This window comes from Fistularia commersonii, chromosome 33 (assembly GCF_037954325.1).
Source record: "Fistularia commersonii isolate RoL2024-O1a breed Wild chromosome 33, RoL_Fcom_v1.0, whole genome shotgun sequence".
Classification (NCBI taxonomy): Eukaryota; Metazoa; Chordata; class Actinopteri; order Syngnathiformes; family Fistulariidae; genus Fistularia; species Fistularia commersonii.
In genome coordinates, this window is record NC_141316.1 from 5,849,639 (window position 1) to 5,985,269 (window position 135,631).

At 40.8% G+C, this 135,631-nt stretch overlaps 7 protein-coding genes across 17 annotated transcripts; 5 read left to right on the top strand and 2 right to left on the bottom strand.

The window, feature by feature from the left end:
* Nucleotides 1–15,258: 15,258 nt before the first annotated feature.
* shisa8b (shisa family member 8b) lies at nucleotides 15,259–50,184 on the top strand. Of its 2 annotated transcripts, XM_086140615.1 has the most exons (5): nucleotides 15,259–15,824; nucleotides 16,357–17,033; nucleotides 31,781–31,905; nucleotides 41,652–41,765; nucleotides 46,213–50,184. In XM_086140615.1, the coding sequence occupies exons 2-5, from the start codon at nucleotides 16,396–16,398 to the stop codon at nucleotides 46,755–46,757; spliced, it is 1,422 nt and encodes a 473-aa protein (XP_085996741.1). In that variant the 5' UTR covers nucleotides 15,259–15,824; nucleotides 16,357–16,395; the 3' UTR covers nucleotides 46,758–50,184. The 2 variants fall into 2 exon arrangements, with proteins under 2 accessions (XP_085996741.1, XP_085996740.1); XM_086140614.1 differs by lacking the exon at nucleotides 15,259–15,824 and having other exon boundaries at nucleotides 15,928–17,033.
* Nucleotides 50,185–52,541: 2,357 nt separating this feature from the next.
* On the bottom strand, nucleotides 52,542–56,701 carry LOC147214768 (desumoylating isopeptidase 1-like). Its single transcript, XM_086140616.1, has 6 exons — nucleotides 56,299–56,701; nucleotides 55,682–55,703; nucleotides 55,495–55,564; nucleotides 55,240–55,349; nucleotides 54,227–54,349; nucleotides 52,542–54,067 (listed from the first exon to the last, which is right to left on the bottom strand). Exons 1-6 carry the CDS (start codon nucleotides 56,384–56,386, stop codon nucleotides 53,986–53,988), a joined length of 495 nt encoding a protein of 164 aa, XP_085996742.1. The 5' UTR covers nucleotides 56,387–56,701; the 3' UTR covers nucleotides 52,542–53,985.
* Nucleotides 56,702–56,813: 112 nt separating this feature from the next.
* xrcc6 (X-ray repair cross complementing 6) lies at nucleotides 56,814–63,177 on the top strand. 4 transcript variants are annotated; one of them, XM_086140658.1, is made up of 13 exons: nucleotides 56,814–56,878; nucleotides 57,401–57,486; nucleotides 57,811–57,923; nucleotides 58,222–58,363; nucleotides 58,547–58,798; nucleotides 59,370–59,556; nucleotides 59,651–59,837; nucleotides 59,933–60,101; nucleotides 60,894–61,055; nucleotides 61,231–61,360; nucleotides 62,122–62,222; nucleotides 62,326–62,442; nucleotides 62,624–63,177. In XM_086140658.1, exons 2-13 carry the CDS (start codon nucleotides 57,417–57,419, stop codon nucleotides 62,821–62,823), a joined length of 1,830 nt encoding a protein of 609 aa, XP_085996784.1. In that variant the 5' UTR covers nucleotides 56,814–56,878; nucleotides 57,401–57,416; the 3' UTR covers nucleotides 62,824–63,177. The 4 variants fall into 4 exon arrangements, with proteins under 4 accessions (XP_085996784.1, XP_085996785.1, XP_085996781.1 ...); XM_086140659.1 differs by having other exon boundaries at nucleotides 56,838–56,878; nucleotides 57,385–57,486; XM_086140655.1 differs by having other exon boundaries at nucleotides 56,853–56,878; nucleotides 57,808–57,923.
* An 85-nt stretch (nucleotides 63,178–63,262) lies between these two features.
* Nucleotides 63,263–69,813, top strand: LOC147214770 (uncharacterized). 2 transcript variants are annotated; one of them, XM_086140660.1, is made up of 6 exons: nucleotides 63,263–63,794; nucleotides 65,474–65,551; nucleotides 66,274–66,324; nucleotides 66,439–66,489; nucleotides 66,579–66,629; nucleotides 67,867–69,813. In XM_086140660.1, the coding sequence occupies exons 1-6, from the start codon at nucleotides 63,749–63,751 to the stop codon at nucleotides 68,586–68,588; spliced, it is 999 nt and encodes a 332-aa protein (XP_085996786.1). In that variant the 5' UTR covers nucleotides 63,263–63,748; the 3' UTR covers nucleotides 68,589–69,813. The 2 variants fall into 2 exon arrangements, with proteins under 2 accessions (XP_085996786.1, XP_085996787.1); XM_086140661.1 differs by having other exon boundaries at nucleotides 65,474–65,520.
* Nucleotides 69,814–74,964: 5,151 nt separating this feature from the next.
* josd1 (Josephin domain containing 1) lies at nucleotides 74,965–86,068 on the top strand. 3 transcript variants are annotated; one of them, XM_086140662.1, is made up of 5 exons: nucleotides 74,965–75,125; nucleotides 75,576–76,521; nucleotides 77,548–77,676; nucleotides 78,700–78,894; nucleotides 82,209–86,068. In XM_086140662.1, exons 2-5 carry the CDS (start codon nucleotides 76,169–76,171, stop codon nucleotides 82,306–82,308), a joined length of 777 nt encoding a protein of 258 aa, XP_085996788.1. In that variant the 5' UTR covers nucleotides 74,965–75,125; nucleotides 75,576–76,168; the 3' UTR covers nucleotides 82,309–86,068. The 3 variants fall into 3 exon arrangements, with proteins under 3 accessions (XP_085996788.1, XP_085996789.1, XP_085996790.1); XM_086140663.1 differs by having other exon boundaries at nucleotides 75,579–76,521; XM_086140664.1 differs by lacking the exon at nucleotides 74,965–75,125 and having other exon boundaries at nucleotides 76,157–76,283; nucleotides 76,380–76,521.
* A 2,788-nt stretch (nucleotides 86,069–88,856) lies between these two features.
* Nucleotides 88,857–101,027, top strand: cbx7b (chromobox homolog 7b). The gene is made up of 6 exons (XM_086141095.1): nucleotides 88,857–89,092; nucleotides 92,769–92,812; nucleotides 93,596–93,661; nucleotides 94,642–94,708; nucleotides 95,274–95,670; nucleotides 96,629–101,027. Exons 1-6 carry the CDS (start codon nucleotides 89,024–89,026, stop codon nucleotides 96,829–96,831), a joined length of 846 nt encoding a protein of 281 aa, XP_085997221.1. The 5' UTR covers nucleotides 88,857–89,023; the 3' UTR covers nucleotides 96,832–101,027.
* A 621-nt stretch (nucleotides 101,028–101,648) lies between these two features.
* ep300a (EP300 lysine acetyltransferase a) lies at nucleotides 101,649–130,352 on the bottom strand. 4 transcript variants are annotated; one of them, XM_086141094.1, is made up of 31 exons: nucleotides 129,720–130,352; nucleotides 127,073–127,761; nucleotides 122,596–122,775; nucleotides 121,990–122,320; nucleotides 121,364–121,477; nucleotides 120,348–120,587; nucleotides 119,712–119,817; nucleotides 118,613–118,732; nucleotides 118,099–118,216; nucleotides 117,285–117,426; nucleotides 116,371–116,445; nucleotides 116,127–116,212; nucleotides 115,666–115,821; nucleotides 115,034–115,519; nucleotides 114,449–114,854; nucleotides 114,131–114,249; nucleotides 113,852–113,915; nucleotides 113,193–113,368; nucleotides 111,767–111,855; nucleotides 110,641–110,721; nucleotides 109,887–109,943; nucleotides 109,699–109,776; nucleotides 109,540–109,607; nucleotides 109,222–109,372; nucleotides 108,822–108,968; nucleotides 108,608–108,721; nucleotides 108,246–108,411; nucleotides 107,885–108,052; nucleotides 107,646–107,807; nucleotides 107,168–107,449; nucleotides 101,649–107,043 (listed from the first exon to the last, which is right to left on the bottom strand). In XM_086141094.1, the coding sequence occupies exons 1-31, from the start codon at nucleotides 129,811–129,813 to the stop codon at nucleotides 103,885–103,887; spliced, it is 8,424 nt and encodes a 2,807-aa protein (XP_085997220.1). In that variant the 5' UTR covers nucleotides 129,814–130,352; the 3' UTR covers nucleotides 101,649–103,884. The 4 variants fall into 4 exon arrangements, with proteins under 4 accessions (XP_085997220.1, XP_085997218.1, XP_085997219.1 ...); XM_086141092.1 differs by having other exon boundaries at nucleotides 110,641–110,751; XM_086141093.1 differs by having other exon boundaries at nucleotides 121,358–121,477.
* Between the last annotated feature and the right edge of the window lie 5,279 nt (nucleotides 130,353–135,631).

Here is a 135,631-nt window from a genome sequence, read left to right on the forward strand (position 1 = left end):
AAAATGTTTTCCTTATGTCTTCATCTCATCATGTCATGAAATGAGCATTCTTCCCATCAAACGTCAAGTGTGATAGCCAGTAGATAAGATGAATAGCAGCAATCGTACGATTGTAAAACCTTAAGGAACCCGCATTACGTTTTCAAAGAACAATACCTTTTCGGCATCTTATCGCTTCTGCAAGAACCTTTGAAAAGTGGCTTTTTGTTCAAGCATCTTATCTTGATTTGATAAGAAAAGCCTCACTGGACAAGTTGTTTGGGAAATTCTGTAGTACATCGGTTATTTATTTATTTAGCAGTAACGCAAGTATCTCCAACGTTACATACGTATATAATATAGATTTCCCTCTGCACTTTGCACCGTATTCATGCATCCAGCTGCAGAGAATCGTTTTATATCGGCGGCCCAGTCTCCTCCATTTCCCGGTCGTTTAATTCACATGATGCAAGTGCATTATTTTACATTCAAAAGTGATTTTGAAATATTTGGGATGAATTTGCCAGTGCTTTCATAGCTTGCATGGTTGAGTAAAAAAGAAGTTCCTTTCCAAGATCTGCTTACAATATCAAAGCGGTTCAGCAATGAATATCATAATAATAGTTGGGAGTTGCTTGGAGAACCTTGTTTAACCAACTTATAAAAATATTCTTGTTGTGCCAATCTTAAGTGTTTCCTTAGGGAATAGTTTTTCAAATAAGTACTGGTTTCCAAGTCAAATTGAAACCTCAGTGTGTACGGTGTTTATTTTACACAAATCTTGTGTTTTCATCACGACTGTCCCCAATCTGTCTCGGAGGTAAACAGCAGGAGTGAAGTCACCTTTCCGATGAGAGGCCAATATCGCTCTACGTTATAGCCCAGGAACTGAACCGCTGAAGACGAAGCTGACGGCATAAAAATACAGAATAACAGAAAATGCCCTCACATCAGACAAGTATCATTTATGTTTAATTAAATATTACGTTATGGATATAATGTTACTAAAATAACCAGTGAATCTAAAGCTTTTCTGGCGGTATAAACAAGCATTAAGGGGAATGAAATACTTCCCCTGGAGGATGGTTCCCTGTTCTTGTTGCGTGTCATTGTTTTGCAGGAGGACGAACATCATGCCTGTATACCTTTTGCATGCGCGCTTGTATGCATGTGTTTGTTTAGGATTATCAGCAGTGCTGATAATCCTAAACAAACACATGCAATCTAAAATTTAAATGCTGCTTATTCAGCAGCATTTCAATTTCACAGGTTTTGCAGCTATTGATCGATGTTTTTTTTTTTTTTCTTGGGACCTCGCTTGCTTTTTCTTTGAGCAACGATTTCTGCACTTAGAGCTATTTAAGCAATAATTCCCATTATTTGACACAGAAGTGGATCCAGGTTTCATCGAGGCAGAATCTGCACGGACCATGTTTTGGCAAAACAATCTAAATTGCAAAAGAAAGGCAAGTCACTGCTAAATGAAACAGTGTAATAAATTGATCATTCTTTTGGGCACGTGGTTTCACAGAAACTAGGACAAATGCATTATATCTAATGTTTATTTCGTCATTTGTTGTGCATGTGTGCGTGCGTGCGCTATTTGTGTGTTGGTATTTTGTCGGGAAGGTCGCCCTCAGCGCTTTTAGAGAGCAAAAGTTTGATCTCGTCTGTAAGAGTTTATGACAAAAAATTTTTAATACCTGCCATGCAAAATGATGAACACCCTCTGATCTGGAGTGTATTTTCAAATCGAGGCATGATGGTCAGATCATGCTTTATTAATTCCCATAATGGATTTATTTGGGTTTTCAGATGTTTCTATGCAGGGGTGAAGTCCATGCAAAAACAATGGATGTGACGTTTGGGTGTCGGCTCACCTCTGCCCCTTTTGTGTTTTCATCTAGCACCATCACCTGGACGCGCGTTTCAAAACTTTCATCTGACGTCATGATATCTGGGAGCCGACACAATGAATACCGATAGAAAATTCAATTTACAGAAACACTAATAAATTGATAGTAGTTTTATTGTGCTTTTATTATAGTGTCCCCCAAAAGCATTTTATTTTGAAAAATTAGACACCCACAGATTCAAAAAACAAAATTGTCCAATCATTTGCTGCATCTTATGGCGTATTTTGTCATAATACTTTTATTGTTAATATACTGTACAGGTCAAATGTTTTATCATTATGTAACTCTGAATATTACTTCTTGAATCATTTCTTGCATAATTTCAGGTCATTTAAAAAAAAAAAAAATCATGTTTAACACATTGATTATATTTTTTGAAATGTGGCATTTTGCACATTTTGAGAAATTGTCTTTATTTTTAGTTTAAAGGTTTTCAATGAACTTGAAGGTTCGTGTTCTTTGCTTTATTTCCAGATTATGTAGGATTGTTCAAAAAACACGCTGATGGACCTCTAATGTCCAAGCTGAAATATCTTTACGGGGAGTGTGTGTGTGTGTGTGTGTGTGTGTGTGTGTGTGTGTGTGTGTGTGTGTGTGTGTGTGTGTGTGTGTGTGTGTGTGTGTGTGTGTGTGTGTGTGTGTGTGTGTGTGTGTGTGTGTGTGTGTGTGTGTGTGTGTGTGTGTGTGTGTGTGTGTGTGTGTGTGTGTGTGTGTGTGTCTGTGTGTATGTGTGTCCAGATTCCCTGGTTAATTCTTTTTTATTCAGCTGCACTGTTTTTTGAAACACAAAATGTATGAAACCCAGACGATGGCACGTCTTCGCCGTCTTGAGACAAAACAAGACTTTCTGACAGAATGGGGCTCTGTGATTGGCTGATGTAATGAGAATAACTGACATCCCAACCTTTATAGTAACAGGTTACAAAACTCCTTGGCCGAGTAGAAATCAATGGTTTGACTTCATCGATGGATTTAATGTCTCCTCTTGTAAGGCTGAAGGATTTTTCTTTTTTTTTTAAGGCTTTTCAATTAAACTTTATTTTATTCCCACAGAGAATGTCAGAGGTCTGAGCAGCCTCTTGCAAGAAAGTGAGAAAACAAGTTCAACAAATCAACAACCATTGTAACAAGACCTAATCGCTCCCCAAAAAAAATTACCAGTAAGTGATATTTAATATTTGGTTTGAAGAAATTGCATTGAAATGTCACAGGGAATGTTGAATCAGGGGTTGGTGTCCTGCAGGGGATCATCTTGGACCCTTCTAATTTTCAATTCTAACAATTTATCTCCCGTCTTTCATTCTGCATTTTCCACGTCTTCTCAACCTTTGGACTTTAATACCATACAAGTGGATAAAAACAAACAAGCTTGGGCTTAGAATATCAGAAACTTTATTATATTTGGTAAAGCAGCAGCTACAACTAGAAAGCTGTGGCTCAAAGTCTGGCGCAGACTCTAACAGCTGATGTTTCCACAGAATTATTGGAAAATCCAATCATTTAAAACTCCAAAAACAAGCAGTATGTTCACTGGAGACCCTGAACTACTTCGACACGGGAATGAACGTGTGAATGGTTGTGGATTAGCGCTATAGATAATGAATGAATGAATAAATGCGTGCATTAAAACAAGAAAAAAAATACACACAGCTATCTATTTATCAGAAAATATATTTTTATGAGAGTTGTGCATATGCAGAAATTTGACTTCTCCGATAGCTTTTTGGCTAACGGTTTTTCAGCTTGAAAAAAAAAAAAAATTGATATGTGATGAAAGCTACGAGACAGGCCAGTGAGAAAACGATAGAGTGAGGGCGTGTGTGTGTGTGTGTGTCTGTCCGTCTGTGTGTGTGTGTGTGTGTGTGTGTGTGTGTGTGTGTGTGTGTGTGGGTGTGGGAGGAGAGTGAAAGAGAGAAGCAAACACAAATACTGTGGGGAAATGAGGTTCATTACAAATTCTTCCCAGAAAGGACTTAGGTAATGGACAAGCCGATGTTCGTGTGTATTTGTATCGGCTCTTCGATATTCGGTCGAGGGCGGAACCCTTGAAATATCTAATCAAAGGCAGTCGAAAAGACTGACAGCTACTCTCACTGGGTGTCTGCGCTCAGCTCATTCACTTCCATCAGTGTGTGTTGAGTTGTAATAGGCCCAAATGAAGCAGGATATTTGCATCTCCTTTGATTTGCTAAAGGTCACCGTTGACAGGAACGTCCGGGGGGGGACAAACACAAAGAAACACACACGCACGCACACACACACACACACACACACACACACCAACCTTATCCTGATTAGAGACAATAGTGTCACACTTTGCTTTTCCCGCCTTGCGTCTGAATCATCCAAACTCCCTCTTCCTCACCCTCAGAGTTCATGACACCGGTTTTTAAAGCGTTCACTTATCCTTCCTTAGGCTTCTTTGTAGCCCGGAGTCTTATTTATGTTTTCGTTCCTCACAGTAAATCTATTCATCTCTAAATACTCTTAGCGTCTCGCTATTTTTGCTGTCTTTTCAAGGAGAGACAAACCTGCTGACAGGTTAATTATTTTTATTATATTTTATCTTTTTTTTTTTTTCCTTGCACATCACAATGAAAACTCTCTCTGGGACATACAGGACCATCTCAGAAAATTAGAATATTGTGATACAGTTCTTTATCTTCTGTAATGCAATTACAAAAACAAAAAAAAATTTTTTTATGATATTCTAATATTTTGAGCTAGTATTTTTGAGTTTCTTAAGATGTAAGTCATAATCAACAATATTAAAATAATAAAAGGCTTGCAATGTTTCAGTTGATTTGTAATGAATCCAGATTGTATGACATTTTTGTTTTTGTAATTGCATTACAGAATATAAAGAACTTTTTCACAATATTCTAATTTTCTGAGACAGTCCTGTATACAAGGTCCTTCTGCCTCTCTTTAAACAGGTAAAAAAAATAATCCAAAAGTGATTTTATTTATTGGTATGCTCCATTATAAGTATCAAAACTTTTTTTTTGAGCTAAACGGCATCTTTTTACTATTATGTAAATCAAAAGAAATCACCAGCATATACAATATTTATGCACATTTAAGCATCAAATCTTTTCTTCTTTCAAAGAAGCGCTTCAAATTTTGTCCATTTAAACTAACAATTGCTGTGTATTTCAAGTCTTTTTTTTTTTTTTAACAGTTACATTAACATAACGCCTTATTTTTCAGGTTTTTAATTCCTGTTTCTCAACAGGAAACGTGGTATATATATCTATATACATATATATATTTATAAAAAAAAAGCTACAGTTATGGGCGGGAGTTGTGCGCTGTGAATCAGCCCTCTGGGCTTCGCTGACCTCTTTGTCTTTGCGTTTCTAATTGTCTGACTGAGCCAGACAGTCAGTCAGAGAACATTACTAATCATTCATCTAACCCACTCTAATAACTCGTCTGGCTGCGTCTCTCGCTCTCTTCCATCTTCCAGGGCAACGTGGGGTTTGGGGGGGTGGGGGTGGGAAGGTTCATAGCAGCCATCTTGGTAGTTTTAATGCGCAGGAACAACTTTGTCATCCACCTCATGCATCACTGGACACACTTTTGTTTTCTGGAGCAGCCTTAACATTGACGCTGATCTTAAAATTCACTCTGACGACGTTCATTCTAATCCGTTCGCTTCAGTACAAAGAAACCGTCCCTCCAGCGAAAGGTTTTGGCAAATGACCAACAACAACCGGTACTTCGACCCTACCAACCCTTGTGATAACATGTGGAACCAGGTTTCCTTTGTGCCCTTTTTCAAAGAAATGACATCAAAATATTTATGTTTCAAAATGAATTCCAGGTTGAGGCTCTCAGTTTAGTCTCAGAACCCCATGACTCACAAGGACGGAGGATAGTCCTGCTTCCTTTAAGAAAACTGTATGGAAGCAATCATGGGATTGAACCGTAACCAATGTCGTGAAATCAATCATTTCATGGCGCATGACTCAGGCAAGGCAGCCGATGATTACTTCAAAGTTTCTGGAGTCCTGGCAAAAAACACATTCGTCACTCTAAAGAAAAAAAAAAAACATGTTTGCATCGGAAATGATTCAATAATATCTCTGGACCAGATGTCAGTTCAAGAGGACGTGATAAGACGATGCTTTACTCCAAGTGTTGCGTAAGGCAGTCGTTGTACAACGTTGCGAATTTGTGGCAAACAAAAGCTGTCAGAAGAATAGTCACATGGCTTAATTTCTTTTTCACTATTCCATTATACTCCAACCATGCGCCTTGGGGATATCCCCACTTTGTTTCTCTGAAGGAAAAAAATGGATAAGTAGGGATGGACAGGCTGATCGATGATGTTAGACAGGAATCTCCACGGACTATGACATTTCAACATGACTTATTGTTATTTTTTGTGATCTGGCCCAGATGCCGTCTTTCGCACACATCCTTGTTGTTGATTTTCACAGTGGGCTCGCCCCCAAAAAACACTCAACAGTCCAAGAGGAGTTTCATTATATAACAGCACAGCTGAAGGAGAGACAATTGTTGTTGTTTTTTTGTAAATCAATTGTTATTAATTATATTAATAAGTGTTATTTCATGAGGCAGTACAATTTAATACAGACAGCAAACAAATCCTAAATGAAACTCCCCTCAGTAGAAATTTTCTGTGACATAATTCTTGGAAATTTGGCACTAAATTAGTATTTACAAAAAGTAGCAACTATAAATGTACAAATATAATTTGTGCACACATGCAATATCCATACGCACCCTGATACACACACTTACAAATGCCCATGCACATAGGCATAATATGTATTCCTGTTGTGTAAATGGTCAGTCTTTTTTAAAGGGAACTTAAAAAGTTAAAAAGGTGGTACATAAAATCTATTAAATTTACAAATGATACATGTACAGATGTACCATGTGACATATTAGGATGTGATTCTGTTACTACGATCTGCCCGAAGCATAAATAAATTGAAATCACTTGAATAAGCCCAAGGATTTACATGTTTGAGACGCAATAACGGGCCTTGCAAACAGTACTTTTTCCACTTGTATATTTTCAACTTAGGACTGATCTATTTTTTTATTTTTTTATTTTTTGGCAATAGACAATCTGATTTCTTCATCTCACATTGCTTATCCGTGTCTTCGACTCTCCCTGTTGAAAAGGCAACCAGCACATAATGTTTTCCGTTGTTAACACAGGGGGGAGAAGTCTGTAATTGGAAAGGTTTGTTTTAAAAAAAAAAAAGAAAAAAAAGAAAAAAGGGAGATATTTCTCCATGTCACATCTCACATCAGCAAATCAAACACGGCCTCCCCAAAGAGCTCTTTGAGGTCTGCAGCATTTACTGTGGTCACAGTATGTGGAGTGTTAAATGTCTTTGAGTCTAAACACCGGTGCCACATCCACACAGCCGCGCAGCAGAGAGCCTGGCAGACTGACACAAGCAGGTTCTGTCCTGCAGGACCGGAAACATCACACCTCCTCATTAGATGCGTGTTTGGACTCACAATGGAGGCTGGAGCGCGCACACACACACACACACACACACACACACACACACTCACACACGGACGTAAACTTTGGATAAACAAATGGACTGCAGGAAGAAATAAAAGACAAAACATCTGAAGCTTACACTTAAAAATACTTATTCCAATGCACAGATTAGAAAGGAAGACCAACACACATACACACAATTGCTGCCTCGTGAGGGAAATTTAATTTGTAATTACCTTTTCCAGATCTCTGGAGTATGAACTTTTTATATTAGCATGTTGTCCAATGAGACCAGAATAAATGAACACCCGCACGCAGGCACACACACACACACACACACACACACACACACACACACACACACACACACACACACACACACACACACACACACACACACACACACACACACACACACACACACACACAAGACTATATATCAGCAGATAAAACACTGCTTGAATTAACATATGTAATTGGTATTCATTAAAAGGCCCCAGTATGAGCAAAGGCTTTATCAAAATGAGTCCATTAGAATTCAAAATGTAGATTTATTGGGCACCTTTTACATACACACACACACACACACACACACACACACACACACACACACACACACACACACACACACACACACACACACACACACACACACGCAGGCACACAGGCACACAGGCCATGACCTGAGAAATTGGGTAAGAAAAAATTAATGACTATGATAATGTTATTGCAATCCTTGGAAAAAGGAAAAAGAAATATTTGAACATGTTTAAACATAAGGAATTATGGGAAATGTAGATCTAATAACCGAGCAAGAGGGAGAAGATCATCAATAAACTGCAACATGTGAATGTTCTGCCACGACAGTCACGCCAGCTCCTGAAAGCATTGCACATGTATAGCACCTTTAATGACGCAGTTGCATGACATTACGCTCTATAAGTCGCGATCGATGAGCCAATGTTTGCGATCGACCAGCTTCCTGTTGAAGTGCCTAGTCAATCAGTTTTTCCCAGAGGAGCTGACCTTATAATCACCTGACTCAAACCCGAGCAGCCTGTCAGACCAGTGGACAAATACATTTGTCAGGAGACACTTACGCCGCATGTGTACACGGACGTGTACAATGTGTTACATCAGCGGGTCAAAGGGAGCCCGCGGGGTGTGGAGATGCACAAAGAAGGAGGTTTTAAAACTAAAATAAATGAAATTAAAAAAAATATTCTAAATAGTAAAAGAACATTTTCAGAATCGTGGTTGTTCTTGTTATTCTCATTGCCATATCTATTGTTAATTGAATAGAATAAAATCAATTAAGTTCTATTCAATTCTAACAATATTAACCGTTAACAACAGTAATAATGATGATGATATAATATGTTTGTGATATTTTTCCACCGCTCTCTGGCTCCTCGCTCACTCCACAAAGACCATTTTTGGAATGATAATGCTGATTATCATTGTTGTATTCACTATTAGTATCGTCATCATCATTTTCATCGTTATTATCATATAATAAAATCAATAAAGTACTATCTAATTCTAATTATAATAATAATAATAATAATGATAATAATGATGTGACACATTTGTGATTTGTTTTCCACTGCTCTCAGGTTCCTTGCTCACTCCACAAAAGACCATTTTGGTAATTATTACCATTTTTGTAATCATAATGATGATTATTATTGTTGTTGTTATTGTTGTTATTGTTATTATTGCTATTATCATAGAATAAAATCAATACATAACAATTCAGTTCCAGTGTTAGTAATAATAATAATGATGAAGATAATGATACTTTTCCACTGACCACATTCACCTGAAGGTGATCACCACCAATCAAAACAATATAAAAACACCATTTTCACACCCACTCAGCGCTCAGATTGCTGTTTGTGATGTGGGACTTTCTCCAGCTGTTTCCCCTCTCCGCCTGCCCCATCGCTTGGAGTGTTTGCTCACCACATCTGGTAATGAATCCCTGTTGTCTCTTTTTGGCTGCACCTTATGCTTATTCCTATCTTCTTAGGCTCTCAGTCAATAAAAGACACTGCAGTGATGCAATAGGGTCCTTTATAAAAACCTGTGTTACAGGTTAGTGCTGCCACTTCCCAGCAGGAAGCATCTTCGGGGTTTTCGTCATTTCATTATGCAAAATGTTGCATATTTTATTCAGAATGGTGGCAGCTGGTATTGATTCTTGGCCTGTGTGCTGAGCGGTTATGGTTTACCAAAGTGTTTGAAACAGAAATACAAGGGGTGGGAAGCAGGGAGTTCTACATCTCAGGTCCACATTTTTTTTTTGCATGTATCTGATCGTAGCAGTTATTCCATATTCTAAATGGTTATCACTGTTCACTTTTGCTGAAGTGGTTTGAGTTTTGTTATGATTAGCATTTTAATCTATAAAAAGTGACTTATTTGGTTCTTAATAGGCATGTTTGAAATTTATGTTTAACTGATACCGCGGTACATTTTACGACATTTGCAAACGTACAAGAGCGTTAAAACATGCGGCTCGGTGTGATGAAGGATGGCTGGGCTGCTGGCTCGCACTCTTACATTTGGAAGGATTAGGATTCATTACAGATGCCAGCCAGCCAAGTAAGCCTCAGTTAAACAACGCACATGGAGAAAGAAGCAAACACTAAAGATGTGCTGTAAACAATTGAAATGTCCATTATTGGACATGGACATTTGATACTTTGGGGAGGGAAAAAAAAAAAAGCATTTCCCCACTGAGCCTTTGTGAGGGAGTCAAATCTAACGAAACAGCAGGCAGCCGTCATGGTGTTGCAGAAATCTGTCCAACAGCTGTGAACCTCATGGTGCGAGATGAACTATCAGGAGATCAAAAAGTGGGTTTTATGATTCAGTGCCATAAATATCTGAGCTGCATCGCACAAGAATACATTGAAAATGATATACCAGCATTCTAACGTACACATTAATCAGATCAACTGTACAAGTGCTGTAAAGGCAACAAGGAAGAGCTGTTTCTGTGCATGTTGCAACAGCTTCACATGGTTTGAAAAAAAAAATCAAATAAATGGAATATTAAGTGCATGATAAAGTATTATGTGTCCACATTAATAATCTGGTAAATGCATGAATCAATGTATAATTGGTTCCTTATTCCACATTATTTGCAACAGGAGTTCTTGCCATTTTTTTTCCCAGGGGCCCGTCTTTTCCACTGTAACTGTAGACCACCAGCATGAGCTCATGCGCATTTTGTAGGGGCCTAAAGGTCGTCCTAAACACTACCTCCTCCCTTTTATTTCCCCAAATCCCCTGTGCACAGCAGCTTCAAAGCCTGGATCGAGTCATTATGGGTCTTTTCCGTGATCAAACACACATGCACAACAACTTAAAATTAGCATAGTACTGTAACACACACCACAGAGTGCTTTTTAACAGGGCTCAAAACTTTGCTGTCCATTTCATAAATTTTTTTTTTTTCTTTATCGGTTCAGCTCTCATCCGGGAATTAATGAGAGCGGGGTTTTTTCGACTTACTGCGATGTGACTGATAGGGAAAGACATCATTTAGCGAGGACTCGTGTTAAATTTTAGGTCTCACATCAAAGTGTGCGATCAAAGAATACAGATGAACGCAGCAAAATGGGAAAAAGAGGACGTGGAGATTTTCACACATCTATCATTCTGCAATTTACGTCAGTTGCTATTTTGTCATAGACCAGAAACATTTCCAGCTATTCAGCTTTTCAATTGACAAGAATTCACTCAATAGCATTTCCTGATTTTTAAGAGAAAATGTGTATAATTTATTTAAAACTCCCAATTATTCTCTGCTTTTTTGCCCACCCGTGGATGAAACTTTAGCAGTTTGAGCTTCAGTGTCATGTATCTCAACAACACCTTAACAGAGAGGACCGGTCCAACCACATCCACCAAATTGGTGTTTTTGTCGCTCCCAAAAAGTGGTAATGAAACACAAACGCTCCACTAAATTTACATCCGTTAAATGTCCGAAATGCTTACTTGTCCAGGTGTTCGTATCGGTAAGAACATTTTAACCAAATGGATACGATCGCGGTTCTTCCATTAATTCTCGCAGGGACTGAGACAAAGCCGAAATATGAATATTCACGGGTGGTGTGAAGTCATCAAATGGAATATTCAACGGATTTGTGATATTCAACAGCGTCTCCTAATGAAGGGGTAATGTTGCACTCGTAAAATCAGGGACCTGCAGGCACTTTACGAATCTGTTTCAAGACGAACATTAATTCGACAGGATAGTTTTAAAATTCATGTGGCGACGACAGCCCCGCAGTAAAACACACACACACACAGGGGCAGCACAACACAAACTCTTTACTCTCTCATTTAGATCCTGTTTTCATATCTTACAGGGGAGACTGAAAGTGACAGTTTAATTGCCACAAGTAAAACTGTAGTCCGTTCATATATTTGAGCAAGAATATGCATCTCGCAGAACAAAGTAACGTGGAAATAATTTAAGAAGCACAGACATCATTCAAAGTTTTTGTTTTGCCACTGCTTTGGTCATTCGACATGAGACAAGCAACGTTTATTAAGAGTTTATGATCTAGATTTGGAGGGACAGTGGATATATTGCGAGACGGATGCTGGAATTGGTGGTCTGGAGACCAAAGAGAAGATTTAAGGATGCAGTGAGAGAGGATATTAGTTACTTGGTGAGAGAAAAGAAAATACAGAGAATAGGGTTAGGGGGAGAGGGTTGAGTCACTTTGGCGACCCCTGAAGGGAAAAGCCCAAAGGAAAAGAAGGAGAAGTCACCGGGTGATGCCACGATATTATTTTTCGAAGAATAAATAAAATCAAATGGTCAATTACATCACTTTCCATTATAGTGGTAGGTAGTACATTAGTAAATGTAATTTCTGCCTGAATGTACAAATACATCTTTAAGATAAGATAAGAAATTTAGGGGAAATTTCTTTGTCACAGCAGCATAACAGTTATAATGTCAAAAAAAAAGGAAATTAATATGAATATACATATAAATAGAAAAGCATAAGGCAGAAGATAGCAAGATAAAACAATCAACGAATAAACAGACAGCAGTTCATAAGACTGCATACTTTTCTCACTGCCTCCAGAATCAAAGGCTCAAATCCAGAGCTTTCATTTGGACTTTCATTCAAACACAACATGATATTTTATTTATTTTTTCCATTTCTTTAAAAGCTCTAATATAGGTTTACACACTCTCTCACACACACATAGAGATTCAAAATCCATTCATATTCATTTTTGGACTTTTTTGAGCAAGAGACCTTCAAATAATTTCAAAATAACAATTATGAGAGATTTATTTTTCTGACAATCATATTATGGAAATCTTATAAATAAAATGACTGCCTGATTTTCTCCTTGTCAGAAACCTTAAATCATATACTTGCGCTGCAGGTGTCAGGTTGCTTACTGTGCCTTTGGGAATGACAGTCGTCCAAAGAGATCAAGCTTCAGAAAAGAGAGTTCCTATGAAAAGAGGATGAAAATATACTGGTATGATTAATCTCTGCACTGCCCATCATTATCACTGAAAGCCGAAAAACATACATATGGATGTAGAAATTGCTGGTCATGAGTGAAAAGAAAGTAAAAATGTTTGCCCTTTGCATTTAGATATTTACCTCCTAAAGAATTTCTGAGGCTCCTTTGTAAGCTGATTTAAAGGGAGCACAACACAAAGTTTTAATGCTGTAAATTACCTTTGAAATGTTTTACAATTTAGATGCCAGAATGCCTCTGGGGGGAGGGTTAACAATTGGTATAATTTGAGTTTACTTGAATACAACAGAATTATCAGCATGAATGCTGGAAATGGAAATCAACCCATAAATCTCAATCTGCAGGACCAAGATAGCACAGTACACGTGTCACTTGTTGGGCATGTAGAGGTAGAGGAGACTTTAGATAAGATATACTTTATTGATCCCAGGATGGGGAAATTCAATTATAACAGCGGCATTACAAGGTGGAAAAGTGTGCACATAGTTAAAAAAACAATATTCAAATAAATACTATGTACAATAAGTATATAATAGAAAGCAAAATATGCAAAGATGCCTTGTGTCTTGTAGAAACAATAGGTGAACAGTAGATGTGGGTAGTCAAAATGATATGATAATGAGTGGAGTGTCCTGGAGAATAGAAATAGGTAGAGATGGAGGTAGTGGTTAAGTGGAAGAAAAATATTTCCGTGATGCCTGTAAGTAGAGATGTTACACCAGATGGTGGTGCTATCTAGGCGTTTTGTTGGATCACTAACATTCGCCCAATTCATCCAGGGTAGTCAGTCGGTCGTTCTCAATCCATGCAGACTTGTGCGCACCTACGAACCTCTTGGCGCTCAAAGGTTGGCCGGCGTTTGTCCTTCGACACCTTATCGAAGTCTGAGCCCAGTTTAACGCTAATGCATCAAGTTTTCGCTGAAATCCCAGCGTTGATCGGTTGACAGTCCTTCTCCCTTCAACATCTCCGCGACAGATGAGTCAGTGACACTTTCAGAGCTCAGAAGGTGGAACTCGGCCATAAACTATCTCTTCGCTCATCTTTTGGTCTTTAGCCAATCGCGTCTCCTCCACCCTTCCTCCCCCACTTTTCTTTGTCCCATCCTTTCTCTCTCTTCCGTTGGCCTTCTCCCAACTGCCCTACATTCACTCGCTTTTCAATCCCTCTTTTCCACATTCCCTTGCCCTCTCACTTTCTCTCTCTCTCTCACTGATATCAGCACATAACAGAGTGAAATCAGAGGAGTGTGGAGGATGTGTAGCTTACGCTCTAGAATTATTAGACATAAAGGAGGGGATTTGGGGTGAAACGATTACTGGGGAGAAAAACAGAAAAGGGTCTTGTCAATCTGGTCTGGAATTCTATTAGAATCAGACATGTCGTGGTTAACTTGGAGAAAAGCTTGTATAATTAGCCTCGGTTGTGGCATGCACGTGTGTGTGTGTGTGTGTGTGTGTGTGTGTGTGTGTGTGTGTGTGCATTGGCAAGAATGGGTGCTGGTGATGCCAGCCAGGTTTCGACCTCTGCCAGTCTCCTCTACAGGTTGGGATTGAAACAAAGGGAGACGGTGAAGCCAGAGTTGCACCCTGCTGAATCCCCAATCTTTTGGATGCCAGCAGATGTAAACATCACACACACACATGCACACACACACACACACACACACACACACACACATACAAAATGTGAAAAGAAAAAAGAAAACATAACAGAAACCTGCAAGGCGTGCAGAGAAGAAAAAGCACATATGACACAAATGTATGTGTATGTGTGTGTGTGCATTTGTGTACGTGTGTGTGTGTGTGTGTGTGTGTGAGTGTATTTAAAGAGGGTGCAGAAAAATCGGGGGACAGACGGGAGGCGATAAGTAGATGATGAGCAGGAGTGACCGCAGCAGATGTTGACTGTCCTCCGTCTGCCATGTAAACATATTTGACACACACTGACACACATACACACACACACACACACACACACACACATCAACATGCACAAAATGAAAATACTCAAAAAAAAGGCGATAAGAAAAGTGATCCATTTACAATCCAGCCAGTTTTGGTTCTTTTTTCCCCCGAATCTCCTCTCCTCTTCAAGGCTCTTTTTTTCCGCTAGGGATGTTCAGAGATGCAGCTGGATATAACCCCCTGCAAACACACACACACACACACACACACACACACACACACACACACACACACACATCTCTCTCTCTCTCTCTCTCTCTCTCTCTCTCTCTCTCTCTCTCTCTCTCTCTCTCTCTCTCTCTCTCTCTCTCTCTCTCTCTCTCTGCCTATCTGGCACAGAGCAGAGGTAAACAGAGGAGGAGATCACATTTGGTTCCCGAACTGTTGCAGTGCTCAGTGAAGCTACACACACATGTGCAGGCACACACACACGCACACACACACACACACACACACACACACATGCATGTGAAAACGCTCCTGCTCAATTCATCTCTTTCTCACACACACACACACACACACACACACACAAGCACACATTACACACTCACACAGTTGTTGACAGGGTTGGACTTGATCTTAACTAAGCTGGACTGGCGTGGACTCGCACCTGCCAGCACTGACTGAGCGGCATTAAGAGAAGAAAGGAGGGTGATACAGGAGGAGGGAGAGAAGAGAGCTTAAGATAAAAAGGAAAACGACGTTTGGTTTTTTAAAAATCCCCCCCCCCCCCATCCTCCTCCTTCTCATTCTCCCATCGAGACCTCAGCTGATGATGGAAAACACATGAAGAGCTGAGAGAGAGCTGCGGGGACGCGCAGGGAGAAAATGCTGTTGAGTAAAGTTTGTGGATGTTTCCAGAGGGAAATTTAAACCCTTGAACTTTTGAGACGGACCACAGGGGGAGGTTTTCTACTCCGCACGGTGCCAAGACCAAAGGTGAGGGCGCTTTGTGATTTTTCTGCATAAATTAGATTCAGGGTTATTTTTTCAGGGCTGTTATGTTTTTTTTTATCAAGATCTAAAATATCAAGTGCCTCGATAAGATCGGATTCCGAACCTTTATTTTGCTCATCGCGAAAAGTCGTTCTCCCGGCACAGTAACTGCCTCTCTTGTGATTCCGACTGACCTTTTGACGATGTCCCCTGCCCTCTTTTAATCATTGATTCCATAAGCATGTAGGATCAATGGATACATCATGTGTTTAATCAGGGTGGCTAAAATCAATTATTCCTGTGATTGCACGGGAGGATTAATCTCAGACTGCAATCGTAAAGCAGTCGCGAAAAAGAAATTCGGAAAAAGGGAACAAGAAATGAAGTCATCGTCTCGTGTCGTGTTAGCGCTCTTTGATTTTGATGAGATAGAAACGTATTTTACAGTGTAGAAAACCATCTGCAAATCTTTTCACTGATGGTTCGCCTGTCTTTAACCTTCTTCCTCCTGTTTCCGAAACTTCTACTCCCAAAGCTTGAGGGTAGGACTCAGGACAAAGGGCTCCCCAGCAGCATGGCATCCATCTACCCTTCTTCCTGCCGTCTTTCCCTCTTATTTTTCTTCCCCTTCCTAATCACCCAGCCTGCCCTCACCCAGGATCCATCTCTCACCACGGTAACGGAAGACGACCCGTTCATTGTCCCTACCACGCTGGCAAACCAGACAGCTCCCACCTTTTTGACCACCCAGATCGCCCCTCTAGAGACGGGGCTGTCTACTCCGACCAGCGGGGGCGACGCGGATGACGAGGACGTCCCTCCTGTTGGTGGGACACGTTGCCAGGGTTACTACGATGTGATGGGCCAGTGGGACCCACCGTTCAACTGCAATGCCGGTGTCTTTCTGTACTGCTGCGGGACATGCTTCTATCGCTTCTGTTGCCAGTTCCGCCAGCAGCGGCTGGACCAGAGTATCTGCTCCAACTATGACACACCCATCTGGGCCAACACTGGCAAGCCCGTGGCCACCATCACCGAGGGCCAGGAGGACCAGGACCGGGACCGCACTCACCTCATCGTCTACATCATCTGTGGCGTGGTGGCCATCATGGTGCTAGTGGGGATCTTCACCAAACTTGGCCTGGAGAAAAGTCGTGGAGGTAGCGGAGGAGGAGGGGGAGCAGGGGCCTCGCAAGCTGACCTCAACTCTAGGTGAGGAGTGCGTGTGTGTGTGTGTGTGTGTGTGTTTGTTTGTGTGTGTCTTCCAAACAAAAACAGAAAACAAAGGTGGATCAGAGCTTTTGAATGCATGTGTTGACTATATTAAACTTTATGAAGATTGGACGTAGCTGTCAGGGCTTGACTCGTGTCTTGAAGCCTTGACTTTAGACATGAATCGATGACATTTGACGGAAGGAGTGTCAGAGTCCATCTATTCTCCAGCAAAACTAGCCAGGTGTCGACTCAGTTACTCGGAATTCTCAACCGCCAGTTCCTTGCCTGCATTCCTTGGATCAGTCTTCAGACTGGGAATACTACCCGCTGGAAGCAGGTAGCAGTTTTGTGTCCTGCTCAAACAGGTTCAAGAAAAAAATCACGATGCAGCCTAAAATATTATCACAACGTTATCGATCAACACATCATTCTTCATCGGTGGTCCCGAGGACGCAGTCCTGACACTGTTTTTGCAACGTCCGCCGCAACCGACAACACATCACATTAGCTGTATGTTTGCAACCCACGGCCTCAATCCTACTTTACGGAAAGAGAAAGTTCATGTCACCTTAAGGTTCAGATACAGAAGCTATGTCCACTCTTTTGCACAGTTTATTGCATTACGCCGTGTCTGTTTTTTTGTACGAGCGTGTGTGCTCTTGCATGTGTTGCCCACAGGCATTGAGGGAAGGTTGGAATGTTGGAAATTCTTCCCACAGAGAAGATTGGAATTCAGATTAGAAAACTTAAAATGATGAAGAGAATATTTCAACCGGCATGAGCGGGTGACAAACAACACGAGAGCTGGGAATTTACAACTTCCAACTTTTGGACGAAGGCGCATGTGAATCTACTAACATGGATGCATGTGTGTGTGTGAGTGTAAGCGTGTGGTGTTTGGTTGACTGGAAAGCAGGTCCCTTCATCCCAAAGAAATAACTTGGCGAGAAATGCTTGGTGCCTGAAATCCTGTAGAAGAAAGGAAAAAAAAAAACTAGAACAAATCAAAACATTAGAGAGAAACAGAGGGAAATATTGGCAAATTCATGTTGATTCCGTTGAGCTTTCTGAGCCATGTAATTCTTAATGAGTCCCCAGTGCAGTGCATGTTATGAATGACACTGGAGAGACACATGCTTCCGTGTTTGTGTGTGTGTGTGTGTGTGTGTGTGTGTGTGTGTGTGTGTGTGTGTCCCCGCGTGCCCCTTTTTCTACACACCATACACACCCCCTTATTTTGATCATCATTCTTTTCAATGTTTCTAATTTCTTCTCTTTTTATTTCTGTGTGCTTTTTCTTTATTTCTCTTTTTTTCTTTTTTTCTTTTTCTTTTTGCCATGCTGCTGTTGTATTTCACCTCTTGTGTACCATTTGCTTTGCTTGTAAGCATGACTTATATTTGAAATAAACACAAGATTTTAAAGAAAAAAAAGAAAGAGAGAGAGAAAATTGACCTAAATATCTTTGCTGCAGTAGGTGTTTCAAAGCGTTCTCAAACAAGCGAAGTCTTGTGTGTCCGTACGAGAACTTTGCTTCTGGTTTGTGAGCTCGGACAGTTTGAACTCGGTCGGGGTTTCACAAAAAAAATAAATAAACTCACTGCGGGCAATACGATGAAATCAATAATAGTTTTCTCTGAGCAGAATGAAGAACCCAGCATTCATTTTAAAATTAAAATGCTGTGATTTCCTCAAATTTTCAGGTTATCACGAATAAAATCATTTGACTTTTTGAATAATATCTTTCTTATAAAAACATCTGTTTTTATGAGATGAGTTATTACCAATTTCTAATAATATCGTGCTGAGCAATCAGGCTGATATTCATATTTTTCACTTCACAACATTTTCATTAGATTTTTTTTTTTTCTCACCTTCATCAAAAATTAATTTTGGCTACAGCCTCTAGGGGGGTTAAGTGAGACCCTTAATGCACTTGTGTGTATGTGTGTGTGCGCTTGTGTGTGTGCGTGGCTGAAACGCGAGCACAAGTTGAATTATTCTTCCCACTTAAAAGAAAATGTTGAGAATAAGCCACAGTTTAGCACCTCGCTTGCAGACAATCTTTTACTGAAACACACAGTCACACATGTAAACGCACACGATGGCTGATGCCGTCTGTTTCCCAGAGGAAATCATTCAAGCAAACAGTGCACAGCGTGGCCTCAAATCTCTTCATCCCTTACAATCTAACCTTTCTCCTTCCCCTCTCCATGTGCTCCGCATTGAACTCCATCTCGTCCTTTCCCTCGTAGAAAATAACACTGTTAAATTCCTCAAAGTCCACTTGACGCAGCTGAGACGTAAACCTCCTCTATTCCCTCTGGCCCCGCTAGTATGCATCCGCTTCCCCTCCCTTGGAAACTTCCCTTTTCATTTCTTCCTGCGGAGCCGAGATGGGGTCCCAGCTTCAATCACATCATATCACTTCCATCTCTCCCTTCCTTTAACCTCCTATCTGTCCAGTCCTGCATCCGCTCAGTTTGTTTTTAGCAGGGGGGGGGTGGGATTGGGGGGGGGGTTACCGAGGAGATTGCCGTGCAGACGACAACCCTTTCCTCGCCAATCCTCCGTCGACCGGAAGTTCTGCTCGCGCGTTTCCCATTAACCTGTGTGGCAAACTCACTCAAGGGATAACACACACACACACTTAGGATTAATATTTCCTGCAGGGTAGCACCTCACTGAAATAGAAACACTCCCGCTGCATAAACACCCTCCCTCCATGAGCCCATCTCAACAGATTACCCCTCCTCATTGAGATTAAACCAATTTCACCAAGATTATGGCCACCGTTTCTTGGCTGCTTTGCCTGCGTGCTCATTTAGTTATTAGCATGCTGACATAAATCCCTGCTCTAAAAGCGTAGGGTACATACAACTTCATGTACTATATGCTCTTCATAAGGTGAACTCTGATGTACATGTTGCCAACACACACACACACACACACACACTTTTGTCAAAAGCACAAAAATCAACGTCTCCACTTTGCTTCCTGTCACTTCTATCAGCCTTCTATCACATTTCACTCTCATTCTGTGTCTCAGAAGATTATTAACACGTGCAAAATCCCACCCGTTTTCCTGAATCAGCTTTGAGAGTTAAAACCCAAAGTGATCCTCCTCTCAGATTAACCCACACACACACACACACACACACACACACACACTAAATAAATCAGGTTCAGTTTCTTTGCATCCTGAAACTAATCTTCAGTCAACAAAGGGAATGGAGAGCATCCCTTTAGGTCATACATGTCACGTCTAATGAAGGGGCTCAACCGGAAAGGAGCTTGGCATCACGCCGAAATAGTAAACAAACACCAATGACCTTCACGTTGATACGCACATACGTGCGCGTGCACGCACAGTGATTTATAGTTCAATTAACAGTGAGAGTGATAGTGGTGGCATTTAGCTTGCGTCAGGCGGCTGCGCTCAGAGGTCGGAAACACAACAATCTAGTATCCACCAACCGTAAGTGTTAGAGGCCACGGGAATAACACAGCAGGCCCACAGGTCAAATAGCTTACCCTGTATGAAAAATTCAGATCCTATATTTTATAATAAATTATTACAAATTAAAAGTCCTGAAATCTAGACCATCCATGCAATTATCATCAAAAAAAAAAAAAAACTACTTGTAATTGATTGTGCATATTTCCTCTTGGTGTTTTATATATACATGAGATGTTTTGGATTAATGCAACTGTTAATATGTCTATTTTGCTTTTTACTTCTGTACGTGTTTATGGTTAAAACCTATTTCAACAACTTCATAAGCTGTTTGGAAGTCATCACCGTCCCACGCTAGGCTTGTTTCCTTATGTAGTTAACTTTTCATGAAATCAGAAAGACATTTTCGAGCCGATTAAAGCAATGTTTTGGTGTTTTTTTTTGATTCATTGCAAACTGATCTGAAGAGGGAATAGAAATATCTGACTTTTTTCATGAAAAAAAAAAATCCAAAATAGAAACAGAAGTACACAAAGTGATAATGCGGAAATAAGTCAAATGCGAGTTGGTGGACATTGATAAAATCCACTTCAACATGTCAACTGCTGAGTGAGTTCATGTGTGTGTTTGTCTGGCCATTTGTGTGCCTCTCTCACTCAATGCATGTACGTGGATCTATATGTTTGGCTAACTTTGCAACGTGCGTGTGTGCATGTGTGTGTGTGTGTGTGTGCGCGCGCGCGTTACTTTGCGTGTGACTGACCACAATAGCTTTATTGGCCGTCACGTTATGTAATGAAGGACACTTTCACATAAGGGGGTTTGACTGTGCTGGCCTGATTTAGGCCGGGCTGATGAGCAACACTCGATACCTAAATGCGTGCAAACTATCGGATCACTATTTCATTTGAGCCTCGCCCTCTTTGCTTTTGACACTGATTTTTAAATGAAACCAGGATGGAGTATCAGGCATGATATTTCAGAGGCCTTTTCTGTTTATAAATGTATTTTTTAATGATTTTTAAGATTATTGTTTTCCACATCAACACATTTATAAACTGGTATGAACCTTATGCAATGCGAAGTGTCATGGGAAACACTTAAAAAATAGTAAAGTGTATATTATTCAACTGGTTCTTTGTTCATCTTGATGGCTTGTTAGAAAGTAAGTCTGTCACAAATGACCTTGATTACAATATAATTTTTTTACATTATCAATAAAGTTTTTCAGCTGCATTTATACAGTCATCAATCACTGGCTCCTCACTAATCTTGCAGTTTTAATAAATGGCATTTAATAGAAATGGCACGATGAGCGAAAACACCTCTGTAATAATGGATGTTTGCAAGTTTTATATATATCTCTGAATAAAAAAAATACAAGAGGCCGAGCATACATGAGTAACATGCTGCTTGCGGTAGTGGTTTTAGGATTACACAAAATTCTAGTATGCACATACTTAGGAAAAAGACAATCTTCAAAGAGTATTGAATGCAGTGACTGGACAAGACAGGTTTTGTGGTACAGAGCTGCACATGTTTACAAGCTCTTTGTATTGTTGTTTTCAATAGAGGACAACGACAGTGGCTCAGACCATAATCAGTAAAATGCTTGTGCTCATTTATGCGCTGTGCTCTTGAACGCTGCCGCCAATAGTGCAATGGAACTGAACACATTTATTGACAGACTCACTGTCTGGTTTAATCATGTTGAGCAGACGGCCCCTGCCCACACAGAGCTGTCAGATATGTGGATGGGAATGTTTTTCACTTTCAAAGTGCTTGTCAGAAACAACATTCCACGTCTGTCCACAGTGAGACATCGTAGATCTAAGTGAAAAAAAAAAAAAAAAAAGCTGGTCAGAATCATACCATATTTACCAGTGACAATGCATTGCTCATGCAATTTGCAGATATATAATACTTAAATGTGGAATATTTGTTTGTGGATGTATGACTTGTGCAAGCATATGAACAGAGGATGTTAAAAAACAGTAATATCCGCTCCCTGGTCATTCACAGCTCCTTGTTTTGAGGATAAATAAGTATGCAGAAGCGAATTTTCCCCTCAGGATTGATTGAAAACAGAGATTTTGTAGCTGCCATGGGTGTGTAAAAACCTAGGGAGATTTTCGGACATTTTTGGTCCTGCTTGTTTCAACAGAAGCCGCTCGCTGGCTCTTAAAGCCAAACGTCTGGTGGAATATTGAGGCCATGGTTTAGGGCGAGTTCTTCCTCAGCCAATTGGGCAAAGCATTATTTGATCTCACAATTCAAAGAAGAGATTTTAATGATTCACATTTTGATTTAGTTTTTGCTCAATCTAATGTTTCTCAGAGGCTTGTAGAAACTCCCTGTTGGCCTTGTGGGATCGGATTGTTTTGTGTTGGGCTCTCATTGATTATCATTAATTGGCACTTTGTTTAGGCTAATTTAGAAATATAAGGACTTGAGAGAGAGTTGTTGATGTGTTTAAAGACGTAAAATACACAGGAGCATGGCAAAACACGCAAACTCATGCATGCTGCAGCTATACATTCCTGCTGCTGATCTTAGTTATTACTATTAACTCCTAAAATTGACTCTTGATATTGATTCAAATATAAAGCAATGCCCATCCAATCAGTGATGTGCAGTCAGGGGAGGCAGGCAAGGCCCAGCCTCACTCGCCAATCTTGGAAAGAAAAAGATGTGAATTAAAATAAAGAATTTAATGGTTATAGTCGTCACTAATTTCTACTGTAAAGGTACTTTTCATTTAACTTCAATAGTTTTTCTTCAATATCGCCGGATTTTCACATTCAGCATTCAAATACTGAGAAGAGACCTGAGGCTGCAGACTGTGGAGCCTCAACGTAGATTGCACAGTGACGGCTGACTGCTGGCATGCTCTGCACTAAGATCATATTGATGTCACTATTAGAATGTTTAAACACTTTTGCTACATGAACAACATTTCCAATGTACAGTGTTTTTTGACAACTGTATGTGTGTTACTCGTTTCTTGTGCTGAGCGATCATAAAACGGCTGCGAACAGCCACTAAGTGAGGCATGTAGTTCTCCTGCCTCATGGAAGTTAGCGCCTCACCATCCATGAACCTCAGAATTCTTTATATGTACAATATATTTCGGTGTACCTTGCATAACTGCATGAACCCATTTTGCACAATACTACTCTGTAAATTTTTCTCTCATTACTTTTCTCTCATTACTCATTACTCATGATTTGCACTGAATGAAATCCGCCAGGGATGTATAGTCCAGACAGCAGCTACCGAAAGGCCGCCTCAAGCACACTTCCAAATGATCAGCAGTCATGGTAGAACGGTATTTGGACTTAATGATCTTCATGTGGGAAAAGGCTGACTCACATAAATAAGTGGACAACTGGGATTTTAGTTCCTTCACCCTTCTCCTCCTCAACTCGCTTTTCGGAGGGAAGTCGGTGTGTTTTTTTTTTTTTTTTATGAAGAGTCCGAAAATGCCTTTCCGCATTTCCCTTCCTCGGTATAGCGATGGTAGGCTGGCAGATGAGGCAAGTGCACTTTGTAAATGGCATGGAAAAAAAAAGTCCTCCTCCCACTCCCAATGGAAGTGGTAAGTTTTTGTCTTCTAACTTTGTCCACCTCCTCCACTCCTTTTACTACCCTTTCTTCAGTTTAAACGAAATAAATAATAGGATAACTAGGTAACTCACTGGCTTGCGAGAATCTTGCAGCAGTTAGCACCCTTGGATGCACATGTGCGGTGACCCATGTGTCAGAAAAGGGCAGATGTCAGACCAGCTGCCCTGCACATCAATTGAGTGATAAATATAATAGTAAAGACGGATGACAGGCTGACGTCTGTTTTATTAATACCATGAGATCTACCCACATTATCTTTGCAATCGAGCGGTTGATCGGCAGGATGGAAGTGGGGTCCCATATAAAAATCTGTCCCGGGGCGCCCCATTGGGTCGGGCTGGCTGCTCCGCTCGTGGTGAATCACAGCGATGTGAGCCAGAAGAGCCTGCAGCAAAAGCAGCGGTGAGAAAAGACACAAGTTTCTTCCCCCTTCCTCCAAATTATTTCTGCAACCGTCCGCCCCCCATCATCTCCCCTGTCTTCTGATTGCCTCCGGGGTCGAGCTGTCACTATGTATCACCCGTCACCACCATGTGTTTTAAGTGCGTCTCCTTTAAAGAGATGTGTTGAAGTTTGCGCGTGTGTCACCATCTTTCTTAAAACGGACAAGCCGTGTGTATCGACACACTCCTGGCTGTATCAGATGTGACAATTTTCGCCCCCCAGCTGCCTTACCTTCCTTTCCTCCTCCTCTACATGCTCCACATCAGTCTTGCCAGGCTTCACTGGGCCCACACACCATTTAATGTGGGTCATTGCCAACAGGAGCTCGGCTGCTGTGTTTTCGGTTTGTTTATCAGGACGAGAGAATACCAGCCCGCCGTCGTCTGCGCCTGGCTGTTGTGATTTCAGATCTCCAAAGAGGTTAAAAGTGAAATCAGTGTAGTGAGTTTCTGTTTAGCCAAGTCAAGCACCTTTCAGTCAAAAGTGATGTTCATGTTATCAGTAGACATACTGTGAGCTGACCTCTTCGGCTCCTTTTCATCCTTTTCCCCATGGCCATCTGTTTATAGCTTCAAGAACACATATATCCAGTTAAAGGCAACCCAGATAAGAGAGCGGGGTGTTAAAAAGCATCACAGGCAAATGTTAAACTAAAAATTTCAGCAACCGGTAAACTAAGAAAGGCTTTAATTTTCAAAACAACAACTTAGATTACAATCAGAATTTGACATCGCCCTGATGGGAATTTTAAGACGACAGATGAGATAAGTTATAAGGAATGTTAAATTGGCAATCATTTCAAATTGAAAAAAAAGACGAGAAAAACATGTTGTGCTTGGGAAATACAAATGCATTTTAAGTTGGGTATATAAATACACACCTATATTCCAAATCATAGGAAAAATAACATCCTTGAGAGCAGTGCTAAAAAATACACTTCTCAACAATTAAATGGCATGGACAGCAAATCAATACAGGCAAATAATCACCCGCATAATTAAGCAAGGCGGTTCCTCCTCGCATTCCACCCCATGTATTTGGTCAATCGAAATTTAAGAAATTGTCAGCAGGTGTGAACGGGAGCGTGTCAGCGATTGACTGGTCCAGCAGACCTCCTTGTGCACAACGTAACTGTCATGAATTAGTGTATGAATGTATTGGTTTTTTTTTAATAACACATCGTATCGGGCTATCCTGCAAGCATGTTTTTTGATGCTTTTCTTAGAACTGAGCTTGAAGTTTCCTCTCAAGTCCAACCATGATGGGATCCCTGTATCTGCAGCATTAATGGCTGCTGTTAAACAGCCCATACCTTCTTAAAGCCAAGCTGCAGATGATTCTTGTTATACAGAACTGGCAGTGTGCGTGACTTAAGACATTTTTGAACACAAATAACGGTTTTATTTTTTTTTGTGTGTGTGTGTTCGACATGAGGATAAATTTTTGGTTAAAACAACAGTCTGTATCTCATCCTGCCAAGAAAGCTATTCGTAAATCCACAATATTTGTCACCATTAATCCTGTTTGTTACACAATGCAGGCCAAAAATGTGTTTATGTGTGTGTTCATGACCCAGCGGCACTAAGTTTGGGTGATCCCATTCCGTTGGCAAGAAAAAGGAATTGGCAAATATTTTTATAAATTTTACACGGGAATTATAAGGTGACCTCGCCGGACAGACGGAAATCGTCCTTTAAATATGATAACGTATATTTTGGGAGGTAAGAACTTCAATCACCTCAGTCCACTCTTAGAAGATGTTGAACACACTTTCTCACCCACAGTATCGCCAAAAATCTCCCACTCAAAAAATGATGAGGGTTGCGGACCTCTGACCGGCGAATTCCATTTCAACTTCTTGTCAGTGACCTACGGATTGAAAGTTAATTACTTACGCATTGATGAAAAGCGTATTTATAATTTCAGAGTGAGACGGCAGGGCAATTGCAGCTAAAATGGCACCCACTGCTGCAATCCACGAGTACGTGTACCGGCGATCGTGCACGTGTGTGCTTATTCTGGCTGTCTCGCTTTTATCAGCAATGGCCACCGACAGCGAGACAGCTTTACTGTACCTGTGATGAAAAAGATGAAGTGATGAGCAAGCGATGACATCGGTGACGACGTGAAGATACTCTGACCACGGTCACTGTCCTTTTGTGATCGCTCGCGTTTTCTGAAAAGAAACACAATTTTAGAAGATCTATCGTGACGAAAAAAAAAAAATGATAAGCACAAGGGAGGGTAATCACCGATGTGACCTTACGATGTAAAAGTCACAGAGGAAGGACGCGGATGAAAATAACGGGGTATTTGCCAAAGTGCAATGACATGTGCAGTGACTGGATCAATAATGTGTGCATTAATGCATTAAGAGGTCACGAGAATGTACAGTAAAAATGTACACGCGGTCCCGACTCTCTTCATGTCATTTTGCATCAGAGCGATCAATAAAGTCCTGCCGCAGGAAGACAGTTTGGCCAGTTCCTGTAGTATTAATTGTAACTAATCAGAGTGTGTTCTGGATGAGTAATTGATTGTAACAGGACATTAACAAAGTCTCATCTCAGTGTGGCTGCGATGTGACAGGAGAGCGCGGAGGTACCGATGAACTCACGGATCTCTCAGGCTTGTTGTGGTTACATAACGTGTTCCATCAAGGTTACTCATGGAACGTACTGTGGGTTTATTATCCCCACAGATATGGAACGTCGCGAGTGTGTCTTTTTGCGGAATTCAAAAAGGGATTCTTTTAATATCTGTGCTTGCACTCGGGTTTTTTTTTTTTTTTTTTCTTAAATTGCAACTCGAAGCTGTGCGGTGGGATGCAAATTTTCCTCATAGCGTGCACCCTGCAAAGTCCATTTGTCTAATTACCGGTCAAAATATTTAGAAGAAAAGTCACCTGGAAAGTTCCAGGACTTGTTTTTGAACGTTGCAACGTTACAACGTTGCATCATTTAATGCAATACTTGGTAACATTAGACAGGCTCCCATGGAGCAGTATTTTTTTTTTTATTACCAGCAAAACATTTTTTTCTCCCACTCTGGCACCACATGTAAAGTTATTGTGTCAAACAGAGTGAGCTATCTTATATATAGCACCTGTAATATTAATAACATTGTGTTTTGAGAGTGAATTTCACATAATTCTTTCACATTGCTTCTGCAGAAAGTGTTCGAAACTGACACAGTAGTCTAAAAGGTTCAAATAAAAAAAAAAACACTCTCAGTAGCAAATCTTAGTTTACATGCTCACTTGGTCAGAAAGGTCTTTTCAAATATATTTGTTGGATATCAATCCTATATAGATAGGAGTCAAAAAGGTGTCAAATACATTTCCTGTAAAATATGAAAAAAAAATGTTGTTATGAAATAAATCCGGCATGACAGCGCTAACCTGATGTAATGACATTTGATTTTAACCCTCTCAGGCTCAAATTAAGTTATAGTTGTTGGAAAAATCTGATATTTGGCTGTCGCAAATCTGCAACATCTGCCTGGAGAAGGTTAAGAATATATGTGGACACTGAAGTCATTCTGTTTGTTGACTTGTCAGAAGTGGATTTGCAGAGAAGCCAAGAAAATTGCTGAAAAAAAAAAAAAAACAGAACGAAACATTGTCAGCATAGAAAACAAGTATATAAACGTAGAAAAGATTAGAGTTTGACAGTATTTGCTGTACATCGGTGCATTCTCTGGCCTCTGTGATACATGACTCACAGGTGCAAGTCAAAATGATCAAATACATTATTACCCTGAAACAGAAAACTGGGCCAGCAGTTTAGAAGCAGACACAGACATTAAACACACCGGTTCGGGGCCGGGGCTTGTAAAGATACCTATTTACTCCAGATATTGCTGTTTTGAATTTCCGCAAATACAGCGATCTATTTCAGTAAACCCACCCGCCCGCCCTTCGAGTCCTCAATCTTTTAACCAGTTACGAGGCCATCCCGACTCTTCCAAAGGCATCCTCGGGAATTCCTGTGAAGCTCAGCCAGCGCGCCGTAAACACCACATAGCTCAGGGACAGGTGCGTTTTTTTTTTTTTTTTTTTGTAAAAGATTAAAATCCAAATCAGCAAGTTGTTGAGAAGAGTGCGCGGAGGCCCGAGGCTCCGCACAGCAATGAGTCAGAGGGAGGATGAGGAGCAGAGAGAGACCGCAGTGGAGGAAGACAATCAGTACGGATTGAATCGTGGGGGGGAAGAGAGACAGATTTAGGGCTGAGATTTGACTTGAGGGATGCGGGGAGAGAAGAGAAACTGGAAGGATGAGGAGACTGAAAGGAAGAACAATTGAAGATGAGGAGTGAAAGTGATTTACATCCTTGCAGGGGGGAAAAAAAAAAAAAAAGGAAGGATCGGGAGCCGTCCTCCGTCTTTTGTCGCTCAATGTAAATGTTTAGAAGAAGGCAATTTGCGTCATAATCGAATAGCCATTTCTGCATGCCCAGAGTGTTTCAAGGGAGAAACAATGGAGCGATTAAGAGCTGAACTGGTTTAAAAGAATTTGCTGAACTCGTAAATTCGAGCCTCACATATGAAATATGAGGTCGGAATATTCCTGACATCTTTTCAAACTTATTTCAGATACATTTATATGCATATTTCAGACAACTTGCCGTCTTGCTTTCCGAAATTCCCAAAAAAGGAGAATCGTGAGAATTTGAAATCAGAGCTCCATTTCGCCATCTCTTCAATGTTCTCAAAATAACACATGTTGGAATCTGTCCAGTACGATATATGAACACGATGATAGCAAAACTCAAAACACAAAACAACTGAAACTGATTTTTGCAAAGAAATGTATCACTAGCAAACAGGTTGCTTTGATTTTCCAGACGTCCATCTCTTTTGTGTCTTAAGTCCCTGCCTGTTTGTGGCAAAATTGTACTATTTTGACTCTCACTACCGCTTCAGCGGGGCGGATCTTCATCTGCTCTGCAGTGTCATCCTTTTTAAAAAAATTAAAAATTAGCACGGGACCTGAGCACAACCCATACTCGCCCACTGACCACATGATCATTTTTTGCTGATAAAACGAACAGCTTGAGCACATCTGACTTCCAAACAGATTCATAAAAGACACAAAGTCCCTGCAGAGACTCAAGTTTGGCATCACTGATCAAAACACACACACACACACACACACACACACACACACACACACACACACACACACACACACACACAAACACATCGATAATCTGCTGATGAGAGAGGTGGTCAAAGGGACTCAATCACTTCTCTGTTTGGCTAGTTGAGCGCAAACAAGTCACTCCTGGTTGTCTCTGTCAGGTTGTATGTTCAGTGTACCTCAATGGCTGTATGTGCCTGTGTGTGTCAGCGTGCACGTGCTTTCACATCATAGTGCAAGGCACACTTGCTTCGTTAGCGGAACAGAGACACCCCTGTTTGAATTATTGATCAAGGGAGTGAATAGCATCAACACTGTAAAATCAGCACACGGAGAGGAAATGTGTTTATTCAAAGTAGAGTGTGTGTGTGTGTGTGTGTGTGTGTGTGTGTGTGTGTGTGTGTGTGTGTGTGTGTGTGTGTGTCCTCAAAAACAGCTACATTACAAAACATCTCACTCAATTGCCAAGCAGCAAAAGGACAGGTAATCAGTTGAAATTTTGGTATGACCAAAACAATTTCTGAATGCGTTTCTTGTAATAAAAATGAACAAGAACACTGAATAACACAGAGAAGTATCTGCAATTCCTATATCTACCATGCAGTTATTGGTATCTGCACATGCAGTTCAAACATGAAAATACAGATACATACGGAGAAAATCTTCCTGTTTGCAATGGGATGGACAGACTGATAGATGAGGTTAGACTGGAATCTCCATGGAGCATGATGTTTGCAGATGACGTTGTGATCTGTAGTGAGAGCAAGGAACAGGTTGAGGATCATGTTGAGAGGTGGAGGTTGCGCTGGAAGGATGAGGAATGAAGGTTAGTTGCAGCAAGACAGAATATGTTTGTGTGAATGAGAGGAAGCCGGATTGAACGATGAGGCTACAGGGAGCAGAGATCAAGAAGTTGGAGGATTTCAGATACTTAGGGTCAACAATCCAGAGCAACGGTGAGCGTGGGAAGAAAGGTAAAGAAATGGGTTCAAGCAGGTTGGGATGGGTGGAGAAAAGTGTCAGGGGTACTATGAGATAGAGGACTATCAGACAGAATGCAATTAAAGGTGGTCAACACAGTGGTGAGACCAGCGATGCTGTATGGACTAGAAACAGTTACACAAAAAGACAGGAGGCAGAACTAGAGGTTGCAGAGATGAAGATGTTGAGGTTCTCTTTGGGAGTGATCAGGATGGATAGGATCTGGAATGAGTCCATCAGGTCAGCACATGTTCGATGTTTTGGAGAGAAGGTCGGAGAAGCCAGACTGAGATGGTTCAGTCAAGTACAGAGGAGGGGTAGTGAATATATTTGGTAGATGGATGCTGGAATTGGAGGTCTAGAGGAAGACCAGACAGAAGATTTATGGACATAGTGAGAGAGGAGGATACAGAAAATGGGGTTAGATGGAGAAGGTTGATTCGCTGGGGCGACCCCTGAAAGGAAAAGAAGAAAGAAGAAGACAGACAAAATCCTCTGAAACATGGGACAGAAAATATTGTTACTTAATCAGGTGATAGTTTCTGTTTGGACGGGACACAAAAAAAATGTCAGCTTGGTTTTACCGGTGAACCAAATTCTCCATGCAAACTTCACTTAAGTCTCCATTATATGCATCATTAGCTATCACTGAAACTGCGGTTTTAGCTCAGGGTCTGTTTGAGACAGTGTGTGTGTGTGTGTGTGTGTGTGTGTGTGTGTGTGTGTGTGTGTGTGTGTGTGAGAGAGAGAGAGAGAGAGAGATAGAGCAGAACAGAGCTGCTGGGGAAAGCCCTCTCTGGGGACAGGCAAGTCCCCCTTCGTGAGGATAACTAATGATTTTTGTTACCTGATATACTGGATAAATGGTGTGGTTTATGCAATAACTCATAGTGCTTTTTCTGCCTGTCCTATAAATAAAAATAGCGGCTGTCCTTGTTTTCATGCAAACAGCCAAACAGGAAGTGTGAGGACAAAGTACATATGGATTTCGGGCATAGGAGTTTCACTGTTTCTGCAGAATGGAATTTGCACAGCGCTTCCACTGAAGCGGTTCGTCATTACCCATCTACGTATGTCAAATTCTCTTCCTCCAGGACTCTGACGGACCTGCTGAAGCAGCAAGGAGGAGAGGTGAGCTCGGTGGAAAACGTTGCCTCCAGTTCGCCCGGCAGAGGGAGAGCCAACGGTATCTCCACCAGGATGCTGCGCAGTCGGAGTGGTGAGTTCTGTTTGGAAAGCGATAATACAACCATAGAATGGTCGGCAGTCATTGCCATTAAAGTGCACCTGTGAGATGCAAAAAGAGAGACTTCTGCTCACCGTGAACCGTAAAGGTACAGGAAGTAACTCGGTAGTACATTACTTTAATGATAGAAACAGTGCAACAATGAATTCACATATCTTCCCTGTGTCCAACCCACGTTTCAATATTTTATTTTGAAAAAAAAAACATCCTGACGATTGCATTGACAGAGAGCTGCATTTTGAAGTTTTGGCTGGTGTGACATATTGAGGCAGGTCGCGGTGGGAGGACAGAGTATGAGAGTCGACAATAGAGGAAAAGTAGAACACATGCTTGTTGCACGTGAAACTCTAGTGCATTGCATGTACACACACACACACACACACACACACACACACACACACACACACACTCTATCTTTCTCTCTCTCCCCCTCACTCTTGCCTTTTTTCTCTCTTGCTAATTACTATGTTAATGTAAGCGGGCTACACTCCTTCAGGCAGCATGTGCCATTTTCTATACGCCCAGATTCAGAAACACGAATGCATCATCCTGACCAGATACACTGCACTTCTCGGCTTGGACTCAAGTACTATCATGATTTCTTACTGTTATTTTTCAGTGCTCACTAAGTTGATGTCACAATTCTATAGTTACAAGTGTGTATGTGTGTGTGTGAGGGTTTTTTTTTCTTTTTTTTCATTTTTAGATACATGCGTACGGGTCTCTTTGAACATGTGTGAGAGTTACAAGGAGGGATAGGGGAGGAGCGCTTGATATCAGAGCCCCCCTGCAGCTTCCATCTCATCTCTTGGTTCAGAGAATTTCACCCACCGCTAATGGCATGATCCCGCACGTGGCGGACGCTTTAATCTCGAGTGTTTTATTGATTATATACACTTGAAAAGCGCAACAGAGCTTCTTTACATGCAATATAAAATGTATATGTGAAAAATGCAAGATGTTTGTTTGTCTCGTTATTTTGTTCTCCAGCTCCAGGCACATTTTCTGAACAAATAGCTTGAAAATTGCCGAGATCCGATCGAGATAAGTCAAAAGACTGCAGAATTAATGTGATCCATGTGAACGTTATTAATATCAATGAAAACATTTTTCAGTTGATTTGGTTGGTTCGGTTTTCTTTTCTGTCCAACACAATGACTGGGGTGTGTGTGTGTGTGTGTGTGCTATTATTGTTGTTGTTGTGTTTTCCTAGAAAGACCGTTTTCGGTCTTGTGTCATGGTACAGCTGCGTCAGCCTCTTTTTCACATAACAGGCTTATGATTTGGCACTTCAACATTATTTGGGATATGAAAAAAAAGCTGAATATGTAATTGTGTATTTTCTCAATTACCAAAATAGGATAAGCACACTTTCAAAAAAAAAATAAAGTTGCGCTCCTCATGGGGGGTCCTTGTGCATGGGTAAATAAAAAAATGAAAGAGAAAGAAAGAAGTTCTTGTACTTGAACATTTATTGTATACAGTATGTGTCATTGTCATCTGCTGTTGCATGTTGCTAGACCGCGCTAATGTGTGTAAATTTTTACTTTTTTGTCTTCTAAGATGGCCATCCTGTGTTTATATATACTGCCTGTATATCTATCATACCCGGTATTTAAGTTTGCGTTTGGTCTATCTTTAGTTATCACCCACAACTGAAAATGGAAAGCTGCCTATTCTTACTTTATGCAAATGATTAACGTCTATCCATTTACTAATTGGGTTCGATATCAAACAATACAATTACCCTCATAGCCTAAATTAACTCACACATTTTATCTATTTTCACAATGTGCAGCTCCACATCTTTCAGTCTGACTCACATAACACACATAAACGCTCTTCTTTTCTTTTCTAGTTTTATGCTGATAACACCTTGTACTATTACGTGAACAGAATTTCAAAGTATTGACAGTTGGAGTTACTTTACTTCTTAAATAAAGGACGCACGCAATCCTGGATTTGATCTCAGAACTAAAGAATCTCTCAACGCCATGCGTTTCCCCAAACCTTCTCATTTGCCTCATTCCCCAAAGATATAAAGACTCGCAATTCTGTGTGTCACTCATTTCCATTTTCTTAATTTGTTTCTGCTGTCCCAGTAAGGAAAAAACAAAAAAAAATGCAAAACGAAAACTAAATATGTAAATGAAAAACAAACAGATAAGCTACTTAATAAATGCCATTAAATGTGACAAAAAGGAAAGCAAAGCACCCTTATCAGTTTACTTCCGCATTTAATTTGTCATCATTTCTTAATGTATTCATTTTTAAACACACATTTTACCCAACAATCATTTTCCTCTTGCATCACACTCATTGTATTCAGAGATTTATTCCTGTATTCACAGCTTTCCCACTTCATAGCGTAATTGAGTGTGTTGTGGGTTAACATTTTTTCATCTATTTATTTATGTATTAATTTCTTATTGCCTTCAACATAAAACTCTTGACAGTGGGTTGTCGCTCGCTTGGTTTGTTTTGGTCTGTTTCTATTTTTTAATTTCTAATTGGAATACATTTAATAACTATTAATTGAGAAAAGAAATAGGGGTATTTGCAGAGAGTAAGAGAGATGGATGATCTATGTCTGTTCGTTTGTGAATATTTTACGGTATTTGTTGGATTTAATCCCTATTGAGTGGTCAGTATTTACACTGCATTATGTCTTCTTTACTTTGGTCCTCCCCAGCTCCTCCTGTTGCAGACTCTAAGATTTAAGTCTTACTTAGTTGTCGAAAGGGTAACAGGGAAATGAAAATCTCTGACTGCCAAGGATTTTACATGACTATCTTGCAGCCTCTGGTACACCAGACAGGGCTACTCCTACAGCATGGTGTGCAAGCATGGTGTGCAAGCACATGTTGCAGGGGAAAGTGATGAGCAACGCTGTTTGACCAGTCGTGAAAGTTGACAGGAGACAACGTGGTGCGGATTAAGTTTGAGAAGAAAAAGCAAATTGTCCTGAAAATTGACAGGCGCCTATAGAAATAGTCCCTGTAACGAAATTAAATGCACACCCATAGGGTTGTATTTGAAGGTCAAATATCTATTTTACTGATTAAGTCTAAATAATGCAGTCATTGTGAATTTGGATGATTCACGTGGCATGTGGAGGCAAACAATGCAGCAAACTCTCTAATTGAGTTATGAGACAAAGTAGAACAGCGGATAGATTGCATGGGCTAAAAACAGAAGAGCGGTATTGGTTTTTCCATCCGGAAAAAAATAAAACTGATTAAACACAGGGTGTCAATGAACAAACTTTAACCGATCAGGGATGTTAAAAGGTCTGCCGCTGCTCTGTCTGCCAGCAACCTTCATAGATTCGAAACATCCGAAAAATCAGGATAACTGAGACGTCAAAGAAAGTTTCCGAGCTTTTTTCGTGAAGCATAAGAGGCGCATATGGCTGATGTAATTCCGGGACAGGAAGCACGTATTTGGTTAAAATTCCCCCGCACATATGACTCATCGCAGGAAACACGCTAGAGGCAAAAAAAAAAAAAAAACATGACCTATTTATCAACTGCAGAAGTAGCCTGACTTAGTGTCTAATCACATCATCAAAACACAAATTCACCTTCTCTTGTCTGCTGCCGTGCTGTCAGAGGAGTTGCTTCATGAGCACTGCGCTACCCCAAAATGTTTTCCGGAATTCTCCTCCGGGAGGAACGGTGGGGGGGAATAGGACTTCTTGTAAATTAACAGTCTCCACGTCCTGTCATGTTGATTATTCTGACATCGGACGTGTTTGGCCAGCTAAGCAAATCAGACGGAGTGAGGATTATGAAGTAGATGGGCTGGAAGAGAGTTGTTTTTCTGCTTCCACCCGGTGATGATAAAGCATTACGGAGACGGTGTTTCATACATGATCTCATAGATGATTATGCACGTCGTCCACTTCCTGTGTGTTTTACCATCTCCTTAATTCTACAATCATCGTGTCACGGAAACACACGGTGACGTTCCTACTGCATCCTGATGATGACGGATTCCATACAAAGCCCCCTCTCTCCTTTATCGCTTTCCCCACGGCACTCGAGACTCTTTCATGTCTCATTTCACACGCACAAACACACACTCGGAGATTCACGTTCGCACAAAAAAACTTACTGTATACCGAAATCATCTACGGGCCTTTCATCCTTTCTTGGACTTTCACGGTCATGAGCAATTAGAATAGCGCGGCGGTATTTGTGTGCGTGCAGCAATATTTTTGTTACCTCTCGGGAACTTTTTCCCGTGTAAACACAAACCTTGTCCTCATGGGAACATTTGGCTGCTCCCGGAGAGGCACTTTCTTAATAAGGGCTAACTACTCAAAGACGAGGGTCCTTGTGTGTGTGTGTGTGTGTGTGTGTGTGTGTGTGTGTGTGTGCCTCTGACCTGAAAAAGAATCTAAATGTTAATGTGCTGCCACTTGCTGCTCCATCATTAGTTCCTCAGCTATGGAGAAACAGGGAAAGTCAAATTATCCAGTGCTAAATGCCTCAATGCTTGTTAATTTATTGATAGACAAGAGCTCAAATGATCTGGGCTAACATTCTTTTCTCTTCAAAACTGCCAATGAAAATGTTTCATGTTATGATTTTGCCGTTTTATTATGAATTATCTTCCTAGAAGCAGGGCGTACCTCAACTCTCTTGCCTGCAAATCCATGGGCTTTTAGAAGAGGTAGAATGTAATTGGATTATTATATTGAATGGAAAATATGTGAAATCCTTTGTTATGCACTAGTATTATTTCACAGCATCCTGTCGTGCAAATAAAACTGCTGAAACTTAAATTTATGTTTCATTTGCAGGCTTCCCATCACTATTTTTTTTTCCACTTGATGATAATCTATATATTAGTATCTCAAAGCAGCATTTCTCCACAGGTTCAGCTTAATCTTAAATACAAACCTTTTTTTTTCACTGCTGAGCTCTGAACATTTTATTCTACCTAATGAATTTTCAGCTGGTAGTGCCACAAAATGAGTGTTTGTAACACTGCCTCTGAGAAATAGGGTAAAATAAAACAAAATCCTTGTTTATGTATTAAAATCTTTGAGAATCCGGAGTAAATCATGATTCATTTCCACTATTTGGCACTTTGCAAAATATACAGACGTTGCATTGAGTTGTGAACATCATAACCCAGTCCTGTCAAGTGTCTCTGGGCTCTTCAGTACAATGAGGTCACCACGTGTTTTACATTCATGACACCATGTAAACAAAACGTCATTAACTCAATGTGTATCCCAAATGCGGTGCAGATGATAATGTTGTTTTTATCGCCACTGCTTGACACAGCTGGGAAGAAAAACTTTTTATCGAATATTTACAAATGGGAAATCCAAGGTTCAAGATTCATCACCAGTTCGAGTTCTCTTATGACTTGAGCCTGTAATGTTGATATTGTTACCAGAATATTCCACTCTTTTTCACTTTAAATACCTTTTTGTTTCTTGTATTTTCCCCCTGCATCTCTCTGAAATACCATACTCCCCAAAGGACCGGGTGATAATGTGAATTTATAATTCACTTACAATGAAAGGTCACCATGGGCCTCATGTAATGTACCGACAAACATCCCCTAAAACTCGTCTGAGGCTTTTAATAACATCCAGCAAAATCTGGCTCTCATTAAAGGGGATTATTCCCATCCTTTCAAATAGAACACCCCCGATATCCCGCGATAAGACACTAGGGCACAAACACATTTGACCACTAATGCTCTACAACACTTCATTCTCCCAGTCCTTTGGATCTTGCTGCATGTTTCCGCACTCTTGGATCATTTGGACAGGGTGGCTCATCTTCACCGCTGTAGACCTTAATCATTCGCTGCCTGCTTTTCCCGCTGAGAGCAAAGACATTGCATAACTCATTAAGCAGCATTCTCCTCTGTTTAGAAGATCTTCTCTTATTAGGAAAATAAATATGCAAAACTGTGCTGGAGTCTTAAAACCACTGTTCCTCTGTTGCAAAGAAAACGCATGGGCTTTTGAAATTTAAGACACAAATTCCAAATAATACCAGAAATTTGAAATGAGCAATTTCTGTCACCTTACTTTTGTCTGTTGTACCCCAGCAGTGTTTGAGCCACTGATCCCCGATATGTTCCAGCTGCTTGCCTTAGCATTGACATGGTGAAGTATTAGCAGTTGTCTGACAGCATCACAACAAGTTAATCTCAGGACCATAAATAGCCCTGTACATATCAAAATAAATACATTTTAAGATAGAAAACAGTTTTCCCAAGCATCTTCATTGTGTGTATCCAATTAGAAAGCCTTGTGACGGGTGACGTTCATAAAGTAACACGGGCCGGCCCGCACGTGTCCGATTCGGTCTTTTGATTCTCGGCTCCTCCCGTCCACTTCGGAAGAGCATGGACTGCTGAGTTGCTCATGATGTAATGTTTTCATCACCATTCGTGTCTGATGGGGCTAATTGAGAGGGAATAACCAAATGCGGTCTGAAGCTGTTTCGGGGTTTTTTGGGTTCGCTGTAACCAGACGCTTCTTAACTATTGATACAGATATGTGAGGAAGGAGGACCATGACTTAAATTCTATTATCAATTCTGCTTATATCTTTCAAGGCAGTCTATATAGACTAAATTAGACCTATAAAAACATTCAAATATCCTCCCTTGTAGAGACGGCAGCAAAAAGGCTGCTGTGACCCACATGTTGGGAAAACTCTTTTATTAACAAGTTGAAACTCGTTATTCTTCTCTGGAGGGAACGTCTCATCTTTCGGTGCCTTCGACGTCCCTTCATGCGCTTGCGAACAATCGCGCTGGCAAAATTTAGAGGAATTGATAAGACGATGCCACTCTGATTATCCGCCCCTGAATAGTGCAAACAAACCAATTGACAAATAATCAAGAAAAACAAATCTGTGATACTCATTTGAAATAGTGTGATGAGAAGTAAAATACAAGAGTGAAAATGTTATGAGCTCATAGTCAGTTTAAAGCAGAGTATCCATGAATCTGTTTGAATAGAGACAACACACACACACACACACACACACACACACACACACACACACACACACACAAACACACACACACACACACACGCAAGCACAGTCAAATCCCCCAAGACCTTTGATCCTTTCCTTCCTGTCGGTGTAGCTGTGTTTTGATCTGTCAGTTATGACGAGATGTACACAGTAAAGATGATGGTGATGAAGACAGTCTGAAAAGCAGTGTTTCCTTACATCCTGCTAATATGCCACATACTGCGAGGTCAGCAGAACTGGATAACACTCTCTCACACACACACACACACACACACACACACACACACACACAAACACGATCCTCCAAGTTAATCACCTTAAACTATACTGCATGGCACATTACGACTGAGTTCTGTGTATTTACGTTGAACTTACAGTATCTGCGAGGTCCAAAGACTTGGTGTCCACTATACTTGTGAGGTCTGGCTCGCTTTAAAGGTCTGATTTCTGCAAATTTAGTTTGACTTAAAACGGCTGTTGAGGAGTTAGAAACAGATTTTAAGTGTCAAGTTGGGCATTCCTTTGCAATGGTAAACGTTAAGACTAGTGGCTGTATGGAATGCTGATAAATGAATGAGTTCTAATTTGTTTATGCACGTGTGTGTGTGTGTGTGTGTGTCTGTGACACAAACCATATTGAGGTAAAGCTGAAGGTTGTGAGTGTTGTTACTCTGACTAACCCTTGACATCTCTCCACCCCAATGGCTTCAACATAAATTCCTAATTTATTCTATCAGAACTTCCCGCCCTTCTCCACGTCTCCCTCTCCCTTCATCATCAAAACCATAAATGACTCCCTACTTTTTTTTACCCTTCAAAAGTGTGTGTGTGTGTGTGTGTGTGTGTGTGTGTGTGTGCGTGTGTGTGTGTGTGTGTGTGTGTGTGTGTGTGTGTGTGTGTGTGTGCATGCATGTATGCATGTGTGTGTGCATGTGTGTGAGTGGCGATTAGTATTCAGGAGTTTTGCCACGTATAGCTCTTTCACTGACAGACACTGATGTGATGGAGTCTTCTGTCTTTGATGCAGTGCTCCCCCAAGTGTCACACACAGATATGGGTGTGTGCATGCGTGTGCGAACACACACACACACACACACACACTCACATACAGGCTTGACATGTGCATGAGAAATCACGCTGACTAGCACATCGATGCACTTTACTGATTTATTCAGTTAAGAAAGTCAGTTTAATGCACGGACACACACATCTGCATATTTCATATATCTGAAGATGTAAAAACTATCATTTTGAATTACGTGGATTATATTGCTTTGTCAAAAAACTACACCTACATTATAAATTATGTTTGGGTGCGTGCGTATTTGGGTGAACACTCATGTGATCGAAAAGTGTGTCCATCCATCCCCGAGGCTGACATCAAGTGTGTTGGCTGCATCAGTGAACTTCATTAAAGCTAATAGCGAGGGCTTTACACTCTTAGCTGGTTTGTTCCATTGTTCATTAACCTCAGTTCATTTAGCATGAGATTGAATAGCTATCAGGGTCAGGATTCTGTTGTGTTGCCCGGTCACTTCCCTCAAGGTACATGGAGATGCTTTTTGACTGGTGGTAAGCCACTATTTTTTTCAGTTTTTTTCAATATTGCACCTTTTCACCGATGAGGAATCATCGTAAAATGCGTACATAAATGTTCAAACCTGCACGGCTGCAGTGTTTTCCTGGAGGAACTTTCCAAGCGGCGCTCTTTTACTTTCAGATTTGTTTTTTTTTTTACTTTTCACAGTTGTTATCAGATGGAGATATTTCGCCTGTGGAAAGATTGTGTAATACAGGTGGAGCCGGGAGGCGGGGGTTTGGAAAAGCTTCATTAAAGGAAGGAATTAGCAAAAGACTGCCAAAAAACAACAGGGGTGTTTTCACATTTGGTCCCTTTCAGCCCTCAGAGCAAAACACAAAAAGACTCATCAGCGGTTCTTGGGAATATCACAGGCTCTTCAAATCCACGTTGTGGGATGATTAATTTTTGCACTATGAGCACAGAGCGCTTCAGGCTTGCTTTTCAATTGCCAGCAGAAAGAGAACTGAGAATTCTTACAAATGAACATAAAAAGAACTGACTCCTTTTCCTGTTACTCCACTTTTTGCTCCTGTTTTTGACAACCCCCTATCTAGGATACCATGAGCTGCAGTTACAGTGGACTAATTGTTACTCACAGGCAATAGGAAGTAATATTTACACACTGTCATGACAGTTTTGCACACTAAATAAATACTGTAAATGTGTGCTGAGTCAAATGTGCATGGACAACGCTGAAGTTTATCAGCCTGCAAGTAGGATTACTTGCAGGATATGCAGCTGTGGACAGGGTGGAATGAAGATGCCATGCGTGGTCTGTTGCGTGCACTGCTCACCATAGGTATATGAAGGTAACTGTTTGTAAATAGGCTGCGCTGAACGGAAGAAATCGTTTCAAAATGTGTACCGGAAGTTACTTCATCTAGTTGATAAAAAAAAAAGTTACAGAGTCAAACCTTTTTGCAGGAGGAAATCTAAATCTCTGACCGGTCGCGGCTGTTGGGTTTTCATACAAAAAACTAAAATTCCACAATAAAAATGTGTTTTTTTGAAATCTTGCGCATCATTTGTTCTTGGAAAGAAAATTGCTTTTCATAGGTCATGTCTGCGTTTGTGTCTCGAGAAATTAACAAATCACAAATTTTCTCTGTGTCTCACCAGAGCAGTACCACCTGAATAATGCAGCATACGGTCCCAGCGGACAAGGGCTTCCACATCCTCAGAGCAACCACAGTTCAGTGGGACTCAACAAATATACCTCCCTTAAAGCTGTGGGTAAGTCGGACAAAAATACTTACATATTGACAAAATGACGATGACAAAAACTGACACAATAACCTTTTTAAGCGCCGAAGGTTGTCGGGACAGGAACTTTCAAACAATCCAGTGATGAAACCACATGCTGCTTCTGTCTGGCATTCTGTTTTTGAACTTCATGACTGATACTTTTAGAGTTCTTTTACAGAAGATTAGCACACCTGGCCTTAAGAAAGTATGTCACTATACCAAAGGCGAGGGATAATTTGAAACCTTGCATCGCTGTATAGTCACATTTCAGCAGACTCTACAGGTCATGGCCAGGGGCTAAACTCCATAATATGCATGTTTCTTGTAACACACCCGCTGGCAGCAGGATCAAGCTCTCAGGCAGGAAGGAACTACTCAAGCAAATGTAATGAAAGCAACGTGTCAAGCAGAAAAAGCCCTTGCGTGTCCTAAATTTATTTTTAGTTTAATTCCCCAGAAAGTAAAAAAAAGTGCTAAAATTAAGCCAAAATTAAAAAAAAAAAAATCCCAACAAAGATCCTGTTGATGTTTGTCATCTTTCACTTGCACAACCAAAACATCCAACCAATTTCTAATACGCTAAATAGCATATCAGCCAACTTGTAAAGCGCTTTGTAATCAACACTCGTAAGAATATATGAATATGGACATTGACGTATCGCATGAAAAGCTGCCAAAGTTAAGGAAAGAGCAGGAGACTAATCTGATTTCTACAATGGAGCTCATCTCCTCCTGCTGACGACCAAGTTATCGAAATGAAGAACATCTATTATTCCAGACTGTCGGTGCTTATGGGGATTGATCAGAAAGCGTATGTAAAAGTGGGGAGTCAAACAAGCCAGCACACAGATCCAGAATTTAGAAAATAATTCAATAAATTACTGGAAGAAACTACAGCAGAGCTAGAATAGCTAAAAAATTAGAGAAAATTTTAACATCGGACGGTCACGTCGAGGAATATTAAAGCTGTGATTACGAATTGCAACACTTCAGCACATTTTCTTTTAAATGTTCTATTGTTTTTGTACAATTCTGCAAAAATTAAGCGGGGATGAAACTATCCATGGAGGGGATCATAGACAACCATTCCTACTCAAATTCACCACCAAGTACAATATAAAGCCCTTCAGGTGAACTTTTTTCTAAAATATCTGCATGCCGTATAACACGCTGTTGTTTGACATAAAATATGCTCCTATTCAAGTGACTATGCATTAGAAAAACCCTTCAATGAGGATGGCGGATGAGCATTATTTATACATGTCCCTATGAGGTATCACTATGATGTAAATTGATACAGATGTATCACGGGGAATAATGAATGAGTGAACAAAAGAACAGAATACACGCTATCTCAGGTACTTTCAAATTTTCCTCTGATTTCCTATTGCAATCTTGTTTGTCACAAGTTTGTGCAAGCCTCCACGCGTGATCAAACAGCAAAGCTACAACCTGGAAAAGAAGCTACAGGGTGTAAGCAGGTGTTTGTGGGGACCGTTTCATGTCCACAAAGGTCACACACACACACACACACACACACACACACACACACACACACACACACACACACACTGTGTCCTTGACTCGCGGGCGTGCATGGAGCTGCATCCGACCACAGGCGCATCACTACAATAACACAAAACATCAGCCAAAGGCAAATCACTGCTTGACAAGATAGATTTTATTAACCTTTATTATCTTCCATGGAAGGTACCCTGAGCTTGAGTGCCCTTTTTCAGCAACAGATCTCTATCCTCCCCACTTATTTCTTGTTGTTACGCCTGTCAAGCTCTCCGATTTAACATAGCACATGAACAAGGGTGGAGCTGTCAGATTTGGTAATTACATTCCACGCACATTTTGCTAACAGTGGGTGCTCAGTTTAAGAGAATAGGCCTTCTTCTAATGTGTTCATTTACCTGATGGCTGATGTCATTTTGTTATTATTACCATTATAACACTTCATATGAGGCAGCCACCAGTAGGCGAATGGGGGGAAACAGAAGAATATCAAGAACGGAAATAATGCAAATTTTAACAACTGTGAGCAAAAAGTCACAATGCCAAAATGATCACCTGTACTTTTTTTAATGTTTCTAATGTTTTCGTCCGATAACATTCAAATTTCAAATCAAATGTATGTTTACACTCATATTTACAGTCATATGAAAATTAATATTTTTTGCTCCATTTAGGATCAAAGCTGTTGACTAGATGTAAATATAGCTACTCTTTGGAGGAACAAAAGGTCCGTTTGGCCTCAAATCTATTTCTTCAATAGCTGGCAGATCTTCTAAGCTTGTTTTAGCTTGCTGTTTTTTGGGGGAGGGTTGCACGTCAGTTTCTCTCACCTCATTGCTCTCCCTGAGGACAGGTTGAAAGTGCAACCACTGGCTAACTTTTCATGTTTACCGCAAACTCATTATTACATAAGCATGCAGGTTTATAAACAAGACCTCGACGGTTGTATTCACACTTGAATCACAGGTTCTCAGCATTAGAGATCGGCCGCATTTCAATCCTTTGAGTCTTTAGAAATTACACAAACATTTTCTACTTTCTCTAAAATACATGCAATTTGGTTATATGTTGTTTTCAAATAAATGTAATGCTGAAAACACCGTCATCGGACCGCAAAAGGCTGAAACCATACGCGCAGACAAGGTTATGTTCACGGAGCCACAACGCTGGCGGTCATAACTTTAGAGTTTATTTATTTATATAATTCTCCGTGACATTCACGGCATCACACGACACACACATGCACACATCAGACTCTGGGCAAGGATATTTATAAACCTGCTTTGTCGTGTTCCCACGCGCGGGCAGACGTACCTTTTCCTCCATCATCTCCATCGCACTCATCCCTTTCTCTCGCCCCATTGCGCTCCCTGCCTTCTGTCGCTGCACCAAGCACGTCTACCTTAAGGGTAAACGCCAATTGGAAAAACTTAAATCACCAGCTTTCCACTTTGATCTTCTTCAAACTCTCAATCTGACCTTCGTCTGATGCTCTCGGGAAATGATCTCGACACTCATTTTGCCATCCTCTTCATTTTATTGGAGAGGAAGTCCAATCGTTCGGTAATGCGAGGACATATTTGTGTCGGTGTTAGCACTTCACACGCCATCGCTTTTACCATTTTTAGGCCGATCGTTTTGCCGCTCGGCTTCATATCAGTTTATTTAGTTTTCCACCCTATTGCTAAATTCGGTCTCTGCCTCTTCCGTGTACTTCTACTGAACTTCTGAAATAGTTTTCCACAGAATATTGTGATAAAGTTCTTTGTGTTCTGTAATGCAATTACAATAACAAAAATTACTTTTTCATGATATTCTGATATTTTGAGATAGGATTTTTGAGTTTTCTCAAGATGTAAGTCATAATCAGCAGTATTAAAATAATAAAAGGCTTGCAATATTTCAGTTGATTTGTAATGAATCCAGAATGTATGACATTTTCGTTTTTGTAATTACATTACAGAAGAGAAAGAATTTTATCACAATATTCTAATTTTTTCTGAGACAAGTCCTGTAGAAGTTTCAGAAGAATAATTGAATTTTTTGTTGTTTTTTTTTTTTGCTCACATGTATTGTGACGGCTGCCAAATTCTGTAGATTCACTTTTCACTAACACAGATTCACCAACACTTTTTCAAAATCAGTTAAAATTGGATTGACTGTCGATCCTGACAGGCGTCACAATCCAGGGAAAATAATTTCATCAGAGTTGTTAGCATTTAGCAAACCATGCTTGTGATCACAGTTGAGCAGATTATGTGGGAAAACATATTTACATGGGAGTTCCTGTCTCACGTTGCCATTATGCTCATTTCCAAATTTTTTTTGCCCTTCATTCTGAGAGCTACTTGGCAGAGGCATCAGGGTGATATTGACTTTCAGAGGCGAATGCTCCCAAGTCTAAAAACATTGCAGCAGACAGAAACAAAAAGACAAAAAGCCAATTTTTATAACCATCCTTGAAGCGAAACTTAAGTGTTTATCAAATTTTTGTGGCCGCATTTAAACCCCTGCTAACATTAATGATTGAAAACTGTTGGTAAGGGGTGTTTATATGCATGCGTGTATTTTGACCTTTCCAGGTGGACACATTTAAAGTTCCACATTCTCCAACTTGCTGTCAGGTTGTTGCTGGGAGGTCCTGAGATGAATTTTTTGGTGTGATTCAGTCAGTTCCTTCCTACGATGCCGAATTTCCTGTTCGTTGACGGTTCATTGAAGGCTATTTTTCGCGTGACCCCAAGTTAACGTGGGACTGAGACAAACTGAAAATGACTGAGGCGTAAACAAAACTAGATTTTTCTCTAGATGTATTTACTGTTCTGGAAAATAGAAACAAGATCATCCTTTGTCCTAATAATGAGTGCGTTTTCAATGTTCTGACGCATATTCTCCATTTCTTTTCTCTCTCCAGCGGACAGTGCTTCTCGGAGCTACTACAAGAGCTTCCCACTCATGGATTTCTCCCACTACCAGCCCGTGGCGCCTCCTGCTTTCCACCCTGTGCAAGTGCAGCCCAAAGAGAAGTCATACATCCACCAACAATTGCCAGCCCATCACGACCTCCAGGCTCCCCTCTCAATCTCCATCCCCTCCAGCCACCTGGAGCACTCACACCTCCCAAAGACCACCACACACCCACTACTCTCCAGCTCCGCCTTCAAAGCCTGGGAGCCGACCGCCCGTCACGTCCAAAGGCAGACTTCCGCCCCGGGGCACGCGGCCGCTCCCGTACACACATCCAACCGGAGACACGGCTACTCTACTCGCAGGCAGCAGAGCATAGAGAACATGCCGGATCTCTTTAGCCAGCCTTATGAAGGCGTGTACGGCGGGGCCGGAGGGGCGGCAGGACACGCGCAGCATATCCACGGCCAACACCCGTCCCAACCCTCCTACTACCACCATCCCAGACCAAAGAGCTACTCCACCCACAGCACAACTGAGGTGACCGTCTGAGCACTATGACCTCAGAGGGCAGCAGGCTGTAATGTTAAACGGTCGTACAAAAAGCTTTGGTGTTATGTAAATGCCAGAGTTTGGCACAGTTGGCCCTGGAGCATGGAGATGATGAACAAGAGAGGGGTGAAAGGGGTGCAGGGGCATTTAGGTGGAAAATAGAGAGAAGCCATTGCAGACTGTTAAGAGAGAAGGATGATAATAAACGACGAAAGCGTTTTAATAGCACTGAAAAAAAAAACCCTGTATAGATTCCACCCGAGAGGCAGCTTTTAAAAATACTCTCCGGGTCCAGGAAGCGATACTATCGCAGATCATCTGACCTGCAGTCTTGGCACCGCGGTCATGTAAGAAATTCAGTTACACAGGCCTTGAAGTCATTTCAAAATGGTAAAAAAACAGGAACCGAACATTTAATTAGTGCAAAACCGAATGCAGTGTAACGCTGCAGTTTTACATCCTGAGCTGCTGGTTGACTGGAGCAAAAAAGACTGTTAGAGAAGAAATTCTAGAAATTCATAGACGAGTAGGCGTTTGTACTTAAGTGTTACAGGTGATCGGGATTAGTTATACCGATCATTCCACAGCGAGTGCGGATGGGAAGGATGCCGGAGGCTATTTGTTGGAACACGGTCGATGTAAAAAGCCATTCACAGCTAACTGTGTATTATTTCTGTCCGTGGTATTTGATGTAAATGTAATTTGTGATTTATAGGATCTAGTGTCTGGATTGAGGCTGAAAATTAAGTCCTCTTGAACCTGATCCGCACCTCTGTCTCCTCAAGAGGACACTTATTGCTGTTAGTCTCGGGTTAACATGGCTTCGTGTCCAGCTTAGTAATCATCATGGAGATTAGATCACGCCAACATTTTAGCCACATCATGGCGTCTTGGTCATTTTTCCCTTGCACTCATTAACCCCACGACTGGCCTATGGCGGCCCAATTGCATTTTTACAGTCCTGTCATAAGCAACAAATCTTGACCGCATACAGAGCACACCAGCCCATCCTCTGTAACTGATGCCACTCTGAGGGGGAAAGCTGACAAATTCAAGGAGGGAATCCCAATTCCGGTTTCTTTGAATACTTGATGTTAGTCTTTAACTCTAGAGCAATGCAACAAACAGTTCAGTTCCCATGGAAATTAAAGATGACACACCTCATGATTTAAGACCTCTTGCATTGACATATTGGGAACTTTTTTTTTTTTTTTTTATAAGCACCCCTTGTTTTGCATCTGCCTACCTCCACACACAGCTTGTCTATGTGTTCTTTGTTCCCATCTCGGCCTCTCCCACCCTCTTTCTACGATGAAGCGCTTCATATTCGGTGCCATCAGGCCAGGCATAAGGGGACAGCAGCCCTGGGGTCACATTAACTCGTTGGTGAGGACAATGCCACCATCATGTCAGCTCCCATCAGCCTCCATCCCGGCCACGGGAGAGGGAGAGGAGGGATGAGAAGGACGGAGTAAGAGCCAGAGGCTGGGACTCTTTAGAAAAGAGAATAAAGGGAGGAGAGAAAAATAGAAAAACAAACTGCGTGTTTTCCTTCCCGAGGGAAAGGAAAGGCAAGGAGTCACTGTGGATCTTGGTTTTCCACCCCTGTATTGTGTGGGTCATAACTCAAGAGTGTGTGGACCTGTGTGGACGCTTCTGTGTTTCCAGCCTCAAGGCACCATTGCAGGGGAATTCATGGAGGCATTTCCAGGCCCGGAGCACGAGGCGTTTCACATCTATTCTCTGGAGCCTGGACAGCAAAGGACACCATGCAGAGCTGCTGCTACGAACATACAAAAGTACTTGTCGGTGAACCTCAGGAACAAAAGAAGGAAGAGAACCGTAAATGATGATTGCACATGTGACCAGAAGCGCATCCATGTGGTTCTGTAGTATTTGTGCTGCTGGCAGATTTGTACTATTTTACAACTTATTATTTAGTTAATGTGTGGAGTGCACGTATAGTGGCTGAATTACAAGAATGCAAAAAGGGTTTCTTGAAAAATTGCACAACCGCTGAAAAATGAGCACTGACCAAATACTAGAATCTCTTTTTTGCAGCTTAATAACCGGGAGAGGTTTACACTCTTTTCCACCTGCATCTTAAACTGAAGCCAACTTAATGTATGTTCACTGCAGGAAATGTTATTTTTAGCTTTAAATGGATTGCAAAATGACCCTGACGATTGAGAGAGACAATTTTCTTTTTAACGACACATTCACTGTTGTCAACAATGGAAACGTGTTTCCATGAATTTCTCTCTAGATGCTCCAGATCTCGACATGGCAGTTCTTTAAAGAGGTAACCCCGTCTTTTTTAAAATAAATGAAAAAAAAGGTTCGGATTCTATCCTGGGGGTATCACTGGATTTGGTAAGTGTTTGGAAAAGTTTCAAAAGCTGGTGTTACACGATAGATTAAGAGGCATTGATAATACTAATAATACAATACTGGAAATATAAAAGTTTCGCTGTAGACAGGTGGTGAGTAAAGGTCACATGATATTCTGTGCTCACCACATTACCCCGGCTGTAAAACCTAGATGGAAAAGTATTTTTTCGATTGCGAAATCGCTTCTGTACTCAGCCGAAGCTCATTCATCTGTTGTCAAGAGGCACAGCTGGAGCTCGGCTTCCCATCTGTCTGTTCCACTGCCTTTTGTATTTCTACTGCAATCAGCACTTGGACATCAACACACTTGTTTACAAACAAGACACCAAAAACTTCTGCTTCTTGTGTAATTTCCATGAGATTCTCTCTGTTTGCTGCACAGATGGCAGTCTCATTATAAGCCACAGATCAAAATGTGCAATTTGGCTACTTGGTTTGGACAGTAAATTACTGGTTTACTAGGTTTGTAAAAACAGATTTTAAGCTGAAAATTAGCAAATTGAGACAAATTTACTGACTTTTTTTTGCTCTCTAGCAACAGCACCATGCATCAAATTGGAAAAAATTGCAAAAAAAACCCCACTTTGTTATAATAATAGAGTTGTAGAAATTATGTCCCGCAGATACAGCGCTTTCTCCAAATATGCAGCTGTGGTTACTTTCAGTCACTCACTAAAAAGACAACCATTGGGCAGCCCCACATATGTGCATAGACATTAGATAAAATGCTTGTGAAATGAGTGATGACAGGCTTTTCCATCCAATGTGATTGAACAGTGAAGACATAAAGTTAAAGATAAAATATGCATCATCCAAATTTTAGCGATAGTTAAGGACGGGTGTGATCACACTCTGTGAAACATCATCCCCGGCTGCCACTTTACAACAAGGTGCCGTATTTGCCCCCAGGAAACCTGAGAGATACATAGAAAACACATCTCATCAGTTGATGTTTGAGCAACCAGCTGCAGGCAGAGTCCCTGCTATAACCCCTTCTACTATACGATGGAAATGAGCACACCAGTGCTAATGCTTTGCCCCTCCCTCATTTACTCTCTCAAGACTTGATGGAAATATTAGACATGTCTGTCATTGCTGTTTTCCATTAACATCTCGGAGCAGGCGTTGTTTCTTTATAATCACTGATGGCATAGGTTTAAAAAGACGAAGATCAGCCGGTTGACAGAGATAATCTGTTCGTGCAAGCAATAGACATTTGGTTCAACACGAGAAATCATCTTTGCGTTGAGAAAGCGAGTGCTTCCAGTGTTTTGTTTTATTCTTGGTCTTGAATAGCAGCATCACTCTGTTCTTTGTTTCATAAATTTAAGATATATGCTCATTGTGAATTTTACTCTTTCCCAGCACTTTTTTTTTATTTAGGATTAATGTAGTGCAAAAATCCTATTTATGAGTATTGTGTAAATGTTTAACAAGAGTTATTTCTAATATGTTGTTGGCAAAGGGCTTTAAGAAATAAGTTAAAAAAAAAAACATTACAATTGCAGTTGATGTCAGATTTGAACACATTATTTTATGTTTGTGCTTTCACTGAAACGAAACATGGTGGACAGATAGCGCCAAGCAATCTTCTAACATACAAGACAGGAGCCTTCTGTATAGTGTGCCACATTTAGGAATGGAATATCACACTGTTTTGAAAGGATGATTACATTGGGGGTGATTTTACATTTGTGAGCTGCACTTTGTTTTGGGCTGTTGCATGTCGAAAGGATAATGATATTTGGTGATGTGATGGGTATTAAGATGAGATAGGACTTTTTTTTTTGCACAAGCCTCTTTATTTGGTCCAAATATTATTTGCCACCTCTGAGATCACCTTAGTGTAACTTGATAGCAGGGCTGGGCAATAAGTTGATCAGTTGTACATTTTCTATAACTCTGGTACCTAATGATGGCTGTTGTTACAAATACAGACCGAGGTAATGAGTGTACTGTCAAAAATCAGATATGGTCCTTTGTCTGTTAAAAGTACTATTTGTTTTGTGTGTGTTTTTTATTGATGACTGATTTGCTTTTAACATAACTTTTTGATGCAGAAAAATAGGAACATTACCAGAAAATTCCCCCTTTCAAATCTTGTCAAAGCAACCTTACTTGTTGGTTTTTTGTTTTTGGATTTCTATCAGACTATCCACCTCTCTTCCAAAGGCTTCTTCAGTTCTAAAAAAAAAAATACTGGAAAATTAAGAACTTTGTTTGAATGAAACATCTGATAATCAGCTCAGTGATGCTGAACCAGATTCCACACATTGTCATTTATTACATCAAATGTGCTTCTTTTTTTGTGTTTTGTTTTTCTGCCCCATATTCACCCAGCCCTACTTAGTGGTCGTTCCTGAGCCAATGATTAAATGAGACTTGATCTGTGACTGGACACATTTAAGAGAATCAGAAAAGTCAGCGTAGTATAGTGGCATACAGTATGTAGCAAAAATAAGTATTTACTGTATTTAACTGTACTTCTTATTGCAGTAAAACCAGAAATGTTCCAACCTTGTTCTTCTTTACAGAGAATTGTTTAGGAATTGATGCAAGTTTTGAAGAAATATTAAAGACTGTAAAAAAAATTCAACAAGGATTTGACCTCATAACTACTTGGTTTAACCTCATAACATTATTTGATTGGGGACAAACATCAGCTCTCTAATGGCCAGGAGGACGATAGGGATTTAGTGGACTTAACCATTCATGCGTTCAGGTGAGCACCCACATTAACCTGACAATGGTGTTTGCCAAATAAGTAAGAAAAAGACAAGTCCTTTGAAATATTTGTCACATTTTTGATAGAATTCGGGAGGGAGAGGCCAACTGGCGCAAAAAGAGGATATGATCAACCCTGGAGCAAGAATTGGATGACAGCCCTGAGCACAAAGACAGAAAAGGTAAAAGGCACATAAGAACTATTACCTTTACAAAAAGCGGCTTTTCAAATTAATAGATATTATTCCAAGAAAGACAATGATCACAAAATTAGTATACGTCATTATAAATATAGTATGTCTTTTAATAAGCACTGGAAATGTTCTTATTTTATATGCAAAATAAGAAGAATACTTTAAAGGGTGGTCAACCGGGGACACATGTTAAATCAGATCTGTACATTTAAAATTCAGGAATTACAATTATTATTATTATTATTTGGGGGATTTTTTCGTATCACAAGCGCCTTTGCTGAGCAGGAGTCCATCCAAGGTGACTGAGGGACGGTGGTCAACAAGCATCGATGTAAAGGAAAAGTTAGGAAACAGCGACGCCCTGTGGTGAATTCTGTTATAACGGAGATTTAAAGATTCGCGTTAATAACTAAAAGACCATTTTGTTCCATATTGGAAAATTCAAGCATGTCCCACCAACAGAAACATTCAAACATTTTTAATAATATATGAAGCTTTAATGCCACAATTTGAGTCAAGTTTCAAACATCCTGATATTTAACAATGTGCCATTACTAAGTGTAGATACATTCTGTCAAGTGCAGCAGTACTGTACAATGTGCCACTATTAAGTGTAGATACATTCTCTCAAGTGCAGCAATATTGTAGGAAATAATTTAGGATGGCAAATAAGTTTTTAAATAAGAGGAGACAATTTAGAAGACTTTATATACCCCTGTAAATCTCAATCAGACATTCTAAATCATCTGCAAACAATTTCAAGTGAAATATGTGCTGTAATAATACATAAAACCACACCATTTAAGTTTATCTAAGAATAAACCAGTCCGTTCATTAAAGTTTCAATGGCAACTGTGACCTAAAATCTGGAAAAAAAAAACAGATAAAAAAAGAGATTAATTCTCTTTTAATTACATTGCGTGACTGAATCAAGTGAATCAAAGCAATCCACACATGTGGATATGTTGCAAGCTCTCCTTTTAAATACTGCAGATTTTCAGCCTAAAATAATAGGTTAACTAAAAACTGTAGGAAACACGGTCAATCAAGTCACTGGATTACAGGTTTACAAAATCCTGAATTAAACAATCAAAAACCTAAGAAGTTCAGGTTTGGTCAAAGTGTACAATTTAGAAAGCAGAGAAGCAAATAGAAAGTATAAGTGAGGTAATATATTGCTTGGTACGTCCAGTCACAATGCTTGTCCACTTGGAGTGCAGTTTGGCCATGATGATGACCAAAGGGAAAACTGATATAACATACACCTACATGGCAACAAGAGTGGAGCAGCAGCACCATTAGATAGTTAATCCTTTGCATGTGTGAGGTGAAACTGAATAAATAAGCATTTTGGAGGAAAAACTCATCCACTTCAACCAAAAGATGAGCAACTATTTCTGCTCAGATTCAGGGACAGATTTTGGCACACGGTTGAATTACCATGATGGCCAAGATTTGACACTGAGGTAGTGCCAGAATAAAGCAGATCCTGTAATGATTGTAATGATATATGAACATGATTTATTACAACCTGAGTAAAAGTGTTTTTTAGTCCAATGACAACAGTGGCCAATACACAATAAAAACTAATGAGGCAGAACGTGTGAAAGTTATATAAAATAATGCAAAGCATACTAATGTCATCTAGTTACCTGGAGAGTGACTTCCTTTCGGCTTTTCCCCTCATGGGCCGCCACAGCGAATCAACTTTCTCCATCTAACCCTATTCTCTGTATCCTCCTCACTCACACCAACTACCTTCATATCCTCTCTCACTACGTCGATAAATCTTCTTACCTGGAGAGCGACTAATAGTGTAAATCAACCCCACATTTTAAGGTCTGGCAGATGTGTCACTCTGACCATCATCATGTGATAAAAATACTTGCACGATATGCATGTTATATGCAGAGGGCTGTCTATTGTGGCCCAGTGATATTGCTGCCGCCAGGATTTACAACAAATGAATCCAGTAGAGGACGGAGACTCTGTCCAAAGGGTCTAAAAAGGGAACATGGAGGACATTACAGTTTAAGTCAAAACTTAACTTTTATTGTTAAAATCTGGAGAAAACCTGTTTTCTTGCCGAGGCCTGTCATGGACCACGACAGAGAGCATTAAAAAAACTGTGCACAAAGGATAAAATAGGAGCTGACTCACGTGGAAAGCACTTCAGCTGGCAGGTGTGTGATGTAGGAAGGGATCTTTTGGCCGGTGAGGAATTGAGCCACCTCATCACTGAAAGTGTTGCAGTTGTGCTCAAAGAGGTTGTACGTGTCAGCTCTGAGTACAATAACAACAAAGATAAGAAAGAATGAGCAAGCGGTAGATTTAGGAAATAGACAAAGTGGCCAATCAGGGCTGAAAAAGGTGACCAAGCAGCAGGAAGAGTCTACCAAAAAATAAGAGTAAGAAGTGTGTCTGATGTATTTTTATTTCCGTGCATGTATTCAGTTTCAATCGTACATGAAAAATATTACAACAAACTACAACAGACTACAACAAACAATAATTTAAATTAATCAATTACTGCATTGGTTTATGTGTGCTCCAAAACCCATAGATCTTAATTAATTTCTTAGAAACACTCGCATTAGTTGGGATGGGATAAAAAAATGTCAGTTTTGTTTCTTTCAAATTGATTGGAGAAAAACAGTAGATTATCAGAGAACTGGTAATTAACTTAAATGTTCACAGCAGATACATCAGTAGATGCATCAGATCTAGCACAATTAAAAAAGAAATACTATCCTTGAAAAATATATTGTAACCTTCTTTTTACATGTTACATTCTACTCGAAAACATTATTGATAATCTGTACCTCTGCATGCATGTCATGCAAGTCATGCAAGGAGAAAAAATATCTCCAAAGAGGAAATAGCAGTATATTGAATGGGTGTGAACGGGGGCTTTGTCACATAGCTGAAGCCATGATGTTAAAAGGTGAAGCAGTCAGTGATTTTGCAGCAAATTCTTCCTCAAATGGGGTCATTTTAACGTTCAACAGAAAACTATAGACTGTGAGTGTGCTGGAATAGTAACCTCACCAAAGCCAATTACTCTTGGAGGAGTTAAATGATTTTCAACAATTAAAGCCACACTGTTCACCAGATTTTCTCCTCAGCTATTAAAAAGTTTGTAATGAAACTATTTGGAAAACTTGAGCCTTCACCTGTAGGACGACTCTGCCAATGAGGTCAGATACTCCATAAAAAGCCCTTCTGGCACCTCAGTGGTACCCAGGTCCACTATGGAGTCAGGGCGACCAAGAGGAGTGCTGCCCTTGAGACACACAGATCTCAGTCAGTACAACTAGAAACACATCATGACCCATTAGCTTTTTTCTATAAATTGGTATAAGGTACTAAGCATGTTAAGGATTGTGAGACAAGAACATGAGACAAGAACAACAGATGAAGATCCTTACTGGAGAACAATGGTTGATGCCCTCACCACCATAAAAGAATTCTTTTCCATGGACTACAATGGCAGTGTGCCTGTGAGACACAAAAACATTGTTGCCCATTAGACCAAGAACGACTTTCCTTAAACACAGTTCACAAAGCTAGAGGAAAGTTTTTGACAAGAGTAGCCACATAAAACGTATCACTCACCAAATCCCATCAAGCTGTTTTCCTGTGGTGACAGAAAATACTGAGTTAGTCAGAAAATAATCTATTGAAACCGGAAAGTAATGTTTACTATGAATTTTAATGTCTACACACTCATTACTGGAGTAGGAAAGGTCATTATACATTACTTAAGTGATGCGGTTTTCTTTTGCAGGGTCGCCAATAATAATATAAATTCTCACTAATTAATTTAGATGGAGTGGTAAAGTTGCACCTCTGTGGTGAGTCAGGCTGTTAGAATCAAAGTTTGTATATTATAAAATAAAACTTATTTCTTGACACCTCTGGACATTAATGAAAAATCGGGCAATATAAATATATGAGAATAAGAATAAGAACAACTTTATTCATTCCGAAGGAAATTGTTGATATAATATATTATATAATATTAATATCTATATATAAATATATACATTACATGTACTTATTTGTCTTGTAATTTTATCAGTTGACGTGAATATGTATGTATAGTCTGTCGCTAGAACCCTTCGGTTAGGCCTCGGAAGCATCCTCGCCCTTTCCTGGATCCACTGTCGAGCGAGGTACACCTTCTGCCGGGTACATGACACCGGTCAACAGGTAGCTTTCGAAAAACTTACCTAACATGACAGAACTCAGCTGACGGGCCAGTCCTTTAGATATGTCGTAGACGTACAATTTCACCGAGTAAGAACTAGTCTGGTCCATGTTAGGATAAAAATAGATTAGCTAAAACGATAATATCGAAGCTAACTTGCGATGACTTGCAAACATCCAATAAGAGTTAGCCGGCCGGATAGCTAACCAAACACAACTTCGAAAAACCGAGTTGTAACCAAACTTATGGGGTAATTGCGAATTTAAAACGAGGACGAAATAGAACAAAAAACAAAAAAGGAGTAGAAAAGGCCACACAGTAACTTGAGGCTGCTGGATGCCGACGGCAGGTGCTGAGTCATACCATGGGGGTCAACAATAACAACTGCACTGTCAAAAAAGATGCTGGAACTCCAAGCGAGACATTTACTCCTTGAACCGGCCTCTCAGCAATCACGCCCCGCCTACTACGGTGCGATTGGTTATTCAGTTTGAATGGACACATAAGTGACCAATTGACGCTTCGCTTTTTTGTGCGCTTTTCCGACTTGTCTCGCCAGGCGGAAGCATTGAAACAGGTCGAAACGGCGGAGAAGTGTGGAAGTGAGTGAAAGCCACTTTACACATTTATATCAGTATGTTTGGGTTTTACTTGAGTAAGGTATATCCTGTTTATTTTGGATGCATGGCTAACAACTGCAGTTAAAATCTTGAAAAAAACAACTAAATATCAATCAAGCTAGACGCAGCCAATTACAAGCTAAGCTAGTGCATGTAAATGTGTCCTTTGCCCCACGCTATTTCACGGCCGTAAAATATCAGTTTCTGTTAGTAGTTAGTAGTAATAAAACGACACCATTAGAGAGCTAACAATCACATCACGACTTATCCAACATGACTTACTTTGTTTTTTTTTCCTTTCTTGTACAATTAATGTTTAGTTGGTACAAGTTCTCTTGATGCAAGAACCGGAACAAAATAAAACTGTCGGTCCATCTAAAACAACACTCCCTCGGCCGAGAAACCACTTGATTTCTTGCCCACTTATTATTAACAGTGTGTTAAAAAAAAAGACAGGAAAATGTCTTACTTGTCCATTTTGTGAACAGTATCATCATTTGTCAGAATTGAAACAGAAATAATGACAGACTGGAGAGCTCACTACCGGAATGAGGATGACGAGGAGCAAGATGAAGAGGACCAACCACAGGGTGAGAGGAAAATTAGGGATGGTAACAATCATAGTATGTCACTGAGATGGTAATATCTGCTGTATTAATAATAATAATTATTATCATTATTATAATATTGGGGCAGAAAACTTTATTCTGATGTATTTTCCTGATATTGTCTAATTTTGCATTTGCAAATCAGTGAGGTAAACTTTAATAAGCTGAATGCGCAGTTTATGGTACTCATAATATGCTGTCTTAAATTTGTTAAGTAAAACATCCTGAGTTGAAAAAGTGCTAATTTTGTCTACAGTTTTGCAGATTCAGCAGAAAATCTATCTGTGTGTTTTGTGTCTTAAGTAGTTGACTACAAGGTCACAGGAAGGCAGAGTTTAGTTTTCCTGGTTGATGCGTCCAAGGAAATGTTCATCAAAGGAGAGGATGAAATGCCCTCTAATTTTGACAAAACCATGCAGGTAAGGTTTAACTCCTATTGTCTGTCTTTGCTGTGTTCTTGTGTGTTTTAACACATTCTGAGATTGTAACTTGTCTTCGAAAATGACTCCATATATATTAAGATCCTATCTGATGCTGCATTTCACATAAGGTAAAATCTAAAGTCACAGTGTACTTCTGTTTAAATTATAGCGCGAATTAATGTGTGAAATAATTACTAATAGGGTAAAGTAAGATTTTAAATTCTGCTGATGTGCATACCTCCATAGTTCATAGATTTTTTTTAAATTTATGACAATTCATTTCTTTGTTGTGCAGGTTGTGCGCAGTGTGTATGCCAATAAGATCATCTGTAGCAACAGGGATCTGATGGCTCTGGTTTTCTTTGGCACGGAGAAGAACAAGAACCTCGGGAACTCCTTCAAACACATCTACGTGTACCATGATCTAGATGAACCTGGTATAACAATAATTGTTAAAACCTGCATTCATGTTCATGTTTACACGATTATTGCAGCATATTGGTGGAGGCACAAACATGGGTCGGGCATTTTAATGTGTAAAAATGTTTTCGTATTTTACAAATAATTCACCCAACCCCCCAACTTCTACTCATCTGTACATACCTATGTAATTTCTGCAGGTGCAAAGCGAGTGCAGGATGTGGATGCCTTTCGGGGTGATGAGGGTGCCCAACTAGCAGCAGAGACCATGGGCAGTGGGGAGACATCACTGGCCGATGCTCTTTGGTGCTGCGCTAACCTCTACAGTGACATCAAGCTACGTCTCTCTGAGAAGCGACTCATGATCTTTACCTGCAGGGATACACCACATGGAGATGACAATATGAAAGATCAACAGGCTCGTATAAAGGCCAATGACCTCAAAGAGACTGGTAAGTCTCACACAAAAACCTCTTATAAATTATGCTAATGTTTTCAGAGCTAATCTTGAAAACATAATTTTGCCTTAAAAATTGAGGGCACAGAATCCTTGGGAGTTTTTTCACCTTCATAAGGTATTTCCTTTCCCTAAAAGTCAAAGCAAAAGGTTTGCACTACCAGTCTGAGGTGTCTCAGTTACTGCAAAACTACTGGTATTACAAATTCACTCCGATCCCCATCTTTGATGGTTCAAATGCTTTTTTTTCTGATATTTAAGTATGTTCTGTAAAGGAAGCTGCAGCACATTTCTATTGGATCCAGGATCAATCATTGAAATGGTTACAGTAAATATATTAACATGATCACTGTCATCATTTTAATTAAATTAAGCCACACTTTGACTATTTTTTGTGCTCTTGTGCCTTCGCCTAAGGTGAACAGGTGGGTGATGTTGATTCATGTTCTGCCCATACCAGAACTGATAAAAGGAGCTGGCTGGGAAGCATTGAGCTTTCATGTATCAGACGGTTTGGAAGTGATTTTCAAGTCTCTTTTCTATTTGTCTCATTTCTCATCTCCCAGGGGTTATCATAGATTTAATGCACCTGATGAAACCAGGGGGATTTGATGTCTCGCTCTTTTTTCGTGACATTGTAAGTCCACCGGAGGACGATAGTGAATTGGGGATACAGCTTGCACCTTGCAGCAAATTGGAAGAACTTCAAAAGAGGGTCCGCGCCAAGGACAGGAAGAAGAGAGCCTTGACACAGTAAATTTGAATGATACACTGTCTTTTTTTATTTTGTGGGTTTTTGAACCACAAACTTCTTTACGCAAACTTGCTCTCTCCTCTGTGTGTTCAGGCTCAGTCTTTGCCTGGGTCAGGGCATTAATATTGCAGTCGGAGTTTATGCGAATGTTTCGTCAGTTCGCAAGCCAGTACCCAAAAACCTGCACAGGGAAACCAATGAGCTTGTTCACAGCAAATCTCGCACCATTGACGTCCAGACAGGTAGCCTTCTTCTACCCAGTGAAATAAAGAAAGCTCAGGTAAGTACAATTCAGACACGATGCAGTGCTCTTGCTCTCATTAAATGGTAGATTATCACTCTCCACCCAACACTGCCCATGTGTGTCTGTTGTAGGTGTATGGTAACAAACAGATAGTGATGGAGAAAGACGAGGTGGACAGCATGAAGAGATTTGACGAGCCTGGCTTATTTTTGATTGGATTCAAACCAATGGAAAAGCTTAAAGTACATCACCATATCCAGCCGGCTAACTTTGTCTACCCTCTGGAAACAGAGGTGAAAGGTAACACACTATGATTTACATCCAATGTCCTGGAAATGTAGCTTTTGTCCTCTCAAAGGTTCTCCCATAAGAACATAAAGTAAGGAATAACAATTTTAGCTTCCAATCTATCTCACACTTGGCTGTTGTATTGCTAAGGTCAAAGAGATTTATGTGCCCATCAAATTTGATTAAACTGCAGAGATGTAAAAAGTACTGTGCTGACCCGCATTCACTAACAGGTCTGGTTAACATTGGCTTCAACTAATAGCAAATTTTCTTAAAATGACAACATGCATAGTGAAGCTTTAAAATAGTTTACAACATGAGCTCAATTAAATTGTCAACCCCAGAACACAAAAGGCAAAGTTTCATTGTTTTTCTTTTACCAAATTTTTATCTATCTTCAGACCAGTCTGGGGGAAAAGTAAAAAAAAATATTTGGGTATTTTACACTGGGAAAGAGGGACACTCAGAACTCAGTTTGCATACATTCTTTAATGAGCGAAAATATGTAAGTGTATTAAAGCCAGAGTCATATACTGTCCATTGAAGCAACTCATGGGCCAACTGTATGGTTTTATTTAAAAGAAAACCACTGTCAGTTATGCAAGACAGAGGTACGGTTGAGATTCTGGTTACACATTTTCTATAGGATCAGCCACTAACAGGTGTTCTATTAAGTTTGCCGTCAGACTATTCTTAAACGTTGACCTTCATAAAATTCACAGGCTGTAGTTATTTGAAATGCCTCATGTTTTGGCCTTGAACAACTCCTCACTGAACGTTAATACATCCATGTCTCATCCTCAGGCAGTGCATGTCTTTTCTCTGCCCTGCTAACAAAGTGTATTGAGAGGAACATCTTCGCTATTTGTCGCCTCATCAAACAGAGAAACAGCCCCCCACGGTTTGTAGCCCTTGTTCCGCAGCAAGAGAAGGTGGAAGAGGGTAAAATACAGATCTTTCCGCCAGGTAATTACAATAATAGACTATGTCGTGGTTTTATTTTATAGGCGAAACATGAAAAACAGTGATATTGGGCGCAAAGATCTTACATCAGTGACTGCATCTTCATTGATTATATTTAGCCTCCAACAGAGTACGAAATAGATTAATTCAGACCAGTATCGGCTCTTATCTTTGACAGGTTTCAACGTCATCTTTCTGCCATTTGCTGACGACAAACGAACTCTTGATACCCCCCAGTTGCCGACTGCCACGCAACTGCAAATAGATAAGATGAAGCAGATAGTCACTAAGACCCGCTTCAAATACAGGTAATGCAACGCCAGCCATTTAAATAGGTCACAATTCCTCCATATTTAGATTTTAGTGTAATAAATTCCTTTTTTGCCCCGGAAAATAAGATGTTATATTAAAATCTTTCACAAATCCCAAACAAGTACCATTATTTCTGGACGATAAGCCACTACTTTTTTCACATGCTTTGACCACTGCGGCTTAAACAATTATGGATTTTCTTTTGGACTTCATGCTGCCAAAGCATTTAACCTCATCACATCAGACCAATGAAATTACCGTGAAATTCTGCGGCTGTTCAAATCCGACTCTGAAGAAGACGATTTTAATGGTTTTAGTGCGCAGGAGGAAGACGAAGGTAGCGATCAGCTGGAGCAGGACAAAGCAGGGATAGAAAATGGATGGATGGATGGACTTTTCCTTGTGTTATTTATTATTAATATAATAACATTATTAACTTTTCATCGGCCCTGTTACAGGCACTGTTTAGAAAAAATGCATTTCCAGTATGTATTTGTGGACGTTACCCGTATGTATTTAATTAAAAGTTTTAAAAAATGTTTCTGTGTAACATCTTTCTGTGTAAATATCTCATGTTACAACATGGGGACACCTGCAGCTTATAGACAAGTGTGGCCTATATATGTACACATATATTTATTTTAAGGCGGTGCGGCTTATATTCAGGCGTACTCAATAGTCTGGAAATTACAGTATTTTTGCTGTTTCTCCTCCAGTTTGATAGGTGCTGCATGAAACTGTTTTCTATGTCATGCAGGTGTGAAGCATTTGACAATCCAGTTATTCAGAGGCACTACAGACACCTGGAGGCTTTGGCTCTGGATATGATGGCCTCAGAAGAATATCAGGACATGATCAGTAAGTTGAAGATGTATATTCTTATTTCATATGAAATGAGTTCATGAATCATTTGCTACGGTCACTTGCTGAACGTTTTCTGTGTGGCGTGTGCTATCTTTAGTGCCACAGGTGGAACAGATCGATTCCCGTATCGGCCCCCTGGTCCAAGAATTTAAAGATCTAGTCTACCCTGCTGACTATAACCCGGCTGGCAAACCTGCTGCCAAACGCAAAACAGGTCAGCACTAGACTCGTCCCTACAACGCAATCATGTTTTGCCCTTATTAGAATACATTTTAATGTGCTTTCAATTAACAATATCCGAAGTGTTAAAATTCACAATTCACAGAAAACCTGAACTTGTGAGATATTATTAATTCTAATTTACTTTTCTCTGACTGCATTTCGAATGTATTCAGCTGACAGTGGAGGCGGAGCAGATAAGAAGCCGAAGGCTGAAATTTCAGAAGACGAGCTGAAGACCCACATGCAGAACGGCACCCTTGGAAAGCTGACCGTACCTGTGCTGAAGGAAGCCTGTAAGCAGTTAGGTGTCCGGACCACCGGGACTAAGAAGCAGGAGTTGATCAATGCCCTGATGGAAAAATTGCCCTCTTGAGGAGTTTTATGTAGAAATGTCTGACTCGCTGGGACTTTACCAACTGATTCCACATCAGTACTTCTGATTCCCGGTGCAGAAATGTGTCCAACAAACTGACCTTGACAAATGTTGTTAGCAGGCAGCAGACAGTCATTTTACTGTTCCCTTATTTACATGGTTCAGATGATAGCAGGTCCCCACAGTCGGTATGTTTAGTAGTAAGTACATGAATAGTGTTTGGAAAGGCGCTTTATTTCTGTTTTAATACTACAAAAAAAATGAATCCCTGAATGTATTTCAATATGCCGTGCTGTCAACTTGACTTTAAAAACGCCATCTTTGTAGTCCTACCCTTGCTTTAATAAAACACAATTTTTGTAGTCCTGTTTTTTTTTTATGCACATAACTGCCACAAAATTTGCACGTAACACATCTGAGGTAGCATTTCCAGTTTTACCTGTCCCATGAAGGTGTGTTCTGCTGAAGAAGTACTACAGTGTTACCCACATTCCTATTCCTTCATACTGCATTATTTAGACAGCACAATGAAGAGCAGTGTTGCTGTTAAAGGCAGGCCCGAGCAGGAAAACACATTGCGAAGGAGGGGTCAAACTCTACTTTGACGTGATTCACTTCAGTTTGATTGAAAGTAGATGTAGGAGGAGCTTAATCTTCATTTTAAGTCATGACTTACTGTGAGTAAGGAGGCTTTGGACTACTTTAATCGCTTGTCACGTCATACTCCTCTGTGATATTTGGTTTGATATTTATCTCCTATGTAATGAGTTCAGCTCTTTGAATGCATTCGACGTGTTTCAGCAACGCAGATTTTAAGGCCAAGTAGAGTTCATGAGAACAGGTATAGGTATTTTCATAAGTTCAGAGCTGAAGTGCTGTCACATATTCTGGCTGCATCATTGCTGAGTTTCCAGCAGCAGCAAAAATGGACTGTAAATGTGAAGCTGACAACACTGAAGATGCTACTGTGGGTGAGTCTTCCAATGCCTTATGTGTTATACCTACAGAACTATTCAGTATTGGTTTGCATAATGACAATCTCGATTAAACTGCACAAATGATTTCATGGATAAATGTGAAACTGTCTTCTTTAACTGCAATGTTACAGCCAGCGTCTGGGTGTTTCAAATCGTCACGCAGGTGTTGTTCAGAACACCTGAAGTCAATTAACTGCAGCCAATAAAAATGTGCTGACTTTTTTTTAAAAAATGGACACAACCATTCAATGGGGTGGTTGGTGCGCAGCAGGCTGTTCTTCCTGCTCTACTGTTTGTATTATTCCTTTTGTTGATTTGTGCAGCACCAGCCTTTCCCCTTCTTCCTTAGAACTGCAGCTCCGCACCATTTCCAGACTTTCACAATAGGTTTATTAAATACCATTGCATCTGGTTTTATGTTGCCTCTCTGATCTGGGAAGAAACAAATGGGGGCGGGGTGTATCTGTTAAAAAGGTCCCAACAATAGATCTAGGTTTGTATGGTTGGGGGGTTATGTAAGGTGCAAGCGTCCCTGTCAGCGTGCAGAAAGGAGCCAGCATGTTTTCTCAGCGTTTTAGTGAGCAGAATGTGCAGTTGCAGCTCTCTTAAGAAGCAGACGACCATGCTGACCAAGTGATAACGTGTGGTGAAATATAAATCCTTGCAGTTTATATCCTAAGGGGTGGGGTGTTACGGCCAGCACCTGCCCCCCTCTTTTGGTTTCAAATTGTCGTGTAGGTGTTCTGTGTTGTAAATCAGAAATCTGAGGACAGCCAGTCAACTGTGGCTAATCATCTTCTGACTTCTTAAAGGCAGACCAAATCATTCAAGTTGATGGCTGATGTGCGGCATTCTGTGGCCTACGGTGCGGGTGGCTCAGGCTGATGCTGTGTGGTCTGTGAGCTTAAGTACTGTTAAACGCTATGTCCTACTGTGTGATTTGTTAAATTCAACGTAGCAGCTAATGTGCAGCATGCCAAAGGGAAATGCAGTGTGGTTTGTGAGCCCAACTACAATGAGGGTGTCAGGGTTGCTGATTCTGAGGTGTTCATGTTTCTCCTCCCATTTCAGGAAGTGCAAAGTTGGTTTCCCTCTGTCCTACCTGCAGACATCCGGGTAGTGGATTGTTCTCCTTATACAGACTTCCTTGGTGTTTTATTCCTCTTGTTGATCAGCAGCCGACCTGTCTTCCCTTCATTGTAATGTTGCACCTTCTTTTCAAGACTGTCCCAATAAACAGATTAATTGAATAAAATTACATCCGGTTTTATGTTGCCTCCCTTTCCCAGACATAAAAGCAAAAGTTAAAAAAAATAATAAAGTCACTGCGGCCAGCAAACAATTTCACTGTACAGGGAAACACAAGTCCTTATTGTGTACTGTATATGACCATAAACACTTGGATCCTTAAATATACGAAGCATGAACAGCATTTTCCATTCAGTTTTAAGAATAGTTTAACAAAACTGCGTTACCTCAGATGAGCAGAATTTGACAAGTTGACTTCCTGTAATAAGATCTTATAAAGCTACTTCACAACCATTGTTTGCTATTTTGATCCCAAACCTCCATGTGTGTTTCATTCTCGATGACCCATACAATTGAAAGGTTAACCACATGATGAGTAGTGATTTATATGTTTGCCTCTGTTATTCCCCCTTAACTCTGTTTAGGATGGTGGCTAAGCAGTGGCAACGTCCAGATGGGAGCCTTCACTGTGGTGGGGTATCTTCTCTACAGATTCTCACAGAGTCAGTCACTCGGCCACCCAAAGCAGTACTGGAATTTGAAAAGCAGAAGGGTTCACTTGTCAGTCATATTGACTCCTACATTGACTGATGAGTGAACAAACTAGATAAAAAGTTGTGGAGAGACCTTTGTACTGGATTTAACCAATGGAACAGACACCAAGACTACCACTAAACTAATTTATATTGTTGCTATTGTAGGTGTCTTCTTAAAATGTAATGATTTTAAATACTGAATATGACTGAAAACTGGGACCAAAAACTTGACCCATAGTGGAGGATAAGAAACGTGGTTAATAAACGAATATGCAGAACATGTTTTAAGTTATGCAAAAGCAAGAAAGAGAACCTAAAAAGGTTCCAAATTACCTGAGAATTATATATATATATATATATATATATATATATATATATATATAGATAGATAGATAGATGATTTGGGAATTTGGGTAAACAAATGACCTATTTTCACAAAAATCTAGAAAATCTCCATTGATTGAAATATTTCAGTGTGTGATGATCTTTTCAAAAGCCTTCTCTTTTTCATAGAATATACTTTTCCTAAATGGATCCCTTTGGACCCCAAAAAGAATAAGTTCAATCACAACTAATAGAATCCAAAAACCTGATTCGATTCCTTGTAAACAACCAAAATCCTTTAACATATTATAACCACAAAAAATAAAATCAGGAAAATAAAAGTTATTGATGACACTGTGTTGCAGCCCTTCCTGCCCTAATCCGATGGCCAATTCGCCTCTTCTGCTCTTTAACTGGTGAGTGTAGGCTGCCTTTTACTCCCCCTATTGGCCATCAATAAAGCCCGAGTTACGAGATGAGGATCGATGAAATGAGAATACATCATGTTCAGGAGTGTTTTATGTCCTCAGGTCTGTCAGCTCTTTGGGGCTGGGTGAGCCGCCTCGTGGGGACCCTTCGTGGTATGAGGCCGTCCATCTCCATACAGAAAGAACAAAATCTAAAAGTGTCATGTGAAAATATCTCACTATTTCTGTTCTTTTTGCTCTAGGTATTCGGAGTTTCATTAAATTTTTGACTCGGATCTGGAGGTTCGTCGTAGGTAAGAAGGCTCCATGGTATACTCTTCACTGTGTGCTGTCAACTGTCTTTTCAGCAAAGGATACACAAGTCAAGTTTGGATGTTAGTTTACTGCTGTATGTTAGAGGAAGACAGAGGTGCAGTTAAGGAAACACACGACACTGATTTAGCAACAGGAAGGGGAAAACAATTTAATAAAAGATGTGGATGATAATTATAGGCCATTAATGTACTCCATCAGCATTTTCCTCTAAGCTGAAATGGCTGTTCCCTGTCATTCGAGCCATTACAGGTCAGTTCCCCCTTCACTTTTGTAATTCTAACGTCTCTGCTTTGAATCAGTCATCGCTTTCTTTGTTTTTAATGGAAATCCAGGGCTACACTGACCAAGCGAGGATTTTAGATAAGCCATAACTTTTCTAACTCAAGCAGGGATATGGAGAATGCTCATAGATCTGCCCTTCTGGGGATGGACTTCGTACCAAAATACCAAAAATTCTTGAAGATTAGATTTTTCTATTAAAATATATCCGAGGTATTGGTAGACATGGTATTGGTAGAATTCTGATAGCCTACAAGAAATAGTGATCGAATTTGAATTTTAAAGAAAAACTTGGAATTCTCGCTTTAACATAGGGGGACACAGGACAGAAGGATTTACAAATCTTTCCAGCGCAAACACAAATCGTTGATACTTGCTGATTTTATGGAGAAAATGTGGCTTTACGGTTTGTTGGTTGATTTGTTGGTTAGCGGTTCCACTCTGAACAAAATTTGTATTCATTTTGCCAAGTAGTGTACTTTTTTTTTTGTTTTTCAAAATGATTTAAAAATCAGTAAACAAAAAAATAGCAGCAGATTATGGTTTAATAAAAATATCTAGAATAATGTAAGCTGTTGGAAAATGAGGAACATAACATTCTTTGAAATTTTAGACAAATTCTTGCTGATCATTTAAGTTATGATTTAAGTGAGATCAGATTTCTTTAAAGTTTCTGAGGGACTACATTCTTGTCCGTTCAGAAGTCTTTGACAAACAAGAGAAGTAAAATTAAGTCAGTTAATTAAAATAAAAAAAGCATGAATCTACAGTTGTACAGGTTTTGGATGGCTCTGAGGTGGAAGGTCAATCTTCCCACTCATTAATTCCTATTATATATTAAGCATTCCAAAGTGGATTTGTGCTGCAAAGTTTTTTATTTTCTTTTTTTTTTTTTATTTCTATTAATCTAATGAAAATGTCTTTCTATTTGTGTAGGGTCATCTCAAGCCGAGCAGCATCCGAGCAGCATGCTGAGCCTGAGCGATGAAGTCAGGCTTATCCTCCTGGGGCCCAGCCGTGGAGGAAGGACCTCACTTGGGAACACTCTGTTGGACTACGGTGCAACAAAATCTGCTGCACCCCTGATGGAAAGCAGAAAGTGGAGGGCGGTAGTGGATGGTCAAGTGGTCACTGTGATCGACACCCCTGATCTCCTAGGTCAGTCCCTAGGGAAGGAAGAGAGAGCCAGAGAAGCTCTAAGGAGCCTCCAGCTGGCCAGCCCGGGACCTCATTCCCTCCTACTGGTACTTCCTGCACCAGGCTCCAACATGAATGCCCACCACAACGCCCTTCAGTTGATAAGAGCCATCCAGGACCTGTTTGGAGAAGGAGCATCAACGTATATTATTCCAGTGCTCACGCATGCAGATTGCCTGGCTCGAAGGCCCACTGTTGATCAGCTACTGGACATGAATGCTGGTGGTCTAGAAACAGCTACGTCTTTATGCGGTCAGAGGCCTGAGCTGGTGAGCAATAGGCCAGATCATCCACCAGAAGAACAGAGCGCAACACGCAGGGGGCTGTTGGGGCGTGTACGGGAGATCAAGGTGCGGAGAGGGCATTTCGTCCATGAGCTACAGAGGAGGGAGGACAACAGCAGGGAGAAGCTGCTATCTGATATGGCCGATGCGCTGGCCAGAAAACTGAGGGATGTGTAGTTTTAATCATACTGCGTCTCTCTTTGAAACTCATGATGGAGCACTGAAAAACAAGGAAGAATGATTTATCCAGTATTAAAAGTGAATAAGGAAGTTTTTTTTTCTTCTTTCTTTAACTGGTGGGAATTTGTGCCATCCTATTTATCCAATCATTTTTTTAAAAGTATTTTCATCACCTGTTTTTTTTTTTTTTTTATTTGGTAAGCCACAATGGTGTATCATCCTCAGGATATAGAAAAATATGTATCTGGTCTGCAGTTTTCTGCACATATGGTGAAACTACTTTTTAAGTATGTGAACTTGAGGTTTAATTCTGAAATATATTGTAGCGAGTCACAAATGCTTTCTGTATGATTTTGGGGTTGCTGGGAATTTTGTTGGTGTGGTTTGGGATGCAAGGAATTCTGTTTTGTTTTGTTTTTTTTTTACCTGGAATTGAGCAGGAACAGTTAGTCGTATTCCAGGCTTGTGTGGCGTGGCTGTGACCAACAGCTATTGCTCATTAAACGGATGTTTTACTGTCACCCAGGTGTTTCGCTTACTAAAACGTTACAGTATTCAGCCAGCAATCTGCCCCCCTGGCAGTGCTGTTGACAGGGTTCCTCCATCACTGTGGCTTTGGACCACATATGTGCTGTTTGCAGTCTAACATCCAGCTGCATTCAGTGTTCCGCTCTCTTGTCTCCATCAGTTACTTGAAGTTAGTTTGAACTTGCGCATTGGGCGGGCAAGTCAGGGGTCACTGGGCTAAATATGTTGAGGTTCACCGAGGAAGGTTAAGCGTGAACGATATTTCCCAGTGTGAATAACAGTTAAATTATTTCAAACATAGTTCATTGGGTCCCGGCTGCTTGGGCGGTTTGATCCATAGCTTTTTTTAAACTTGGCTGCAAAGCAAAGAGACTGCATTCAGCGTGAAAGTGCTCTCAAACTTGTTTTTGTTCGCTTTTTTGCTTACATGTAACAAAACAGGAAGAAAAGCACAGACCACATGGTATATTTTCTTTTAAGTTTTTAAATGGCCTAAACCAGTAAGTGTCAGGGTTCACAGCTGATCCCCGTTGTAATCTGCGCCAGCTGCAGCAGATGCCGCTAATCGAGATCCCTATAAAGGGCAGTGGCACTCTGCCTGGCGCCGGAGGATTGTGGTCTTCATGGATTACTGTGGGACCCTGCCACGACCCGGACCTCACCCTTGCCAACCCGGACCTCACCCCTGCTATGACCGGACCCCAGGTGTGACCTCCTTTCCCTTCCCGAGTCACGGCCGAAACCCAGTTGGCCGGCGTGACCTCTGTTCCCTTCCCGAGTCACGGCCGGGCCCCGACGGCCAGCGTGACCTCTGTTCCCTCCCGCAACCCGTACTGTTGAGGCCCAGCCTCTGCCGTTCAGTCTGCAAGTCGTCTCGTCCAGTCTGCAAGTCGTCTCGTCCGGTCTGCAAGTCGTCTCGTCCGGTCTGCAAGTCGTCTCGTCCGGTCTGCAAGTCGTCTCGTCCGGTCTGCAAGTCGTCTCGTCCGGTCTGCAAGTCGTCTCGTCCGGTCTGCAAGTCGTCTCGTCCGGTCTGCAAGTCGTCCAGTCCGGTCTGCAACTCGTCCAGTCCGGTCTGCAACTCGTCCAGTCCGGTCTGCGTCTCGTCCAGTCCGGTCTGCGTCTCGTCCAGTCCGGTCTGCGTCTCGTCCAGTCCGGTCTGCGTCTCGTCCAGTCCGGTCTGCGTCTCGTCCAGTCCGGTCTGCGTCTCGTCCAGTCCGGTCTGCGTCTCGTCCAGTCCGGTCTGCGTCTCGTCCAGTCCGGTCTGCGTCTCGTCCAGTCCGGTCTGCGTCTCGTCCAGTCCGGTCTGCGTCTCGTCCAGTCCGGTCTGCGTCTCGTCCAGTCCGGTCTGCGTCTCGTCCAGTCCGGTCTGCGTCTCGTCCAGTCCGGTCTGCGTCTCGTCCAGTCCGGTCTGCGTCTCGTCCAGTCCGGTCTGCAACTCGTCCAGTCCGGTCTGCAACTCGTCCGGTCTGCAACTCGTCCGGTCTGCAACTCGTCCCGTCCAGTCCGGTCTGCAACTCGTCCCGTCCAGTCCGGTCTGCAACTCGTCCCGTCCAGTCCGGTCTGCAACTCGTCCCGTCCGGTCTGCAACTCGTCCCGTCCGGTCTGCGTCCCGTCCGGTCTGCAACTCGTCCCGTCCAGTCTGCAACCTGTTCTCGTCTAGTCTGCAACTCGTCCCGTCCAGTCTGCAACTCGGCCCTTCCAGTCTGCAACCTGTTCTCGTCTAGTCTGCAACTCGGCCCTTCCAGTCTGCAACCTGTTCTCGTCCAGTCTGCAACTCGGCCCTTCCAGTCTGCAACCTGTTCTCGTCCAGTCTGCAACTCGGCCCTTCCAGTCTGCAACCTGTTCTCGTCCAGTCTGCAACCTGTTCTCGTCCAGTCTGCAACTCGGCCCTTCCAGTCTGCAACTCGGCCCTTCCAGTCTGCAACTCGGCCCTTCCAGTCTGCAACTCGGCCCTTCCAGTCTGCAACTCGGCCCTTCCAGTCTGCAACTCGGCCCTTCCAGTCTGCAACTCGGCCCTTCCAGTCTGCAACTCGGCCCGTCCAGTCTGCAACTCGGCCCGTCCAGTCTGCAACTCGGCCCGTCCAGTCTGCAACTCGGCCCGTCCAGTCTGCAACTCGGCCCGTCCAGTCTGCAACTCGGCCCGTCCAGTCTGCAACTCGGCCCGTCCAGTCTGCAACTCGGCCCGTCCAGTCTGGTCTGCAACTCGGCCCGTCCAGTCTGGTCTGCAACTCGGCCCGTCCAGTCTGGTCTGCAACTCGGCCCGTCCAGTCTGGTCTGCAACTCGTCCCGTCCGCAACCCGTCCAGTCTGCAATCCGAACTGTTAAGGCCCAGCTTCTGCCGTTCTGTCTGCATCTCGGCCAGTCTGCAACTCGTCCCGTCCAGTCCAGTCAGCACCTTCAACCAAATAAAAGCGCTTTCCACCCATCTCTGTCCCGAAGTGTGGTTCCCTGCTCGAGTCCGCCCCAGCACATCGTGACAGAATCCCCCGGCCATCATGGACTCGGGGAACCACACCCACCCAAGCCAGCTCCGTGGGGCGCCCATTGAGGGGGGGGTACTGTCAGGGTTCACAGCTGATCCCCGTTGTAATCTGCGCCAGCTGCAGCAGATGCCGCTAATCGAGATCCCTATAAAGGGCAGTGGCACTCTCTGCCTGGCGCCGGGGGATTGTGGTCTTCATGGATTACTGTGGGACCCTGCCACGACCCGGACCTCACCCTTGCCAACCCGGACCTCACCCCTGCTATGACCGGACCCCAGGTGTGACCTCCTTTCCCTTCCCGAGTCACGGCCGAAACCCAGTTGGCCGGCGTGACCTCTGTTCCCTCCCCGAGTCACGGCCGAAACCCAGTTGGCCGGCGTGACCTCTGTTCCCTCCCCGAGTCACGGCCGGGCCCAGACGGCCGGCGTGACCTCTGTTCCCTCCCCGAGTCACGGCCGGGCCCAGACGGCCGGCGTGACCTCTGTTCCCTCCCCGAGTCACGGCCGGGCCCAGACGGCCGGCGTGACCTCTGTTCCCTCCCCGAGTCACGGCCGGGCCCAGACGGCCGGCGTGACCTCTGTTCCCTCCCGCAACCCGTACTGTTGAGGCCCAGCCTCTGCCGTCCAGTCTGCAACTCGGCCCGTCCAGTCTGCAACTCGGCCCGTCCAGTCTGCAACTCGGCCCGTCCAGTCTGCAAGTCGGCCCGTCCAGTCTGCAACTCGGCCCTTGTAGTCTGCAACCCGAACTGTTAAGGCCCCGCTTCTGCCGTTCTGTCTGCAACTCGTCCCGTCCAGTCAGCACCTTCAACCAAATAAAAGCGCTTTCCACCCATCTCTGTCCCGAAGTGTGGTTCCCTGCTCGAGTCCGCCCCAGCACATCGTGACAGTAAGTTGGTTAAGGCCACTTGTATATCTTGGGTCTGACTCAGATACGTATCTATCTTTTTACAGTGTTTGAAAAAGAACATGTATTACTGGATTCATATGACTGTCATCACTTTTTTGTCAGGCAGTCACCCCAAATTGTCTTTTTAAGTTTGTTTTGGTCTCAATGGTAGTCTGTGATAGAAAACATTTTTCAGACCTCAAAAGAGCTGGGGTCAGCTACACAGAAGAAAAACTTGGACTTGAACAACATCTATGTTTCGGCAAAGCTTGAATGAAAAGACCAAACTTGGCCTATGACACTGCAACCAATGGAACATTACAATAATATGAACAGCCAAACCAAACTCGTGACTGAAAGAATAACTCAAAGCACTCCTGCTTAATTCAGACTTATGGCAGATGTCACATGAATTAAGGTTCAGTTGTTTAGACTCACATAGTCCTATAGAGAAGCTGTGTAACAGAGAAGTTCAAGGTGGAGGAGGGGCTTCATCAGGGATCAGCTCTGAGCCCCTTTTAGTTTGCAGTGGCGATGGACAGACTGACAGATGAGGTTAGACAGGAATCTCAATGGACCATAATGTCTACAGATGACATTGTAATCCGTAGTGAGAGCAGGGGACAGGTTGAGGAAAATCTGGGGGTGGAGGTATGCGCTGGAAAGATGAGGAATGAAGGTTAGTTGCAGCAAGACAGAATACGTGTGTGTGAATGAGAGGAACTCAGGTGGAACGGTGAGGCTACAGGGAGTGGAGATCAAGACGTTGGAGGATTTCAGGTACTTGGGGTCAACAGTCCAGAGCAACGGGGAATGTGGAAAAGAGGGAAATAAACGGGTTCAAGCAGATTGGAATGGGTGGAGAAAAGTGTCAGGGGTAGAAGATATCAGCCAGAATGAAAGGAAAGGTGGACAAGACAGTGGTGAGACCAGCGATGCTTTATGGACTAGAAATAGTGACACTGATGAAAAGATAGGAGGCAGTGCTGGAGGGCGCAGAGATGAAGATGTTGAGGTTTTCTTTGGGAGTGACCAGGATGGATAGGATCAGGAATGAGTCCATTAGAGGAACAGCACAGGTTAGATATTTTGGAGAGAAGGTCAGAGAAGCCAGACTGAGATGGTTGGGTCATGTACAGAGGAGGGAGAGTGAATATATTGGTAGATGGATGCTGAAATTGGAGCTGCCAGGCAGGAGGTCTAGAGGAAGACCAAAGAGAAGATTTATGGACGCAGTGAGAGAGGATATTAGTTACTTAGTGAGACAGAAGAGGTTACAGAGAATATGGTTAGATGGAGAAGGTGTTTCACTGTGACAACCCCTGAAGTTGTCTCAGAAGAGATGACGTGGCTCAATGGATGGCCTTTTATGGTGGCACCAAGTTGCAGCTGTTGTCTCTTTCTGCCACTCGCTTAGCGGTACAATTGCATAGTTTTTTTTCGAGCAACTTTTTTCACTAAGGAAATTAATTAGCCCTTAAAATGGCTAGCGGGACTGTTTCATGAATAAAATTATTGAGCTATTATCAGTATACTAATTTCCCTTAGGCTGTGACAGCAAAACAATTTCTAATTATTGAAATGATCAACTGAATTATTAGATCAGTGAAAGTAGGACCCGTATCTTGTGTTAAATTTAATACTACAGTGCTTGCAGAACAACCAATCTATAAGCGTAAATAATCATTAGTCTATGGGTCTGTGAAGGTTCTCGGTAATCCAGGTCATCGTCAATTGTTGTCAAATCTTATGTTACAAGTTAGAAAACTCAAATAGCTCAGATGAGAGGTGAAACTGGTTTGAGGAGAGAAACAAAGTCCAGTTCCACAATAAGATTTGACAGCTTACACATTGTAGACCATTCAACTGAGGGAATCCCATGGCTATTTTATGCAAATAGACTAATATGAGATTTCATGCCATAAACATGGCGATTTTAACAGGTTATGCATGCCAAAAAGATGACAAAAAAATCCCATACATGCTTATGCATGTCTAAAAGAGGACAATTGCGGGTGTTACTCATGGTACAGTTGTTTGATTTCGACACCACGGCCACATACTGTTTCCACTTGAAAATCCACCCGATAATACGAAGCTGACTACTGACTTTTCCACGTGAATATTCAAACAAGATTACTTATGAAAGGGAATCAATCTTAATAAACATTGAAAGATCAGACACAACATAGTATTGAGGATGACCACTCCTGGCCTTTGAAAAAAAAAAAATCACACACCTTTTTTTTTTTTTTTACATCATTTGTATCTTACTGCTCCTAACAAACTGTGAAGTATTGGTTTAGTAGGTCGGTGATATGTATCATTAAACGCGCTCCTTCCTGGGGAAATTAAAGTGGAAAGTGCGGGGTTTCGCAGTCTCTGGGGAGGGTCTGCCTCTGTCTACTGACGCAGGCGGCCACAGCAATATGGAGCCAGGGCGACGCTACTGCGCATGTCCGCGTTTGCACGGAAGAGTGAGAGAGAGGGAGAGAGAGAGAGGGAGAGAGAGAGAGCGAGAGAGAGTAGGAAAAAAGTGGCAAAGACAAAGGACTGAACAGCCTTTGGAAGAGAAGCGTAGAGCGGATAGAGTTTTTAAACAGTTTTCCAAGCCTTGGGCTGTGACAGCCGCTCCGAGGTGAGTGAACCTTGACGGAAAACCAAGTTGAAAGGCGCAAAGAGGCGTTGAGGTTGTTTGTTGTGGAAAAGGTAGTCACGTAAAGAAGCCAGGAGATTAAACGGCAGATATCTGATACTTTCACGCATTAATGGCATCTTTTACGTGCCTGGCGTGTGAGTGTAACATCGGTTACCACGATATATACGGAGTCGACACTGTCTGTCGGGCGTGTTGTGTTTTTCTCGGGGTTGTTGTCATATGTTGCTAGCTAACTGAACAGTCAGCTTCCTCTAACTGGTCCAGCCTCCTGGAAAATGTTTATCTTCTCATTTTGGGGTCTGCTGACCGAGTGTGTAGCACTATCCATGTTATTTGGGTTCTGCAGAACAACTTCCCCCTCAAAAAATGATTTTCTTTTGAACATTTTCTTTGCAAACGATCAAGTGACACGTCTGTTCTTCTTTCCAGCAGTTTTTTGACAACATCATCAAATCCCCGTTGCATCAGTTCCAGTGGAAGTGAGGCTCCATGGTCAGCAGCTTGGTGATGGAAAGAACTACAACGCTATAGGCTTCATTGACTAAATGGAAAGAGCTGTCAACACACAAATGCACAGAGGATGGAGGGAGTGGAAACGCACACGGCTGTTTGATTGACAACCGCACTTTGTTGTCGCTGGAGGAGTAATCTTTAATTTGCAATTATCAGGGGGTTATCTCCATATTCTGTTTTGGACCTAGGTCCCATCTAGAGGTCCACTTTTCTCCCTCCTTGCCTGCCTTTCTGCTGATCTGTCTACGCATCTATTATTTAGAGAAAGACGGCGTTTCTGTGTTAAACAGCCACAGGTCTCATTTACCTTGCAACCCCCACCTCCCCTCTCAACGGTTCAGAGACACACAAGCTCCTCTTTTCCAAGGGGCTGAGAGGTTACCATGGCAATGGTTGTCATGATGCAGATGTAGCGTCCTGAAGGTGGTAATTGTGGAGGTAGTGGTGGAGCTGGAGGAGGTGGTGGTGGTGGCGGAGGAGGGGGAGGTGGTGGCGGTGAATGCCCAGGGATGGGAAGCACTCCGTACCCTGCTGGTGAGTGGAAGGGGAAGGGCAGAGGTGGCCTGCAGGAGCTTGGTTGTATGCCCTGGAAGGTCAGCAAGCAGAAAGGTGGAGGAAGAGGAGGTGAGATGGTGGGAGCAGAGGAGCGTTGTTGTAGGGATCCTAGGGACTCACAACAGCAAGATCTGTCATCCTCCTCTTCCTCCTTCACCCCACCAGTTCATCCCCAGCCCTCTCTGACTCCTCCAGCTATTTATCATGAGAAACAGCGGAGGGAGTTGTGTGCGCTTCATGCGCTCAACAATGTCTTCCAGGATGGGACAGCCTTCAGTCGGGACACCTTACAGGAGATTTACCAGAGGTGAGTAACTTTGAGTACAAGACTCACCGCAGGCCTCATCAGATTATCATAGCACTAATATTCAAAACAGTAGCTGTCTGTGAATTAATTTTAAATCAATACATTGCAGTGATTGAGTCAAAGCACTCAACCTATAAGTAGTTTACATTAATAACCGTGGTATTCAGCCAATAGATTTGTCATTTCTTGAGCAACAAAATTGCAAATTTGGTAATCCCCGCCTGTCAAATATAATTATTTTTCTTGTTTTTTTTTTTATACTTTCTATGCGGAAAGTACAGTATGTTTTTGGTTTGGTAAATATATAAGGCAACTGTTTTGGGACTTTGGTAAATGTTTACATTCTGCGCTATGTCCTGACATGTCATAGATCAGTCACCTAGTGTGTTTGTTAAGAGACAGATTAATCATGAGTAGCTGCCCCAAGGCTTTATTTTCCTTTGCGCTTTTTTAGTATCCCTGAAATGAACCTTTTTCCCTGACATTTTCTGATCAAATTAAGTTTTCTTAGTTGATTAAGACAGTTTCTTTTATTGTTGGGAAAAAAATTGAGGAGATATACTGCAGTCTTACAGTCCTGTTGTTAAATTTGCAATTTCCAAAATAGTACCAAAAACCTCTTTACTTGCAATTTTTGCTTTAATGAAACGTTTTTACTTTCGATCTGTATAATAAATGGACACTTCTAAAGATGAATCCCTACTTTTTGGCAATAAAGAATACATTAGTTGATTATAGTTTCCTTTTAAAAAAAATCATGATTTACCAATGCTTTGAAGTCAAGGCCCTGCAATGTTCAAAACCCAAATATATATTAACATGGCATCTCTCACTTTAGCCATTGAATTAAGCGTTGAGTTGAAAAGTGAATAAGGAATAGTCACTGCTAGCCTACTGTATCTGTAAAATAACATTATGCAAATTATTGCCATACTGTGCTGTCATTTTTTTCCTCCTACACCCTGAGTTAATGCAGTGCAGTTTGTAAAAACGGTTATCATAAGGTTCTTTTGTTTGTTCATACAGACTTTCTCCAAGTACTCTGGTTACTCCTCACAAGAAGAGCATGCTGGGCAATGGGAACTATGACGTAAACGTCATCATGGCTGCTCTGCAGACCCGCGGATTTGAGGCAGTTTGGTGGGATAAAAGAAGGTATGTAGCGCTGATGCTGGGATTCTGTAGGTGTTGCTAATGATCTCGATGCCAGGTACCTTAGCCTTCTGCCCTTGTTGTTTTCTTAATAATCAATGTTAGAGTCATAGAGGGACAGAGCTTGTTGGTGTTCTATCTGGCGCTTGTTCTGATACCTGTAGTTTAGAGATATCTGATTAAATTCAGTTATGTAAATATAAAAAAAATGTAATTAAAAATTTTCCTGACCTTAGTCACTATAATCAGCCAAGTCTCAAATTATTTTTTTGTTGATGAGTCAGCAGCTCCAGTAGTTGGAAAAGTGCAGGGCTATTTTATCAGCATTCTGGCTTCCCTTGTTACCCGCCTTGCATAACTGTTGACAAGACCAGCAACCACAGACATGCATTCATCAGAAAAAAGGGTAGTGTTATCACAAAATCCACATTTTCATTCCTCTGGTTTGTCCAGAACAGGAATAAAATCACAGTTACTCCTAATCTGGCTGAAAAGACAACAATAATACACCCAGTTTTAAAAAAGACAGTTGCGATGCATTTAAAGTTTCAATCAACAAACAGATTATTCCATAAACCTCAGTGCCGCTTGTTTGCCCTGTTATTAAATGTACCATACACATGCGCAAAAAGTAAACAGGATAACTTCCTGATCAAAGTTTAGTTTGGTTCATCTATGTCATGAGCCTGTTTATTTCTGATACCTTAGGTCCATTCCCTGAAAGGACTTCTATCCTTTTTAAATATACTCAAATATACAAAGAACATCAGCTGACATATTGAGATCTGTTTTTTTTTTTTTTATCTACTAGCAAATTCCAGTCTTCATGTTTGCTCCAAAAATCCAGTGTCGATCAGGCTCGTGTGATGCATTATGCAAATTGAACAAAGCACCAAACATTTTCCTTAATTTTCTCCTCGTGGTGTCTTTTTATAAGTTTAGAAATACTATCATAGCTGCTACAAAGAGTAAAAGAGAATCCAAAGGAAAGTTTGCAAAATGTAAATGTTCCCTGTGCTTCTGCAGGGACGTAGGCAGCATTGAACTGTGTAACGTGACTGGCTTCATTCTGAATGTACCATCCAACCTGCGCTGGGGGCCTCTGCGGCTGCCACTCAAACGGCAGCATTGGATTGGGGTCAGAGATGTTGGAGGGGTTTATTACAACTTGGACTCCAAGTTGCGTAACCCCCAACCCATTGGTAATCCAGACGAGCTCAGGTGAGAGGGATGAGAGGTGAAAATAAGTAAATAGGAGGCGTCCTGCCTGACAGCTATCATGTCACCAAATGCTCTTTTTGCAAATTGTTATCTGTCTGATCATAGAGTTGGGCGGTAATGGGGGTCAGCTCAGTGTGATTGTTTGGGCTGAAACCGTCAGTAAGATTGAAAAGAAGTTCTATCCAAGATGTCCTGGAGGAAGCTATTCTTCAAATTATGTGGACCAAGTTTAGGGAGAGTCTTTCTATGCCAGCATGCCTGTGTCCCACTGTAAAAAGACGGGTCTGTTACCAAACGGTTGCCTTAGTCTGGTGTGTAAGACCTTAATTGGCCCTCACAGAGCACTGAACTCTGACCTCGACCCCATCGATTACCTTTTGGATGAACAAGAATTAAGAATATGAGCCGGGTCCTCTTGTCCAATGTCAACCTGACTTCAAAATGCCCATCTGAATGAATCGGCTAAAAGCCCTAGACTTCAAGACCATGGAAAGCTCTTATAGCTCCAAACAACAACTGACTCTATCAGCGATTTAGGATAGGATGTCATAAAAGTTCTTATGGGTATAATGTCCTGGTGACTTAAGAGTTCTATACATATAATGACATGGCAGGGGTTTAAAGATAGTGTAACACTGAATAAATCAAGTTTAAAATGACCTTTTGCTTTAATAACTTGACCAATGTAATCATAAAAATATTAACTGAATTAAATTAGATTATTGCTAGAAAGGTTATGTTTATTGGGGTCCCAAAGCAACCAGCGAAAGTTTGACAACTGAAAAAAGAAATTATAAAAGGGCAAAAAGTAATTTGTCCTACTGTGATGCTAGGAGACTGACCCAGACCAGAGGCACAGGCTTGGAGCCCATCTTCCAGTATGCAGCAAATAATATTTGCCACTTAATTAAAACTTCCTGCATATGTTTTACGGTCAAGGCTTAAATAGTTTCACAGCTGGAAGCCTTATTGTGATACAGAGGCAGGAAACATCCCACCTCTCCCTTTTCATCTGGGTTTTGGGTGGGGCTCGTCAGAACAGCTATGAACCCTTTTTTCATTCCTGTGTGGTCAGACAACACATTGTGCAAACTGGTTGTTGTCAAGCATGTTGTCAAGCATAACCTTCTCTAGCCCGCTATGATCCAGCATGCTGTTGCACTTGGTAACGTGGAGAATAAGACTGAATAAGGCAATTGAGAATCTGTCAGCTTTCTGTTACAACACACAACAAAAAATAGGGCAGGAACGCAAATTGAGTGTGAAATCTATATTTTGAAAAGTAAATAGAGGCACCCCATCACATTTTGTCAGTCAGTTCAGAACAGAGAACTGAAGTCAGAGTTGAAGCCAAAAAGTGTCGTCATTTGTATAAGATAAGGGCCAAGAGATATGGAAGGGGAAAAAAATTCCCGTAGCTGTTTCCTTCATGCATGAAGTTACCTGTCTAGGTATGGGAAATCACCTGTGAGATGCACCAGAAATGAGTTGAGTGAAAATGGGCTTTATCATTATTATTGTTATTATTATTTTTACGTATTTATTCATTCATTTTGGTTATTCAATGCTGATTTGTTGTAAATAATTAAAATGCTACTCTTGGCTTTTCCCCATGATTTTCAAAACAAATATATAATTTTCCTGGAGGTGCTACATTTTAAGCAAATTATTTGGGGTAAACCAAATTAAACAAGCTGTCAAAAACATGAATCTTAAGGACAATGATTGAAATCTGGTAATATTAATATAACACAATTTTTAGTTTGCGATGCACTTGTATATTGACATATTGCCCTGCTCTATAAATGTTTTCATACTGTAATCTGGTGCTTTGTTGACACAAAAAAGGTAAAACACAGACTTAAAAAAAAAGATCACAGGGAAGTATGGTTTTGAACAACATTTAGGATCATTTAATAATCTTTCAGTTGAAAAAGAGGCAGTGTCTTATCGAGTGTGGTATTAGCAAGGGAAGACACTTTGCTCTCTGGAGGCATTTTGTTTTCAGGTTGCTCAATTTTCCAAAACATTGTCTTAAAAGCAATCTCTACATCATCCGGGCGGCACATTCTTCAACACATGATCAATTCAAGATGACTTGATCAGATTTTGGTTATAAAAGGCCAAGGTCACGGTGACCTCAAAAAAATGTTTTGGCCTGATTATACAATATGTCAAGGGTAGCTAAATCAGTCGCAATTGCAGTAAAATGTTGTGTTAATAAACGTCAAAATACCAGCCTTCAACTGAAAGCAGTCTCTCCGGTTTTAGACACTAACAAAACATTTGTTCTTGCCTCATCCATTGCAGTTTAGAAGCTTTTGGATATTGGTTATATTGATGTTTTTTTTAATATTGGCAACTTTATGCAGAATAACTGCTAGAGACTATAATTTCAGTGTTTACAGGCACATCCGCCAGCTTCTCTGCTGTTGCGAATCTAATTAATGATGTGAAAGCAAAAGAAGCTTCTCCCGATTACGTGGCCATCTCTGCTCCACTACAGTTTTGCTCTTGTTTTGGTGAATTGCCTGTGGAAAAATCATTATGTTTGATATAAGTTTGCAAAATGCACAGACTAAGCTTTAGTCTGTAAATGAATTTAGTCTGTAAATAAAACAAGGTTTTAACTTGTTCTTAAATTAATTAGTTGATGTGATATTTTGCAAGGTGATGTTGTGGCAAGGGGGGTTAAAAATGGGATTGAAATTGAGTTTTTTGAAAATTGAAATAAACAAGAAAGGGGATAAACAAAGACCACCTAAAAATAATATGAAAAACAAAACGTCAGCAGAAATTTCTTCAAAATTAGCAAATCTAAAACAAAAAACTTTTGCAGACAGTTGTTTCAAAGACCGAGAAACAAATTCAAAAATGGACATTTATTTTGCAAAAAGAATGCAATAATAGTCAGCAAGGAATAGCAAATAAATTGGCATGAATTATCTGGAAAAGGATCAGGTCTGCTGCATTCTGTATATGACACCTAATATTCCTTGAATAGATTTCTAAGCATTGATATGGAAATGGGCCGCCACTGAATATCATGATTACATTTTCCCTTCATTTAAACACACATCATCGATGTACATTTGTTGTTCATCTGCAGGCTGTGCAATTACTCAACTGGTTGCTGAAAGATTCAGCATTAGCATTCAGCATTCAGTTTATTTTGAGTGGCTCTAGCACTCCAACGGTGAAAAAGTGAAGTGCCACACTATCAGAAAGTGAATGGGTTTTTACTGTTATGGTTTCCTATGATGTAAATAAATGATTCAATATAGTAACTGTGGCTGGTATTGTTTGCTTTCTAGGAAGTTTCTCCGCCTGCAGCTGCGAGGGAAGAACTGTGAACTGCTCTTGGTGGTTTCAGAGGAGGTGGAGGCTCACCAAACATGGCGGTCTGACAGCTAAGGTTGAAGCTGACAATTACAGATCCAAGTGGCCCAGTGAGCTAATCACAGATTGAGTTAGAGGTGGAAGTGGAATCGTGCACAGCCAGTCACCTGGCAGATTTTTTTTTTCCCTCTCTTTTTGGGTTTTGTTTACATGGTCATTGCTGGATCCTTTCCTGATATGACGCAAAGCAGTGAAGGAAGCAAACATTTTACTAACGGAGTCAAAGAATCACAACCCAGTTAAGACTAAAGAGAAATTACTTTGGTGTTTTTGCTTTCTTGTGTTTTTTTTTTCGTTGTTTTTTTTTTTTTTATATATTGACTATTTTTCAATGTCAGTTTTCATCTTATATGTTTTTATTTTTTCCTTTGTACTGTTCCTGTTTTCTAAAGTTACGGGAGTTCGGGCTATATAGAAGACGCCGCGTCTCTCTCGGTGAACCTCTTTGTTTTAAGCCATGATGTTCACTGATATGTCTTTGTGTTTCTGTCAGTATCCCTTTCACCAAAGCGTGCCCTTCTTCGCCTCCATCTGACGACACAGCACTCCCCACGTTCCCTTTTCACAGGTCAGACTTTATATTACATCCACTTCTCAAAACACCACTGGCACAGATGGAGCCTCTCAAGTTTTTTTATACAGCAACACAGCAATGCAACACCCAGGCCAAGCACTCCCTCTAGTGGATTAGTGCCTCACTTACAGCATCCTCCTGTCTTTCGATACTTGACATTTGAGCGGTCACTGTCTGCTACTCATCATGGAAATTCTTCGGTGGGCCACTTTCCCAGTAATTTTAGAAAAGACGCTAGTGTAATTAAATGGTTCAGTGGTTGTGACAGAGTGCCCCATTGTATTTTGTGCCACACCCCTATCACAGTTATTATTCACTATAAATTACAAGGGTGTTTGCTATGGTATGACTCATCAGAAAATGTATGCTGGGAAAAGGGCCTATTTTGACATGTCATTGCAGGGTAAATGCTGCTATAATAAAAAGGGGTTAATTATGGCCTTGTTCCACTTAGATGGCCAGGGTCCTGGTATTGTGCATGCTGGTGTCAATGCTGCTGTGGCATCACACACTAAATAGAATGGGACCATGATTAATCTTTTATCAGCTGATTACCCTTGTGGCTGTGATAAAGCCCCCCAGGAAAGAATAATACATGTATCATGATGTAATGAGACAAACTATCATTTAAATGACAGGTTAATTCACATATTCACACAAAATATAAAATAAACCGGAGCTGGTCATATTTTGTATTACAATGCACAAATGTCTTTCCGTTTAAAGCAGCTATAATCAATGTTATGTAAAATATCAGTGTATCAAAAGATTTTGTGAACTGTCTGCTCCTCTGAAGAGTTCAGCTCATTGTTTAGCTGGCGAGGGCAAAATTCAACTACCACCAGTTTTCATTTGTTTTCTTTGGGGTTTTATTTTGTTTTTTTAACCTGCAGCAAGGAACTGTTTTCCAGGGAAAACCCTGTGCACTACCTTGCTTAGCACCACTTACTTCAGTGAATCACCGCTGGCAACCACTGGTGAATGTGGAGCAGATAAAGAGCCAGATACGTTCACCAGGAGTTGATAGAGAATTAGCTTTTGCCGGAGGGAAGAAAATATGGCTCCCAATGAACGGTTGTGATGCGCTCTGCTGAAAGTTTACTATGTCTGCCATATTCACTTCAATGCTGATATTGTTTCAGTGTTGTGCTGACAAAACTCTTTTTACTGTGCCCCACAACTGGCCAAAACACAGTTAACGACGATCCACTACATGCTTGTTATGGAGCTTATGACAGATTGTTTGTATTCATTACTGTCTATGACGATAAATGGATTATACTTGGTCGGGGACTGTTAGTCAATATAAATTAATTTGAGTATGCTACAACAGTTCTTACAGATTGCTATTTCTGTTGTTGTTTGTTTCTGATTCTTAATAAGCCACAAAATGATTAATTGATCATGGACCAGCGACATGGACTTGCTACTATTTGTGGTCCTGTTTTCTGGCATCATGAGTTCCATGGCGACTGTGCAACCTCAGTCTGCAGATACAGCTAGAAGATTCATATGCCTAAATTCCAACAAATCACTCAAAGCCCTGATGTGATATGCAGTACATTTATGTTTGTACTGTTTCATAATTACATGTAAAAAAAGTATTTTTAATATGTAGTGTAATTATGCAGCAGTGTATGCATAAAGATTATATATATCTAGATATGTATATTTTGTATTTTTTTTTTGTATTTGTTTTTATTGAGGCATTCAAATTCCAAAGCTCTGGAGCAAGCATATAGATGGACTTTATGAATTCATTTTTTCATCATTTAAGTGCTTTATTGTTCCAAGTCACCACGACAGTATGAATATGTTTTATTTGTGCATACCAACCACTCTTGTGTAGGGCTGAGCAGGGTATCTATTTGTATCAAATATTGTCGAACAGATATCATATGGTCAATTTTATTTTATATATTTTTTAAATCGTGAAAACTGCGATGTATAAAATTTTGCTTTCTACATCAAGTCACAATATATTGTCTGATAAATAACTTTTTTTTTGACAACTAACTCCTTATTTTTCTTTTAAGATTTTTCTAATCTGTTTTTCTTCACGGGACTATGCCATTTGTGTTCAAAGTCATTTGCAAATGTCTGAATAAACTGGATATCAGTCTACTTTTATAGTTAGCAATATCTATAACATTGCCTAAAAATCAACTGGAACTCATCGAAAGTAAATATTAAGTTAATAAGCTGAGCATTTGCAAGATATCAACAAAGTCAGTGTCATGTTACTGAGAAACTAGGCAAAACTGTCTTGAAAATCTTAAAGCAAACACCTAAATGTTTGGATATATACTGTATAAATATTGATACGGAAAGACAGGCTATGGTAATGGTCTGTTTTTCTTTTCCTTTAATGCCCAGCTTTCCTTGCATGAGAATGTGTTATCTAGCAGTGGTGAAATGTCAACGCACAGACGATGACAAAACAGGGTAACACCACAGGAAATGATACTTTTTCAATGTATCGGGGGGTTTTTTGTTTTGTTTTCTGTTTTTTTACTTTGTAGCCCATGAGCTCTGTATATCCAGGTGGTCTGTCGCATCGGTTTGAACTTGAAATACACGGACGAAAGGCACGTGTTGCCCGGTGGTGAATCGACTTGGGGAATGAAGATGTTGGTCTCCAAACCCAGGAAGAAACATATAGTTGATTTTGAGCATATGTCCACTCCGATGTAAGTTTTGGTTGTTTTTGTTCTAAGATATTTTCTATTGTAGCTTTGAGATTTATCAGCTTTAATAGAAACCGTTTATAGTTACGTGTATTGTCTAACGACAGTACTGGCCTTAATACAGTTACATTAAAATTGGAAATGCTGTGCAGGTTGATATCAAGTCAGAAGATGTGCTACAGAGCACTAATTTATTGCAGAATTATAGCAATTGATAAATGATCTTTTCACTTTTGCAGCCAAGGACTTTAACTACAATGTTTTGAAAGAGTATATGACTTTTTAAAGTCACAATCAATGTTTTTCAACGGTGCTTGTCCTCTCAGCCAATCTTTACTCACTAATGTTATACTGTCGCACACACTTGTCCAATGTTTGCTTATTACGCCATGGCAATCTGTTCAACACTCCCTGAACAAAGGGCCTTGATTGTCGCTGTATATTCTTTTTTTTTTTTTATTTAAAGTTATTTTAATATTTTGCATAGAATTAAAATGCTTATAATGGCACTTTATGTCTGAGCTGCAGTGTGGGTGTATTAAACAGACGATGCTCTGAAAGGCTTATTGTCGTGTCATGAACACAAGACAGATATTCTCTCAGCATGTTGTTAGAAAATGTTTTGGTCAGAGGTGGACAGAAACTAAGTGCGCTATTCTTGGTCTGCATTAACTCATTGTGGTTATACTCCAACTTTTATGTATCTTCTTTTAGCCTACTTGTTAGAAAGAAATATTAGCCAGCACAGTTACTTGAGGGATGTAATTACTTGATCATTAATTTTGATAATCATAAAAAGAATATTCAATGCTCTGAAATACATACACTGTTCAAGATTAAACCCAAGAAATTCAGTGGCGGCTGCTTTCTAAAAAAGCATTTATAACCAGGGGCTTCTGCTTTTTGTTCTTATTCTTTTCCTCTGGGCTGTTGCCTTCAGGGGTCCCCACAGCCAATCGTGTAGCCCCATCTAATCCTACCCTCTTCATCTTCTTCGCTCACTTCATGTCCTCTTTCACTCCATCTATAAATCTCTTCTTTGGTCATCACTCTAGGCCTCCTGCCTGGCAGTTCTCACCTCATCATCCTTCTACCCAGATATTCACTGCGCCCCCCCCTGCATGTGTCCGAAACCATCTCAGTCTGACCTCTGTTACTTCATCTCCAAAACATCTAACTTGTAAGGATATTACCTAAAAAGAAAATGATAGCTACATATGGTTGATCACCGACTTTGGTTTTGCAGAATTGATAAAAAGTCCTATACTATAAATCATCACCATCTCAGTCAGACATTAGGTGTTCACGCAGCAAAATTCCCTCTCAACCATCTCCGGGAGGAGTAGTTCTTAAAATTCAGAAGGCCTAATTGACTGTTGAGAACAGCATTTTCTTTCACACGTCCTGTATGAAGTTCCAAAACTGTCAAACTCTAATGTGAAAACATGGACAATTGAAACATTTTTTAGTCAGTATAATTATTATTAAAAAAAAGAAAGTGAAATCACATAGACAATATCACCCAATATTTAATAGTGTAACCACCTAATTAATAAATTGTTAATAATATATGATAATGAAAAAAGATACTAGCCATTGATATGTTGTCATTTTAAGTCGTGGGTCTAAAGATAGAGGTGTCGCACCTTCATCTTTGAGCCTTCAGAGGCTACATGAAAATTTCCTGATTTAAAAAAAAATAAAATAAAATACTTTTACAGCTTGATATATCATCAAATGTCCACCAATTATTTAGATGGTTGCTTATCCATTGGTCAGTGCTTGTTTTATTTATGTTTATGTTATGTATTTCTGTTTGGTTTGGTTTTGTTTTGTTTTTTTTGTTTTTTTTATGGTGGCTTAAACAACTTGGAAAGTCTTCACCACTTCACCACAGCTGACACCATCTAACAATATCCTCTTCTGTCACACCAACCTCATTCATGTCCTACTCATGTTCCACTACATCCATAAATCTTCTCTTTGGTCTTCCTCCAGGCTTCCTGCCTGCCAGTTCCAACCCCAGCATCCTTCTATCGATATGTTCACTATCCCTCCTCTGTTCATGACCAAACCATTTTAGTCTGACATCTCTGACCATAGCTCAAAAACAGATGACATGTGATGTCCCTCTGATGGACTGATTCCTAGTTCTGTCCATCCTCAGCCCTCCCACAGAGAACCTCAACATCTTCATCTCTGCTTCCTGTCTCTTCCTCAATGCCACTCTGAAAACCATACAGCGTTGCTGGTCTTGTACACTTTTCCTTTCATTCTAGAAAAGAATATCAATAAAAGATGCAGTATTAGAATACAGCACTACCGCTGTTGACATTATTTTAAGTCGTAAATCTAAAGACAGAGGTGTCAGACCTTCATCTTCAAATCCTCGGATGCTGTATAAAAAAATACTGAAAATAGAAAATACTTAATACATGTCTGTACACATTAGTCGGATGATCTTTTATCCATCTGTTGAATGCTTATTTTTTTATGTGCCGACACTTGATTTTGGCCATTACCTGTCATAATCCAAAATGAAAATATTACTAATTTAATGTTTTTTATCACTATTATTTAAAACATGTAAGGTGAAAAACTACATAAAGAACATCGCCCGATGGTGTAATGGTGTGAATGCCTTGGAAAATTATATCAGTAAAAGCCACAATATTAGAATATGCCACCCTTGTTGACATATTTTAAGGAGCGGGTCTAAAGATAGATCTCAAAGCCCTCAGATGCAACAGAAATAGAAAACACTAAATAAATGTCCAAACCCATTATTCAGATGATCTTTGACTCATCTGTTGAATACTTATTTTATTTGTATGCCTACATTTGATTTTGTGAGTTGGTGGAGGGTAGGGAGAGGGGTGGGGGATCTAAACACATGGACCGGGTAAGTTGTTACCTCGTATTTTTGTTGTTGTTGTTGTTGTTGTTGTTGTTGCCAAACCGGTGATGTCATATAACATCTCTCACGGTATGCGATCCTACTTGTACACGGACTATCACCCCCGCCCCCCGCAGTCTTCAGTAATCCGTTGTACATCTGTGTGTGTGTGTGTGTGTGTGTGTGTGTGTGTGTGTGTGTGTGTGTGTCATGCTGAACTTGTGTAAAGGGCTGGACTCCATCCACTGACTGACGAGGATGATGTACCCGTCGGCGCGCACGGCCAAGGGGACGCGCTTGGGGAGACGGGGCCGCGCAGATGTGTCGCAGATTTTGTAAAGTCACCGGACGCTCTCAAAGATACGGACCCCCGCTGGGGAAAGGGGGGCGAAGGGAGTTCGGGGGAGGGGGGGGGTCGCTCCCGGTAAGCGAGCCACAAACTACCGGGGGAGGCAGAACGAAACGGGAGGACGGAGCCGAGGGAACGCTGTCAGAAGCGGTTATCATTAGCTTAGTTTGGGGAGAGGGAATACGCTACTTTGCCAGGTAGAAGCCCCGCGGCGGCGCGCAGAGATGGAGCTGTCGGCGATTGGAGAGCAAGTGTTCGCCGTGGAATCGATCGTCAAGAAGAGAGTTCGAAAGGTAACACATATTCCCCGCCTCGTTCTTTAGCAGCGGGACGTTGCCAGCGTCCGAGGGAGGCGGTACGACACATTTTACAAGAGAGGATGCTACTTTGGATGCTAATGAAAAGCTTGAGAGATGAACGGAGCGTAATTGTAACGGTTATCTAATTGCGGGCTGTGGAAAGAGGGCGGGGAAGGAGGGGACGTGGCTTCCGTGGAACGTGAGGGGGGAGTGTTGTCGTTGTTAACACGACATGTGTTTGGGGATTTTTCTTCTGAAAGATAAACAAATGAGAGCTCGAAGGAGGGAAGGGGTATCAGCCGAACACCTTTGTTTGTTCGGGCCTGTTCGCTTGCTAATTCCCTTCAATTAACAGGATGTTGTAAAGGCAGGTGCGTCGCGAAGACTTCCTTCGCTAATAGAATTCAACATGTCCCTGAACGCACCGGGGCTCCATGCCTCCGTAAAGTTTTTAAATGTCAGGGGAAAGACACTCTAAATCTAATACTTTCCCATCGGGAAGTTTTTACTCCGGATTTGGCTTAAATTCTGGCACAGGTGGAAAAAGTGACGTTCTTGTTTTTACCCGTCGTCACCACACACGTAAGTGCAACACCTGCATTCGCGTACCATTACTACCAAATAAAAATATGAATTACAGTCCTTTAAAGAACCATTAAATTGTCAAAATATTTCGGATAAATTTGCCCGAGTCACTAATTTAATCCGTTTTATTTAATTACGTAGTATGTTTAATATGTCCTGATATTGATAGAGTGTCATACAAACATCTTTTATCTTGAAACGCATTTTGGCTAGTTAGCGTTTGGGCTCTTTTCTCACAAGTTATTGTTTGCAAACATCATACGATTTAAATGTTTTAGTCTTTATTAAGTGTTACAAACGATACCCGTCATTCAATTTAAGTGTCCGTCTTTTCTATAAGGCATTTTGACTGAACAAGATTCCTTAAATTCAACACTAAATATGTGTTGAATTTAAGGAACAAGTCCTCTTTGGGAAACTTTGAAGTCCAAATATCTCAGACGTTGTCTTATTGTCTGGCATTTTCCCTGTGAACTTGCACCATATTTGATTACATAATCGTAATAATCGGTCTTCAAAACTATCCATCTTTAGTTATTTAGGTTATAGTTATAGTTTCATAACCATATCAGTTATGAAACAGATTTTCCGTTTGTTGGTAAACAAACAAAAAACAGAACCCCCTGGTGAAGATTGTGGAGCATTTAGCAATGAAAACCAGAATAGAGAACAAAAGCTGCAGAGTGAATGTTAAAAGTAAAAATAAAAAAAATAAATTAAAAAAAAAAACATAATGTTTGTAATTTCATCTCAATGGGGAAGCTGTGCCAATGTTGTGATTGCAATGTTGCTTCTGCTGCCCTCATGTGGTCATGATGTGTTATTTGATTTACCGGTATAATCTTGACTTCTCTCATCTTCGTTAAGTTCCAGAAAGCTAGTGTGTGAGCATGAGATTCGCATGGTTTTAGTGATAAAACTAGTTATATAACACATGCAGTGAAAGAGGAGCCGAATTTTTTTTCAGCTGATATCTGGGTCACCACACGCCCTTCAGCTCACCCAAAGTCTACACATCCTCCCACTGTGTACAGGGACCTGGTGAGTAAATTGAAGACGGGAAAAAGTGATGACTTCACCAGCTGAGAATACCTTAGAGAGCTGGAAAGTTATCATCAGATGATGTCACTGAGGATGACTAAGTCAGAGTGATTTGGCTGCAATGGAGAAGACATACAGTAATATCTGTTAATTATAGCCATTGACGAACGGCATGGTAGCATCTCCCACACATGAGCCCAGTGTAGCGACATGGATATGCTGCGATTTGCTAAATATTCATTGTCCTCAGGCAGAAGCTTGTTTTCACAGCTCCATGTTCAGACCTTTCTAACAATACATTTCTTTTATCTCACATGACCTCAGTATAGCATCACATTGTGTCTAGTCAATTTAGAGATGCTGGACAGGAACTTGTTATTTTGGTAAATATTTAAGGTGAAAAACATTCAAAGTGATTGTTCAGCACAATTACCGATTGAGGGATACGGTTTACTGTCCCTTCTCTTAAATAGACAGTACAGGGTTTGCAATTAAAAAATGATGCACTATATCTGACAAAGAAGAGAAGAAAGAAACTAAAGATCTTGGAATTTGTTTTCATTCCTTCTCATAAATGTAAAAGTTTAATAGCTAAAATTTTTTCTTCCACTTTACCCCCCCTCATAAACCAAACAAGTGTAAAATGTATACTGAAAGCTTTTTGTTTTGTTCTTTTTAAATGCAGTCAGGAAAATATAAATGCATTCACATTTGTGTGTTTGTGTATACATGTATAATTTTCAGGCAGTTCCTTGTGTTTTGTTTTTTCATTTTATTCCCATTGTCCAAAAGTGTGAACAAAAAGGTCAATCAAGTAAAACTGTGGGCCCTACCGCAACCTCTTTTGTTTTGGGGTTAACTCCTTAAAGGACTTGAGGTTTCAATAAAGATTGCGATAATATCAGGTCCTGATTCATCACAGCGTAACATCAAGACTGCTGGAAGTGTTTTTAAACAGCATAATTAGTTGCATCTTGTTGCTCAAATCTCTCTTTGGTAAACAAAGGACTCCTCCGCATCGAGCGGGGAAGACAATATGAAACCATCATTGACAAGTGGCATGTGATGCAAGAGATACAAGAGCAATTTTATATAAGCTGTCATGTTTTTCAAATGTTAATGGCCCTAATCATACCAGAAAATTAAATTAGATTATTTGCTCCCACTGCAGAAATTTGATTATCCAAGTCTAACAAAATGCAGCAGGCATCGACTGATTTTTATCTGTCTAAACAGCTGAGTAAACTCTGCTCTAATGATAAGGAAGAATCACGGTCAGGTGGCTTTTACCCTGTTGTAAATCATTTATGAAACAGGTGTTGGAAGCTTGGTTTATTATGAATCGTTAGCCATCGATGGTATTGAGAAGTTGATGAAACGGTCTGATCCATGTGAATCATGAGTCTACTTGCTCATCATTTTCATCCTCTGTTACATTTTTTATATCACAGAACAGCGATGTCTGTTCACATCTTGAAACTTGTGACAAAAAACATTGTAAAGAGGAAGGTTGAATGCCTGAACCTCTGTTGTGACAGCGACAGTCTGTTGCTTGGGCAATGCTTACCTCATAACTAAGTATGAAGTCAGTAGCAATAAACAGCTTTTCCCTCGTAAACAACTGATCAGGAATCAATGACGTAAGAATCATTCCTTTAATAGAACTGACAATGGCACTGGTCTACATCCTTATCACAATTAGCTTCTCTTGTTTTAGTGGAAAGTGGTTTGAATACAAATGAAAAAAATACCCTACGCCATTGCCTCTCCAAGTTTAAATCAACTATTCCGTATTATCACAGCATCTCAGATTGCTATATTCTTGGACTAACACACTAATGTTGCTAAGTACGAACCTTCATCACCTCAGATATCACATTTAACATCTGAGAGCACAGGCTTGTACCATTTGTACATTAATACCATTGAACAGATGGTAAAACTTCATCCTTTCAAGGACAAAGTGCCACAATGCAAGAGCTGGAACGGAGCAGTGAAATTGTTGTTTCTTACTGCTGAACTTTATAGTCATGTGTCTCCACAGGGGAATGTGGAGTACCTGCTGAAGTGGAAAGGATGGCCTCCAAAGTGAGTATAGAATTATGATCAGCAGAATGGTTGATGTGACATTAAAAAAATGTGCCTCAACTTTACATCAACACATATAGCACATTATATAGATGCTACAGAAAGATCTCAGGCAATGTACACTATATTCAAGCTTGAAAAATAATCACATTGTTGTGTATAAGTACAGCTGAAAGTGGTATGGGAAATGTGAAAATCACTACATTCGAAAGGGACATCCTGGTATCATTACGTCCCAGGAAATCTTTTAACATAGACGGTACACATATCAGACACTATGCAAATAAAAGAAATGTATTTCCTCAGCAGTACAATCAATTGCATTTCTTACTTATAAAAAAAAAATCTAAAGATGTAATTATGAGACAGTAAAAGCAGAAAATAAACTTTTTACAAAACTATGATCTTCAGATTTAGAGTAAAATGTTGTTTTAATATTAAACATGCATCATATGATAGTGCAGTCAGAAAAATATTCAATTGTTATTGCATGTCTCTATTTGAGACTAACATCCTCATAAAGTTGTTAGAAAGGCTTTTTAAGGATTTTTTTTGGGGGGGTTATAAATTTTACAGGTTGTCCCTGGGAGGGAAACTTCTCTTTTAATATGTGATTAAGGAGTAATGACTGTCTTTGAATGATATTCCCCAGTCTCAGCCTAAACATAGGGGCTGTTTTAAACAAAACTATTAAAATGTTATAATGTTTTAATGTTTTAAATGTCAATAAAATGCTGCATATTAATGAATTTTCTTTATATTTAAAAAAAAAAATTATTGCAGGTACAGCACGTGGGAGCCTGAGGAGCACATCCTGGACCGGCGTTTGGTGCAGGCTTACGAAGAGAAGTAGGATTCTGATGATTTGACACATTATGATGAAAAAATGTATGCGTTTTTCTGTCCACAACTTCTCTGCGACAGTCAGTTTTTCACCCGTTCATTCTTCACACGTTGATAACTCACAGACATCTCGTGGGAGTTTTTCTTCAAAATTTGGCTCAAAATTTTGACTTGAATTTGTTTTTAAATGAATTTATTGTGTTTACAACTCAAGGTCACTATGAAAGCAAAATACATTTTATGCATTAATCAGGGGAAGTGGGTTCTATTTCTTTGAAAAACAGAAAATATTTAACAAAAATTTTTCAAGGACATTTAACACAAAATTAGAAATGATTCTTCCTCAGTTTTACTACCAACCCAAAGAAATGACATCAGATAAGTTGCTGAATTTTAACTCCGTTGCTCACAGAAACACCTGCCTTTTTCGACAACACAGTAAACAAATAGCAGCTCAAAACGCAAGAAATCATGGGTGGTACCTCAAGAATACACTCAAGACTCTTCTGATAGAGGCCATGGTTTGGTTGTATTACCCGGTGACATTGCATTTAAAGTCTGTGTGTATTTAATTCAGTTCCAGTTCCCACTATATTCAGCTAAAGCCTCTGGGGCTTAGCAGTGATCAAGCAGTTGCTGGTATTCCTGAATTTTAGAGGGGAATTATTGTATTTTTTCATTTTGGTGGGAATGATCCCATTAAAAGACCATGATACAACATGTCTTTTTTCAGAAACATAACTCATTGAAATGGAATATTGGACACTTCAGGGAATACTAAGAGTCAGGACGAGGACATATGTAAAGCTCAACTTTGGTGGTAGTGGTGAGAATGGGGGGGAGGGGGGGCCAGCAGGTCATGACCATATACAAATTCTGTATCCTGCTGGAGTCATAAAATGAATGGAAGAAAGATATGACTTGACTGAACAGCTTTGACAGAGACCGTATGTGGTGTCTAAATCAACTGTCTGCCTGTTTCCAAGAGAGCAGAGGGACAGGACTCTGGGTCACAGGAGGAAGGGGTCCAAAGCCAAGAGACTGCTTCTGCAGGTACAGTCCAGAGTTCACTTAGAAGCAATGAACAGGAGTGATTTTTCACATTTTTAAAAATTCCCATGTTTCTTAAGTCTCTCAGTGTGGTCCCCTCCCCCTGCAGGACATACAAGTGTGATGAGAGCCTGCCTGCTTTGGCTGCTGCACATGCAGTAGAACTGGGCGAACAAATGAAATCACACAAAGACAGATTTTTATGTCACAATAAATTATCAATGTCACAAGTAAATTACTCCAAAAAGGTATACAGACATTAGCGAGAAAATACCTAAAAAGAAGCAAAGAAAACAAATGACAGTCATGAAAAACAAGGCTCAAGAGAATGAAGCTAAAATAATCAATAAAGGCATTAGACGTGCCAAGAACACTTGATGTCACACTTTTTTTTTTATCCATTATAGTTGATTCAGCTGCCCCGGTCATTCATTTACTGAAGTGGATTAACTTTTTTTCCACACCTGGAGAATTTTTTTCAACCCTCCAAAATTGAAGTTCCAGCACTAGCTTTGGTTGGACATGCGTGATACTGATAAACTTCTCACTATTGTTCTGTCCTGATTAGAACACAGTCTACACCATGGACCTCCGCAGTGCTCACAGAGCCACAGAGAAGCCCCCCCCTCGCCTGCGTCTGTCCCTGACGCGCTCATTGCACCCCGAGGAAGAGGACCAGCCCTACAACGCCTGCACGGAGGCGTCCCCACAACTGGCTCATCGTAAATATAAAAAGACAGGGTCACAGTTTGGATGCCTTAACTCCAGACCCCCAAGTCCAACACAGGAGGACTGGAGAATCCAGGGGGAGGATGAGGACAATATAGAGGAAGAGGAGATGGAAGAGGAGGAGGAGGAGGAAGAAGAAGAAGAAGAGGAGGAGGAGGAGGAGGAGGAAGAAGAGGAGGAAGAAGAGGAGGAAAATGAGCACAATACAACAGAGAAGAGTGGAGGTATTGTAAACGGTAAGTGTTTGGTCGGTGGTACGAATGACCACAGAGCCCGCTTTTTTTGATACCTCTTTATGGAACTGAAAGATTGAAGTTCCTCCATCCTGAGCCGAAATGAGCCAGGCGTCCCAAAGAGATCATCTCAAAGAGATTACAAATGACCCTCAATTAACCAGCCCACCAACACCAAAGTGTTGGTGAAAATGACAAACAAAACACCAGTGCAATGTAGGATCCAGGTGTTTCATGGTGAAGCACTGAATCAGGCCAGCCAGGACACAAAATATCAAAACTATTATTATAAATAACTGGCCTTTTGGTACCCAACACCATGGTTAGCCTTGAGTGATAGGCCTTAGACTTGAGTCAGAGACGAGTCGCAAATTCAAAGACTTGACGAAAACAAAATCATGGAAGGCTGAAATCCACCTTTCACTAAAAACCCTATTCTGCCATTTTTTGATATTCTCCAAAAATGGTTGCCATTAACATTTTGATTGCAATGGCATACAATGGTATTTCTGCATTTCTTGACTTGAGACTATCGTAGAGGACTTAACTCTCTCGTGAGTTCAAAGATAATTTTCTTACTGCTTTACATTTCTTCCCCCCCCTCAGTTACATCATTATAAACTCGAACAATTAATTATTTGTCCTGTGATAGTTTGCATTCCTGGCCATGACCTTCTGTGAACAACCAAACCCGGTTTGCTAGCATGCTAGCCTTCCAAGCCGAGAGGTCTTTTTAATTATCAGAATGAATGTGTCGAGACATGAAAAATGTTCTGCACGCATTCTAGTGATAGAATGACAATGTTCTCCCAGTCAAGACCTGCCTGTGTTTACATCGTCAGATCGGTGAGCTGTGACTCTCCCTCAGACTCGGTGTCGAACTCACTAAGTTTTCGCATGAGAAGGCCTTGACGCAATCAATCTGACTCCAACCCCTGTCCTCCCGTCCTGCCTCACCCAGGGCGGAGCAGGATGGAGCGGTGGAGCCCCGCCGCCGGTCCGGACCAGTTCAGTCCAGTAGAGAAGACGGATGACGTCTGGAAGCCAGTCGGCGGTCCAGGAGAGGTGACGGTCACCGACGTCACCATCAACTCTCTCACAGTGACTTTCAGAGAGTCGCGGGTGGCCAAAGGTTTCTTCAGAGACTGGAGGCTGGGCATCTGAAGCCGCCTGGCAGGGGGTTTCAGAGGCACTGGTTCGTTAGTGTTTGAGTTTTCTGCTCTTCCACCTGCCAACCACTTCCTGTCTGCTCAGTGTTGGTTTACATGCACAGAGAGAAGGCTAACTGACTGGCCTTGAATCAAAAGGGCAATAAATACACGTTACTGGCTACTGCCAATAACAAAGTGAAGATTATCATGTAATAGACGTCTGACAGAGAGAGCGAGATAGACGGCATCTTTCCGCAGGAGTTTAGGCTTTTTTTAGGCTCCGGAACAGAAGATGCAATCCGATAAGTGGCAGTTTGAACTTTAAGGCCGGGGAAGTTCAACAAGCCAAGACACCAAATGCAATGAAATTGTTTTTAAAATGCACTTTATATTTAGATTCACCCTTTTAACCGCACCTGAAAAACTTATACATATCCAACTTCCTTTTAATAATAAGAGCGGAAAAGTCAAGTTCATTTTATGAAAAATTTCTCCTCTTCTTTCTTACAATTTTTTTTTCCTCCTCATTGGATTTTGGATTTTCTTTCGCTGTAACGTTGAAGTTTTGCCAAATTTCAATTTCAAGTACATGAATTTCTTTTTCCTTTAACAAGCACTTTTCTTAATGATTTTACTGAAAGACCCTATAATAGATTATTTCCTCTGCACCGGAATGGATTTGTAACAGCGGCTACTAGGGGCTGGACTGAGTCCCCAGACTAACATTAACGGCGTCCCTTGACGTCGCTGCTCCCCAACCACATGATATCACTTGAACTTGACATCTTCAGATTTAGCCATTAATGTTATTTTCTGTTTCAAAATGAAATCAAGAGTTTCTTCTAAATGCTCTTTCCCTGACATTCAGAGTGTCTCACCAAAAAACATTTTTAAGCATCCTGATAACCGAAATAACTGTTTAGTTTTGTTGTTTTTAATTGAGAGCGAATACACAAAACAGCTATTAAGAGAATGTCAGCAACAGTTTGACAGTGAACACACAAGGTAACATTGAGCGAAGAAATTTAGTCACATGACACTAAAAGATGATGCGAGAAAATTTATATTTTTAATAAGCAATGATACAGACCATTACAGCCTTCAAATTAACATTTAAGATTTTTCAAGCCATTGTTGATTAGAAACACACGCATTTGAAAAGTATTTAAAAAGTTTTTTTATTCATATTGTGAAAAACAGAAGCAAAACAGGTTAATTCAGAGCACTAAATAATAGTGTTAGTTATTTTCAATGACACATACAGCATCTGATGTACCTGCTCAGTATACATGTGTATCAATTGGGATCCATTGAAACTAAAATAAATCAAACCCACTATAAAGATGAGAATATGAGAATACTGTGAGATAAGGATATAAAAATTGTACCTGAGTAGTTTCTAATGAAACATACCGTCAGTAGTTGTCAAGCTGCAGGGTGCTTTGGTTTGACGTGTGTGTTCATTCTTATCAAAGAAGCTGGAACATTTCAAAGCAGGTGAGCTGGATTATCATGCGGAGAGAGGAGGAGTCCTCTGTGCATGTAAACTATCAGCGCATTGTAGATACGTCAGCCCGCGGTGATGTCAGCCGTCCAGTACTAACATGCCTGTCACCCATTAATACACAGACTGTAACTGATGTACAACATGTCTTAGATTGTACACATTTCAAATTCCACAGATCAGATCCGCCTGCATGCCTTTCTCTTCCTGTACGGCTCTGTCCATGCAAATAGTCAGTTGTCCTGCCATAGCTTCATCTCTCACAAAACAAACTACTAAGAAGTGAATCATACATCCAGACCTAGACGAGGCTGGAGGTGAAAGTGCACTGTAGGCTTCTGATCCACAGGCTTCTAATGCAGGATAAACCCCCAAACTTTCCCATCTTCCGATTGAGTTGGATCACAACAAATATCTTGAGTTCACCCCTGAAAAGACTTAATGTCTCTGATGTAGAATTTAGACAATCACCAAAAGTTAAAAAAAAAAAATGAAAATAACTTTACCACCTGCCGAATGTCTGCCAGTAAGCTGGAGTTGTGAAAAAGACACAGAGTCTCGGGGTCGCAGGATATGAGCAGGAAGGTGCAAAAAAACAGATGGTTTTGAAACAACCAAATCATTGAACTAGAGGCCAGCAAGGCGCTAGAGCACAGAATTTTCTCCCTCTGGTTCAATTAAGTCAATATTGTTTCTGTGATAGAGTTGTTAAAATGATCCGTATGCACACGGTTGCTGAGAACGTGCTTTCGGATTTCTTGGATACAAACCGCAGGAGGACAACAAGTTTCCTGTTTAAAGACACCCCTATGAAACTCCTCCACCCTTCATGTCTGAGCTGACTGCAGCTAAACAGCATGCCAAGTTGAAGGCAAAGGTAAAGGCTAACTCGCTATTCTGGACGCATGGAACACACACCCATCTATAAAGAAATGCTTGAACCCAGTATATCTCTGGTGCCATCAGAATAATCACATTTCTGGGCCCTGTGTGAAATCTAAGGTGGACTAAACATAAAACTTCCAAGATCCATGTCATTTGGACCAAGGGGAATGATGGAATAAAAACACTTGTTTACTTTTATCTTCGGCTTCAGTGAACATGATGGCAAAACTGCAGTCTGACTCAGCCATCAGAGACCAGTGCTACACAGAATCCTCTTCTAGTTCTGCTTGTATCTAGTTAATTGTAGGATAGTTCATCACACACACCGTAGTTTAATTCAGTTCATTCCTGAGTCAAAGCAGCTGTTTTCCAGTAAAACTCAACAATTTCAATAGCTTTTTGAAATAGAGTCGATAAAGTACTAATCAGCTCTGTGATCTTATCAGCGCCATTGGCGGCATTAAAGAATACACACGATGAGTCCTGATAGGTGGCGAGATGTTCATTTGAATAGGCGATAAGGAACATCTTTATTCATCGCCACAAATTACCATCTATTGCTCGGACTGATTTCTGCATGATTTCTCGTGAAACACAGTTTAAATCCTAAATACAAACCAGAGCTGTTTGAGAGGTGATTGAACTCTGAATTATGGATGTGCAGCTAACTTTGTGAAGAGAAACCTGAATGCACCTCCTGGATGTTTCTGTGTGATCAAAACAAAAGAGAAACCCAATTTGGTGAGGAAACATGAGAAATTGAGTGTGGGGGGAAAATTAAGACAGTTTAGTGTTAATATGTTCAGAGACCATATGAGTGAGTGTGTGGACGTGCGTGCCTGAGTGCAGGACCTTATTGGCCAAGCATCTTGTGATAGCAAAACAGTGTGACAATGAAGCTAGGGGGAGATGGAAGTGCCTGATGTTGCATAATGTTGTTTATTTCTTGGGAGTTTTTAGGGCTTACGAAATGCTCTCTGACACAGATAAACACACATGCAACTATGCGTGCACTATTATCTCAGTTTTGTGCTTTAAGTTCTTAATGTGTTCAAATGAAAGTTGTGAGTGTTTTGAAAACAAAACTTGTGAATCTTTGTTAACAAGTCCCCCGTTGGAGCACAGCACAATCACAGGCGCAATTTGAACTTTATAGTTGGTGGTTTGAATAAAGTTTATCAAGGGAACAAGGAAAAATACTCAACTTTTTCCAAACATAAATAAGAAATTGGTTGATGTCGATGTTGTGCCTGCGATTTTTTTTTTCGAGATGCAGATCTAGATTGACACATACAAACTGAACTGTGGTTTCTGCAAGTAATAATCACAGTACCTTTGGTTTTATCCTAATCATTTGTCCTCAAAGATGAACGATACAGGAAGTCAATCTTAAACCCCGTGCACTTCTCGCTCCGGCCACTAGGGGGCGCCACTGAGCCTCCCTGAACTCGGCCAAACTGCGCCTGTCAGTCTTGAAACGTGACGTCGGCCCGGAGGTAGAAACGTGTATGTCGATGATTATTTTTCTACATGGATTGAATGTATATTTCGTCCAGTGCTCTTGCCGCGCAGACGACCGCAGAGTTTTTTTTTTGTTTTTTTTTTTAAATTTACTGTTTGTGATTAGTGATCTAACGCACGAGCTGACAAGCGCCCGGATGTGACGTTGCTGCTTCTTTCGCCCGCCCCCTCTCCCGCAAAGCGACCCCCACCCCCCGCACTTTACGGTGACGCAACTTACCTATTTCAGTCTTCTAATCGTCTGTTCGTGCAACATTTCTATGGTCATAACGAAATAAATGTCGCTCGTGTTTCATATACATGTGCCTCATTGCTCTCTCTGACTGAGGATATTGTATACTTCCGGTTCCAGGGACCTTTGCTTTAGTAACCGAGGATCCACGAGACCTCCCCATGCCTGGTATTCACTCATTGGGCCCTCCAGTGGCCACGGCTGGAACTGCAACCCAAGATGGCGCGTTTTGTTATTATTCAGCTGTTTTCACAATTGTTTTGAAGGTATAGTAAGCATAATTCAGCAGGGTAGTTCAGGTGGTCCAGGTTGTTTTACACCAGAGGCGCAGTTTTAGAAGAAAGTGTTATTGTTATTATTATCATTATTATTATTATTATTGTCATTTTTCTCAAAATTATTTATAGGCAGTTTTACAATGTCATATTTGGTTTCTCCTGATTTATGCCATTTTGTTGTTATTCTCAGCATTTATGTATTTTAAGGAAAATTTAGGGAGCTCTTTTTTCCGGGTTACCTTGTTTGTACATAATACGCTAAAGTACTTTCACCTCTTCGAAGCTCTGTGGGCCCCGGAAACAACTTCAGCTTTGCTCAAAACATTACTTGCATTTAATCGGTGTGAGAATTATTTTCTCGCACATCTGAACACCTTTCCTTATATGCCAAATAAAGAGTAACAACCAAGTATTTTTCCAATGGTACAAACATACTTTATTGTACAATTAATTTATTGGCAAAAAACAATCAAGACCACCAAAATAAATTAAAAAAAGAAACTAATGAAAACTGAGCAACAGTTATTTTTGCTTTCTCTCAGCAAGCACCAAAAATTGTTAACAAGAGGAACAAAAAAGAAAGTGGTCAAAGATTTATCTGAATACTTAACAAATATTTAAATAGTCTTATTTCCAGTCTCTTTTAAGGAGAAGAAATGAAAGATAAAAACAAATTTATTTGTTCAGTTGCCATCAGTTTGTACAGTGACTCATTATGTTTACATCTATATTCATGTACATGAAACATTTCTTCAAAATCCGTGGCAGAATAAACTCCACGGCCTCCCCGGGGCGAATCCATGACTGTCTGCAGTGTCTTTTTGCATCACCATAATATCTTTAATACAAAACAAAACATGTTTATCTAATAATTCCTGTAGCTTCAAGTTTTATTTCCAAAAAATAAAATTAAATAATATATCTATATATAAAAGACAGTTTTTTCCATGTTTTTCTTATAAAATAAGTCTCAAGATATATTGCCACCTGGTTCTGATGCATCCCCCTCCCCCCGTCCCAACAAGCCCGACCTTTTGAGAAAAATAGTGAGCGAGTGAATGTTGTGTCTTCAGTACTCTCCGTAAAAAGCTAAATAACCAGATTTGAAATTGTTGGGGTCACACCTGTGATCAGCCCCTGTCTGCTTGCATTGCAGCGTTCACATTGATATTTTCAGATTGTTCAGGTGTGCCGCGTCGCCGTCACCCCTCCCCTCCCCGGAAAACTCTGCTCAAAAATACACAGAAAAAAGGCGCATTGGTGCTTGACTACACCTTACACTGTACCTTTTAGAAAAACTTCAATACTGTACAGTAGCTCAGGAGTACTTGGATGTTTTTTTGTTTTGTTTTGTTTTGTGTTTTTTTTTTTTGTACAGATACAGCAAATGTCCAATCAAACATGAGGAGAAACGAGCAGCAGAAAATAATTATCTCTGCATTTTAGGGTTGTAGAAGGGTTTAAAGTATGTACAGTTTTTTTTTTTCTTTACATTGTTCACTTTTGTTACAAAATACAGTATCTAAGTCCACCATTTCTTACTTTGTACAGTACTAACATTGAATAAAACCTTGTGGCTGAGAGGCAGTCGTGGGGGTGGGGATGGGAGGGGTTAAGGTGGAGACCTTCTAAAACCTCTGCAGCCCAAAAAACCGACAACTTCAACAACCTTTTTCGCTGTGTCACAGTTCAAAAACACAGTTGCAATATATGTACACACACGCACGCACGCACGCACGCGCACACACGCACACAATGTTGGCCACCTGGAAACAGAGGCACAACATGCCTCCCATCAGGCATCAACACACAGCTCAATTTATCTTTGTGAATCTGGGGAAGTGGGGGACTAGGATGAAGGGTGGCCTCATCTGTTCATTATTGGTGGGGGGCAAACCTACATAATGTTAATCGACAGTTTAACACTGTCCAGTTCCAATAGCCCACCCTCCCCCAGGAAAATAGAAATCAATTTCTGCAGTCAAAGTACAATGATTATGGTGAAAAGTGTCCAGGAGACTGCAATCAAACGCTTGTCAATGCTTTTTATATGATCCACTGATGGAAAGGGAAAAAGAAAACAAAAAAAAAAAAACAATAAACAAAAAAAAAAATCAGAAATAAAATATACTCTGCAAAATAGATACAATCATGGGTATTTGAGGAGGAAAACAAAACATAAAAAAGGTACATTGTGTCAACTCACTTTAATATTAGCCACATTTAAAATCTTAAAAATATTCATAAAAAGGCAAAAAATTCTCAGTCCCCAAAAATATTGTGTCATAGACTAAGGAAGAAATATCTTCAACCTGAAACCTTTTGTACACAATTGGCAAAAATATGTATACATATACATATATATATATATATATATATATATATATATATATATATATATATATATATATTAACAGCAATAACTTACCATTCATTTAATTTATTCATTAATTGACTTCTAGGATTTATGTTGCATCTCCCATAGGAAGGAAGCTTCAGTTCTTATTTATACATCACAAAAATATTTAAATAAAAAATAAAAACTTCTAAAACCCCAATACTAATTCCAGACTCTCCTTTCATGGCAGTTTGTCACTTGGGGCAACTGATCAGAGAATGGAGACAGAAAGATGGTAGGAGTCGAGGCTACAGGAGCTTCAGACTGTTGTGGTTAATGTTCGTTGTCAGCTCCTGGTTATTGTTGCTGTTGTTGTTACCGCCCAACATGTCCGGCTGCCCCCCTTGTCCACCGTGCATTCCCGCCATCCCGCTCAGCTGAGACATGATGGAGTTCTGATCTGAGCTAAACTGACTAGGATCTACAGAATTACCGGACTGCTGTTGGGACAATGCTGGCTGCTGAGGTTGCGGAGGCTGAGGTGGTGCCATGCTGGGGTGATGTTGGCCTATGTGGCCTGGGTGGGGGGAGCCAGTCTGGGTCTGCGGGGAGATACGATGAGGCGAGGGCTGGGGCTGGGACTGAGGCTGGGAGGAAGGCTGCATGCGTGGGGATGGGCTAGAGTGTGGTGGCTGAGACTGTGGTCTCGGGGAGGGCTGAGGAGATCTGACCTGACTGCTCAGCGATCCGGCGGGACCGAGGCCCGCCTGTCCTTGGAGGTGGGGTGACTGTGCCATCTGCTGCTGGGGACTCATGGGACTGCTGTGCTGGGCTGGAGAGCCTCCGCCGAGGTGCTGCTGCTGCAGCAGCCTCTGGTGGATGTTCTGGTGGAGCATTCCTTGGGATGTCTGAGGCAGAGGGGGCCCACCGCCCCCTCCAACTCCACCCGGCTGCTGTTGCCCTTGCCCTGATCCGACCTGACCGGCCTGGAGGGGTGGTCCACCGGTGCCTCCGCCCGGCCCTCCGTCTTGGCCTTGAAGCCCAGCCATAGAATTCTGCTGCTGCATCTGCTGTATCTGATGCAGTCTCTGCGGGTGGCCCGCAGGGACTTGAGACATGGTACCTGGATAGCCTTGCTGTTGGCCCAGATGTCCTGGCCCACCCTGTGGCCCGCCTTGCTGCTGTGGAGGACCCCCTATGCCTCCATTCCCAGGTTGGGCTTGTGAAGATGGGGGTAGCCCTGGCTGTCCTGGACCAGCCTGCATGAAACCTTGCTGGCCCTGCTGCTGCTGAATTCCTTGAGGCTGCTGGAATTGCCCGTGATTTCCCATCTGCTGCTGTTGTTGCTGCTGCTGCTGTTGCTGTTGCTGCAGCTGCTGCAGCTGTCTTCTCATGAACAGATCTCTTAGCTGAGGAGTCATATTGGGCATGTTGTTTTGTTGCCCTGGTTGCATTGCTCCTTGCTGTTGCTGTAGTGCTGCCATCTGCTGCTGCTGTAGACTCCCAGGCAACATGGGACGCTGCTGTTGCTGCTGTAACTGCTGCAGCTGAGCCACAGTGGGCATATTGCCTCCACCTGCACCACCCTGAGGCATGTTCAAACCTGGTTGACCTGCCTGGTTCATACTAACCTGCTGCTGTCCGTCCATGGTGGCCACTGGGTTATTCCCAGGCCCTCCAACACCAGGCATCCCTCCAGCAGAACCCTGGAACCTAACACTTCCAGGCCCTTGTGGGGGCCCTCCGGGGGCACAATTACCGCTCTGACCGCCCTGATACCTGGCTGCTCTCTGCCTGATGAAGGCGGCCATTAGGGTTGGGTTAGATCGAAGAATGTTAAGGACTTGTTGCTGCTGAAGGGGCGAGCTAGGGGACCGCAGTGTCCGCAGGAGATCCTGTAGTGCTGCCTGCGGATGGTTCCCTGCGCCTCCTCCACCTGCAATAGAATTAGGAGCCCCTGTTGCTCCAGCCAAAACTTGCATTAACCCACGGTTTCCTGGTTGTGGTTGTTGCTGGCTAATTTGCGACTGCTGTTGCTGGGCAACTGCTGACTGCTGCTGTGCGGCCATGTGACCCATCATCCCAGCCCTTTGCTGTGGGTTCATGGACGGTCCCCCGGCACCCCACTGCTGGTTTGGTGGCTGGAGTTGTCCACTGCCTGCTTGCTGGAGATGCTGCTGGACTTGAGGTGGTAGCTGAGGCTGAGGCCCACCTTGCTGCATACCTGCTAGCAATCCCTGTTGCTGGGGGTCTAACATAGTCCTGCCTACAACTCCCTGAGCCTGAGCAGGCATCCCCTGGGCTCCAATATGGGGCATGTTCATCTGCGCCTGGGCATTTTGGTGATGGGGATGTGGGGGTATTATGGCCACTTGCCCCAAGCCTCGAATCTGGGCTTGGGCCTGGACCTGAGCCATCTGTCTCTGAGACTCTGCCAGGCGTTGGATTTTTAGGGCTGTTTCCACAGCAGCCGGAGGGGGACCTTGCTGCTGGCCGGGTGCAGACATTGACCCTTGGCCCTGGTTCGGTTGTTGCTGCTGAGGTGGGGTGGCCGGCCGAAGTCCGGGTTTGCCCATGGACTGGTGGATGGGGGAGGCGCCTGGTGGTCTAGGGTTATATGGAGGCAACCCCCCAGGATGTTGCTGCTGCTGCAGTTGTGGGACATTGGGAGGCTGTTGTTGCTGGAGCTGAGGCACAATCTGTTGCTGCGGAGAGTTCATCATTACCGGTCCACCACCTCCACCCATTGGCGGAAACTGGTGATGGGGGTGATGCTGAGGAGGCATGGTGCCACTCTGCTGCTGAACTTGCTGTTGCTGCCCTTGAGGTCCCATTCCTCCCATCCCAACCCCCTGCTGTTGAGGAAGTGCAGGCATGTTCCCATGAGTGGGTGTTTGTGGGGTCGTTGGCTGTGTGCCCACAGATGTTGGTGTTCCAGGACCAGTTGCACCATTGTTGGCTCCTGGGGAGGGAAGGCCATTGCCCCCAGGAGCTCCTCCAGGGGCCGGCTTACCCACTCTTTGCATGCTAGCCATTCTCCTTCTCAGCATCTGGGCTTGCTGCAGCCTGTGCTGCAGCTGCTGCTGCCGGAGCTTCTGCTTTATGTTCAGGCAGAATGGAACAGGGCACTTGTTCTCCTGACAGTGCTTAGCATGGTAGCAACACAAAGCAATAAGCTGCTTGCAGATGGGGCATCCGCCATTTGTTTTCCTCTTGCAGCCCTTCGTATGCTGAACGACACGCTTCATCTTCTGGCAGGACGGAAGAGAGCAGTTTGCGTTTCGACACTGGCACGCGTGGACCAAGGACTGAATGCAGCGTTGGATACTGAGACGGCGAGAGTCCCCAGGACTCTGAGTGGTAGCAGCAGCCTGGTTGCTGCTCTCATCATCCAAACCAAGGCCTAACTTCTCCATCTTGTGCTCATGGCCCTTAGTGTGATAACATGTGATGCAGAGATCATAGTCCTGTGAGGAAAGACATGAATGGTTAGACATTATCATTCGATATGGAGTAAGTTATTCAGAAAGATAAGAATTCTTCCAAACCTGCATTAAGATAAACCTTGAAAAGAAGTGTTCCTCAACTCACCTCACAGACGGTACAGTGAAAGCGGGTCTCCACATGATGTTTACAAAGATTGCATGTGTAGACAAAACGGTCTTGGCTTTGGTTATGCAACTCGACCAGCATACACATGGAGCTCCACTTGGACCTCCTCAGGGAGCTGAACTCAAGGTGTTTATCCCGTGCCAAAGTCAAGAAAGCATCACGGCCATCCATGAGGTCACATGCCATCAGAGGATCGGGGTCTACAATAGGGGGTAATGCATTTGCCATGGGGCCTGCAATCAGCCGGATTACAAAGAAAACCTGGAAATAAAGGAGAGCATCACGTGTAGTTCAGTCGACTGCAAGCGAAGAGTGGTGTTAAGCTATTATTTCTGCTTCATTTTCTATACAGAAGTATTTACTTACAAAGTTATTCAAATCTACTCAAAGTTAATATTAAACAATACACAGACGTTTAGAAAAGTGATTATGTTTTGCGCTGATCATTTTTTGGTACCTCTTTGTGTTTTTCCATTGTAGCATAGAGCTTCTGTGAAAGGTCGTTGGAAACATTGGGCATTCCTGGCTTCTTCTTATTGGCTCGGCTAAGGCTGCTCTTGTTCTTACTCGTCTTCTTGTTGTTTTTCTTCTTTGCATTTTTACTGTCACCTTTTGTGTCCTGTGTTAAAAAAAAGCATAGCTGAGTTGTCTCCTATCGAAATGGTCATGTTTAACAAACTGACTTTTTTCACTTACATCAATGCTCTCATTCGAAGTGCTGTTTTCTTCCCTCTTTCGCTCTTCTTCCTCCTGCTCTAACTCTTTGATACTCTCCTCCAGGACATTAGGCCAGAAGTCCCCCTCAAAGTAAGGCAACTCCTTTGCACTGGTCAAACGATCCTCTGTTGCCTGCTTGAAGATGTCCTTTGGGGGAAATTCACAGTTTAGTAAGCATTTTGCATAGGTATCATTCAATGCACTCACAAATAGGAGCTGTATCATCACTCCCATAGAGTTCAAATGTTGGTCCACAATTCTTAAGACACTTGATATGGTTTTCCCTTTGATTTGTAACACAAATCTTAAGTGACAGTCAAACGAAATGCTTCTTCACTACCTTGTAGTCATGCACAATTCGTTCTGCCACTGCTTTGTCTAACATCTTCTTGTACCACTCCTGGAGGCGTTTGGGCTTTGGAATCTTCTGATCTGCAGGGTGACAGTGGAAGATGTAGTCGTCCCCTTCACTGGGAGGGCAGGCCCAGATGTGACCAGTTGTATAGCTGAGAACAAATGTGAGATAATACACTGTAAACATACAATGCTGAAAAACATGAAAAATTACAGTTGTCTTTGGATGTATCAAATGATGACTTTAGAAATTTTTATTAAAAAAAAAAAAAAAAAATCAAGTTAATGGGACAACACAGTTGATACTCTGTTAGCATGCAATATATTCATCCCTTTATATATGCTTACCCCAATTTCTTGACATACTCCAAGTAGCCAATTAGGATTTCATGGTAAACTGCTGTTCTAAGGCAGCGAGGCCGGAAAAAGTGCACACTGTCCAGGTATGAGATGTAAACTCGCCTGAGTGGATGAGGGAGGTCAATTTAATGCAAGTAACACTTGAAGTGTCATTTTCATGGAGAGACGAATACAGCATTTTTGTTTTATAACAAGTCCATACCTCTGGTTAGGTTGAGGGCAGTCAGATCCATACTCTTGAACATGCATTCCAAAGAAACACACGTCCGCACCGTCAATGTCTTCAAATGCAAAAAGGGCCTTTGTCCTATATGGAAAGGACTCTGACATCTCTCCACTGTCAACAAATCTAGAGATGAAAACATAAAAGTCAACATACAGACTATAAAAGAGAAAAAAAAAAACATCCATAGAGATCTTTAGTTTAGCGCTAAAACAATTCTTTTTGATAGAAAACATATTTGTGTTGAGCTAGGAAACAATCTTCAACAGTCAAGAGTCTAAATATGAATTTCTGATAATGAAGCCAGTCTTTTTAGTCAGGCTAGAGAAGGACATGAAAAATCTATTCACTTTTAGTCTGAACCCTAGAAACCCCATACCTGGACTTCATGCCTGGTTTAACCTCCACCACCTTGTCCGAGACATGCACCACACGAATGAAGACCTCTCCAGATTCTGGATGGCTCTGGCGTTTCAGGAAGTCATTCACCCTCGTCTCCAAGAAACAACCCAACTTAGTTTGCGGCAACCCTGTAGGAGAAAAGGGAGGCACACAAATGTTATAATTACATCTTTAGTTTTACCTCCTGTCAAGACCAACAGAAATGTCTCAATTTCAGTCAGGAAAAGTAAAAAGCAGTTCATATGTTTTGTAATAAACAGAAAAAAACAGGAAATCACCTGACAGTGTCACTTACTTTTAGCAGAGTACTTGTTCTCTTTTCTTGTCTTATTGGTCTTCTTTAGGCAGCCATCACATACAAAACTGAAGTGCAGAAAGCAAATTGAAGAAAATTATTTAGTGAGGTAAAATAAAGGGTGACAATGCTCAAAAAATAAATATAGTAACTACTAACCCTGATGGCCAGATTGTTTCATTGTGTAGGACACAAATCTGGTGCATCCTGCGCCCGCAGTCCATACATTCAACAAGCCTTCAATCAAAGAGAAAGACACTTATTCCTTTTCTTTTTTTCTCCAATGAAAGAAATCTGTTTTGGTGTTTTTACAAAACCAAGATGATATTTGAAAATAGTACACTTACAGTTCAGGGTCCAGTGTGTCATTCTTCTTCTTCTCAAACTGATCTTTGTTGATGGATCTATAATTAGCGGTGAAAAATGTGGTGTGAAGATATGAACACAAGTTCAGTTTTACATCCATTTGCCAAATTAAACTCGGCATAATTACAAACCACCAGGCAGTAGTTGAGGAAAAACCTGGCAAAAGTATTTTAGGTGATTCAAAATAATACTGAGAACTACCACAGGGTCATAAAATCCTTAGTTTGGTCTAATGTGTGGTCTCAGGAGAGAGGAACTAAAAGGAGTAATGTTCTTTGTTAATAGTCTGGGTCAGGCTGCTAGCCCCCCTTTACAGAAAACAAGGACTAACATCCAATAAGTTGGATAGGTCAGTTGAATAACAGACAGGTATTCATATGATTATAATCAAACCATTATAAAATATATTAGAAAGATGTTGAATTTGAAATTTACAGTTCTGTAGAAAAAAGGGTTTGTAAACATGATTTACAGGAATAAGTAAATTAGATCACTTGACTGAATTCACTTGTCTATTAGCATGAGCAGTCAAAAATTAGATTATGTGGAAGTTGGGGGCTGCATATGATTGACATTTCTATTACACAAATCTAAAAAAATATCCAATTATTTAAGGTGGAAAAGGAAGTTCAGGAAATAGAAGAAGAGGAAATTATTACATTTAATAAAAGGGAAAAATATCAAAATTTCACTGAAGAATTGTGCAGTTAATCTGCTGAATGCAGGGACACTTACGTCTGTGGCTGGGTGGGGTCATCACCCAGGGAAACCGTCTCTCCCTGGATCTCGTTGAAACATTTCTCGCAGAAGTGGTACCTGTCAGCAAGAAGCCCAAATTTTGGTGAACTACACCATTCCCACACAGCACAGTCAATGACAGACAGCGTGCGGGAGGGCAGTCACATGGGCAAGGCCACAAGCAGGGCAAGGAGGAAGTAGGAGCACAGGAGAGCAGGAGGCCGCCATCGCAACAGCCATGTTTTGTTTTGTTTTGTTTTTTTAATTTTGATTTTGATGGGGGGTGGGGTGGGGGTTGGGCAAGGCAAATACAAGCCAATGGGTATATCACAGCCATTGGAGGGGAGGACAGAGATGTCATGGACCAGGAACACGACAAGACAAACATACAGGACAACACACAGCAGAGAGCCAAGGCAAAGCACAGATTAGCAATTTGGACATGAGAGGATGACCAAAAACAATAACCATCACAACTAATAGCCGCAGAAGCAGAATTAACGGGAGTTTAACGTGAGAAGGGAACTAGAGCTGGTAGCACAGGACATTATGCAGACACTGAACAAATGTGAACAAGAAAGCACAGACAACTGCTCAGCTGGTCATAATTGAACAGCTCATTTTAAAGTCGGTCTTTTCACATTCCTCTAAGGAAAGTTGAAGCGGAAACTGTACGGATATGGTGCAAAAACTGCAATAAGCTTTTCCTTTCAAGAAGTGGCATATAAGTTGTGGTCATAGGAGTGAAAGGATGTTATGCACACATATGCCACGCACCCTCCCGATTTACCTTTTTGCAAAAGATTTGAGAAGTAAAACTATTTACAGCTTAGGGAATGTGATAATAGAAGACAGACTGTTAAAATGCCAGTGCATTGGGTACAACATAAGGATTATTAAAAAAAACAGGAACTTGATGTGAGGAGAATCGTTTAAGGGGGAAGAAATCAAACAGATAAACATTTATTTTAATGTATATACAGGTATTTTCTAATGCTATTAACCTGTATTTTTCAAAATGCAGTGAGTTACATCTTTCAAATAGGTATTTACTATTAGACTTTTAATAAATCTATTCATCTATTCCTCCCTTCACCTTCAGTGGTGTTTCCCCTCTCCATACCTGTTCTGGTAGCTGAAATAAGCAGCATCTCGGGGAATAGTGCACAGCTGCTTCCCATAGCAGCACAGTGTCTGAGGAGAGAACTCCAGCTGAAAGAAAGGAGGCAGAAAGACATAAATGGAATGAGTTAATAGGCTCTTCTTACTAAAAATATTGAGCTTTGTTCATTAACTACATGGGATGAAATTTCTGTCAGGACTTCTAGTTTTTTGTTGTTTTACTTGTCTATAAAAATGAATAATGTGTGCAATTTGAACATGGCTTTCCTCACACCACCTATTAATGAACTTTAAGAATTATTTGTATCAATGTATATACACTTGATTTTGTGTGTACAAAATGATGTTTCTAAATTAATTGAAAAAATAACATCTGACAGCTAAGACAGCTAAGAATCACAAAGAATATCCTGTACATATGGGGACAGGGTTATTTCATTTCATATTACTAAGCATCAATTCACTTGCCTTCAATAGAGTACATTTGAACCCTGCTATATATGATTTGGCAAGAGCTGAAGCGCTTAGATTTTTGTTTAGATACATCTTATTGGGTCCCCTTCTATATGACAGTATTTTTTATCTTTCAGTGAATTCCTTTAATTTGATAAAGTTATTATTTAATATTCAAAACTAGGTCATGTGGCATATTTTATAATATATTATTATATTATATGTTATTTTCATCAAATTCAAAGAGAATGTGCTTTGGAATAGAATATAGAACTTAATGAGACACACATAATGACAGCAATCTGTTGTCATAGAACCCTAAAGCAAAGGTTTCACTCTCAGAAGTCAAACCTTCAGTCAGCCTCTGAAAATAAGGGCCAATCAGTTTTGTCATTTGTCTGCAAAACCAAATATAGCAGAGTCTAATGAGCTGACATATGATATGGTAGTTGTGTGCCCAACAGCCAAATATAGCTGTGAACCCACTCAACAGCTTCCATTTTCAGATGTGAGTGCGGGCTCCTAATTTCTCCTAAAATCATATGCAAGTAACTAATATAAATATGTACCTTATTCAGCAACATTTTTGATGTAGAATTTCTTCACTGCCATTTCTACATACCTTGATTTTTTTTCTGCGAGGATATACTATCACTGTAAGTGACTTGCAGTAGACAAAAAAGTACAATGTTCCTGCTCACAAGAACAAAGAAACTTATATAACAACTTTCTTTTTGGCGTTCGCACTGTTAACTTTTGAGTACAAAAAATGCAACAAATATTAAATACTACCAATTGAATGTGCTGACTAACAATAAGCCAACAAAGGCCATCAATATTTTTTCTATTAAACATCTGCAATCTTTTTTAAAACTACCATTTCTTCAATCTTGTTTCCTAGAAGCGGATCACCCTTTACAAACATACAATGACATCAGAATGAAAATTACCAGTTATCTAGCAATATGTCCTACCTTTCTCCCACAACAATAGCCGAGGCTCTGCATGACGGGGTCAATCTCCTGTTCAAAAACCTCAGCCAGTTTGGAGCAGTACTTGTAGACTCGAGATGTTTTGCGGTTGTACAGCCAGGCGTTGTTGAACATTAGCCAGATGTCATCCACATACTGCCAAGGATCCTGGTACTGACCTGCAATACCAAACAAAGCATAAGATGATGACAGGAGCATATTTCCCAGACTTAAGGTAACTCAATATTTAGCACTTGGGTGGAATAGCCTCTAGAAAAATGTGGCTCACATCTAGCTTGGATTCATTAATCTTGAAATTTCACATACAAATACTTTTCAATACAATGTACCTTTGTTACCCTTTTCCAAAAGACTTCCTTTCCTTTTTTCAGTTTTTTTTTCTCTCTAAACAAACCCCTGAGTTAAAACATACCTGATCCTTCCCTCCAACTCAATTCCCAATATAGTGATGAACCGCATCACATCCCATTATAATTGGGCTTAATTCCTCATTCAGTCACTGAGTATATCTATTGTATATGTAGACATATTGTGACATATATCACGCATATGCAATAAAATCTAGGATAAAACAAATCACACTTTAGCATGTCAGGTTTCAGTTAAAATTGAAAAAAAATTTATCAGTAACCAGAAGGTACCTGTGTCCAGCTTTCTCTTGATGGTAGACAAGTCCATGGGGTTCTTTACAATGTCAAAGTAGTCCTGTAAAATCACAGGAGCATATTTTGATTCAAATACATGCACAGGCAAAGCAAAACAAACTGCAACAGCGGTCAGAGCTGAAGTTCTAACATAAAGAGTGAGCTATGAACTATTATTCTCCATGGTGAAAGTTGGAAAAATTGTTCATACAGTGGCATGGCAAAAGCTTAAAAACCTTCTCCTCTGTAAGAGAAAGACGAAGCAGGTATACATACAGGTATACACAGTTGCTGTGGGTCAACAGGCATCCTGAAGGGCAGAGACTCTGGATCCTGCCTGTAGAGTGACTCGAGCGTTGGCATTAAGGCCTGGCGAAGCTCCTCTGGCTTGAAAACTGAAAAGAAATACAGCAATGACAAGAGAATGATGAATATATAAACATTTCGAAAAAAATAAAGTTAAAAACTGAGTTAAATCAATGTTTGACTTTAACAAGTCACAACTTAGATTTCACCATAAAGATATGGGACCACTGCAACTGAATTGATGTTTTATATATACGCATATTAGTCAGAAGTTACAGTTTTTCATACTCTTCTTTTTTGCTGGAGCCTGCAGCGGTGCTGCCTCAGATGACTCTTCTTCCTCTTTTGGGTCCTTTGTGACTTCTGGTTTTCTGTCTTCGGTCTTTACGGCTGACATTGACGGTGTCGATGTATCCATTGGAGCTCCTTTGCCTCCTTCTCCTGAACATTCCTCAATCTTAAGCTCTGATTTCACAGGTTTTTCCTCAGTTTTGAGGCTGCTGAGCTTCCCTCCTTTGGAGCAGCTACCAGCATCGCTTTCCTCCTCCTCATCAGGTTGCTTGACCTCCATCTTTGGGTCGAGGTTGGCTGTCGAAGTGTCTGACTGAGGCTGCTGGGAGGACGTGTCCAAGCTGCTGACAGATGCTGGAGTAAGTGCCTGACTGTCAGCTGGGAATGAACCCTTCTGCGACAACTAGAAAGACAAAAAAAAGAAACAACATACAAAATATGAGTAAAAACTTGTGAAATAGTTGTGAGCACAGGTGAGGAGATTCAGTGGTGGCAATAACTGGACAAACAACTGATAGAGGTACATGGTCAAATGAAAAAAAAACTATCGACATTCATCAAGTGAACTGCCAAACCACTGACCGGAGTGCGAGGCAGCTGAGCACCGTGTGGTGTTGAGCCGGATCCCAGTCCAGGGTGAGACGGTGTGGAGGCGCCACCTGCTCCAATATGTGGCTGCTGGAGGGGCTTGTTAGAGCCAGGGCCCTGTCCAAGTTGGTTCTGCTGGGGGGCTTGTGGTGGAGCCAACTGTGGTGCATTAGGGGTGTGTGGCTGAGGGGTCTGAGATCCAGCTAGTCTAGGGGGCGTCTGGTGAGGTGTAGGGGATCGGCTGTGAGCAGGGGAGGGTGAGCTAACCCTCATGGTTCCTAAATGAGGAATTGAGTTGGGTTGTTGGTTTGTATTAGTTGGAGTCATGGAGGGTGCAGGAACTCCAACAGCTGAGTTGGGGCCTCCTACACTCTGGGGACCCATGGGCCCCACGGACGACACTCCACTAGGACCACTTGCCGAACCTGGCTGTGCAAGAGGACTAGCAACTGGAAGAGAGGGAGGAGTGCCCATCTGTGCCTGAGAATAGAAAAAAGGATAAAGGTATGGACAGGACTGAAAAAATGCAAAAGGTTAAAAAAATGTAGCTTTCATATCTACATGGAAAAATTCAACGAATAAACTGGTAACTTAAAAACTGAGACACTGAAGCTCTGTGATATTACCTGTGTCAGTGCTCCAGGCTGTGACCCAGTTTGAACCATTCCAGGCTGAGTTGTTCCAACACCGGGTCCAGGGCCAGGGAACTGTCCCTGGGATAGAAACTGGTTCTGCATCTGGTTGACATTGGGCTGCCCCATCCTTGGTCCAACCATTCCCATCTAAAGATCCAAATTGGTATGTAAAGCTAAGTTAGTTTTAAATAGTTTGACCATCTACTAATGTGACTTGCTTGGTCTTTACAATCAACAAATACTTTATTTCAAATCACACAATAAAAATGCCAAAGCTATTCAAGTGAAAGTTCAACCAGAGTATATCCTTTTAATATTTTAAAGTAACTTTGAAGCAACTCATTACATTTCCAAGAATTTAAAACATGAAAAGGTTAAAATTAAACTAAACTAAAAAATGTCTGTGTGTAGAAACCTAATGGCTGACAGTTTTTTGTTTTTTTTTAACCAACCTGATTGCCAGATGCTCCCATGGGAAGAGGAGGTGTGGACCTCTGGCCCATAGACTGCATCCCCATCTGATTAAACTGATTCATACCTGGCAAAAAAATGAATGGAAAGAACACATACATCGGTGAGGATCAAGACAATAGAAGAAAAAGAAAAAAGTGGAAAATGTTCCTTCTCTTAAGGTGGATACAAAATGTTTGATGTGTGATCTGACTATGAAAGTAATAACATTAAGGGTTTATTCACCTGGGCCTTGCATTCTGTTGACCATTTGATTTGGCCCAGTAGGTCTCACCATTGATGGGTCAGGGAGGGGACCATCTAAAAGAAAAATTGAGACAATTAGGCTGAAGCAAGCACATGTGTTCTTGAGTGAAAACAGAAGGTGAAATGTGTTTGTTCTTCTGGAAGTAATTTTTAGTAAGTTGCAGCAGAGAAGAGAATAATATTGTAATATATTCTCCTTTTCTATATAGTTTTGGCTTTAGAACCAATAAAGACAATATCATTTATGTGGGGTAAGTAGAACTTATCAAGACAAAAATCGCACTTAAAAAACATGGCAATTTAAATACAAATTGTGAAAATGGTTGAGCCAAATCTTTAAACACTTAACAGTACTGTTTTTCTCAGCCTCCTAAATTATTTTTAATAATTCTGATGTTCACACAAAGCATCCCACAAACAAAAAAGTGTGTGTTTACTTTATTATCCATAGATGTGTAAGCTATAATCAAAACAATGACTATTTTACACAAACACAACTACACACACAAACACACACGACGGAGACAAACAGTCACTAGCTGAATGTAAATAGACAAACTACCAAATTAACAGTTCAAAAAGCAAGTGTGTTCATTACTCAGGGGAACTGTAACAATATTAGAAAAGCAACAACAATAACTAATAGTGTTAAATAAATGTACTGAATCGTGACAGATACATGGTTTGCTTATGGTAACCCGTGTTTGTATTGTCATAGCATTTTCGATAAGGATTGTGTGTCATTAGTTTAGCAGGTCCTTAGACATTACCATTGCCCCTACAACCATTATATGCTATTTCAAAGCTATGTTCAGAATATAAAAATATAACACAATCTGGCTTAATAGATGTGGGTATCTACATAAATGTGTGACGTGTACAGCAGCACTTACTTGGAGGCAGTCCAGATGGAGGTTGGCCCATACCAGCAGGCCCAAGACCTAGGCCCTGCTTCTGAAGTCTGGTCCTCCTCTTCTCCTCCAACTCTTTCTGGATTTTGTAGATTTTCTCTGCTAGCAGGTGATAATACTCAGCCTGCCAAAAAGAGTAAAATTAGAAGAAAGGAACAGTTGTTCCAAAGAACTTCCAATTGTCTGTTGGCTATTAAACAACAATAAGAATTTGTAATTATCATTACTCGTTTTTCCCCCATTTTGTTACACAGGTACCATGATGATCAATTAATTATTTTTATTATTTCCATCTTCGGGATTTTTTGCACATTGTTAGTGATATTTGTTGAGAAAAAAAGAAATTCAAAAATGAGCCAAAGGGACAATTAAATATAACTGCTAATTAACAGAAAATTTACATTTTTGCTAGATACTTGGTAAATAAGGTAATTTCTTACACTCACAGAGCTACCCTTACTTGATATTTATTATTACAAATGATCATTTTTACATGTTACATGATTCCTGAAATCATCTCGTGACCTTACATTTATGTCTCTCAAAAATCCCTGGACTAGACTCACTCACCCTGTCAAGATATTTATGTAGCTGATAAATTCTATTAAATAGAAAATAATGCTGATTCACCTGCACTGTGTTCTAAGGGACGTCTTGCAAAGGATAAGAGCTTTATGCTTTTATAACATCAAATGAGGGATAGATTTGACAGCCAGAGCAAAAGGGATCAACAAAACTGTTCGCTTTAGCTGTCGTCTTCTGAATAATCCAGGAAATTAAGGAAAAAAAAACTCACTCTACTGTTTGCAGATTCATACATATCTCCTTCAACTTTTCGGGCATACGCCACTAAGTTCTCCATCCTACGATCCTTTAAGGCAGCAGGATCTGGAGTTGGAAAGATGGCTTGAACACTGTAAAGAAGCAGGAAAGAAATCATGCACAGGTTCAAACGTAGTAGGACGGTTCTCCATTTCCTTACATATACTGTAAAAAAAAAAACTGAATAGGTCTATAAATATTGGAATCCAACAATGAAGCTTCTATTGAAAAAAAGATCTTGGCCACATAAAAAAAAAAAAAAAAACTCTGACATGGAAGATAATATCGAACCCAGGACATTGAATGCTACGCACAACCCTGATAAACAATTACCATTGCTAACAAATGGCCACAATGATGAACAAAATAAACTGACAGTGACCCTATCCTTATAAAATTACTAATCAGGAATTAGTAAATGGGTCACAAACATAATGTCAATATATTCAAGATATATACAAGAAGTATAGTCCACTGTCAATACGTACAGTTTGTGTACCAAGTGGTTACGAAGGTCCTGCGTGATGTCCTCATGCCAGCTTTTTCTCATCCCAGAGGGAGGGGCTGCTGTGGGCAAGGAGCCAACTCCACTACCATCACTCATCATACTGGAAGACATACAGAAGATATCCTTGATTGTAAACTTGAAATCCAGCATTAGTTTCATCAGCAAACCTTAATAATTAAGTCTGTAAAGCCTAAAACGGCTTGTAAACCCTATCCTCTTATGTCCTCATCGCTCAAGAAGTCAGTTCTGTGACTTTATTGAAAAGTAGTAGTGTCTGTTCATAAGGGGAAGTGGGCAGATAATTGTGAAAGTTAGTTCATGCTCAGTTTCCCTGCGATATCATAGCATCCAATCCTCAGTGAACACTAAAGAATCCATTTCACGAAAAAGATATTCGGGTTGTTTTAATTGTACTTCCCTTCTATCACACACACATGGAAAAATTCCATAACCATGGTTAGACGTAATGCAATGCCAATTTGGATAGGGTACACATGAGAATTTGTGTTCTCAGTCTGACATCATATTCTTTTCCTCCAATAGCAACCAACTTTTTTCAAACCCTACGTGTGCATGAGCCCATTAAGAGGTATGCTAATGTCACAAATGAAGAAAGGGGACAGACAGGCAAGCTGGGGTTTTCTTCAATGGTTGTGTCCTGGTGATTGGCGTGGAGACCCAAGTTGGAAGTATACTACTGAGAACTACATTATTACTCATGGTGATATTGGGTGGACAAAAGTTGGCATTCACTTGTGAATGGATGGACAAAAAGGTCTTTGACAAAATATATGTCTGTTGTGGAGCCAAAAAATAGCTTGTAAATTTCAAGTATCACTGTGTAAATTTGTAAAATCAAGTATGTTTTTCAGCGACAATTGAATGTTGCCCATGGCACATACAATTTAATGTACAGTGAAAATTAACGCGTTAGAGATATTCTGAAAGAGACTGATATTTTTCCATTGCTTCAATAATGTACTTAAACTTCTAAAATACTGTTTATAAAGTCTGCAGTCAGCAAAACGAACTGCGCATATGCACAGTACTACACAAGTATGGCGTCACATGCTTCTTACCCTTGGCTGTTTACACTGAGGTGTATCATCGTATCCTGCAGCAGATTGGCTTGCTGATTCTGAGCAGGAGGAACCACTGCTCCATTAACAACCATGGGGTTTGCACCTACATTGGGAGAAATAGGAAAACGGACATTGATACATTTGCATTCCTTTGCCACAAATAATGTGTAATGTAACATGACGTTTGATGACATTCAAGAAATATGATTCAATACATACATATATTTGAGCACGTTGTCTACTTGACTGCTCCAAATATATTTTTCACAGCAAGTGAAAATAATTTTTCATTGTTAAGTGTCTGTGCCGGAGATGGTGTGATAGGCAGAGCAATTACACACCCTTCACTCAACTGGATGGCAGCTGTATTAAGCTACAGAACGTATATTTGCAACATTGTTTTTGATTGTGTGCCACAGAATTTTATTCATTCAAAAAAAGTGATGTACCTTGCAAAAGTAGAGGGAAAAAAATTTGTCTCATACAGCTATATCGCTGCATAACTCTCCGGTACAGTTGCTCAGTGCTAAACTTAGTAAACGGACTACGAACAGGATTGATAACAATAAATGACTATCTAAAAAATACAACAAAGGGGGTGAGACTATCATGCAGCTATGCCAGCTAACTCACCCATGGCACTCATAGACCTGATCCCAGCCTGACCTTGCAGGCCTTGGTTGGGCATATTGGGCTGGGCAGGCTGGGGCTGGATCTGGTTCCCCTGGTAAGTGAGTCCCAATGCTGCATAGGCTCTCTCTATGGAGCTAGGGTCAATCTGACTTTGTGGGTTGAGGTTGGGTGCACTGGGTTGAGCACCAGGAACTGCCCCGAGAGAGCTGCCAAGGCCAGCACCAGTCCCACCCAATAAAGCTGTGATGACATGAGAAAAGAGAAGTGTGTTTATTAGATATTTAATGTGTTTACAAGATAAAATACAGACGTCTGAGAAAGTTCAATCCTAAGTACATTGAGAAAAACTGACCAAGCTAAATCAAATGAAATAAAGGGAAAACTAAATTGTACATTTGAACATCAAAAATGACATTACAACAAATGTTTCAAATACAGTGTTTATAAAGACATATGAAAATCTGAAACAGTCAAGCTCCCCATGTTAATCAATTTTGTTTATGTATTTGGTAGTTTGTGAAAAACATCTTAAAATTGTATCATTATTAAGATTGTTGACAATTCTTTTCACTCATTTATTTTCAGAGACAAAGTTGTAGTTACTGAAGATAATCCCCAAACACTGTCAGCAGTTTCATAAGGAAGTATCCTTGTTCTACAACAATTTTGACATGAAACTGCTCGTAGAAAGGTTCGTGGATATAGGCAATTCTGATAGGGCCATTTTTGTTGAATTTTTAACATATACTTCTCGTCAGCAAAAGAAAAGCCCCATTCAGTCCAATCACACTCAAAATAAGGCACACATATGAGGCCTGATTACTCAAAAATTTGAGTCCATTTGAATAGTCAAACCAATAGTCTAGATTGATAAATTAAGTGCTTTTTTGATTTGCAGTTGAGTAGTCCTTGTGATCTGAACTATCACATTGTGTAAGACAAAAAAATACACTCAATGATTAGTGTGAACAAATGTTATGTATAAGGATATGTTTTGGTCAGATACAGACACTCACACTGCGGGTTCCTCTTGTCCCCAGCATTCTTCAGTGGCAAGCACACAGGACAGTCATGTCGTGTGCAGTTCTTCCAGTGGGAGATGATTTGCCGTGATGATGCACAGTGAGCAACTAAGGATGGAGGGAAGAAGATGGGATGTGTTACAACAGGAATATAAATGAGAGACATGATCACAGACAAGAGGCGGTAACACATGAGATATAGAAAAAAAGGAAAATGAAATTTGAGATTGCTGACTCTTCCAAAGTTCAAATATATGAATTCTTTGTAGGTTAATTTATGTGCAAAATTTGTACTAATACTAACCATTTCTATAAGAAATGTCAATATACAAAACTCATTTACTCAAAAAAAATAATAAGACTGCAGCAACAGTTCTTTCAAGAACAAAGTACAATGGCAGTAATGTCATCTATATATCTACAACATCTTTGGTGAAGAGTTAAATTGATTGAAGTGACATAAACTTCATTTTCATCAGAAGATCTTTTGATAAAATAATTTTTAAAAAATCAAAAGCAATGCCATAGCAAAAAATGCTTCTATCCTTTACAACCCTAAGATGAGTACCTGACAATCATGACGTAAACATCAGGTAACATGTAGTACTGCTCCAACTCACCTTGACAAGATTTGCCTGCCTGGCAATGTGTCATGTGGTTGAGGACGTTCTTCATTGTACGACAGTGGGGCAAGTTGCACTGTCGGACTTCTCCATTGGCCTGCTCTCGCCGCTGGCACTTGTGTGCATGAAGTAAGAGTACCAACTGCTGCTGAATTAGTTTGCGCTTCTCAGGATCAGCTGTAGGCGGGGCACTGGCCGCAGCTGATCCTGGAGTGACCGGTGTACCCGGACCAACAAGACCTCCCTGTGCACTAGGAACCATCCCGGGTGCACCTCCCACAGAGGCACCGGAAGGACCACCCACACCTGCCTGTGAGGGCTGGGAGCCCTGAGAAGGGGAGTAAGGATGAGACAAGATCAATACAAAAAAATACTAAATACAGTAGCATGTTTTGTGGGAAGTAACAGAAAGAACCAACAGGGACAGAAATCAGATAAACATCAATTTCAGAAAATTGGTCAATTAATATAAAGGAACATCCAAAATGAACAGTCAAAGTTGAGGCCAATAAAGAAGGAAACAGTTTTGGCTTAATTCCTGGACAAAAATTGATTGCAGGAGACTCCTACATCTGACGACAAAAAAAATTGTTTATTTCATACCATGGTGGCCAGTCCTTGCATGGACTGATTTTTCTTGTCCACATTGAATTGGGCTAAGCTGTTGGCCATGGGACCTTTGTTCTGGTGCTGAGGGCCCAGCCCTGTGCCTCCAAGACCTTGATTCCCTTGTCCTGCATACGGTCCTCCAAAAGGAACTCCTGGGTTTCCCATCATTCCTATCTAAGTGGACAAAATATAAAACATAAGAACATTGGTGGCAGTAGTTTCATATCAGACTATAGCTGTAACATGTGAATTTTAATTGGGTAATGTCAACTAAGTAAAACTGGTCAGGAGATACTGTAAAAGAGGTTCCCTCTCATTTAGCCTTTCTCAAAATAAAGCATGAGCTGGAAGTGTGCACAATGATCAGATATATTGTGATATATATGCACTACAAATAATGTTTTCTGTAACTATTTCACAATAAAGCATTGTGGGACGGCATGGTAGTGCAGGGCTTAACACTTGAGACGGACAGCAAGAGGGACCCTGGCTCAATTCTGACAGGGGGCTTTTTGTGTAGTTTGCATGTTGTCTGCATGGGTTTTCTGCGGTTTCCTCCCAAAGTCCAAAACCATACCCCAGGTTAATTGGAAAAATTGCCCAAATGTGCAAATGAGAGAGTGAATGGTGGGCTGTCTGTTTATGTGGCTGTGATTGACTAGCAACCAGTCCAGGGTTTACCCCCTCCTCTCGCCCAATGGCAGCTTGGGTATCCCGCAACCCTGAGTAGGACGAGCGGTAGACACTGGACGAATACAGCACAGTGTATGAAACAGTGATTCATCTAATTTTCAGTGGCTTCAAGTCTATCTTTTTTCATCTATATGCATCATTTATAGTTTCTTGTGCATGACATGTACTCAATGTAATATCTTGACTGACTCCATCTTTATATTTTTAAACTTTTTGGACAGCATTAAACAATTTCTAGAGTTTCCAGCTCTCACTTAAATCTGACCTGCAGGAAAATCTTTGTTAGTGAAAAATCAAATCAAGATAAATACTAGTTATAAATGCTAGTTATTATATATGCAATTATTATTTTGAACCTTGCCAAAAAGAAGTAGGTGCTACAGAACGCTTTAAGAGGGCTGTCATTTATTTATATCAAATCATGGCCACCCTAATTGTTAAAACCATCAGGTTCCTAACCTTTAACTGAAAAGTAGAAAGCATTTGTAACTTAATTGATGATTTTGCAGCAAAGGGGTAGCTGCTCCTCCTTCCCACTACATTTTGTACGCAATATCAGGAACAATACCATCCATATTTTGCAAATAATGCTTCTGCACAGTCATTATGGTGAACTGCAACACAAATAAATTCTTACAATTTTAGAAAATGCACTATATTTTGGATACAGTGTTTTTATCTCAAAATGAGGTTGCCTGTGCAGGGATGTTATATTTAGGATGTAATACTTGTGTATTTAATAGCCATCCATGCCTTTGCTTTTATATTGAGGGAGACGCTGTTCCAACCTTCCAGAATTAAACAAACAGGATGATGTTCTGATATACAACAGGGAAGCAAGGCACAGGTGATCAAATGGTGGTCAACAATAAAAACAGTATTACCAAACACATATGTTCCTCAGCTTTGGTAAGAAGGCTGTGTCTTTTTTAGAAAGAAACCACTATTGAAGTACTTGCAAAACATAAAGTAGTCATTGATTTTGTCTTCTCTTTTTTTAATTCCATGATGCAACATTAATGCAACTGATTATTTCTTAATGTTAACACCAAAGTCATTGGTCCTGAATATATGCCAGCACTATGGTTTAAAAATTCTCTCAAGATCCTTCAGGTTGCTAGACTAATGTGAACAGGGACAACTTAACTAACAAAGTGAGATACACTTGGTGAATATGTGAAGCTTATCATTGATGGAGTCTTATGGTCCTTTGCCACTTCGTAGTCCCTCCTTGACTTCTCTGAACTTCGTTTGGGTGGTTTTCCTTTACTTTGCAGTACTTCTTCAATGTGGGCAGGGCAATCATAGCATGGCGGCGCAAAACTGCCATTATGTTATTTTATACGCAACACTAAACAAACAAACAATGGAGGAAATGAAGCCCACGGTGTGCTTGCTGCTCAGTCTGTCTTTTTATCCCACACAAAGCAAGAGAAGAGAGCCAAAGAAGGTGACAGGTAGTGCGACACAGCAGCAGCCAAGCTAACATGTAGCGCTTTTGTTGATTTTAAAAGATGGCAGGTGTGATTCTTGTGTCAAGTGCCGCACTCAGTGACGACATTCTTTGGCTAATCGGTGGCTGGCAGTCTGACTTCACATTTTGGTATCAGCTTGGAACGGCTCCAGTTTAAAAAAAAATATTGAATACCGGGTATTATCCCTAACGGACATGCAAGAAGAACTGAGTCAAGTCAAGAAGTAATGGAACTGTACAGTGGAGAAGTGCCATTATTTTAATCTTGTATATTGGTTTTTCATGTGATCTGTCTATTGCTGCAAATGCTCTTCATTGTACCTTTACACTGGCTGAATTCGATCATGAATACTATCAGCAGAGCACAGCATATATAGTAAATAAGCTTTAACACAAGGAATGCATGTAGCTCGTTCCCATAAAAAGTAAACAAAATGTCACTGAAATACAGCAACATATTGCCTATAATAATGGAACGGCAAATTTCTGAAGACATTTCTGAAATCAAGTTTTCCCGCTTGGAGCTGGACTTATTATGAGTCAACATGAACAGAAATCTGGTGAAGAGGGTCACTTTACCAATTCTAAGGCATTCAAATTTACAGCAATACACCCATGAAGCAAGCATAATTTCAATTTGAAAGTTTTCAGGGTAAATAACAAAAAAAGAGCAAAAGAAACAGCGATCCAACACTGATAATGTTTACAAAGAAACGTGTTCAGGAACTTACCACTACTCTGGCAGCACCTTCTGTTGCATTCACTAAGATTCACATGCATTCATTGATCTTCATTCTTATTTGAAGGGTTGTTACCTGATGTCTATTATTATTGTAATGGACAATGTTTCATGCAAATATTTTACTATATACAGTTTATAATTGATTTGTTGCACTATTTTGGGCTATGGGGATGAAATGTTAGCTAGATGGGGATGTGCAGGATCTAGTTTTTCATTTGCAGCCCTAAGTACTTCATTTCTAGATTTGTTTTAGTCAGGGTTATATCACCTGGAAACCACTTCATTGAAGATCAATAGCAAGTTTTTTTGTTTTTTTGCAGTCAATATTTTTTCTTGGAGATATAAAAGTGGAATAAGCTAAGAAATTGCAATGGGTACATCTCTAATCACTTTAATTATTATGAAATACTTGTTACTAGGTTATACTAGGTTTTGTGCATTTCATCCTTTTCATTACTAAGAAAACAGGAAGACATCAATGTAAAGTGTTGATAATAATGGACCAATCAGAAAAATGTACCATTGCAAAACTTCTGCTGTCAATCTAACAAATCCATAATTATAATGGAATTGATTTTGGGTGACTTTGCCACACTGCTGCAGCTAAAATACACCAGTGAAATTATTTAGAGCAGTTGAACTGGCCACAGAGTCGGACATCGTCATGGCCAAGCAAACTGTGAAGCATCAACAGACGTACATACTTCATCTTTTGGTCCGCAAACTATCAACTACAACACTATTAATCGCTCCCTATTGTACTATTTTGTGTCCTCATCCTCACAAGGTTTTTGCATGTTTCATTTCCTTTTCCATATACAAGAGATGGATATACTCTGACTGCCTTTGTTGTCTAATGCAAAATCAAAAGTTGTCATTGTGTCGCTCATTTGTCATGGTCATGTCAGAACTATTGCTTTGTTTTAAGTATAATACAAATGTAACTATCAACTGACAATACATTTTGAACAAAAAAAAAGTTCAGTTCTTTAAGTTGCTCTGAAGTCAGCCTCTCCATGTTAAAAATTCTTCATTACATAAGTGCATGATAATTAAATAACACTTGCAGAAAGATACCTATTTTGTCTAAGTCCAATAATGATTATCATGGTTTGGTGATTAAGACTTCATGAATTTCATATCAAACCTACAGTGAAATTAATTAGATGCTTGAATATGTTGACATTCCTATGCTATATTAATGAATGAGGACAGGTTTATGTTTGTGATTGTAAAACTGCATTGATGCAGTCAAGGAAGAGGTCATTTGTAGTTCCATTTAAAAATATATTGTTTTCATTAAAACTAAATGTCATCCTGCAGTACAAATATAGGTTTTGCAATTGCACAATTCAATGCAATAGAATCACACGGGTTATTTCTTTACTGAGCATACCTTAATAAATCATTAATCATCCAAAACTGACTGGACTGGAAAATAATCAATGCAAAATATGTGTTTTAATCCAAGAGGGAATTAAACAATTCAAAATAAATGTCAAATAATTCCTGCTGAGCTGGTCCTTCAAAAAGGAATTCTATTCAAATTAAGATGTACAAACCTTGTTCAGAGCTCCAGGTTGTTGGCCCCTCATCCCTGCCTGTCCCCCAGCTCCCTGTTGCTGTAGGGTCTCAGCCAACAGGTTGCTGTTGCCACCTATGCTCTGATTCCCAAAGCCCATCCTGGGGGAGCCATTCATCACCTGGCTCCCAATCATGCCTGGCTGTTGCTGTCCATTATTTCCTTTCTGCTGTGCACCCATCATGGCCCTGTTCATGCCACCCATCATTCCAGCGGCAGCATTTTGCTGCATCATGTTTGCTTGCTGCTGGGGAGAGAGGTGCTGCTGCTGTCCCTGGCTCATCATCTGTTGAGGACCCTGGCCAGGGCATGCCTTCATGTTTGCCAAGTGTTGCCCGATGGAAGCGGGAACTCCTGGGCTTCCCATCGTTCCTTGATGCCCTTGCTGGGTCGATGTCGGCGCCCCTGAACGCAAGAGCTCAGAGAGCTGTTTGTGTTTGGCCACTGCATCCTGGCCTCCACCAATGACCCCAGGACCACCTCCAGGACCAAGCCCAAGACCCATTCCTCCACTCCCTCCACTGCCTCCACCAGCCCCCAGGCCCCCAGGGCCTCCACCCAGGGTGGTATGCAACTGGTTGAGGTTCCCACCATTGACCAGGCCTGAATCGTTAGAGCTGATTAACTCATCTGGGAGGTCCTGCTCCAATTCAAACATTGAGCAAAAATCTGAAAGGAATCATAAATGGAATGTTTAGCAAAAGGGGAGTCGATAAGACAGCAAAAAAGCAAGAACATTTTAAGAAGTAGATGATAAGGGCTATAGTCAAGAAATGATCCTTCCATTATTAAGCATGAATAGGTGAAAATGAGATTGCTTTGATAAAGGCATCTTAAGTCCAAAGACAAACGTAAGCATAAATCTGTGCAAGAGCTTTGGCAGATACCAGAATTACAAGTATCAGCTTATATATAAGTATATGTATATTTTATCCATGCAAATATATACACACATTGCCTACTTGCAGAGAATATTAGAGTTCTGAAGTAACTGAATGTGTCGCATAGTCAACAGTCACAGGCAGAAGAGCTTGTTTAATGGCCCAAAAAGCAACCATGAAGGATATCATGTGATAATATAATGTTTATTTAAATTTGACATTTATATCAGAAGTAAAAACACCTGAATATAACAACATTACAGGCGTAATTGAGTCCCAATGATATAATGCATTAATTAAGCACAAAATCATCTCAGTGATCAACTTACCATGAAGTATGTCTCTATTATCCGTACAGTTATTTACTAAGACATGCATGAAGTTAGTTATTTATGACATGACACCTTTTCTCATTATCAAGCGAAAACAGAAAAACGTTTTTTGTGGTTGTTTTTTTCCATTTCATTGGGAAAAAAGGTATGGTTAAAATTTGAAAACACATAGTGGACACCATATTCAGCCTAAGGTTTCTTGCAGTGATATTTTTGCCACTAAAGGTTCTATGCAGTACAACACTACGTATATACAATTAAACTTTAGCAAAACAGAATTATTCAAACCTAACTATTTAGAACAGTTTACAACCAAACGTTTACAGCTTGAAAAAAATATAATACAAAAACAAGTCAGCTGGCATGCAAAAACCGACATTGACTTGTAATTTATGTTAGCATTCGATCTCACGATTAAAAAAGGAGCATGACATCGTTTAAAATGATTTTGCACTGATACTGGAGTGCAGTTTTGGGGTTCAATAACTTGTGCCCTCGTGCTCTAAATTATTCCCCTGACAGGACTGATCCTCTAACTGAAACCACGCAACTTGACGTAAATGAGTGCGTAGAACCATTTAGCCTATAAGTAATATTTTCCGTAATTGTGACAGAAACGAGCATACAGTTGGAGGGTACATAGTATTAAATAAGATGATTGATACATCTGGATGATGTTTTATTTTATGATTGTGTCTCCCCGCAAACTTGACGTGATGATTGATATCTCAGTGGCTGGACATGGCGCTGCCCATGCTCCAGAGTTTGCCTCTTGGGCCAGAATTCCAGCTGCTGCCATAAGCCATCCACGAAAAAATACAACAATGGCCATTTGATCTTAACAATAAGTCGGACCATGGGCCTACATCTAGCTACCAAGCAAGGCTAACGCCGTCGACATCCTCTACTTTCGTTAACGGTGACTATCGTTAATTGGGGAAATGGTCCGAGTTATGATGGAGCAAAACAACATGATTCTCGCGTTAACGACCTTTAAACTGAAACTGCAGAATCCGTGGCTATAACACGGTGTCAGTCCGGTTTACCTATAGAACACTGAAAACTTTATCTTAACTTGGTTCGGAATGTAGCTTATTATCAAGACGGCTAAAGTAGCCGTTAGAGACGGCACCTTCAGTTGAAGACCCGCATTCAGCTAGCTAGCAAATGTTAGCTTAATGCCCACCATTGCTAGCTCCGGCTAAAAATGGCTGTTAGCACGCAAGCTAACTGGAAGACCTCTTCCTTACGTCCGACACACACTCATTAACTAGCACGCTAACATTAGCAAGCTACGACAAAAACAGAAGAGTAATCCCGCGTCTTCCCCCCCCCCGAGTACACGAAAGACACAGAAAAACACCAAACTACACAAATAACGTCGTTACAAATCATATCATTTCATAATACTCACCATTTCCATCGCTAGCAGAGGCGGAAAGTGCCGGAGAGGATAGTTTAGGCCTCTTGGCTGAAGGCGGGCCAGAGTCCAGAACGTTCTCGGCCATATTTTTTCGAAATAAAAATATATAAAGTATCCACAATTGCAGACGTTTTCACGCCCTTAGGTGCTGATTCCTCTCCGTTTCCAATATTGCGACTTTTCCCCCTCCTTTTGGGGGACTAAGAGGGGGAAAGTCCCGTGTACAAATTACTCCTCTTTCCCTTGGTTCGTCTCTCGATTTCAGCTTCAGCGTATAATCAACCCCCCTCCCTCCCTCGTCGGATTTTTTGTTCTTTATAAATTTCTGCCAGCGGAGGAGGAGGGGGTCGATGAAAGTAAAGAGGGAGACGCACGTAGCGGCTTCCCTCTAAACTTACACAGCCTCTTCGGATGTAAATAAACTGTCCCGGAGTGTCTCGTCCATGGTTTCATCCGTCATTTCAGCCCCCTTTCCAGCGGAGTCTGGATGAAGATAATGTCGGGTAGAAACTGCTTGTTTGCCTGCGAAGTGATGGTGGTGCCGCTGGTGGGAGCGGGTGAGGATGAAGGGGATGCAAATAGAATAAGAATAATAATAATAAAAACAAATTGCAATGCTGACAAGCGTGCAGCTGCAACGGCGGATGCAAAGTGGTGTTTATTCAACAAGCCGTGCATGATGCAAGAAAAAAGTTACATTGTGAAATTGGTTTATTTGCCAATCTGAACGTGCATATGCAAAGCTTTAAAGTTAGATTTTGTTCATCAGTAACCGTAAGTGTACCAAATGTAATTATTAATCGGTTGTGTATCTGTTGTTTTCAGAAATAACAATTCAACTATGTACTAAAAGTTTCTTTTTCAAGGGCATGCCAAGGTGGATTTCCTCACTCCAAAAACTGTACGACGAAAAAAATGGTATAAGTTGTTAGATTCTAGAGCACCTCTTCCTTCGTCATTCATGCATCTTATAATTAGACATTTTCTTTTCCATGATGGATTTTGCATTTGTTATCTATCTGGCCATGAGCAAAGTGGTCCATCACTGAGATGAAGTCCAGCCTGAATAATCATATTTGTGAAAGAACAAAAATCAGAGCTGCCAACAATAAAAGTTTCATTCTTCTGAGCAAATGTGTCTTCAGTAGCATCACAAAGTGAATTTACAATGTTCACGTTGGAAGGTAGTGTCAGACTAAAAGCAGGGAACCCAAACATGTCACCTAGACAGTTCGGAAGTTTAAATGTGCATTTTGTCATGTTGTACATTTAGTGGATGGGGTTATCTAACAAGGCATCTCTGAGAGAAATTACATGTGTTAAAGAAAATGATATTGATTTTTAATCTAGAGCAACTCAAAATATTCCATCATAAATGCAAGCTCTTAGTCACCATAAAATTCTGTGATATATTGCAAAGGATATGCTATTATATATTAATATATCAGACATACAGCGAGTATCTGTTTTCTTGATATATCACATGAATTAAATTTTGTCAAGGAATTTACTAACTTACTAAGATAGCCCAGAATAAAGAGAAATGTTCTTATCTCCCACCCCATCCAAACATACTCAGCAAAAAAGTTCTGTCCAAATGCAGAAAAAAATGTATATAATATATTACCAATTGTATTGCATTCGAGAATAAGCATTAAGGCGTTTTAAGTAGTAAATGAAGTGACACGTCATATAAAAATTAGGGAGTTTGTTGGCATTGTTTGCTAAGTGTGGCTGTGGCCTTTAAACTACAACTCTGTCAAAACCATGGGCATTCAGAGAAGAGGACCTGTTGTGGATGAGGTCCTCATGATCCTCATGTCGTCAAATAAAAGTACCAGAGCTTCTTTCTGTGGCGGTTGATTCAATGGAACCAAGTGTTCCAGCATTAATTAACCTAGAAGTAACTGGGTTACTGACTGGGTCACATTGACATTTCCCAGGTCAGTGTAGACACCTTGCAGTGGCTAATCTATTAGCAACAACGGGGGATCTAATGATCAAAAAAGGAAAACAGTCTGCAAAAAATGTGCTATATCCTCCTGCATCTTGTCTGGGTGGACCAAGTCAAAGGGCCAGGAGCGGTATAGGTGGATGTGTGATTAAGTTATATACAGAAAATGGTGAGTGAATGGACTTGTGGAAGGTCGGAGTCAGGCTTTTAAGGCTTACCTAGACCCTACACCTTGCCTATGCTTTAGACTGGGAGATGCAAGAGGACCTCAACTGTATGCTAGTCTTTACAGAGGAGGGATGAAGTAAACACCCTCTACTGGGACATGGTTATTCGAGGGATGACAACAAAAATCTTGTGGTAGTTGAACTTTCTGCCCTGGGAAGCCAGCCACCTTTCACCAAGACATCTAAGTACTTGTATTTGATGGATGCAGCACCTGTCGAAGGATTGCATGTACCCTTGATTCCCCAATGAAGTCAGCTGTTGTCGTTTCCCAGCAACATCAGTATGGTATTTCTTGCATAAGGTGGGACAGGAACCTAAACAGCTGAAGGAATCCCCCATGGTTGTTGAGAAAGTGTTGTAGGAGCCCTTCTGCAGACCTAGTCAGGAAAGACTTACGTTACTGTGGAAAATTTCCCTTTAAATTAGTGATGTGCAATAGTGCATCACCTTAGTGATGAGGTGTTACAATAATTCTAATCAATGCAACAACCAACCGAAAGCCATCATAAGATGTGCTTGAATCAGTACATCTGAAATGTTTCCTAAAGTGTCTGCTTCAAGCAGACACTTAATTTTTGTCTAATTTTTCTCAGGTCAACCTCATTAAACTTGTGAATATACATCTATTATAATGTTAATGGTTTTGGGCAGGTAATGAGGTAAATACTGGGTGATGATTGGATTTGAAAAAAAGATGTCAAGGAGACCATTATTTCGTATACAAGCCGGATCAGAGAGGACAAATTATTTTTGGATCCAACTTGCGAGGGGCAGAAGTCCACTAAATAATTTGAACTTGGAAAAAAAAGGCAATTCAATTCGCTTGAAACATAGGGTGACATCTAGATAGTTTATTTTTCACAGCAGAGAGTGCAGTTAAAAAGTTTCAAGAAATTTGGAAGGATTTCAGAGCAAAAGTTATGATAAAGTGCCCCGAGTGACAGGACAAAATGGGAGTCCATCAGATAGAAAGCTTGTTCTAAGCAGAGGGATATAGAGCAAAGAAGGATTGAGTATCATAAATGTGTCCTGTGAAGTTACATCACAGCAGCAGGAGTCCTGTGTTTGCTGTGAAAGCTGTCGTGTTTCGTTGTGACTTTTTTACCCTTCAACTAAGTTTCAAGCTGTGATGTGACAATGTTGCTATATGACAATGTAATAGAGCAGGAGCGCTTTGAGAAGCTAAACCTATGTAGAAAGGCGCAGCAGAACACTGTTTAGAAAGACTCAAGTTAGGTTTCAACACACTACCATCAGGTCAGATCACTTTGCAGTGGGCTGTCTGTAGTGTATCAGTGTATTGTGTTAAAAAAAGGAAAATACCTATGGATCCCGCAGTATACTTGTCACAATGTGTCCCTCCATTATTATCAGGAGTGGGTATAATAATGATGTGTAATTCGCTAGATTCTTGTTCCTTAGACCTTTAATGAGCATGAGGGACGACAGCCCAATGTTTTTAGTCATTGTGCATATACAAGTACACAAGATGGACACTTCATTTTCCACACTTGCCACAATTCGCCTGAAACGCCAGCTTCATCAGAATGTACTGAAAAAAACAAATTCACATAAAAGCATGCAAGGAAGAGTTGTGTCTTAAAGAAGCCGCTCAGTGATTTTGTTGTTAGTCGCATTCTATTTCATTGTGACCAAAATATCAGATGGATAAAGGCTAATGCTTCATTACATTGACATATTTGTGATGTAATACTGTATATGAAGAATATAGATATGGGCATGTGCACTTCTAGGAATATATCCCACCCCCCACCTGTAATATTAGTTGAGACCTCTACTGATAATGTGCAATGTGTACAATTAAAATAGCTTGGGTTGGTTCAACTCTGATTAACAACTATCAATGTGGTACATAGATTCATATCTAAATATTCATAACTAATTATTGTGGCATTTTCAGTGGTCTTTCTATGTAATGTTAAAGGGTGTGCCTGTGTATAGCCTGTGCAAGATGCATTTTTAAAATTCCCTATCCCACACGGGAAATTATTCCCTGCATTTTACCCATCATGGATGAGCGGTGGGAAGCCATTGAAGTGGTGCCCAGGGAGTGGTTAGGGATTCAGAGTACTGTTCAATAACAATTCGACAGGTGTGGGGGAGCTTGGGAATCAAGGCAGGAACTTTCAGTTCAAGACTACTGTTCTTACCATCAGAGCCATGCCCCATTCCCACCTCTTTTCTCAGCCCATTTTGTAGTTGTATTCATGGTTTTCAGTCAGTCAATGAATTTTCCCCCCTTTCCTTTTATCTGGTGGACCAAGTTCATGATATTTTTCCATTTTGAACTGATCACCTCAACTTATGTAGCATTATGTCAAATGATCTTACATTTAATAAACCTTGGGGAAACACATTCTGATCATTTGAAGGCACAACATACCAGTTGCCAGTTGTATGGTTTAAGTGGGTGGTTCTCTCTTCCTACAATAATTCATGAGTGTATTTTGGGTGTGTTTCAGGTGAAATACTAATAAACCAATCCAAAGGTCAGCCCTTGCGCTCTGTGAGTGTTGCAAAAGCGACACAGGAGTCTGTTTATGAGGAGGAAGACATTTCTTCAGAGAGGTAATTACTCATAATACTAGTTTTATTCTTGATGTGTGCAGTAAACAATAAAATTGGAAAGCAAATCCACAAAGTATGGCACTCCTCTTCTCTGTGTCCCATTTCATTCCCATAAAAATAGATCTAAATCACATAAAAATAAAGAAATATATATATCTATATATATAGATATATATATGAGAAATACTTTTGTACTTGTGCTTGGGGGTCTTTCTCAGTGCTAACAGTTGGACAGAAGACGCATCCCTCCCACCCTTGTTACGAAAACAACGGTGCAGGTTAGTGTCACAAGTTGATCACAATATTGTACTGCTATTCAACAATGGAGATCTCTAACACAGAACCACAAGAAACTCCCAACAGTCATCCTCACTCGCAAAGGACTTTTTGGGCCAATATTTTGGGGGTCCAATATTGAAAAAAGTTGGACAAGAGATTGCAATTCCAGATACAATCAGTATCCTTGGAAAACAGACCAAACAGATACTTTCCCACTGAAAACTCAATCCACAGTTTGCAATGACTGTAAATACTGGTAGATCACATGTTGATTAGCTGTGATCCTGTCTGACAGGATTTTATTCATTATCAGTATAATCTTAATAATTACATAATGATTTTGGTGCTGATTTGAGATATAATGGCATAAAACACAACACTGATGAAAGGCGGTTGGTGAAGATACAGATATCTGTGTATCTGTGACCCTAACACTTTCATTATTCACACAAAAGTAATGGACTTTGAGCAGTAGACCTGTTCCTACCTGGTCTGAAATATTTGACCTTCAATGAGATGCATCTAAGACAGAAGTTTGCTGGGAACTTTACCACCAGTGCTGCATAGGAATCAATATTAATACTTTCACTTCTTGTGTTTTCTTGTATCATTGTCACTTGTCCCAGTTGCACTTTACAGTTCTCATCACAGTCTATCCATGTTGCTGTATATCCAGAAATACAACATTTTAGTTGCTCTATGGGAGATGAGTTTTTCGCCGTGACTTGATATGATAGATAGTTTTGCTTTCTGTGTTATCACTCAGGGGTGACATTATTTAGACTTGACAACTTTATGATCAGATCTGTTTGTGGTGTATAATGCACTGTTCTAAGAGTTCATGCAACTTAAG

Coding starts and splice junctions, on each gene's coding strand:
- shisa8b (XM_086140614.1), top strand. CDS start 16,300: ATGGTTCGCCTGTCTTTAACCTTCTTCCTCCTGTTTCCGAAACTTCTA. Junction 17,034..31,780: donor CAAGCTGACCTCAACTCTAG/GTGAGGAGTGCG, acceptor CTCTTCCTCCAG/GACTCTGACGGACCTGCTGA. Junction 41,766..46,212: donor TACCTCCCTTAAAGCTGTGG/GTAAGTCGGACA, acceptor TTCTCTCTCCAG/CGGACAGTGCTTCTCGGAGC.
- LOC147214768 (XM_086140616.1), bottom strand. CDS start 56,386: ATGGACCAGACTAGTTCTTACTCGGTGAAATTGTACGTCTACGACATA. Junction 54,350..55,239: donor TTGGCAGAGTCGTCCTACAG/GTGAAGGCTCAA, acceptor TATTGTACTCAG/AGCTGACACGTACAACCTCT. Junction 54,068..54,226: donor CCAGCTGAAGTGCTTTCCAC/GTGAGTCAGCTC, acceptor TTCCCTTTTTAG/ACCCTTTGGACAGAGTCTCC.
- xrcc6 (XM_086140655.1), top strand. CDS start 57,417: ATGACAGACTGGAGAGCTCACTACCGGAATGAGGATGACGAGGAGCAA. Junction 58,799..59,369: donor CAATGACCTCAAAGAGACTG/GTAAGTCTCACA, acceptor CTCATCTCCCAG/GGGTTATCATAGATTTAATG. Junction 61,056..61,230: donor AATACAGATCTTTCCGCCAG/GTAATTACAATA, acceptor TATCTTTGACAG/GTTTCAACGTCATCTTTCTG.
- LOC147214770 (XM_086140660.1), top strand. CDS start 63,749: ATGGACTGTAAATGTGAAGCTGACAACACTGAAGATGCTACTGTGG. Junction 65,552..66,273: donor TCTCTACAGATTCTCACAGA/GTCAGTCACTCG, acceptor ACTGTGTTGCAG/CCCTTCCTGCCCTAATCCGA. Junction 66,490..66,578: donor CCTCGTGGGGACCCTTCGTG/GTATGAGGCCGT, acceptor TTTTTGCTCTAG/GTATTCGGAGTTTCATTAAA.
- josd1 (XM_086140662.1), top strand. CDS start 76,169: ATGGGAAGCACTCCGTACCCTGCTGGTGAGTGGAAGGGGAAGGGCAGA. Junction 77,677..78,699: donor GTTTGGTGGGATAAAAGAAG/GTATGTAGCGCT, acceptor GTGCTTCTGCAG/GGACGTAGGCAGCATTGAAC. Junction 78,895..82,208: donor GGTAATCCAGACGAGCTCAG/GTGAGAGGGATG, acceptor TTTGCTTTCTAG/GAAGTTTCTCCGCCTGCAGC.
- cbx7b (XM_086141095.1), top strand. CDS start 89,024: ATGGAGCTGTCGGCGATTGGAGAGCAAGTGTTCGCCGTGGAATCGATC. Junction 94,709..95,273: donor CCAAGAGACTGCTTCTGCAG/GTACAGTCCAGA, acceptor TGTCCTGATTAG/AACACAGTCTACACCATGGA. Junction 95,671..96,628: donor GAGTGGAGGTATTGTAAACG/GTAAGTGTTTGG, acceptor TGCCTCACCCAG/GGCGGAGCAGGATGGAGCGG.
- ep300a (XM_086141090.1), bottom strand. CDS start 129,813: ATGGCCGAGAACGTTCTGGACTCTGGCCCGCCTTCAGCCAAGAGGCCT. Junction 127,762..129,719: donor CTCTGCTAGCGATGGAAATG/GTGAGTATTATG, acceptor GATTCCTTTCAG/ATTTTTGCTCAATGTTTGAA. Junction 117,427..118,098: donor ATGAATCTGCAAACAGTAGA/GTGAGTTTTTTT, acceptor TCTTTTTGGCAG/GCTGAGTATTATCACCTGCT.